Here is a 144,179-nt window from a genome sequence, read left to right as displayed (position 1 = left end):
GAATCATGTACATTTTATGAAACTAAAATACTTATTAGCTTCACTAAAATACAGTTTTAATTCCCAATTTGCTTGCTTAAATCTGTACTTAGATTTCATAAGCTAGCTTTCCTTTTCAAGTATTTATTTGGATCCACAAATCCTATAACAGACCATGTACATAGTTTCTTCTAACATTTGATTGAGGAATTCGTTTTTGTCATCCAATTGCCATATGTACCAATATGCAATCATTGCTTGAATTATAGACTTAAGCATTACGATTATGCATGAGGTTTCAACACAATCCACGCCGTGAATTTTTCTTGTAACCTTTAGAAACTAATCTAGCTTTGTGTGTGAACACAATTCCATGTTTGATGGTTTTTATCCTTAAAACCAATTTGCAACCAATAGGTGTTAACCCATTCTTGCAAATCAACAAAATTTCAATTTTGTCATCAAAACATTGGTTATGTTTTATGGCCTTTAACCATCTAAAACATTTGAGTCTATATATGGCCTTTAACCATTTTAGGGAATCTAGGTCTCGTCATAGCTTTCTTACAAGTCACAAACTTATTAATCTACATGATAATAGTTTGACTGCAAGTTGTAGGTTTCTTCACTATCTAATAGAAGAATCGCATATATAGCTTCAGTGACCTGAACTCCATGATTCTTCACTATCTAATAGAAGAATCTCATAGTTTCAGTGACTTGAACTCTATGCCTACTTGGGTATAGAACATCGATCAAACAATAGAATATCAACAACCACTTGAAATTCCTTTGAATATTCTGTTCTCCTTGAAGCACTTGTAAAGTCTTGTAAGAGATGTCTATTCTTTAAAAGCCACTTCTAAAGTCCTTAAAGAATACGTGTTCGGATTTTCTAAAGAACTTCGAAAAGCCTCCGGAATGTCCGTTTATGTTTGTTGTTCGCCTCGAAGACTTTCGAGGTCTATTTTCTCCCACTTGTCATTTTAGAAACGAATCTCCAAAAAGACATCATTTCGAGCAAACAAACATTATGTTCTCAAAAATTCGTGGTAGAAACAATACCCTTGTGTCTCATTTGAATAAATCACAATGAAACATATATCCATACTTGGGCCTTAGTTTGTTGAATAACAAACACTAAGCTCCCACTGAGTTTAGCAACTCTTTAGATATACATTATTGAAAAGATATTCTGAAATTACTTTTCAATAGCTTTGACGAATTTGGTTTAGTTTGGTGGTAGTTGAGCATTTTGTTTTAGAAATTATAGGAAAAGTCTTTATGATTCATCACTGATCGAATCAAGTACTAATTGACTTCGATCATTTCAACTTAGATATGCCATATCTTATGGAGCTAGATCGTGAAATTACAACACAAAATCATAGATGATTATATTTGGTCTCAAGTAATCATTAACATGATCTTTCCTAGATCTTTATGATTTCTTACCAAGTGGATTTTATACTTCTGGATCTTTGAACTAGCCAAACAGATTCAATCTTATATCACTTTGAGTAAATAAACCTATATTACTCAAATCTATGTGAAATAATAAAGTCATAAAATCTTTCTTTAGCTTTGAACTCTATTGTCTAGGCGTTCTAACAATAGTTCATATCTTTTGTTACTTTCAACAAGTAAGACTTTCTTGTCTTGAATTGATCTAGAAATCAATCAACTTTCAAAATTCCATTAAAATAGAGATTTTGAATGTTAACTTGTTGACATGGTCTAAGCAACAATGCCAAAGATTAGTGGAACTCAAATCAAGAGATTGATTTGAACCTAGTAAAGTTCTAATTGTTAAAGATTTGTTTGTTTTAATCAAGCATATTGACTCAACCCGTAAATGACCATTTCATCCAAATAAACAAACAAACAAGCATTGTTTTCGTTCTTCTGAATGTGAGTCTTTCTGTGTTTGAAGCAGAAATTTAGGTATGCTGATTATGGAACAAAATAGACATTAAGTTCCATCATTTGAAAGGACTTAAAACAAACTAGATGACCCTACAACTAATGTAGCATTGCCATGCTTCATTTCCCACTTGTAGGTCATTGGTGTATCCTAGCTTCCATTGTTTGAGTTATTACCGAAGTAAGAACCTCAAGCGGTATATGATACCAAGGAAGTTTGATTGCTAGGACACTTCTCTTTAAACATAAACTTATAGGTAGAAACGGAATTGTAAATTCCTTTCATTTGTTCCTTTGTTTTCCTATTTTTGTACCTTTTCTAATAGCCTTAAGAATTGAATTCTCTAGTGTTGACTTTTATACTTTGTTTAGACATGTCCAATGTCATTCCAACAAAGTTCTTACCATTTTATTTATGTTGAAATTTTTGCTTCAACTAGATGATCTTACCAGAAGCTTCTAAAGTTCTCTAAGCATCGATCTATACGAATGTCTAGGGACTAGACTCATTCGAGAATTAAATGGATAAAAGATATTAGGTTGTTAACCATTGGTAAAGCTAAGTGTTTAAACTCAATGCTTTATGATCTCAAAACTACATTGTATTTTGAATTCACAAGCACCAATCGGTTTGCCATTCGACTTTGATACTCGAAAACAACCATAAAAGTCGCTAAAAGAAACGTACATTTTAAATTGCTCATTTTCTCTCATTTCCGTGAATCGTTCTTGGATTCATTACCAATCGAGGAAATTTACTGTTACCTTTCTAAAAGAATTTACTGCAGTGCAAGATATTTAATTATAAACAATAATTAAAACATACATTGTAGCATGCAAAGTCTAAACATTTATCATGAGTAATAACTTGAAAATTAAAGCAATCATGCAATTTGAACAAGTTATTGGAATTTTATTCGAATTTATTGTTCCGGCAGGTGTGAATAAAATGATTCCAAGATCCTTAAATCATTGAAGAATTAAGCACATTATGTATTTTGACTCAATTCTAAAATATTTTAGGTAAGCAAAAGCCTTTTGCTAATAGTCTAGAAACTACTCTTGGTTGATAGGTACGTCTAAGAACTTATTAGGTAAACCTATCAATTTTGCCACGACATAAAAGGACTCCTTACTTATATCGTTGAGTTTCACCAAAACTAACATGTACTCACAATTATTTGTGTACCTTACCCCTTTAGGATCAATAAGTAACACCTCGCTGAGCGTAAAACTATTACTAGATTGATGTAAAGGTTATCCAAGTAAGTGTTATTTTGGCATGGCACCTTTTAACTCAATTTTTAAGTTTGGAACTTAAGGCTCTTACTATGTTGGTTAGATTTTAAGTGAACTAAAATCCTTAATCATGCAACATAATCAAGCCACAATCTCATGCATATTTAAGACATATTTAAAAGCAATAAATAACTTAAAGCATGCATAAGATAAATGTGATCTAGTATGGCCCGACTTCATCTTGAAGCTTCAACTTCAAAGTCCGTCTTGAAAATGGATTGGAAACTCCGTCTTGAATTTCACCATGGGAGGCACCATTTTCTTCAAATAGGATAAGCTATAATTAAACTAATTACAACTATTTGATGGTACGCAGACCATATTTGAATTGAAAAACAAACTTTGGTGCATTAGACCAATTACATTCAAATTAATGGTACGCAGACCATATTTCTATCCTATTTGGGTCATACTAGTCACTTCATAACCTGCAAAACAGTACATATACAATATATACCATTCACCCATTCATTATCATGAATGGCCCACATAGCTGGTTAGTAAAACATATTGTTATGCATCACATAAATATTTACAGCAATTAATCAAGGGCACCAATAGTCTACCAATTATTCAGTCCTTATTAATTCTAATCAAGTTGTTTAACCTTAAAGGATTTGTAGACCTAATCAAGAGATTATGACTAAAACGTTCCCACTTAAACCAATAAATTTAAATGCTTTACTAATTTTAAACATAAAAATGTATTTCTAGTCTAACCGGAAACATACAAATTTAATTAAAATTTAAAGCTCATATAAAATTATAATCGAATCCAATTAATTTATTTTCGGTTGAATTAAACGAATTTAAATTAATTCAAGGTTTAATTTTAGTAAAATAATTAGTATAAATTAAAATTTTATAATAATTATAATATTCAAAATTAAAATTCGAGAAAAAAATTTAAATTATTAATTTTAAAGTTAATTAAAATTATTTCCGAACTGAAAATTTCAAATTAAAATTAAAACGAAGCAATCGGGTCAAGACAAGGCCATGGGCTTGCGCCCATGCCTCGTCAAGTCCAACAAGCAACAAACCCCTTGTCACTCGATTGATCGTACCGCAAAGCCCAAGCAACAACGCACCAAAGCGTCAGGCCCAGCGAGCCACGCTTGCGCGCGGCCAGCCTGGGCAACGCTTGCTGGACAGGCCAGCCAACGCTGCCCGCGTGCACGTTGTGTTGCGCTTGTCGCTGCCTTGGCTACTACCTTGGCGTGCTGCTGGGCGAGGCAACGCACATTGTGGCGCAGCATCCATCGCTGCCCATGCGTGCTTGCCTTGCTCGCTGCAGTTGCTTGCCCATCGCCCCATCGCCCCACACGCGTAGCACACAGCCCCTAGGCAGCCATTGCCTTGTGCATGCCACGCTCGTTGCTCGCTGCATTCGTACCGCATGGGCGACGAGCTCCCTTGCTCGTCGTCGCGTGCCCGCACTATACAACACCCCTTAAGGGTAACACGTAGCTTCCATTGCTTTGCGCGTGCAACATTTATGAGCGAATTTTATAAAATTAAAACTTTTAATTTAAAATTAATGAAAAAATAATAAATCATATTATTTTCATAATTTTAGGGCGAAAATCGAAAATTTATTAATCAATTAATTTCCGATTAACATGGATTCAAATCTAGGTCATAAAAATTTAAAATTTATCATAAATTAACAATTTTTATGGTGGTTTTTAATCATGGGTACCTAATTAAATCATTAATTAATCATGAAAATCAAATCAATTCTAAATTATTCGAATTTCAACAAATTAATCATAATTACAAATTAGGTTGTATAATTAACAAGTCTAGGCATTCAAATTTGTTAAACATATACAGTAGGTCAATCAAAAATTCAAGATTTATCAACAAGAATCGCAAATATTCAATTTAGCATCTTAAATCTACAAACTTTTGCGTTCGAAAAACTAAAACCTCCGAAAAGTCATAGTTAGGCTTCGAATTTGGGAATTCTGGGTTGGCCGAAAAATAGTGTTTTTGTCAAAAATTTTGAATGCCTTTTACATGCAGAATTGACACAAAAATCACTCGATTTCGTTGAGTAACGAAGAAACTGCCGAAAAACTGCGTACATATTAATTAAATAAACGCAATTTGCAATTAATTAACAATTACGAAAATTAATCACCCCTTTTTAATTCTTTGCAAATTTGTAAAATTTAACCATGTTAAGCAATTTATAGATCATGCAATTAATAAGGGGCTCGTGATACCACTGTTAGGTTATGATACATATGAACAACATAAATCATGCGGAAAAACCTTAATGTGAGGAATCATATTAATTGCACATAATCATATAATTAGTCTAGGATGCATACACTTTGTAGCGTGCCCTCCCTAGCTGCGCCCGAACCGAACAAGAACAAGTCTTTAGGACTCCAAGTGTCGTCCCTTCATAGATAGTCCACAACACGTCCGGATCCGCCTTAAGATTGACCAACTAGAATCGCCCTTAAGGTACTATTATTTTCGGCTAAATAGGCAAGTAATATGGCTGATTTTTCTGCTTAAAAATCCTAGCTTTTTATTGATTGAATACTTATTAAACTCACGTATAAATTTGTGACCCAAGGCACATATTTATAGAATCATGGAAAAGGATTTAGAATCCTATTAGAATACTAAATTAATTAATTAGAATCCCTTTAGAACTCTATTTAATTAATTTCTATCTTCTAGGATTAGGATTTAATCATAGCACGAATTCCGATAGCTTTAGGATTCGTATAGCACGCACACGAGCATGAGCACCGCACAGCCCGCGCGCAAGCCTCGCGGCCCACACGAACTGCACGGCGCCCAGCCCATTGCTTCGCAGCCCACTTGCTCCGCGCGCGCCCCACGCCTTGCTAGGCCTGGCCTTGCGCTGGGCCTGGTGAGGCTTTGGCGTGTGGTTTGATGCGTATGGCTTGCTGGGCGAGGGCCTGGCTTCGTGCTGGGATTTCGTCTAGCAAGTCTCGTCCGATACTAATTCGTAAGATACGCTTCCGATTAAATTCCCGATTCCGGAATTCATTTCCGATACGAACAATATTTAACATTTCCGATTCCGGAATTAATTTCCGTTTCGAACAAATATTTAATATTTTTGTTTCCGGCAATATTTCCGATTCCGGTAATATTTCCATTTCTGATAATATTTTCCTATACGTACCATGTTTCCGTTTCCGGCAACATCTACCACTTGGATAATATTTATATTTCCGATACGATCCATATTTCCGTTTCCGGCAATATCATCGTTTCCGGAGTATTCATTTACTTGCCTTTGACGATCTCAACTCCCACTGAAACCAAGATCCGTCGATTCCGAATATCCATAGATGGAGTTTTTAATGCCATTAAATACTTGATCCGTTTACGTACTATTTGTGTGACCCTACGGGTTCAGTCAAGAGTAAGCTGTGGATTAATTCCACTTGAACTGAAGCGGCCTCTAGCTAGGCATTCAGCTCACTTGATCTCACTGAATTATTAACTTGTTTAATTAATAATGAACCGCATTTATTAGACTTAACATTAAATGCATACTTGGACCAAGGGCATTATTTCCTTCAATGTCGAGGCGGGCTTTTAATTGTTCGCCTCAAGACAACTCTATTGGGGCGGGCTTTGGTGTTGTACGCTTCACCCGTTTCAAGGTTGTTTGGCGAACATTCTATTGTTCGCTTCAACAGAGTCTCAGCCCGCGAAATTTTAAAGCCCAATTAAGTAATACCCAAATACCCAACTCACCTCAATTATAACTAGGGTTTTTTCTTATTTCCCTTGGCTGGCCGTTTTTCCTTCTCTCTCTTTATTTCCTAGATATTTTTTCATAATCATCTCACGTCTCATATTTTTTTCTTGCGATTTATTTCAATTCACCTTATTTCTCAATTACAATTACAAATTGCGATTTATATTTACAAATTGCGATTTATATTTACAGATTGCGATTTATTTATACAACCCAGACATTTACAGATTGCGATTTATTTTTTCTTGAAAAAATAATCATGGATTCTTCAACCATCTCCTTCCCTGTGGCGTTTTCTCTCCTTTCGTGTTTGCAGTTCACAAAAGATAGCGAAACCAAAGCTTCGAACCATCCTCCCTATTTTCTCGACATGGTGATGCTAACAAGGTCCAATCTCCTTTTCCTTCATCTTTTCAATTTAATTTTTGATTGAATTTTCATGATTTGGTGATGTTTTGATTTCTTTGCTAATGTCGGCAGTTAACTCGATTTTTTGGGGAAATTTTGTTGTTCTGCTTATGGATTGACGGTCGATCTTCAGTTAAAAAGATCCGTCTCCAACGTTAGGATTTCGATCTAAATGGGTGAGTTTTATTTTCTTTTTCTTTTTTTTTTTGTTTTTTTAAAAAATCTAATTTTAATGTTCATTAGAAGTTTACAATCTGATTTTTTTCTTTAAATTAACATTTAGATCCAGAAATTTATTTTCATCTAAATTTTTGTTTTGTTTCCGATTTCATTTTTTTATTACTTTTTTATACATTCCTTGTATATTTTCATGGCAACTGTTTTGTAATTTTCATCTTATTATTTCATAATTTAAGGATCTTTATTTCTGTTTTATTGTTATTGTTCAATTTTTTTTGGCAAAATTGTTATTGTTCTTTAAATTGTGTCTTACTAGCATTTTTTTTTTCTTTGCAGGTTTTCCAGGTTTGTCATGGCTGGGAGATTTATTTCATTAGCTATGCAAACAAATACATTTTCAATGGAGTTGTCGATTTGCTTAGCTTAGATTTTTCATATATTTTTACTTTGATTTATTCAACTTTGTAAGATAATACTAATAATATAGAAACTCATATGTATTATTCTTGTACTCCGCATTTGATTAATAATAATAAAAAAGTTTAGTATTTCAAGATTTTTGTCTCCAAAACTTTAATAGCATGCGCAAATGTAAACTTTAATAGTATTTCAAGATTTTTGTCTCCAAAAGTATCAATTCGAAGCTGTTGAGGCGGGCAATAGTTGATTTACGGGTCTATTATGGGGGGCATTTGTGAAGCCCGCCTCGACAGAGAGTTGGTTATTAAGCTTATTTAAGGGTCTGTTGTGGCGGGCATTTGTCAAGCCCGCCTCATCAGGGGTACTTTTTGTGGCGAACAAAGCCCCCCTCAACAGCTATGGGCCTATTGAAGCCCCCTATGTTGATGCAGGCCATGTTCGCCTCAACAAGCCGTAAATTCCCGCCTCATCAGGGGTTTTTTCCACTAGTGCTAGTTCAATGAATCACAAACACGAACAAGAACTCCATATGTCGTTCCTCTACTTGGTTCAATGACACGTTCAGATCCGTCTTGAGATCGATGGCTGTAGACACCTACTTTTGTCCCCATTCCCGCAAGGGAAAGGTTCGATGATGAAAGCATAAAAACTCCACTTGACAACGCATCTCCTATAAAATAAACGAGTCTCGATTCCCCATTTCACCCGAAACCTGCTATTTATGGAAACCCGCTAAAAATAGTAACTGCCGTAAAAGGTAGCTTCTAAGAGTGGCAAATCATAAAAGATAGAAACCTGTCAGAATTAGGTGTTGCATTCCAACATAAATCCTAAATGAGATAGAAAACCGCGATAATCCTATTCCTAATAGGATTCGGAAATAAGAGTTACGTATTAATTAAAATCCTAACGAGCCTAGAGTTCGTAACGGGCCCAGACGCATTCCGTCACAAAATTGATACGCGCTAAAAGACTCGAATTAATCTCAAACTCTACGGATTTTAGGAATCCGAATCTGACAAAACAAAACTGCCCAGACCCTATTTTCAACGCCTGGCTCTGGGCGCCGAAATCTTCGGCGCCCAGGCCTGGGCGCTGAAAATACCTGGGTACGTCTCTTTTCCTAATTCTTTGCGGATTAGAACTCTGTCATTCTATCTTTCCGCGAACTCTTCCCTATAAATAGGCCACTAGTTTCGACGTGAAACAACACACAACAACACATAATATACTCTGAGTATTGACTCTAAACCCCTTAGCCTAAGCCTCTCGCTGCGAAACTGTTCACGCGTTCTGTCGCAATCGATCCATAAATCGAACAAAACGTATCCTGTCCCATAATCGAGATTCGTTAAATAAAAAGGAGAAATAGCAAAGTCAAAGTGGTTAGTTTTCAAAGAACCGTGACGCACCTCTCAAGGGTGCGTCGTAATGTGTCCCTTTTCGATGATTTAATCGCTTTCCTCACCCTTTTTATGAACTGTTAAACTAACCTAATATGATTGTTCTATCACGCCTAACAAATATAATATTTTTGGGAAATCGGATTATCATGCTAGGTCCCTTAATGTTATTTAAATCAGATAATCACGATCGAATTAGTATTATATGTTGCATATTGCTAAAATCAATTCAGATTAGTTTAATAGTTAACGCATGTCCCTTCAATTATTTATGCTGAGCTAGTAAGGATATCCTGCCTCTGGAGTTATCGACGAGCGAATTACTCCTCTCGGTAGTTACAGTCCCCCGAACCCTCAATCTCTACCTTGCGGGTGTATATTGAGAGATCCCCACACCAGGGATCACAAGGGAACCTACGGCCGTCGTGGTCAAACATAATTGCACTCCCTTTATGTCACGATAACCGGGTTTTGTCAGTTTTTCTCATTGTCGTTAAAAACTGAATGGCGACTCCTATATTATTAGTCAATTGGGTGTATACTCACAGGAAATCCAATTACACTTGATTGAATAAAAAGAATCGTCACATCACGAGGGACAAGGTTACGCATTAGCCTCGCGCTTTTTCGACCCCCTCACAGTGGCGAGTCCACTGGGGATAGTGAAGGAAATGCTCGTGCTTGTAGGTAATCAAAATAGCCGAAGGGTGAAACGATCCTACCCCGCGTTTATTTCCCCATCAAGTTGGGACGACCTGAAAATCAGCATATTAATGTGAACGGGCAGAACATCATAACGAATCTCGGCTCCCTCGGGAGTTGGGACTAAGGATACCTTTTTTCGCCAATAGGGGGGTGCATACGTCGCGCATGTTTCCCACTCGGTACTTGTGCAGGTAGTACACCTATCCCGAACCCAATGGCTCGCTCATTAGGTCCCTCTCGCCTGCATGCCCCCTTGGCTTGCACTTGCGGGTTGGCCTCTTGAGCGAAATTCGTCTGTTGAAGACACTACCTCGACCGGGGCACGTGTTGGATCTACGATAGAAGCGGTACCAAGCCAGGCGCAAATACTACCCATAGAAGCCTATCATAAACTACGTGGCATATTTAATTTTCAAATCCATGTTTGTAATGTAGTTATGTGTAGCGACATATGTGATTGTGTGTGACAAACTATCCTAGAAAACCAATGACCTTAAAAATTGCCCAAACATTCATAGACTAATTTGCCAAAGAGTTATACCGAAACACGTGTTCCGCAAACCCGAATGATCGCCACAAAATAAACGACGCTCGGGATGGCCTGTAGCGAATCCCACAAACGCTGTTACGCGTAAAGGACGTTGTTAGGCAAGCACGCAAATCGAAGTCGCATAAACAGAAAACAGAAAACGAGAACCGGCCAGGGACGCATTTTCAACGCCCCTGGCTGGGCGCCAAAATTTCTCACGCACACTGCTGGGCGCTGAAGTTGCTGCTTGGCTTTCTGGTCAGGCGCAGCAGCTTCGGTGCCCGAGCAAAAAGAAAGTACGTAGCACAAAAAATGCTAATCAAAAAGAATTGCTACGAGGGCGTAAGAAAAGCACTCGATTTCAAAAGGCGACTCGCGAAAAATTAATAACTCTTTGTGTCGTCGTTAGGCCTCCTACGACGGCAATGCTCGGCACCAAGACCGAACATGCTAACAACTATGAATGTCACACAGGCAAGTGTTTCGAAAATCCAAAGAATGACCAAAATAAAAAAAAACCCCAAAAAGTGTACCGACAGAAGAAAGAGCGAAAAAGTGAAAAACCAATTTAGAGAGTCGAAGTCTAGACTAAGTAATGCTTGAAACTTTGGGAACCTAAACTTTAGCTTATCTTATGCCTAGGACCGGTCCTGCCACTTGGTGCCGATCAGGGAATCAACGGCTAGTGCGTCTCGAAGATACATCACCAACATCAGGTTTAGTAACTCCAAGCTCCGTCCGTCGTCCCTCATTTCAAGGATCTCCGCTTCCCCAACCTCGATTCGCACCTCCAAACATGTCCATCGAAGATTTGCGAGACCAGATGGTCCAAATGACCCAACTCATGGGCCAACTGAAAATGGAAAATGAAGCCTTAGCGGCTGCGCAAGCCAAAAATGACCTCGAAAACGAGAAGAGGATTGAAAAAATGGTCCTACAGCAAAGCATGGGGAGCAAATACTTCTCCCTCGAGCCTGAACCTTTTTCTGGCAAATTACCAGAAAAGTTCAGTTCATCTGACTTACCAAAGTTCAAGGCCACGGATAACCCCCGTGATCATCTACTGAGCTTTGTGAATACAATGAACTTGAAAGGCGTGGACAAGTCCATGTACCTACCTGCCTTTCCTTTGTCCTTGGAACCTGTGCCGCTCAAATGGTACTATCACCAGGACCCTAAGCTCTTCCCCACTTGGGAAGACTTTGTCAATGTCTTCATCAAGCAATACTCGTCGAACATGGATTTCCAAGTCACCATGCGCGAGCTGGAAGTTCTCTTCCAAAAGAAAAATGAGGGTTTCACAACCTACTTTGCTAGATGGAGGGACCAGGCGGCCCAGCTAATCAATAGGCCTCCCGAAACAGAATTGGTCCAAAAAATTCATTGACAACTTGGACCCGGCTTACAGACAACACCTTAGGTACCTGGGACTCGACACTTTCAAAAGGGTTTATGATGTGGGAATAAAAATCGAGGACGACCTCGCCAAAACCATACAGAGCAAACCTACATATAAGACCAACACCTATAATCGGGGTAACACACCCCAAGCCCAAGAAGTCCATGCTGTAGAAGAGGCTCCCGCCCGAAGATACCCTGTAAGATGGGTCCGAGACCGAAAGTTTGCCCCACTCTGGTCAACTTTGGTACAAGCCTTTGAAAGACTAACCAATCAAGGAAAGTTGAGACCTATAGGCCCCACCCGTGACCCTCCTGTCAAAAACAAATATTGGGTCGAAGGTACTTACTGCAAATTCCATCAAGGAAATGGGCATGACACTGAAAACTGCTGGAATCTAAAACATACGATCCAGGACATGATAGAGGATGAAGTAATACCTCTCCCTAACGTTGGAAAACCCAACAACAACAAGAGCCCACTCGGCTCTTGTCACATCTCTCTCGACCAACCAGAGAATTTCGACCCCACGGTGTATATTACACCTCAAGGTGCACCACTCGCTGTGGTACCAATGGATCGAATCGAGAGGGAGGTGTGCGGTGTGTGGAACGATGATGCTGAAGATATTTACCTATCTCAAGTCTCGGGCCAGGACCTCTTCACTGAAACTTGGCCCGGGTATGCTCTCATTGACACCACCCCTCAGGAGCCCGAGGTCGACAACCTCACCCGATCCGGAAGGATATACCAACCGGATATTCACCCACCTCCTATGAACGATATCCCGGTTAGGCAAACTCCTGAGAACGGGCGGCACGCCACCGTCGCAGAAGTCATTGAAAATCCTCTCCTGAAACAACTAAAAAGAACCAAGGCTGAGATTACCATCTGGGATCTTATGTGTACTTCAAAGGAACATCGCGAAAAGCTTATTCGCTCACTTGACCTCATCTCAGTACCCACATATATCACACCTGACTCATTGGTTAGCCATGTCACGAGAGATGCCGGAGAAAAGGCCATAGTTTTCACTGATAAAGACTTACCCAAAGAGGGGGGTGCTCACAATAAATCCCTTTACTTAGTGGTTGGATGCAAAGGACAAAACATCCCCCTAGCGCTCGTAGATAATGGTTCGGCGGTTAATGTCTGCCCATTGCGAACCGCCCATTGCTTGGGGCTAGGAAGCGATGACTTCCAAACCTCCTCACAAGGGGTACGAGCTTATGATAACTCCCGAAGGCCTGTGTTGGGAAAAATCAACCTTACCATACAAACTGGGCCTGTGGCACGCACCACGGAGTTTCAAATAATCGACATCAAGCCCACTTTCAACCTCCTCTTGGGGCGACCTTGGCTCCATGACTTAGGAGGTGTGGCTTCAACCTTGCACCAAATGGTTAAACTTAACCATAACGGGGTAATACTAGAAATCCGCGCCCCTCCTCTCGATGTCAGTTGTGCTATGGTTGGAACGGCCGAAACTGCAGATGACCTTTATGGGTTTCAAATGGAAGAAGCAATCCAGTTCATCGAAGATTATGATCCAGCATTCCTAGACCCGCATGCATCCCGAGTCATCCCTAGAATGCTGTTGGCTCAAGGTTATTTCCCAGGAACCCCATTGGGCATAAGGAAGAAGGAACGCACATTCCATCCTTTTCCCGACAAATCTACTCCCTTTGGCTTAGGTTATGAACCAACGGAGGAAGATATTGCTGACCGCCTATCTAGGCTACGCCTTAACAAAGCCAAACAAACCACCTTCCTTCCCCCATATCAAAGGACCCTTAACGGGATGTTTGTTCGGGAAGGAGAAGAACACCCATGCTGTGATTTCCTTGAACCCTTCGTTCAGGATGGCTTGCTAAAACCCGGATTTGAAATTTTCCATGACTGCCACACCTTGGATGAGGCACCCCACCTCACCAAGACTAAAACAGCTGAAATATTGGACAACCAGGCTCTATGGATATTGTTTAACGAATCGAGGCCTATGGAGAACGAGACTGTGATGGCTACCCTAGCTTTACAAGATGAAGGTTTCGATCCAACCCGGTTAATCTCTCCTGCATCAACACTAGAAGAGGTCGGGAACGGATGGGTGAAGACACATCAGTGGGTCAACGCAAAAGGAATGGAATTCAAGATGAGTACCGGTGAAGGACCAAAGTTTTATGAGACTAAACCCCAGGCTTGAGCCACATAGAGCACCATTAGTAAAAAGCGCCTAGTAGTTTTTTAGATTGATAGAAAAGAATAATAGAGACTTTAGATGGTCCTAAGGCCCTTTAGAATATGGGTCAGTTTTATTTCAGTGTGTTTTCCTTACTTTCCGAATAAATAAAGGCGTAATATTTCTCCTAAAATTTTTATTCTAACACTAAATGAACACCAAATGTACTTGCAAAATACAAAAATAAAGAGGCGGCCCACTCTAGGCCCCAACAAACAAAGCCCACTCGGTTTTGAAATAATGCCATGTGAACCAGTTCCCGAAACCCACAAAATAAACCACACTATCCCATCCTCAAAAAGCCAACCATCATAAAAGCCAATCCATGCAACCCAAAATCAAAAAGAAATCAAAAATTTAAAACAAATGCAAATGTTACCAAAAAAATAAATTCATAAAACATAGAATCCACCAACAGCGGTTTCACATAGATTCCATCATACCCTCCACAAAGATCTTCATAAGTTCCGCACCCTAACTCCATTTTCAAAACTGTGTTGAGTCACCAATAGAAAAAATTAATCTGGACAAAAATGCGTTTCACGCTAACAGTCAAAAAAGCCTCCAAAATAGCCTCAAAATTAACTTTAACTACGAAGAAAAATATCAAGGCACAAAAAACGAAATAGAAATAAACGCAAGAACATGTGAAGCAAAAACGTCAAAATTGACCGCCCAAGTTATTTTCAGCGCCTAGGGCTGGGCGCCGAAATTTCTGACGCCCCAGCCTGGGCGTTGAAACTATCTGCCTGCCAAAAGTTTTCCTTTTTTCAAAAAGTGCCCGTCATTTTATCCGCACACAACGGAAAAATAACGAACACTTGGGGGGTTACAGTACGTATCCAAATAGGTTTACCAAAAAATTGGTCGAATTTTACACCAAATAGGTTTACCAACAAATTGGTCGAATTTTATGCAACCTATGGAAAACGGCAGATGAAAATAATGGCAAATACTTCACTCATTTGACCGATTAAGTAATATGTTTCCACTTCAGGACATATCTACCGAGATCCGGCATACTAGAACTTATTCTAAAGCTAAGAACTACGCGCGACCTGATTCTGACAAGATACGTAGGCAATCCTTACCAAGGATTTGGTCCAAATAATAATAAAAAATTATATTCTTTGTGTAAAAAAGTGTTAGACATATAAACAAAATCGAATGGGAACTAAAAATACGCCTTTATTAAAATATAATAAGAAGGAAAACAAAGTGCTAGGAATAAAAACAAACACAACTGAAATAAATAGAGGGCACCTACACCCTAGCAAAGAACTACACTACTCTAGTTCTTCCGGATCATCAAATAAAGTCATGAAGAGAGCAATGTTCGCAGTATCCACCCCCATAGTCTTCTGCGCTGCCCCAATATCAATCTCCATAAGAACTGGCTCCTGGACACTAACTTCCAAAGATGCCAAAGCTTTAGAAACATTCTCAGTTATAGCCCGCTCAGCCTCAAGGGCACAAACAGTGGTGGGAGAAGGATTACTATCATCAACTGGACTAGCCACTGTTTCTACAGGCGGCTGAGCCTTCCTAACCCATACATTGTTCCGGCGACGATCTCCGCGAGAGCTTGCATTTCTTTTAACAACAGCAGGCCCCTTCATGTTAGGCATCTTTTTAGGCCTGACACTGGAACGGGGAAGAACTTCCTTTCGCTTTCGATCAGGACGAGCTTTCACAGTCTTAAAACTATAGGTACGAGGTCTGGCAGAATCAGGACCCTCATACTTAACACGAATACGAGGTATCAAAAGCTCAGCCGGCTCCCCATTACGAGCCTCGGTCCTCACATCCTTATCATCGGAACTCATCCACAACTTATAGTTTTCAGAAAGACCCACAAACCCATTTGTAGCTACAGCCCAACGTCGGAGACCATCATAATACCTAGCCCACGCTAAGACCCGTGTTTGTGCAAAGGTCGCTACCTTAGGTGGTACCGTATCAGAAAAGGGGATAGTCTGCCTTAAACCATATTGACGCATGACTCGGTAAGGGAAAATATAAATGGGACAAGATAGCCCCAACAAAGAAATATACACCGATACATCAGACCCCCCTGTCATAGTAGTCAAACCCCACCATGGTACCACCCACTTAATAGAACAAATGCCATAAGTAAAAAAGGAGGTCCATTCGGCCTCGTCCTGGCCTTGGTGCAAGTATTTTCGGTTACCCAAAGCTATAGGGCGATAATGTTTAGGATCGGCAGGAGCTTCCAAAAGTCTAAGCCGTTCCGCAAGCCAAATCTGCAAAAACAGGTACGATCGAATCAAAAGAATGAAAAGAAAAAAGGCTCCTGGGGCGCAGTTTCAACGCCCAGGACCAGGCGCCGAATATTCCAGCGCCCAGTCCTGGGCGCTGAAACTCAGCCCCAGGCAAAAGAAATATATAAAAATGGCGTATGTGTGCGCAAAGGAAAAAATAGATTACCTGCAGTAATAGGGGGCTTCCCTTAAAAATTTCGGATTTGGCATCCTTCTTCAGCTCATCCGCACTCAGCAAAGTCTCAGCAACAACCAACGGCATAATAGAATAGCAACTTTCCATCTGGCTAATCAAGGGGATCAGCCTTATGTCACCGAACTCACCATTATTATTCGACAGCAAATAATGATTCAACAAGCAAAATACAAGGGCTCGAATGTTCAATTTTTGTTCGGTCATATTCTTACTAGGCCTAAAATGATGTTTTACGAGTTTTGCCAAGTTAACCTTATCGTCTACAACAAGTTCAGCAAACATGTTATCATCTAGCCCTAGGAAAGCCCTTATGGTTGTTTTACCCTCTTCAATAGTGCCAGGGGTAACAGGAGTAGCATTAGTAGGATAACTGTTAGGTTATGATACATATGACATTTACATAGATCATGCGGAAACAACCATTAACCCAGGAAACATATTATTTACACATAATCATATAGCATAATTAGATGCATACTCTTTGTTGCGTGCCTTCCCTAGCTGCGCCCGAACCGAACAAGAACAAGTCTTTTAGGACTCCAAGTGTCGTCCCTCCGTAGAAAGTCCACAGCACGTCCGGATCCGCCTTAAGATTGACCAACTAGAATCGCCCTTAAGGTACTCAGAAAATTCGGCACTTTTGGGGCAAGATGGGTGTTAGAATTTTCTCTCAAAAACTCACTTTTGAATACTTTAAAACTTGTGTATAAATTATGACCCCTAGGCCTTTATTTATAGAGTTATGGAAAAGGAATCGTAATCCTAGTAGGATGCGAATTAATTGGAATTAGAATTCTACATGAATTCTACTTAATCAATTTATCCAATAGGAATAGACATTTAATCATACACTGACTCTTGCAGATTCAGGAATCTCGCATGAGCTCAAACTCACACACACACGGCAGCCACAAGGGCTGCCCACGCATGCGAGCAGCAGCCCACGCAGCGCGGCCCACGCATGCGCGGCCTTGTGCGCGCTGGGCTGTGGCGTGCGTGCTTGCTGGGCGATGGCCTGGCTTCGTGCTGGGCCTTCGTCCGGCAGGCCTCGTCCGATGCTAATTCGTACGATACGCTTCCGATTAAATTTCCATTTCCGGAATCTATTTCCGATACGAACAATATTTAATATTTCCGATTCCGGAATTAATTTCCGTTTCGAACAAATATTTAATATTTCCGTTTCCGGAATTATTTTCCGATTCCGGTAATATTTCCGATTCTGACAATATTTCCGTTTCCGGCAATATTTCCGATTCTGGTAATATTTCCATTTCCAACAATATTTTCCGATACGTACCATGTTTCCGTTTCCGGCAACATCTACGACTTGGATAATATTCATATTTCCGATACGATCCATATTTCCGTTTCCGGCAATATCATCGTTTCCGGAGTATTCATTTCTTGCCTGTGACGATCTTAGCTCCCACTGAAACCAAGATCCGTCGGTTCCGAATATTCATAGATGGAGTATTTAATGCCATTAAATACTTGATCCGTTTACGTACTATTTGTGTGACCCTACGGGTTCAGTCAAGAGTAAGCTGTGGATTAATATCATTAATTCCACTTGAACTGAAGCGGCCTCTAGCTAGGCATTCAGCTCACTTGATCTCACTGAATTATTAACTTGTTAATTAATACTGAACCGCATTTATTAGACTTAACATAGAATGCATACTTGGACCAAGGGCATTATTTCCTTCAGTCTCCCACTTGTCCTTAGGGACAAGTGTGCATTTCCTAATTCCTTTGTCGCTCGATGCTTGCTCTTGAACATAAGGTAAGAGTTGTCATCCTTATTATGTCCAGAGGTGTTCCTCGGTTTCAGAGTTCAACTGATCAAATAAACAGATAATCATAGCCTATGATTCATCCGAGCACGGCCATGCATTTCACAGTTTCTAGCTCTCCGAGTGGCCTTGTACAACTTTTAAGCATCTCATCCCGATTTATGGGAGGACAATCCCAATCTTGCGATCTTGAGATTAGACTTCGTTTGATAGGTGATTACCTGAGCGTTGCCTTTATAGCCTCCTTTTACGGTGCGACGGTTGGTCAACGTCAAAGCAACCAGTTCTCAAACAAGTAATCTCAAATCACTCAGGTATTGAGGATTTAGTGTCTAATAATTTAATGAAATTTACTTATGACAGACTTTCATCTCTTACAGTAAAGTTTCATAGGTCTTGTCCGATACTAGTCTTCCCAAAGTAAGTATCTATGCAAATGATTATGACATTGCCATGTCCACATGGTTCAAGAAACAGAACTACTAGTCATCTTGCATTCTAATCGTCTAACGTTTTCTATGCGTCCAATTTTATAGAAAACTCCGATTAGGGACCATTTTCAACCTTTGACATTCAAGTTCACTTGATAGACATTTCTTAGTCACAGGACTGGTCCTGACAGTCTATCTTGAATATATCGTCAAGTTGAAGGGACTCATCATTTAATAAACCACAAATTAAATGGAAAAATGAATTCCTTTCATTTATTGTGAATGATTAACCAATAATGTTTTACAAAGATTTAAACTCTAAAACTTTAAAACATTAAACAGAGACATCAAAGCCATTCTCCAATATGCTTGATTCCCATAGCTGCAGTGTGCGAGTTGTGCTTCGCTTGCGGCAGAGGTTTAGTTAATGGATCTGATATGTTGTCATCAGTTCCAATTTTGCTTATCTCGACTTCTTTTCTTTCAACGAACTCTCGTAGAAGGTGAAATCTACGAAGTACATGCTTGACTCTCTGGTGGTGTCTAGGCTCTTTTGCCTGTGCAATAGCTCCGTTATTATCACAATACAGGGCTATTGGTCCTTTAATGGAGGGGACTACACCAAGTTCTCCTATGAACTTCCTTAGCCATATAGCTTCCTTTGCTGCTTCATGTGCAGCAATGTACTCCGCTTCAGTTGTAGAATCCGCAATGGTGCTTTGCTTAGCACTTTTCCAGCTTACTGCTCCTCCGTTGAGGCAGAAGACAAACCCAGACTGTGATCTGAAATCATCTTTGTCGGTTTGGAAACTTGCGTCCGTATAGCCTTTAACAATTAATTCATCATCTCCACCATAGACCAGGAAGTCATCTTTGTGCCTTTTCAGGTACTTCAGAATGTTCTTGGCAGCAGTCCAATGCGCCTCTCCTGGGTCTGACTGGTATCTGCTCGTAGCACTGAGTGCGTACGCAACATCCGGGCGTGTACATATCATAGCATACATTATTGAACCAATCAATGATGCATATGGAATCCCATTCATTCGTCTACGCTCATCAAGTGTTTTTGGGCACTGAGTCTTGCTTAGAGTCATTCCATGAGACATGGGTAGGTAGCCTCGCTTGGAGTCCGCCATCTTGAACCTATCAAGCACCTTATTGATATAAGTGCTTTGACTAAGTCCAATCATCTTTTTAGATCTATCTCTGTAAATCTTGATGCCCAATATGTACTGTGCTTCTCCTAGATCCTTCATCGAAAAACATTTCCCAAGCCAAATCTTGACAGAGTTCAACATAGGAATGTCATTTCCGATAAGCAATATGTCGTCGACATATAATACTAGGAAAGCAATTTTGCTCCCACTGACCTTCTTGTATACACAAGATTCGTCTGCGTTTTTGATGAAACCAAAGTCACTGACCGCTTCATCAAAACGTATATTCCAGCTCCTGGATGCCTGCTTCAATCCGTAGATTGATTTCTTTAGCTTGCATACCTTTTTAGCATTCTTTGGATCCTCAAAACCTTCAGGCTGTGTCATAAACACAGTTTCTGTTAAAACGCCGTTTAAGAAAGCAGTTTTGACATCCATCTGCCATATTTCGTAATCGTAATATGCAGCGATTGCTAACATTATTCGAATAGACTTTAGCATTGCAACTGGTGAAAAGGTTTCATCGTAATCCACACCGTGGACTTGCCTGTAACCTTTCGCAACCAATCTAGCTTTGAAAACTTCAAGTTTCCCATCCTTGTCCTTTTTCAGTTTGAAAACCCATTTGCTTCCAATGGCTTGGTAGCCATCTGGCAAATCGACCAAATCCCATACTTGGTTTTCAGACATGGAGTCTAATTCAGATTGCATGGCTTCTTGCCACTGCTTGGAGCTAGGGCTCGTCATAGCTTGCTTGTAAGTCGCAGGTTCATCACTTTCAAGTAATAGAACGTCATAGCTCTCGTTCGTCAAAATACCTAAGTACCTTTCCGGTTGAGATCTATATCTTTGCGATCTACGCGGGGTAACATTTCTAGATTTACCATGATTCTCACCAGATTCTTCTAAAGATCTCTGAGTTTCATCCTGAATGTCATCTTGAGCATTCTCTAGAGTTTGTTGTTCGACTCGAATTTCTTCGAGGTCTACTTTTCTCCCACTTGTCATTTTGGAAATGTGATCTTTCTCCAAAAAGACACCATCTCGAGCAACAAACACTTTGTTCTCAGATGTATTGTAGAAGTAATACCCCTTTGTTTCCTTTGGATAGCCCACAAGGATACATTTGTCAGATTTTGGATGAAGTTTGTCTGAAATTAATCGTTTGACGTATACTTCACATCCCCAAATCTTAAGAAAAGACACATTTGGAGGCTTTCCAAACCATAATTCGTATGGAGTCTTTTCGACAGCTTTAGACGGAGCTCTATTTATAGTGAGTGCAGCTGTATTTAGTGCATGTCCCCAAAATTCTAATGGAAGTTCGGCCTGACCCATCATTGACCTGACCATGTCTAGCAAGGTTCTGTTCCTCCGTTCTGACACACCGTTCCATTGTGGTGTTCCAGGAGGAGTCAATTCTGATATAATTCCACATTCTTTCAGATGGTCATCAAATTCATAGCTCAGATATTCACCGCCTCTATCAGACCGCAGTGCCTTGATCTTCTTGCCTAATTGATTCTCTACTTCACTCTGAAATTCCTTGAATTTGTCAAAGGATTCAGACTTATGCTTCATTAGGTAGACATAACCATACCTACTGAAGTCATCAGTGAAAGTGATAAAGTAGCTGAAACCACCTCTAGCATTTGTACTCATTGGTCCACATACATCTGTATGGATTAAACCCAATAGTTCATTTGCTCTTTCTCCAACTTTAGAGAAAGGTTGCTTTGTCATTTTGCCAAGTAAACATGATTCGCATTTACCATAATCCTCTAAGTCAAATGGTTCTAGAATTCCTTCCCTTTGAAGTCTTTCTAAGCGTTTCAAGTTTATATGGCCTAATCGACAATGCCACAGATAGGTGAGATCTGAATCATCCTTTTTGGCCTTTTTGGTATTTATGTTATATACTTGTTTGTCGTGATCTAATAAATAAAGTCCATTGACTAATCTAGCAGATCCATAAAACATCTCTTTAAAATAAAACGAACAACTATTGTCTTTTATTATAAAGGAAAATCCCTTAGCATCTAAGCAAGAAACTGAAATGATGTTTTTAGTAAGACTTGGAACATGGAAACATTCTTCCAGTTCCAAAACTAGCCCGGAGGGCAACGACAAATAGTAAGTTCCTACAGCTAATGCAGCAATCCGTGCTCCATTTCCCACTCGTAGGTCGACTTCACCCTTGCTTAACTTTCTACTTCTTCTTAGTCCCTGTGGATTGGAACATAAGTGTGAGCCACAACCTGTATCTAATACCCAAGAAGTTGAATTAGCAAGTATACAGTCTATAACGAAAATACCTGAAGATGGAACGACTGTTCCGTTCTTCTGATCTTCCTTTAGCTTCAAGCAATCTCTCTTCCAATGCCCCTTCTTCTTGCAGTAGAAGCATTCGGATTCAGAAGTGGGTTGACTGACCTTCCTCTTTGCAGATTTGGCGCCAGTTTGCTTAGTTGGGCTGGCCTTGTTGCCACCTTTCTTAGCATTCCTCTTCTTTCCAGATTTCTTGAACTTGCCCCCACGCACCATAAGCACATCTTGCTTATCACTTTTGAGCGTCTTTTCAGCGGTCTTCAGCATACCGTGAAGCTCAGTGAGCGTTTTGTCCAGACTATTCATACTGTAGTTCAGTTTGAACTGATCATACCCGCTATGAAGAGAATGGAGGATGGTGTCTATAGCCATTTCCTGAGAAAATTGCTGATCCAGCCGACTCATATTCTCAATGAGTCCAATCATTTTGAGAACATGTGGACTTACGGGCTCGCCTTTCTTAAGCTTGGTCTCAAGAATTTGCCTATGAGTCTCGAATCTTTCGACTCGAGCCAGATCTTGGAACATGTTCTTCAACTCACTGATGATTGTGAAAGCATCTGAGTTGATGAACGTTTTCTGCAGATCCGCACTCATGGTGGCGAGCATTAGACATTTCACATCCTTGTTGGCATCAATCCAACGATTGAGGGCTGCCTGAGTGATCCCGTCGCCTGGAGCTTCGGGCATCGCCTCATCTAGGACATACTCCTTTTCTTCCTGCATAAGAACTATTTGCAAGTTCCTTTGCCAGTCAAGGAAGTTTTTCCCGTTCAACTTCTCCTTTTCGAGAATTGATCGAATGTTGAATGAATTGTTGTTTGCCATATTAAAAACTACAATTGAAAAGAATAAACAAATAAATAACCATTCACAGTTTCTCTTAATAAACTTAAATTCTAGCATACATGCATAATTCAATGTTTATTAAGCATTTTATTCAAGTTATGTGTTCCGGCAGGTGTGAATAAAATGATTCCAAGATCCTAAAATCATTGAAGAACTAAGCACAGTTTGTCGACTTAATCCTAGAACATCTTAGGTAAGCAAAAGCCTTTTGCTAATAGTCTAGAAACTATTCTTGGTTGATAGGTACGTCTAAGAACTTATTAGGTAAACCTATCGAATTTGCCACGACATAAAAGGACTCCTTACTTATATCGTTGAGTTTCACCAAAACTAACATGTACTCACAATTATTTGTGTACCTTGCCCCTTTAGGACCAATAAGTAACACCTCGCTGAGCGAAAACTATTACTAGATTGATGTAAAGGATATCCAAGCAAGTGTATATTTTGGCATGGCACCTTTTAACTCAATTTTTTTAAGTTTGGAACTTAAGGCTCTTACTATGTTGGTTAGATTTTAAGTGAACTAAAATCCTTAATCATGCAACATAATCAAGCTTTTGATCTCATGCATTTTAAGACATCTTTAAAGCAATAAATAACTTAAAACATGCATAAGATATTTGTGATCTAGTATGGCCCGACTTCATCTTGAAGCTTTGACTTCAAAGTTCGTCTTGAAAATCTCCGTGGGAGGCACCATTTTCTTCAAATAGGATAAGCTATAACTAATTACAACTATTTGATGGTTCGCAGACCATATTTGAATTGAAAAATAACTTTGGTACTTTAGACCAATTACATTCAAATTAATGGTACGCAGACCATATTTTCTATCCTATTTGGGCCATACTAGTCACTTCATAACCTGCAAAACAGTACATATACAATATATACCATTCACCCATTCATTATCATGAATGGCCCACATAGCTGGTTAGTTAAACACATTATGCATCACGTAAACATTTGCAGCAATTAATCAAGGGCACCAATAATCTACCAATTATTCAGTCCTTATTAATTCTAATCGAGTTGTTTTAACCTTAAGGATTTGTAGACCTAATCAAGAGTTTATGACTAAAAAGTGCTCCCACTCAAACCAATAAATTCATATGCTTTACTAATTTTAAACATAAAATTGTATTTCTAGTCTAACCGGAAACATACAAATTTAATTAAAATTTAAAGCTCATATAAATCTATAATTGAATCCAAAATTTAATTTAATTTCAGTCGCATTTAAATTAATTCATGATTTTAATTTTAGTAAAATAATTAGAATAAATTCCATTTATTATAATTATAATATTCAAAATTAAAATCCAAGAAATTAATTCAAATTATTAATTTTAAAATTAATTAAAATTACGTGAACTGAAATTTTCTAATTAAACATTCAAAACGATCTAATCGTAACGCAAACACCCTACGCGTTGCACGCCCATGGGCTGTACGCACACAGCCATTGCTGGCCATGTGCGCGCAGCCCATGCGCTCGTTGCATAGCTGCTGCTGTCCCATACGCAAGCCTCCGCACAGCGCCCACCGCACGCGAGCTATCGCTCGCAGCGCGCGCGCGTTACCGCGCTCGCTGGTGCGCGAGATCGCTCGCTGGTGCGCGCGAGCCATCGCTCGCTGGGGCGCTGCATCGCTCGCTGGTGCGCGCGAGCCATCGCTCGCTGGCGCGCGAGATCGCTCGCGGCGCGCGCGCGAGCCATCGCTCGCTGGTGCGCGACATCGCTCGCTGGGCGGGCGACGTCGCGCGCTGTGCGCGCGAGTGATGCTGTGCGCAGCGCTCGTGGCATGCGAGCTTGCGCTCGCTGCGCACGAGGTTGCGCGCTGTTGTGCGAGGCAGCGCGCGCTGTGGCGCAGCTCGCTTGCTGCCCACACGCGACTGCCTTGGCTCGCCCCTCGCCCATGCCCATACGTTCATTGCTCGTGGCACACGACACAAGGCAGGGCTGCTGCCTTGTGCTCGTGCACTACGCCCTTGCTTATTGCATTCGTGCCGCACGGGCGACGAGCTCCCTTGCTCGTCGTCGCATGCCCGCATTATACAACACCCCTTAAGGGTAACACGAAGCGTCCATTGCTTCGCGCGTGCAAGTTATTTGAACGAATCGCATAAAATTTAAAATTTATATTTAAAATTAATGACAAATTAATAAATAATATTAATTTCATAATTTTAGGGCGAAAAAATCGAAAATTTATTATCCAATTGATTTCCGATTGATATGGATTCAAGTCTAGGTCATAAAAATTTAAAATTTATCGTAAATTTACAATTTTTATGGTGGTTTTTAATCATAGGTTTCTAATTAAATTACAATTAATTATGAAAATCAAATTAATTCTAAATTATTCTAATTTTCAACAAATTAATCATAATTACAAATTAGATTGCATAATTAACAAGACTAGGCATTCAAACTTGTTAAACATATGCAGTAGGTCAATCAAAAATTCAAGATTTATCAACAGGAATCGCAAATATTTAATTTAACATCTTAAATTTACGAAATTTTGCATCCGAAAAACTAAAACCTTCGAAAAGTCATAGTTAGGTTTCGAATTTGAGAATTCTGGGTTCGGCAGAAAAATACTATTTTTGTCAAAATTTTAGAATGCCTTTTACATGCGGAATTGACACAAAAATCACTCAATTCGGATGAGTAATGAAGAAACTGCCGAAAAACTGCGTACATATAATTAAATAAACGCAATTTGCAATTAATTAACAATTACGAAAATTAATCACCCCTTTTAATTCTTGCAAATTTGTAATATTTAACCATGTTCATGCAATTTAGATTATGAAAATAATAAGGGGCTCGTGATACCACTGTTAGGTTATGATACATATGACATTTACATAGATCATGCGGAAACAACCATTAACCCAGGAAACATATTATTTACACATAATCATATAGCATAATTAGATGCATACTCTTTGTTGCGTGCCTTCCCTAGCTGCGCCCGAACCGAACAAGAACAAGTCTTTTAGGACTCCAAGTGTCGTCCCTCCGTAGAAAGTCCACAGCACGTCCGGATCCGCCTTAAGATTGACCAACTAGAATCGCCCTTAAGGTACTCAGAAAATTCGGCACTTTTGGGGCAAGATGGGTGTTAGAATTTTCTCTCAAAAACTCACTTTTGAATACTTTAAAACTTGTGTATAAATTATGACCCCTAGGCCTTTATTTATAGAGTTATGGAAAAGGAATCGTAATCCTAGTAGGATGCGAATTAATTGGAATTAGAATTCTACATGAATTCTACTTAATCAATTTATCCAATAGGAATAGACATTTAATCATACACTGACTCTTGCAGATTCAGGAATCTCGCATGAGCTCAAACTCACACACACACGGCAGCCACAAGGGCTGCCCACGCATGCGAGCAGCAGCCCACGCAGCGCGGCCCACGCATGCGCGGCCTTGTGCGCGCTGGGCTGTGGCGTGCGTGCTTGCTGGGCGATGGCCTGGCTTCGTGCTGGGCCTTCGTCCGGCAGGCCTCGTCCGATGCTAATTCGTACGATACGCTTCCGATTAAATTTCCATTTCCGGAATCTATTTCCGATACGAACAATATTTAATATTTCCGATTCCGGAATTAATTTCCGTTTCGAACAAATATTTAATATTTCCGTTTCCGGAATTATTTTCCGATTCCGGTAATATTTCCGATTCTGACAATATTTCCGTTTCCGGCAATATTTCCGATTCTGGTAATATTTCCATTTCCAACAATATTTTCCGATACGTACCATGTTTCCGTTTCCGGCAACATCTACGACTTGGATAATATTCATATTTCCGATACGATCCATATTTCCGTTTCCGGCAATATCATCGTTTCCGGAGTATTCATTTCTTGCCTGTGACGATCTTAGCTCCCACTGAAACCAAGATCCGTCGGTTCCGAATATTCATAGATGGAGTATTTAATGCCATTAAATACTTGATCCGTTTACGTACTATTTGTGTGACCCTACGGGTTCAGTCAAGAGTAAGCTGTGGATTAATATCATTAATTCCACTTGAACTGAAGCGGCCTCTAGCTAGGCATTCAGCTCACTTGATCTCACTGAATTATTAACTTGTTAATTAATACTGAACCGCATTTATTAGACTTAACATAGAATGCATACTTGGACCAAGGGCGATCGCAGCAAATTCATCAGGCAAAGGACATATTTCATTGCCCCGAAAGGAAAACACATGATGATCGAAGTCCCAAAAGTTTAGGGCAGCATGCAAAAATTATAATCAATATTAATTTGTTGTAAACCTAAAAGTGCCTCTAAGTGGTATTCTTTTAACAAAGCTTTTTCTGTTGGAGTAAGGGCTCGTAGCCAACGCCTAACAGTCCGTTGGAGTGAGAAAGTAGGGATCGACATGGCAAAAGCAGTAAATAATTAGAGCACATCAAAAAAGAGAGAAAGAATTTGAGAGTGGTGGAAAATAAGGACGTACCTAGCCCCTATATATAGTTGAACGCACCCAATAAACATCCTGATCCCATTCGGAAACGTGTTTAGAAATCCGAAAATCAAATATTACCAGGAAAGAACTTTCAGCGCCCACCTCTGGGTGCCGAAATTTTTAACGCCTGAGCTTGGGCGCTGAAAATGCGGCCCAAGGCCCAGATTTCACAAAAAACACGGAAGAGGAAAGGACTTAAGACCGTGTTGCTAAAACACGAGGCCCTATTACAAGTAAGATCAAGCCCAAAGCACCTTGAGCTCCCAAATAAGCAAAAAATAATAATAAACATTGAAACTTGGTCGAAACTTAGACTCATCTCAGAAAACGCTCATGTACACTTTTCAAAAAAAAGCAAGTTAAATATCATGGTGATTCTTTGAAACACCAAAAATATGTGTCGTCAAGTCATTGGTTTTCCAAATAGAAAACGTCTGTCTGTCAAAGGGATAATCCGGGCCAAGCCAAAACCGGATGTCGCCTGAAAGCTAAAGTCGCACTCCACGGCTTCACTAAAATAGCACACTACTATAGGAGGTCGCTCGCACATACGAGCGTGACCCAAACATGATTACAAGACGCAAAAAACAACCGACGAGCCCCGACGCTTGGGGGCTCGCAAAAATGGACTCCAACAAGGAGCGCGCAATCAAAATCACATTCCTAGACTGCGCCACGCGCCATATCATGTGTAGATATATTGTTAAACAAAAATATACACAGTGTGGACCCACTTACAGGACACATCTAATCAGGAAATATTACGACCCACCAACAGGTTGTAATCACCAAAAGCTCTTCTACATAGACAAAATAAGAAATTCAAAATGGGCTCGCCCACCCTCAGCGGGCGGGGTCTGCGTCACTAACCGCGCAGGTCCTCAGTTTTCGAAAAAATAAAGTCTTCAAATTTAAAATAGGCTCGCCATCTTCAGCCGGTGGGGTCTACGTCACAAACCGCGTAGGTCCTTATTTTCAAAAAAACATCAAAACAGATTCGTCCACTTCTATCTGACGAGGGGTCCACCCTCAGCGGACAGGCTCGCCCACCTTCAGCGGGCGGGGTCTGCGTCACTAACAGCGCAGGTCCTTAGTCGCTGCAACGATAACTTTTATCGGTTTTCCCTTTTTCCGAAAATCAAAGGATCGGTGTTCCCTTTTTTCGAAAATTAAAGGATCGGTTTTCCCTTTTTCCGAAAATCAAAGGATCGGTGTTCCCTTTTTCCGAAAATTAAAGGATCGGTGTTCCCTTTTTCCGAAAATTAAAGGATTGGTTTTCCCTTTTTCCAAAAATTAAAGGATTGGTTTTTTGTTTTTCCATAAAAGAGCGATGTGCTGGATTTTCCTTCGTTTTACATCCTATAAAAACAAGGGGGTTTTCTCGTTTAGCTAGCCCTGAAAATGAGAATCTTTTAAAAACGTTTTACCTCGTGATTGGGCTTGGCCAGGCCCAATTGCACTTTACAGCTTTAATTTCGAAAACATTTGTAGCTACTCCCAATGACAAAGTGAGGGAGTTTCTACGCATCTTTAGATCCTTCCAATGACAAAGTGAGGAAGTTTCTATACTATCAGTTGACAAATCCCAATGACACGTGAGGGATATGTCGACACTTCAAGTGATGACCCTTAAGTCAAATGTTATCACTCGGGGGCTCGTGAGACCCTCGCAAAACAGGTCACATACACTATGGCTTGTGTGACGCACTCCGTCTAATACTTTGACCATCGTCTTACTCCAAGACTCAGTCAAAGTGGGGGCTAACTGTAGACACCTACTTTTGTCCCCATTCCCGCACGGGAAAGGTTCGATGATGAAAGCATAAAAACTCCACTTGACAACGCATCTCCTATAAAATAAAAGAGTCTCGATTCCCCATTTCACCCGAAACCTGCTATTTATGGAAACCCGCTAAAAATAGTAACTGCCGTAAAAGGTAGCTTCTAAAAGTGGCAAATCATAAAAGATAGAAACCTGTCAGAATTAGGTGTTGCATTCCAACATAAATCCTAAATGAGATAGAAAACCGCGAGAATCCTATTCCTAATAGGATTCGGAAATAAGAGTTACGTATTAATTAAAATCCTAACGAGCCTAGAGTTCGTAACGGGCCCAGACGCATTCCGTCACAAAATTGATACGCGCTAAAAGACTCGAATTAATCTCAAACTCTACGGATTTTAGGAATCCGAATCTGACAAAACAAAACTGCCCATACCCTATTTTCAACGCCTGGCTCTGGGCGCCGAAATCTTCGGCGCCCAGGCCTGGGCGCTGAAAATACCTGGGAACGTCTCTTTTCCTAATTCTTTGCGGATTAGAACTCTGCCATTCTATCTTTCCGCGAACTCTTCCCTATAAATAGGCCCCTAGTTTCGACGTGAAACAACACACAACAACACATAATATACTCTGAGTATTGACTCTAAACCCCTTAGCCTAAGCCTCTCGCTGCGAAACTGTTCACGCGTTCTGTCGCAATCGATCCATAAATCGAACAGAACGTATCCTGTCCCATAATCGAGATTCGTTAAATAAAAAGGAGAAATAGCAAAGTCAAAGTGGTTAGTTTTCTGAGAACCGTGACGCACCTCTCAAGGGTGCGTCGTAATGTGTCCCTTTTCGATGATTTAACCGCTTTCCTCACCCTTTTTATGAACTGTTAAACTAACCTAACATGATTGTTCTATCACGCCTAACAAATATAATATTTTTGGGAAATCGGATTATCATGCTAGGTCCCTTAATGTTATTTAAATCAGATAATCACGATCGAATTAGTATTATATGTTGCATATTGCTAAAATCAATTCAGATTAGTTTAATAGTTAACGCATGTCCCTTCAATTATTTATGCTGAGCTAGTAAGGATATCCTGCCTCTGGAGTTATCGACGAGCGAATTACTCCTCTCGGTAATTACAGTCCCCCAAACCCTCAATCTCTACCTTGCGGGTGTATATTGAGAGATCCCCACACCAGGGATCACAAGGGAACCTACGGCCGTCGTGGTCAAACATAATTGCACTCCCTTTATGTCACGATAACCGGGTTTTGTCAGTTTTTCTCATTGTCGTTAAAAACTGAATGGCGACTCCTATATTACTAGTCAATTGGGTGTATACTCACAGGAAATCCAATTACACTTGATTGAATAAAAAGAATCGTCACACCTACGAGGGACAAGGTCACGCATTAGCCTCGCGCTTTTTCGACCCCCTCACAATGGCTTAGAAGTTACTCAAGATTGTTTGCTTTTGGGAAGAACACTTCTAACGGAGGCACAAAGAAATTGTAGGTTTTCTCTGTGTTAAGCCTAGAAACTAATTAGGTTAAAGTTGTATGGAAAAACATAAGGGTTGATTAGTGTTATTACCGACCAAGGCACGAAGCCAAGACGTTGTGCTCGTTGTGCTGGCTGGAGCAATGCTTCCGATTAATTACGAACAATTCATTCAGTGAGATCAAGTGATCGAAATAGCTGGCTGAAGCAATGCTTCCGATCAGTCAGTTCTAATCTATATTAGGCTCACAGCTTACTCTTAATTGATCCTATAAGGTCACACCATTGGCATGTAACAGATCACTGGGTTAAATGAATCGCAAATTCATTTAATAGCTTTTCGGGAATACAGTTCGAAAAAACATAAATATACGATATGACGTTGGATCAGAATCTTATATCGTATTGCGTATATTCGTAAGCTAGGCGAAACAAATAATCGTATCGTACGACGGTGAATTGTCAAGTACTATACGATACATAATCGCCGTAAGGCATTGGACGCAAATACGAGAAGGCAACGCTGGCGGCCCGACGAGCCAAGCGCGCAAGGCCCATCAGGCGCAGCAGCGCGCCAGCACAACGAGAATGCACATTGGGTGAAGGACATATTTCCTTCAGTCTCCCACTTGTCATTCAGACAAGTGTGCATTCACATTCCTTTGTTGCTTAGTATTACTTGCTGAACATAAGGTATGATCCAAGCCATCCTTATTCGGTCCAGAAGTGTTTCTCGGATTACTGAGTTCAACTGTTAAACTTTTACAGAAGGTTAAGCCTTAACCATTCTGAGCACGGCCATGCATTTTCACACTATCTAACTCCCCTATAGGCCTTGTTACACAACAAAACCATATCCTATCAAATATAGGAGGACAATCCAATCTTGCAATCTCTGAATACTCACTTTGATTCATAGTACGCCCAATAACTGCTTTTATAGTCTCCTTTTACGGTGCGACGTTTAGCGAGCATCAAAGCGAACTAATCTTCAAACGAGCAATCATAATTACTCATGTTTTGAGGAATGGTTCTAATCACCATTAATGAGAACTACTAATGACATGACTTTAATATCTTAAAGTGTTCTTATGGTCAATCCGATACAAGATCCAATAATTATCTATGCAAAAGATTTCTGACATAACATGTCCATCTAGTTCAAGAAACTGAACTATAAATCTACTTGCAATCTAATCTTCATTAGTCATTGGTCGTCCAACCTTTCAATCACCTGGATTAGGGATCCTTTATGACTTCAATGATCAAGTTCACTTAATTATGGGTGTTTCTTTGTCAAAGAATCCAGCTTGACATCCCATTTGAATATTTTGAATCACTTGGACTTTTCATTTAATACTGAACCAAAATTAAATTAATATAAGAATTTCATAAATATGAAATGGTTAATCCAATTGTTTTAAACACAGATCTAACAGATGTTCTAAAACAAAACTCAGAAAATCAAAGCCATTTTCCAAGATTCATGATTCCCATGGTTTCTACATGTGCATTGTGCTTCACTTGTGGCAACAGTTTAGTCAATGGATCTGCGACGTTGTCGTCAGTTCCAACCTTGCAAATCTCGATTTCTTTATGTTCAAGGATTTCTCGAAGTATGTGAAAATGCCGCAGTACGTGCTTGGACTTCTGGTGGCTCCTAGGCTCCTTTGCCTGGGCAATGGCTCCACTATTGTCGCAATGCAAAGCCATTGGTCCTTTTATGGAGGGGACAGCCCCAAGTTCTTTGATGAACTTCTGAATCCAAAAAGCTTCCTTTGCTGCTTCTGAGGCATATGGAATTCCACTCATCCTTCTATGCTCATCAGATGTCTTGGAACACTGAGTCTTAGTTAGATATATGCCATGTGACATGGGTAGATGGCCTCTCTTGGCTTCCATCATACTGAACTTAGCTAGCACTTTGTCAATGTAAGTTCTTTGGCTTAGTCCAATCATCCTCTTAGATCTATCCCTATAGATCTTGATGCCCAATATGTAATGTGCCTCTCTTAAGTCTTTCATTGAGAAACACTTTCCAAGCCAAGTCTTTACGGACTCCAGCATAGGAATGTCATTTCCAATAAGTAGTGTGTCATCTACATACAAGACTAAGAATGCTATTTTACTCCCACCGAATTTCTTGTATACAAAAGATTCGTCTTGATTCTTGATGAAGCCAAATTCATTGACCGCTTCATGAAATCGTATATTCCAACTCCTTGATGCCCGCTTCAATCCATATTGGATTTCTTAAGCTTGCATACCTTTCCTTAATTCTTTGGATCGACAAAACCCTCCGGTTGTGTCTTAAACACTGTCTCTCCAAGAAGGCAGTTTTGACATCCATTTGACATATTTCATAGTCATGAAACGCAGCAATTGCAGGTATTATCCGAATAGACTTAAGCATAGCGACTGGAGAAAAGGTTTCATCGTAGTCAACGCCGTGAACTTGCATGTAACCTTTTTCTACCAATCTAGCCTTGTATATTTATACAATTCCTTCTTTGTATTTCTTCAATTTGAAGACCCATTTGCTTCCGATAGGTGTAAACCCATCCGACAATCAACCTAATCCTAGACTTGATTTTCAGACATGGAGTCTATTTCGGATTTCATGGCCTCTAACCATTTTGTGGAGCTTGGGCTCGTCATAGCTTGCTTGTAGGACATAGGTTCATCACTATCTAATATGAGAACTTCTAAGTTTTCAATCAAGAGGACACATGTCCATCTATACGGCTGAACCTTAGTTTTATGTGACCTACGAGGGGCAACAACGTCTTGAGGAACTACTCCCTCTAGCTCTTCTGAAGGCCTTTGAGGTTCTTCACCTTGAACTTCTTCTAAAGAGTTCTTGGTTCGTTGTTCGTCTCAAATATCTTCGAGGTCTATTATTCCCCCCACTAATAAATAATAAATAATAAATAATAAATAATAAATAATAAATAATTGTTAAAGGCTATACGGACGCAAGTTTCCAAACCGACAAAGATGATTTCAGATCACAGTCTGGGTTTGTCTTCTGCCTCGACGGAGGTGCAGTAACCTGGAAAAGTGCTAAGCAAAGCACCATTGCGCATTCTACAACTGAAGCGGAGTACGTTGCTGCACATGAAGCAACAAAGGAAGCTATTTGGCTAAGGAAGTTCATAGATAAACTTGGTGTAGTCCCCTCCATTAAAGGACCAATAGCTCTATATTGTGATAATAAGGAGCTATTGCACAGGCAAAGGAGCCTAGACACAACCAGAGAGTCAAGCATGTACTTCGTAGATTTCACCTTCTACGAGAGTTCGTTGAAAGAAAAGAAGTCGAGATAAGCAAGATTGGAACTGACGACAACATCTCTGATCCATTAACTAAACCTCTGTCGCAGGCGAAGCACAACTCGCACACTGCAGCTATGGGAATCAAGCATGTTGGAGAATGGCTTTGATGTCCTTATTTAATGTTTTAAAGTTTTAGAGTTTAATACTTTGTAAAACATTATTGGTTAATCATTCACATTAACGAATAGAATTCTTTTTTCCATTTAATTTGTGGTTTATTAAATGATGAGTCCCTTCAATTTGAAGATATATTCAAGATAGACTGTCAGGACCAGTCCAGTGACTAAGAAATGTCTATCAAGTGAACTTGAATGTCAAAAGTTGAAAATGGTCCCTGGTCGGAGTTTTCTATAAAAATGGACGCATAGAAAACGTTAGACGACTAGAATGCAAGATGACTAGTAGTTCTGTTTCTTGAACTATGTGGACATGGCAATGTTGCAATCATTTGCATAGATACTTACTTTGGGAAGACTAGTATCGGACAGACCTATGAAACTTTACTGTAATAGATGAAAATCTGTCATAAGTAAATTTCATTAAAATTATTAGACACTAATCCTCAATATCTGAGTGATTTGAGATTACTTGTTTGAGAACTGGTTATTTTGACATTGTCAACCGTCGCACCGTAAAAGGAGGCTATAAAGGCATCGTTGGGGTAATCACCTATCAAACGAAGTCTAATCTCAAGATCGCAAGATTGGGATTGTCCTCCCATAAATCGGGATGAGATGCTGAAAGTTGTACAAGGCCACTCGGAGAGATAGAAACTATAAAATGCATGGTCGTGCTCAGATGAATCATAGGCTATGATTATCTGTTTATTTGATCAGTTGAACTCTGAACCGAGAAACACCTCTGGACATAATAAGGATGACAACTCTTACCTTATGTTCAAGAGCAAGCATCAAGCGACAAAGAAATTAGGAAATGTACACTTGTCCCTAAGGACAAGTGGGAGACTGAAGGAAATAATGCCCTTGGTCCAAGTATGCATTTAATACTAAGTCTAATAAATGCGGTTCAGTGTTAATTATAAAAGTTAATAATTCAGTGAGATCAAGTGAACTGTATGCCTAGCTAGAGGTCGCTTCAGTTCAAGTGGAATTAATAATATTAATCCACAGCTTACTCTTGACTGAACCCGTAGGGTCACACAAATAGTACGTGAACCGATCAAGTATTTGATGGAATTAAATACTCCATTTATGAATATTCAAAATCGACGGATCTCGGTTCCAGTGGGAGCTGAAATCGTCAAAGGCAAATTATGGATACTCTGGAAACGATGATATTGCCGGAAACGGAAATATGGATCGCATCGGAAATATAAATATTATCCAAGTCGTAGATGTTGCCGGAAACGGAAACATGGTACGTATCGGAAAATATTATCGGAAATGGAAATATTGCCGGAATCGAAAATATTGCAAGAAACGGAAATATTGTCAGAATTGAAAATATCATCGGAATCGGAAAATAACTCCAGAATCGGAAATATTAAATATTTGTTCGAAACGGAAATTAATTCTGGAATCGAAAATATTAAATATTGTTCGAATTGAAAATCAATTCCTGAAACAGAAAATTAATCGGAAGCGCGTCGTACGAAATAAGCATCGGACGAGCTTGCTAGACGAAGGCCCAGCACGAAGCCAGGCCCACGTCCAGCAAGCCCAGCGCGCAACACAGCAAGCCAAAGGCACGCCAGGCCAAGCGCAAGGCCAGGCCCAGCGCGCCAAGGCTGCGAGCAACATGGGCTGCGAAGCAGCGCTTGGGCTGCGACACAGCACGCGGGCTGCGAACAAATGGGCTGCGAAGCCTGCGATGGGCTTGTCGCGCGCGCGCGGGCATGGCCTGCTCGCTTGTGGGTCGTGTGTTAGGTTATGATACATATGACAATTCATAAATCATGCGGAAAAACCATAAAGCCAGGAAAGCATATTATTTACACATAATCATTTAGCATAGTTTAGATGCATACACTTTGTTGCGTGCCTTCCCTAGCTGCGCCCGAACCGAACAAGAACAAGTCTTTAGGACTCCAAGTGTCGTCCCTCCGTAGATAGTCCACAGCACGTCCGGATCCGCCTTAAGCTTGACCAACTAGGATCGCCCTTAAGGTACTTAGAATTTTCGGCACATTTAGGCAATTGTATGACTGAATTTTTGCTCTCAAAAATCACTTTGAATACTTGAATACTCGATATAAATTGTGAGCATTGATCACCTATTTATAGGGCATGGGTATCGGATATTAGAATCCTACTAGGAAACGATTTAGTGAATCTAAATTAATCTAAAATTCAATCACTTAATTTATCTAGTAGACTTAGGAAATCAATCTTATACGAATCCTAACCGATCAAGGTTTCGTACGCAAGCACAAACACACACACAGGCACAGCAGCCCACGAGGGGCGCCATGCGCGCGCGCGCGCTGAGCCCAGGCCCATCAAGTGCTCGCAGCTCACGAGGGGCGCGCGCCTGCTGGCCTTGCTCTCGCGTTTGGGCTTTTCTTGCTTTGGTCGCGCGCGGGCTTTGCTAGGCGTTGGGCCTAGCTTCGTGCTAGGCCTTGCGTCTAGCAAGCTCGTCCGATGTTTATTCGTACGATACGCTTCCGATTAAATTCCCGGTTCTGGAATTCATTTCGATACGAACAATATTTAATATTTCCGATTCCGGAATCAATTTCCGTTTCGAACAAATATTTAATATTTCCGTTTCCGGAATTATTTTCCGATTCCGATAATATTTCCGATTCTGACAATATTTCCGTTTCCGGCAATATTTCCGATTCCGGCAATATTTCCATTTCCGATAATATTTTCCGATACGTACCATGTTTCCGTTTCCGGCAACATCTACGACTTGGATAATATTTATATTTCCGATACGATCCATATTTCCGTTTCCGGCAATATCATCGTTTCTGGAGTATTCATTTCTTGCCTGTGACGATCTCAGCTCCCACTGAAACCAAGATCCGTCGATTCCGAATATCCATAGATGGAGTATTTAATGCCATTAAATACTTGATCCGTTTACGTACTATTTGTGTGACCCTACGGGTTCAGTCAAGAGTAAGCTGTGGATTAATATAATTAATTCCACTTGAACTGAAGCAGCCTTTAGTCAGGCATTCAGCTCACTTGATCTCACTGATTTATTAACTTGTTAATTAATACTGAACCGCATTTATTAGACTTAACATAGAATGCATACTTGGACCAAGGGCATTATTTCCTTCAGTCTCCCACTTGTCTTTAGGGACAAGTGTGCATTTTCTAATTCCTTTGTCGCTCGATGCTTGCTGTTGAACATAAGGTAAGAGTTGTCATCCTTATTATGTCCAGAGGTGTTCCTCGGTTTCAGAGTTCAACTGATCAAATAAACAGATAATCATAGCCTATGATTCATCCGAGCACGGCCATGCATTTCACAGTTTCTAGCTCTCCGGGTGGCCTTGTACAACTTTTAAGCATCTCATCCCGATTTATGGGAGGACAATCCCAATCTTGCGATCTTGAGATTAGACTTCGTTTGATAGGTGATTACCTGAGCGTTGCCTTTATAGCCTCCTTTTACGGTGCGACGGTTGGTCAACGTCAAAGCAACCAGTTCTCAAACAAGTAATCTCAAATCACTCAGGTATTGAGGATTTATTGTCTAATAATTTTAATGAAATTTACTTATGACAGATTTTCATCTCTTACAATAAAGTTTCATAGGTCTTGTCCGATACTAGTCTTCCCAAAGTAAGTATCTATGCAAATGATTATGACATTGCCATGTCCACATAGTTCAAGAAACAGAACTACTAGTCATCTTGCATTCTAGTCGTCTAACGTTTTCTATGCGTCCAATTTTATAGAAAACTCCGACTAGGGACCATTTTCAACCTTTGACATTCAAGTTCACTTGATAGACATTTCTTAGTCACAGGACTGGTCCTGACAGTCTATCTTGAATACATCGTCAAATTGAAGGGACTCATCATTTAATAAACCACAAATTAAATGGAAAAAATGAATTCTTTTCATTTATTGTGAATGATTAACCAATAATGTTTTACAAAGATTTAAACTCTAAAACTTTAAAACATTAAACAGGGATATCAAAGCCATTCTCCAATATGCTTGATTCCCATAGCTGCAGTGTGCGAGTTGTGCTTCGCCTGCGGCAGAGGTTTAGTCAATGGATCTGATATGTTGTCATCAGTTCCAATCTTGTTTATCTCGACTTCTTTTCTTTCAACGAACTCTCGTAGAAGGTGAAATCTACGAAGTACATGCTTGACTCTCTGGTGGTGTCTAGGCTCCTTTGCCTGTGCAATAGCTCCGTTATTATCACAATACAGGGCTATTGGTCCTTTAATGGAGGGGACTACACCAAGTTCACCTATGAACTTCCTTAGCCATATAGCTTCCTTTGCTGCTTCATGTGCAGCAATGTACTCCGCTTCAGTTGTAGAATCCGCAATGGTGCTTTGCTTAGCACTTTTCCAGCTTACTGCACCCCCGTTGAGGCAGAAGACAAACCCAGACTGTGATCTGAAATCATCTTTGTCGGTTTGGAAACTGGCGTCCGTATAGCCTTAAACAATTAATTCATCATCTCCACCATAGACCAGGAAGTCATCTTTGTGCCTTTTCAGGTACTTCAGAATATTCTTGGCAGCAGTCCAATGCGCCTCTCCTGGGTCTGACTGGTATCTGCTCGTAGCACTGAGTGCGTACGCAACATCCGGGCGTGTACATATCATAGCATACATTATTGAACCAATCAATGATGCATATGGAATCTCATTCATTCGTCTACGCTCATCAAGTGTTTTTGGGCACTGAGTCTTGCTTAGAGTTATTCCATGAGACATGGGTAGGTAGCCTCGCTTGGAGTCCGCCATCTTGAACCTATCAAGCACCTTATTGATATAAGTGCTTTGACTAAGTCCAATCATCTTTTTAGATCTATCTCTGTAGATCTTGATGCCCAATATGTACTGTGCTTCTCCTAGATCTTTCATCGAAAAACATTTACCAAGCCAAATCTTGACAGAGTTCAACATAGGAATGTCATTTCCGATAAGTAATATGTCGTCGACATATAATACTAGGAAAGCAATTTTGCTCCCACTGACCTTCTTGTATACACAAGATTCGTCTGCGTTCTTGATGAAACCAAAGTCACTTACTGCTTCATCAAAACGTATATTCCAGCTCCTGGATGCCTGCTTCAATCCGTAGATTGACTTCTTTAGCTTGCATACCTTTTTAGCATTCTTTGGATCCTCAAAACCTTCAGGTTGTGTCATAAACACAGTTTCTGTTAAAACGCCGTTTAAGAAAGCAGTTTTGACATCCATCTGCCATATTTCGTAATCGTAATATGCAGCGATTGCTAACATTATCCGAATAGACTTTAGCATTGCAACTGGTGAAAAGGTTTCATCGTAATCCACACCCTGGACTTGCCTGTAACCTTTTGCAACCAATCTAGCTTTGAAAACTTCAAGTTTCCCATCCTTGTCCTTTTTCAGTTTGAAAACCCATTTGCTTCCAATGGCTTGGTAGCCATCTGGCAAATCGACCAAATCCCATACTTGGTTTTCAGACATGGAGTCTAATTCAGATTGCATGGCTTCTTGCCATTGCTTGGAGCTAGGGCTCGTCATAGCTTGTTTGTAAGTCGTAGGTTCATCACTTTCAAGTAATAGAACGTCATAGCTCTCGTTCGTCAAAATACCTAAGTACCTTTCCGGTTGAGATCTATATCTTTGCGACCTACGCGGGGTAACATTTCTAGATTGACCATGATTCTCACCAGATTCTTCTAAAGATCTCTGAGTTTCATCCTGAATGTCATCTTGAGCATTTTCTAGAGTTTGTTATTCGACTCGAATTTCTTCGAGGTCTACCTTTCTCCCACTTGTCATTTTGGAAATGTGATCTTTCTCCAAAAAGACACCATCTCGAGCAACAAACACCTTGTTCTCAGATGTATTGTAGAAGTAATACCCCTTTGTTTCCTTTGGATAGCCCACAAGGATACATTGTCAGATTTTGGATGAAGTTTGTTCGAAATTCATCGTTTGACGTATACTTCACATCCCCAAATCTTAAGAAAAGACACATTTTGAGGCTTTCCAAACCATAATTCATATGGAGTCTTTTCGACAGCTTTAGACGGAGCTCTATTTATAGTGAGTGCAGCTGTATTTAGTGCATGTCCCCAAAATTCTAATGGAAGTTTGGCCTGACCCATCATTGACCTGACCATGTCTAGCAAGGTTCTGTTCCTCCGTTCCGACACACCGTTCCATTGTGGTGTTCCAGGAGGAGTCAATTCTGATAGAATTCCACATTCTTTCAGATGGTCATCAAATTCATAGCTCAGATATTCACCGCCTCTATCAGACCGCAGTGCCTTAATCTTCTTGCCTAATTGATTCTCTACTTCACTCTGAAATTCCTTGAATTTGTCAAAGGATTCAGACTTATGCTTCATTAGGTAGACATAACCATATCTACTGAAGTCATCAGTGAAAGTGATAAAGTAGCTGAAACCACCTCTAGCATTTGTACTCATTGGTCCACATACATCTGTATGGATTAAACCCAATAGTTCATTTGCTCTTTCTCCAACTTTAGAGAAAGGTTGCTTTGTCATTTTGCCAAGTAAACATGATTCGCATTTACCATAATCCTCTAAGTCAAATGGTTCTAGAATTCCTTCCTTTTGAAGTCTTTCTAAGCGTTTCAAGTTTATATGGCCTAATCGACAATGCCACAGATAGGTGAGATCTGAATCATCCTTTTTGGCCTTTTTGGTATTTATGTTATATACTTGTTTGTCGTGATCTAATAAATAAAGTCCATTGACTAATCTAGCAGATCCATAAAACATCTCTTTAAAATAAAACGAACAACTATTGTCTTTTATTAAAAAGGAAAATCCCTTAGCATCTAAGCAAGAAACTGAAATGATGTTTTTAGTAAGACTTGGAACATGAAAACATTCTTCCAGTTCCAAAACTAGCCCGGAGGGCAACGACAAATAATAAGTTCCTACAGCTAATGCAGCAATCCGTGCTCCATTTCCCACTCGTAGGTCGACTTCACCCTTGCTTAACTTTCTACTTCTTCTTAGTCCCTGTGGATTGGAACATAAGTGTGAGCCACAACCTGTATCTAATACCCAAGAAGTTGAATTAGCAAGTATACAGTCTATAACGAAAATACCTGAAGATGGAACGACTGTTCCGTTCTTCTGATCTTCCTTTAGCTTTGGACATTCTCTTTTGTAATGGCCTATTCCATCACAATAAAGACAGCTTGATGTGGACTTGTCCTGCTTTGATTTAGCATCGCCCTTGGACTTTCCACTTTTCTTGAACGGTCTCCTTCTAGCCTTGAGTAAATCTTTGGCTTCACAGTCCAGTATTATTTCAGCCTTTCTGACAAGGTTAACAAATTCTGCAACTGTTTCTTCTCTTGGTTCACTTAGGTATAGTTGCTTGAAGCGACTAAACCCACTGTGTAGTGAATTGAGCAAGATAGAGACTGCCATCCTTTCGCTTATTGGTGTTCCTAGTAGACTTAGGCGATCAAAGTATGAACGCATAAGATCCACATGGAACCTCAGTGGGACGCCTACCCTCTGTTTAGTGCGAAGGAGCTGAACATGTGTTTCTTGGACTTCCATCCTATAACACCTGTTGGGAGAACTAACCTTTAGACCAGACATTGATTCAATCAACTCATGGACGTTCAGGTCCCTGTCCTCCGTGCTTCCACGACAGATATCCCTCAGATTCTTGATGAGCGTAAAAGGTTCATAGGCTACAAACCTTCTAGCCCAATCATCAGGGATATTGTTCAGCATGAGACTCATAACCTTTTTGAGATCCGCATCCCAAGCGTAAAATCTCTCAGGGGTCATGTCTCTGGCATAGTAGCTTGGCATGGGATGTGATAGTACATACTCAAGTCCATTGAGTTTGACTATTTCAACTAGCTTAGCTTCCCATTCAAGAAAATTTGCCAGGTTCAGCTTGACCATAAGCTCAGAACCCATGATGATGTTTTGATTGTTGTTTGCCATATTTAAAACTACAATTGAAAAGAATAAACAAATAAATAACCATTCACAGTTTCTCTTAATAAACTTAAATTCTAGCATACATGCATAATTCAATGTTCATTAAGCATTTTATTCAAGTTATGTGTTCCGGCAGGTGTGAATAAAATGATTCCAAGATCCTAAAATCATTGAAGAACTAAGCATAGTTTGTCGACTTAATCCTAAAACATCTTAGGTAAGCAAAAGCCTTTTGCTAATAGTCTAGAAACTATTCTTGGTTGATAGGTACGTCTAAGAACTTATTAGGTAAACCTATCGATTTTGCCACGACATAAAAGGACTCCTTACTTATATCGTTGAGTTTCACCAAAACTAACATGTACTCACAATTATTTGTGTACCTTGCCCCTTTAGGACCAATAAGTAACACCTCGCTGAGCGAAAACTATTACTAGATTGATGTAAAGGATATCCAAGCAAGTGTATATTTTGGCATGGCACCTTTTAACTCAATTTTTAAGTTTGGAACTTAAGGCTCTTACTATGTTGGTTAGATTTTAAGTGAACTAAAATCCTTAATCATGCAACATAATCAAGCTTTTGATCTCATGCATTTTAAGACATATTTAAAGGCAATAAATAACTTAAAACATGCATAAGATAAATGTGATCTAGTATGGCCCGACTTCATCTTGAAGCTTTAACTTCAAATTCTGTCTTGAAAATCTCCGTGGGAGGCACCATTTTCTTCAAATAGAATAAGCTATAATTAAAACTAATTACAACTATTTGATGGTACGCAGACCATATTTGAATTGAAAAACAACTTTGGTACTTTAGACCAATTACATTCAAATTAATGGTACGCAGACCATATTTTCTATCCTATTTGGGCCATACTAGTCACTTCATAACCTGCAAAACAGTACATATACAATATATACCATTCACCCATTCATTATCATGAATGGCCCACATAGCTGGTTAGTAAAACACATTATGCATCACATAAACATTTGCAGCAATTAATCAAGGGCACCAATAATCTACAAATTATTCAGTCCTTATTAATTCTAATCAAGTTGTTTTAACCTTAAGGATTTGTAGACCTAATCAAGAATTTATGACTAAAAGGGGCTCCCACTTAAACCAATAAATTCATATGCTTTACTAATTTTAAACATAAAAATGTATTTCTAGTCTAACCGGAAACATACAAATTTAATTAAAATTTAAAGCTCATATAAATTTATAATTGAATCCAAAAGTTTAATTTAATTTCAGTCGTATTTAAATTAATTCATGATTTTAATTTTAGTAAAATAATTAGAATAAATAAAATTTATTATAATTACAATATTCAAAATTAAAATCCAAGAAAATAATTTAAATTATCAATTTTAAAATTAATTAAAATTACGTAAACTGAAAATTTCAAATTAAAATTTCAAAACGATCTAATCGCAACGCAACAATCTCACGCATCGCACGCCCATGGGCCACACGCACACAGCCATCGCTGGCCATGTGCGCGCAGCCCATGCGCTGCGTCGCATCGCTGCTGCTCACCATCGCAAGGCATCACGCGAGCTGGTGCTCGCTGCGCGCGCCAGCGCTCGACGCACAAGCATGCTGCCGCAGCCCATCGCTGGGCGCAGCGCTCGTCGCACGTCGCAACAAGCAAGCTGCTTGCCATCGCTGGGCGCAGCGCTCGTCGCACGTCGCAACAAGCACGTTGCACCCCATCGCTGGGCGCAGCGCTTGTCGCACGCACAATAGCGCTCGCTGCGCGCGAGCGATCGATGCTGGGGCGTAGCACTCGTGGCACGCGAGCTTGCGCTCGCTGCGCGCGAGGCTCCGCACGCTTGCGCGAGGCAGTGCGCGCTGTGGCGCAGCTCGCTTGCTGCCCACACGCGACTGCTCGTGCCTTGCTCTCGCCCTCGCCCATTCGCCCATCGCACACAGCCCACGACACAAGGCAGGGCTGCTGCCTTGTGCTCGTGCACCATGGCCTTGCTCATTGCATTCGTACCGCATGGGCGACAAGCTCCCTTGCTCGTCGTCACATGCCCGCACTATACAACACCCCTTTAGGGTAACACGTAGCGTCCATTGCTTTGTGCGTGCAAGTTATATGAGCGAATCGCATAAAAATTTAAAATTTATATTCAAAATTAATGACAAATTAATAAATAATATTAATTCCATAATTTTAGGGCGAAAAATCGAAAATTTATTATTCAATTGATTTCCGATTAACATGGATTCAAGTCTAGGTCATAAAAATTTAAAATTTAACATAAATTTACAATTTTTATGGTGGTTTTTAATCATAGGTATCTAATTAAATTATAACTAATTATGAAAATCAAATTAATTCTAAATTATTCCAATTTTCAACAAATTAATCATAATTACAAATTAGATTGCATAATTAACAAGGCTAGGCATTCAAACTTGTTAAACATATACAGTAGGTCAATCAAAAATTCAAGATTTATCAACAAGAATCGCAAATATTTAATTTAACATCTTAAATATACGAAATTTTGCATTCGAAAAACTAAAACCTCCGAAAAGTCATAGTTTGGCTTCGAATTTGAGAATTCTGGGTTCGGCCGAAAATTACTATTTTTATCAAAATTTTAGAATGCCTTTTACATGCGGAATTGACACAAAAATCACTCGATTTGGATGAGTAACGAAGAAACTGGCGAAAAACTGCGTACGTATAATTAAATAAACGCAATTTGCAATTAATTAACAATTACGAAAGTTAATCACCCCTTTTAATTCTTGCAAATTTGTAATATTTAACCATGTTCATGCAATTTAGATTATGAAAATAATAAGAGGCTCGTGATACCACTGTTAGGTTATGATACATATGACAATTCATAAATCATGCGGAAAAACCATAAAGCCAGGAAAGCATATTATTTACACATAATCATTTAGCATAGTTTAGACGCATACACTTTGTTGCGTGCCTTCCCTAGCTGCGCCCGAACCGAACAAGAACAAGTCTTTAGGACTCCAAGTGTCGTCCCTCCGTAGATAGTCCACAGCACGTCCGGATCCGCCTTAAGCTTGACCAACTAGGATCGCCCTTAAGGTACTTAGAATTTTCGGCACATTTAGGCAATTGTATGACTGAATTTTTGCTCTCAAAAATCACTTTGAATACTTGAATACTTGATATAAATTGTGAGCATTGATCACCTATTTATAGGGCATGGGTATCGGATATTAGAATCCTACTAGGAAACGATTTAGTGAATCTGAATTAATCTAAAATTCAATCACTTAATTTATCTAGTAGACTTAGGAAATCAATCTTATACGAATCCTAACCGATCAAGGTTTCGTACGCAAGCACAAACACACACGCAGGCGCAGCAGCCCACGAGGGGCGCCATGCGCGCGCGCGCGCTGAGCCCAGGCCCAGCAAGTGCTCGCAGCCCACGAGGGGCGCGCGCCTGCTGGCCTTGCTCTCGCGTTTGGGCTTTGCTTGCTTTGGTCGCGCGCGGGCTTTGCTAGGCGTTGGGCCTAGCTTCGTGCTAGGCCTTGCGTCTAGCAAGCTCGTCCGATGTTTATTCGTACGATACGCTTCCGATTAAATTCCCGGTTCCGGAATTCATTTCCCATACGAACAATATTTAATATTTCCGATTCCGGAATCAATTTCCGTTTCGAACAAATATTTAATATTTCCGTTTCCGAAATTATTTTCCGATTCCGATAATATTTCCGATTCTGACAATATTTCCGTTTCCGGCAATATTTCCGATTCCGGCAATATTTCCATTTCCGATAATATTTTCCGATACGTACCATGTTTCCGTTTCCGGCAACATCTACGACTTGGATAATATTTATATTTCCGATACGATCCATATTTCCGTTTCCGGCAATATCATCGTTTCCGGAGTATTCATTTCTTGCCTGTGACGATCTCAGCCCCCACTGAAACCAAGATCCTTCGATTCCGAATATCCATAGATGGAGTATTTAATGCCATTAAATACTTGATCCGTTTACGTACTATTTGTGTGACCCTACGGATTCAGTCAAGAGTAAGCTGTGGATTAATATAATTAATTCCACTTGAACTGAAGCGGCCTCTAGTCAGGCATTCAGCTCACTTGATCTCACTGATTTATTAACTTGTTAATTAATACTGAACCGCATTTATTAGACTTAACATAGAATGCATACTTGGACCAAGGGCATTATTTCCTTCATCGTGCTCGTGTGTGTGTTGGAGTTTGTGCATGCATCGAATCCTTAAGCGATTAGGATTAGATTAATTTTCTGAATTACTAGTTTTAAGGAAACTCTAATTCTAATAGAGATTCTTGAGTCCTAGTAGACTTCCAATTCCATATTCCTACTCTATAAATATGTGATGGGATTCACAAATTTATAACACATAATTTTCAATCATACATCTAGTTTTAAGGATTAAAACTAAAGTATAATATTTGCTGAAATATTCGAATACATTCATAGAACCTTAGGTGCCATTCTAGTTAATTAAATTTAAGGCGGATCCGAACGTGCTATGGACTATCTACGGAGGGACGACATTTGTAGTCCTGGACTTGTTCTTGTTCGGTTCGGGCGCAACTAGGGAGCGCACGCTACAAAGTGTATGTGTCCTAAATTATGCTAATTGTTATGTGGCAATTAATTTGGATTCCTGGCTCTATGGTTTTTTCCGCATGATTTATATTCAATTATATGTATCATAACCTAACAGTGGGGATCCATGATCATAGGAAAATGACCTTCTCTTTCAGTTCACCACTCATGCCATAGTACCAGTTCTTAATCCACTTACAAACCAAAACTCTACACTTCCAATGTAGCTACCCTCGATCTAAAGTTCCCTCCCATAGGCATGCACCAACGTGAGCCAAGAAGCTAGGAATAAGGCTACCAAGTCTAGGACCTCCCCCCATTGGGCCAGTACATACACGACCGTCTGTAACCCTAGCCCTGCGTTCTTTACAGCTACACTCGGTGGTCGCCAAGCTCCCCTTAGAGTTGCGAAAAAATCGATCTTGATGTCTCTGAATAGTAACAGGAGCCGAAGAGCTACGGGGTGAGACAACACACATGTTCCTCTCCTCGGCCTCCTCCTCCTCCTCCTATTACCCCTCCTCCTCCTCATGCATATCATCCAGATTATCCATTTGATGTTGGGTGGGGTAAGCCATAAACTCACATGACGAACAACCCATCAGACGAGGTGGCAAGTAACCAAATAAAAGATGAGGCGAGTAAATCATCTGCATCCATGGTGAAGTGGATCCCAAATCGTATCTGAAGCTCTAGTCAAGTTCTCCGATCCTCCTCTTAAACCAATGATAAACTACATCTCTCTCTTTTAACCGAAGTTACACAACGAGTTCTCCTATGCTTAGCTCCAAAACCGTCAACGACATCATCCACATCATAACTAATAGAACCTTAATGAGGTTCGGAATTATCTGTTATTCATCAAACGGGAAATGTGTTACCTAGTTAAAATCAAAATTTTCAATCCCATTTCATAAATATATGTCAATCATTCAAAATTTTAAGGATGAATTATTTTTTACCACCTAAAAAATTAAAAATTTATTTTTTACCACCTAAAAAATTAAAACTTGTATTTTACCACCTAAAAAAATTTTAAAACTTGTTTTTTAGAACCTGAAAAATGGAAAAATAGATGAAAATTTTGTGTGTGGGCCACAATTATGATAATACTTCTAATATGTCATTTCTTCCACGATTTCATGTATTTAACTCTCTTCTCTTCCCCCATTTTCTTATCTTTCATGAATTCACATAATTATTAACCACCATAAATTCATAAAAATAACAAAATTTTATGAAAATAAAGAGAGAAGGGTGAAAGAGATAAATAAAATCAAAAAATGAGTGTAAAAAATTGGATGGAAATTAAATTAGGTAGCCACGCATAAAGGTTTTATCTACTTTTTCATTTTGAGGTGGTAAAAAACAAGTTTTAATTTTTTTGTAGGTGGTAAAATACAAGTTTTAGTTTTTTAGGTGGTTAAAAATAATTTTTCTATTTTTATAGGTGGTAAAAAATAATTTGTACAAATTTTAATCCTATTTCATAAATATAATGATTCACATAAATTCACATCAAAGCAACATTGTTTGTTAATTTACTATACTTATAACATATATATTAGAACTTTGATTTACTTATTTATAATCATTACTAACTTATAATTACTAATATAATGGAAGTTCAAATATATTTTTTATTAACACATTTTATTAACATAATCATTCAATTTCATAAATCAAGTATTCAATTTAGTTAATTTTGCTAAAAAACTTTAAATATATTTATAATTATAACATTAATAATAAGATTAATGACGTAATAAATTAATTAACTAAACATATACTACAATGATAATAACATTAACGATAACATGTCCGGAAATTAAAGTAACGATAACATCAATAATAATAATAGTAACAATAACATTAATAACCGAATAAACGAACATAAAATATAAAACCATAACTAATTAACACCTCAAAATCATTTAAAATATTTCAAGAAAAATTCAAATATTTAATTAAAACAAAAAAACAATAAACATTATTTTTATAATTAAAATAAAAATGACAACAAAAATCACAAAAAGGATTCAAACAATTAAAACATTTACCCCAACTGCATTCACGTCATTAAATTCCAACTCCTACTGCAATAAATTCCCAATTGGAACTAAACCCCCTTTTATCTTCCAATTCTAGCTCAATTCCCGATTCTAACAAAAGCAAGTTCAAATTTCTGAAATTTATATATATAAATGAACTACGTAATTAAACCTAAATTAACCCCAAATGCACTTATACTTTCCACAATTCACAAATAATTTCATAATTTAAATAAAATTACAAATAACAACAAACTCATAATTCACAAAATCAAAAATAATTATACTAGAAAATAAAGATCAACAAAAATCAAAATAATAAAAATAAAAACGAATATAATCAAAAAAAAATATATCAAAAAATAAAAATCAAAAAAATAATAAAAATAATAAAAAAACGAAATAAAACATGGGAGGGGGAACGAAGGAAAGAAAACAAGGGAAGGGGTAGGGGTAGTGGTGTCTCTCGTGTTTAGCGACTCTAACCATGGAACTGCCGCCCGCGTTTGGAGGCCACCACCATGGCTATGCCGCAGATCTTGAGCAGCTTGGCCATGGTGGCGACCGCCAAACATGGGCGGCAGTATTAAAAATAATATTTTAAAATCGTGTCATTCGAAGCTCCGCAGGCAGTGGACTGGCCGGATGAGGCATCGCAACGCCATTCTTCGGTGGCATCTTCTCGGCTTCGTTCGTTTTCCGGTAGCCTCCGTTCGTGCAATGCTCCTCCTTTGCGCAAACGTGCCTCTATATGCTCCTCTGTGCTCCTTGAACAGAGCCGCCATAGAACAAAGATGTGCGATAAAACTAAGCCCGACAACAACAGTTAGAGCCGCAAAAAATTACCGGCGACAATTGTCTTGAAATTCTCGAGAGAGGATAACATTTTGGTAAAATATTCAAGGAGTGAGGTGGTATTGGGGTTGCAGTGGTGAAGGGTGGTTGTCGAAGGCTATTCCATTGGTGGTAGTGGTTGTTAGTTGGTGGCGGTGGTGTTGGGCTTGCAACAGCAAAAGGGTGAAGGGGAAGGGGAGGAGGGGTTGATTTTTCTAAAAGGTATTAACGTCGATTAAAAACCCCTGAAAGGAAAAGGTAAGAGTATTTTGTATTAGTTTGAAAACAAGGAAGTTGATGCTGAAGCTTCAAAATACAAGTTGGAGAACCCACAGTTGTACAACGATCATAAGTTAGCTCCTCTCATCTTTAATATCATTGTAGACACCTAAATCTTGTCTCCCCTATGGGATGATGACGATACTATAATCCTGGTTAGTTGGTTGGTACAACTCCGTGCGGATGTCCCAATTGCTAAAATATATTCCAAAATCCAAGATCCAAAGTCCAATTCCCAAGCCCGTTCCCATTACGGAACTCGATAAAAAAATTCAATCTCCAAAAATCAATTTCAAAATCCAAACACAATCTCACCCAATGGACCTCTCCATTGGTTTTACAAGGCCTTTTTCAGTCAAAATGACACTAAGAAATCCGAATTCGGGCGCCGACCCACAAAACCGAGCAAGCCAGGCCCCGTCCCGTAAAACCGAATTCAAAACCCGAAAACTGCTTGTTTTCACTACGTGCCAACTTCGTACAGTTCGTACAAAGGTACATCCATAAAAGAAAAATGTAAGGACGGCGCTATCGTCCTTGCTTTGGCGTTTCCTAAGCCACGTCACCTGCGCCAAGCGCAGGGCCCTGCGCTGGGCGCAGCTGACTTTTGGAATTTAACCGTCTAATCTGTTAGGTTATGATACATATGACAAAACATAAATCATGCGGAAAACCTTAATGCCAGGAAACATATTATTTACACATAATCATTTAGCATAATTCAGATGCATACACTTTGTAGCGTGCCCTCCCTAGCTGCGCCCGAACCGAACAAGAACAAGTCTTTAGGACTCCAAGTGTCGTCCCTCCGTAGATAGTCCACAGCACGTCCGGATCCGCCTTAAGCTTGACCAACTAGAATCGCCCTTAAGGTTCCTAGGATTTTCGGCTAAATAGGTTGCAAGTGTTTGGCTGGTTTTGTTCCAAGATCTTACCTTTGAATACTTCAATTGTGTGTATAAATCTGTGACCCTAGGCACCTATTTATAGTGTTATGGAAAAGGAATTATAATCCTATTAAAATACAAATTTATTTAATTATAATCCTACTAGGACTCTAATTAAACAAACTTTATCTATTAGGATTAGATTTAATCACATGACGAATCCCGGTAGCCTTAGGAGTTCGAGTAACACATACGAATGGCGCACAAGCACCGCACGCAGGCCTTACGGCCCACGCACAGCGCAAGGCCCAGCTCGTCGCTGCCTTTGATCCGCGCGCGCGCCCAAGGCCTTGGCTGGGCCTTGGCTGGGCCTGGCCTTTGCGCTGGGCCTGGTCGAGGCTTGGCGTGTGTTTGTTGCGCTTTGGCTTGCTGGGCAATGGCCCGGCTTTGGGCTGGGCCTTCTTCTGGCAGGCCTCGTCCGATGCTAATTCGTACGATACGCTTCCGATTAAATTCCCGATTCCGGAATTCATTTCCGATACGAACAATATTTAATATTTCCGATTCCGGAATAAATTTCCGTTTCGAACAAATATTTAATATTTTCGTTTCTGAAAATATTTTCCGATTTCGATAATATTTCCGATTCTGACAATATTTCCATTTCCGGCAATATTTTCGATTCCGGCAATATTTCCATTTCCAATAATATATTCCGATACGTACCATGTTTCCGTTTCCGGCAACATCTACGACTTGGATAATATTTTTATTTCCGATACGATCCATATTTCCGTTTCCGGCAATATCATCGTTTCCGGAGTATTCATTTCTTGCCTTTGACGATCTCAGCTCCCACTGAAACCAAGATCCTTCGATTCTGAATATCTATAGATGGAGTATTTAATGCCATTAAATACTTGATCCGTTTACGTACTATTTGTATGACCCTACGGGTTCAGTTAAGAGTAAGCTGTGGATTAATATCATTAATTCCACTTGAACTGAAGCGGCCTCTAGCTAGGCATTCAGCTCACTTGATCTCACTGAATTATTAACTTGTTAATTAATACTGAACCGCATTTATTAGACTTAACATTAAATGCATACTTGCACCAGGGGAATTATTTCCTTCAGTCTCCCACTTGTCCTTAGGGACAAGTGTGCATTTCCTAATTCCTTTGTCGCTCGATGCTTTCTCTTGAACATAAGGTAAGAGATGTCATCCTTATTACGTCCAGAGGTGTTTCTCGGTTTCAGAGTTCAACTGATCAAATAAACAGATAATCATAGCCTATGATTCATCTGAGCACGGCCATGCATTTTACAGTTTCTAGCTCTCCGAGTGGCCTTGTACAACTTTCAGCATCTCATCCCCGATTTATGGGAGGACAATCCCAATCTTGCGATCTTGAGATTAGACTTCGTTTGATAGGTGATTACCTGAGCGTTGCCTTTATAGCCTCCTTTTATGGTGCGACGGTTGGTCAACGTCAAAGTAAGCAGTTCTCAAACAAGTAATCTCAAATCGCTCAGGTATTGAGGATTTAGTGTCTAATAATTTTAATGAAATTTACTTATGACAGATTTTCATCTCTTACAGTAAAGTTTCATAGGTCTGTCCGTTACTAGTCTTCCCAAAATAACTATCTATGCAAATGATTACGACATTGCCATGTCCACATAGTTCAAGAAACAGAACTACTAGTCATCTTGCATTCTAGTCGTCTAACGTTTTCTATGCGTCCATCTTTATAGAAAACTCCGACCAGGGACCATTTTCAACTTTTGACATTCAAGCTCACTTGATAGACATTTCTTAGTCACAGGACTGGTCCTGACAGTCTATCTTGAATATATTGTCAAATTCAAGGGACTCATCATTTAATAAACCACAAATTAAATGGAAAAATGAATTCTATTGATTTATTGTGAATGATTAACCAATAATGTTTTACAAAGAATTAAACTCTAAAACTTTAAAACATTAAACAAGGACACCAAAGCCATTCTCCAATATGCTTGATTACCATAGTTGCAGTGTGCGAGTTGTGCTTCGCCTGCGGCAGAGGTTTAGTCAATGGATCTGAGATGTTGTCATCAGTTCCAATCTTGCTTATCTCGACTACTTTTCTTTCAACAAACTCTCGTAGAAGGTGAAATCTACAAAGTACATGCTTGACTCTTTGGTGGTGTCTAGGCTCCTTTGCCTGTGCAATAGCTCCGTTATTATCACAATATAGGGCTATTGGTCCTTTAATGGAGGGGACTACACCAAGTTCACCTATGAACTTCCTTAGCCATATAGCTTCCTTTGCTGCTTCATGTGTAGCAATGTACTTCGCTTTAGTTGTAGAATCCGCAATGGTGCTTTGCTTAGCACTTTTCCAGCTTACTGCACCTCTGTTGAGGCAGAAGACAAACCCAGACTGTGATCTAAAATCATCCTTGTCGGTTTTGAAACTTGCGTCCGTATAGCCTTTAAAAATTAATTCATCATATCCACCATAGACCAGGAAGTCATCTTTGTGCCTTTTCAGGTACTTCAGAATATTCTTGGCAGCAGTCCAATGTGCCTCTCCTGGGTCTGACTTGTATCTGCTCATAGCACTGAGTGCGTACGCAACATCCGGGCGTGTACATATCATAGCATACATTATTGAACCAATCAATGATGCGTATGGAATCCCATTCATTCGTCTACGCTCATCAAGTGTTTTTGGGTACTGAGTCTTGCTTAGAGTCATTCCATGAGACATGGGTAGGTAGCCTCGCTTGGAGTCTTCCATCTTGAACCTTTCAAGCACCTTTTTGATATAAGTGCTTTGACTAAGTCCAATCATCCTTTTAGATCTATCTCTGTAAATCTTGATGCCCAGTATGTACTGTGCTTCTCCTAGATCCTTCATCGAAAAACATTTCCCAAGCTAAATCTTGACAGAGTTCAACATAGGAATGTCATTTCCGATACGTAATATGTCGTCGACATATAATACTAGAAAAGAAATTTTGCTCCCACTGACCTTCTTGTATACACAAGATTCGTCTGCGTTCTTGATGAAACCAAAGTCACTGACTGCTTCATCAAAACGTATATTCCAGCTCCTGGATGCCTGCTTCAATCCGTAGATTAATTTCTTTAGCTTGCATACCTTTTTAGCATTCTTTGGATCCTCAAAACCCTCAGGCTGTGTCATAAACATAGTTTCTGTTAAAATGCCGTTTAAGAAAGCGGTTTTGACATCCATCTGCCATATTTCGTAATCGTAATATGCAGCTATTGCTAACATTATCCGAATAGACTTTAGCATTGCAACTGGTGAAAAGGTTTCATCGTAATCCACACCGTGGACTTGCCTGTAACCTTTTGCAACCAATCTAGCTTTGAAAACTTCAAGTTTCCCATCCTTGTCCTTTTTCAGTTTGAAAACCCATTTGCTTCCTATGGCTTGGTAGCCATCTGGCAAATTGACCAAATCCCATACTTGGTTTTCAGACATGGAATCTAATTCAGATTGCATGGCTTTATGCCATTGCTTGGAGCTAGGGCTCGTCATAGCTTGTTTGTAAGTCGCAGGTTCATCACTTTCAAGTAATAGAACGTCATAGCTCTCGTTCGTCAAAATACCTAAGTACCTTTCCGGTTGAGATCTATATCTTTGCGATCTACGCGGGGTTACATTTCTAGATTGACCATGATTCTCACCAGATACTTCTAAAGATCTCTGAGTTTCATCCTGAAAGTCATCTTGAGCATTCTCTAGAGTTTGTTGTTCGACTCGAATTTCTTCGAGGTCTACTTTTCTCCCACTTGTCATTTTGGAAATGTGATTCTTTTCCAAAAAGATACCATCTCGAACAACAAACACCTTATTCTCAGATGTATTGTAGAAGTAATATCCCTTTGTTTCCTTTGGATAGCCCACAAGGATACATTTGTCAGATTTTGGATGAAGTTTGTCTGAAATTAATCGTTTGACGTATACTTCACATCCCCAAATCTTAAGAAAAGACACATTTGGAGGTTTTCCAAACCATAACTCATATGGAGTCTTTTCAACAGCTTTAAACGGAGCTCTATTTATAGTGAGTGCAGCTGTCTTTAGTGCATGTCCCCAAAATTCTATTGGAAGTTCGGCCTGACCCATCATTGATCTAACCATGTCTAGCAAGGTTTTGTTCCTCCGTTCCGACACACCGTTCCATTGTGGTGTTCCAGGAGGAGTCAATTCTGATAGAATTCCACATTCTTTCAGATGGTCATCAAATTCATAGCTCAGATATTCACCGCCTCTATCAGACCGCAGTGCCTTAATCTTCTTGCCTAATTGATTCTCTACTTCACTCTGAAATTCCTTGAATTTGTCAAAGGATTCAGACTTATGCTTCATTAGGTGACATAACCATATCTACTGAAGTCATCAGTGAAAGTGATAAAGTAGCTTAAACCACCTCTAGCATTTGTACTCATTGGTCCACATACATCTGTATGGATTAAACACAATAGTTCAGTTGCTCTTTCTCCAACTTTAGAGAAAGGTTGCTTTGTCATTTTGCCAAGTAAACATGATTCGCATTTACCATAATCCTCTAAGTTAAATGGTTCTAGAATTCCTTCCTTTTGAAGTCTTTCCATGCGTTTCAAGTTAATATGGCCTAATCGACAATGCCACAGATAGGTGAGATCTGAATCATCCTTTTTGGCCTTTTTGGTATTTATGTTATAAACTTGTTTGTCGTGATCTAATAAATAAAGTCCATTGACTAATCCAGCAGATCCATAAAACATCTCTTTAAAATAAAACGAACAACTATTGTCTTTTATTAAAAAGGAAAATCCCTTAGCATCTAAGCAAGAAACATAAATGATGTTTTTAGTAAGACTTGGAACATGGAAACATTCTTCCGGTTCCAAAACTAGCCCAGAGGGCAACGACAAATAATAAGTTCCTACAGCTAATGCAGCAATCCGTGCTCCATTTCCCACTCGTAGGTCGACTTCACCCTTGCTTAACCTTCTACTTCTTCTTAGTCCCCGTGGATTGGAACATAAGTGTGAGCCACAACCTGTATCTAATACCCAAGAAGTTGAAGTTGCAAGTATACAGTCTATAACGAAAAAACCTGAAGATGGAACGACTGTTCCGTTCTTCTGATCTTCCTTTAGCTTCAAGCAATCTCTCTTCCAATGCCCCTTCTTCTTGCAATAGAAGCATTCGGATTCAGTAGTGGGTTGACTGACCTTCCTCTTTTCAGACTTGGCGCCAGTTTGCTTAGTTTGGCTGGCCTTGTTGCCACCTTTCTTAGCATTCCTCTTCTTTCCAGATTTCTTGAACTTCCCCCACGCACCATAAGCACATCTTTCTTATCACTTTTGAGCGTCTTTTCAGCGGTCTTCAGCATACCGTGAAGCTCAGTGAGTGTTTTGTCCAGACTATTCATACTGTAGTTCAGCTTGAACTGATCATACCCGCTTTGAAGAGAATGGAGGATGGTGTCTACAGCCATTTCCTGAGAGAACTGCTGATCCAACTGACTCATATTCTCAATGACTCCAATCATTTTGAGAACATGTGGACTTACGGGCTCGCCTTTCTTAAGCTTGGTCTCAAGAATTTTCCTATGGGTCTCGAACCTTTCGACTCGAGCCAGATCTTGGAACATGTTCTTTAACTCACTGATGATCGTGAAAGCATCTGAGTTGATGAACGTTTTCTGCAGATCTGCACCCATGTTTGCAAGCATTAGACATTTCACATCCTTGTTGGCATCAATCCAACGATTGAGGGCTGCTTGAGTGACCCCTTCGCCTGCGGCTTCGGGCATCGCCTCTTCCAGGACATACTCCTTTCCTTCCTGCATAAGAACTATTTGCAAGTTCCTTTGCCAGTCAAGGAAGTTTTTCCCGCTCAACTTCTCCTTTTCGAGAATTGATCGAATGTTGAATGAATTGTTGTTTGCTATAATTAAAACTACAATTGAAAAGAATAAACAAATAAATAATCATTCATAGTTTCTCTTAATAAACTTAAATTCTAGCATACATGCATAATTTAATTTTCATTAAGCATTTTATTCAAGTTATGTGTTCCGGCAGGTATGAATAAAATGATTCCAAGACCCTAAAACCCATTGAAGAATTAAGCACATTATGTATTTAGACTCAATTCTAAAATCTTTTAGGTAAGCAAAAGCCTTTTGCTAATAGTCTAGAAACTACTCTTGGTTAATAGGTACGTCTAAGAGCTTATTAGGTAAACCTATCAATTTTGCCACGACATAAAAGGACTCCTTAGTTATATCGTTGAGTTTCACCAAAACTAACATGTACTCACAATTATTTGTGTACCTTAACCCTTTAGGACCAATAAGTAACACCTCGCTGAGCGTAAAACTATTACTAGATTGATGTAAAGGTTATCCAAGTAAGTGTTATTTTGGCATGGCACCTTTTAACTCAATTTTAAAGTTTGGAACTTAAGGCTCTTACTATGTTGGTTAGATTTTAAGTGAACTAAAATCCTTAATCATGCAACATAATCAAGCCACAATCTCATGCATATTTAAGACATTTTTAAAAGCAATAAATAACTTAAAGCATGCATAAGATAAATGCGATCTAGTATGGCCCGACTTCATCTTGAAGCTTCAACTTCAAAGTCCGTCTTGAAAATGGTTGGAAACTTCGTCTTGAATTTCACCGTGGGAGGCGCCATTTTCTTCAAACATGATCAACTATAATTAAACTAATTACAACTATTTGATGGTACGCAGACCATATTTGAATTGAAAAACAAGTTTTGGTGCATTAGACCAATTACATTCAAATTAATGGTACGCAGACCATATTTTCTATCCTATTTAGGCCATACTATTCACTTCATAACCTGCAAAACATTACATATACAATATATACCATTCACCCATTCATTATCATGAATGGCCCACATAGCAGGTTAGTAAAAACACGTTGTATGCATCACATAAATATTTGCAGCAATTAATCAAGGGCACCAATAATCTACCAATTATTCAGTCCTTATTAATTCTAATCAAGTTGTTTAACCTTAAAGGATTTGTAGACCTAATCAAGAGTTTATGACTAAAATTGCTCCCACTTAAAACCAATAAATTTATATGCTTTACTAATTTTAAACATAAAATTGTATTTCTAGTCTAACCGGAAACATACAAGTTTAATTAAAATTTAAAGCTCATATAAAATTACAATCGAATCCATTTATTTAATTTATTTTTCAGTTGAATTAAATAAATTTAAATTTATTCAAGGTTTGATTTTAGTAAAATAATTAGTATAAATTAAAATTTATAATAATTATAATATTCAAAATTAAAATCCAAGAAAACAATTTAAATTATTAATTTTAAAATTAATTAAAATTATTACCGAACTGAAAATTTTAAAATTAAAACTAAACGCATCAATAGTTTGCAAGACGAGGCACTTGGGCTTGCGCCCAAGCCCCATCGAGCTACGAGGCCCATGCCCCGTTCCATTGACCGTTGCACATTGCCCGCACAGCGACACCGCACACACGCCCCATGGCCACGCACACACGCAGCCTCGAGGGCCACGCTGTGCGCACCTAGGTGTTGTGTCGTGGCTGCCTACCTTGCGGCAGGCTTGGTGGGTCGTGGCACAGCGCTGCTGCCCACACGCATCTCGCTTGTTGTTGTGTGCCCATAGCCCTCGCCCATCGCCTTGCACGCACTCCCAGGCGTAGAGCCTTGCATGCCGCATAGCTCGTTGCTCGCTGCATTTGTACCGCACGGGAGACGAGCTCCCTTGCTCGTCGTCGCGTGCCCGCACTATACAACACCCCTTTAGGGTAACACGTAGCTTCCATTGCTTTGTGCGTGCAACATTTATGGGCGTTTTCATAAAAATTTAAAATTTTTAATTTAAAATTAATGACAAATTAATAAAACATATTAATTTCATAATTTTAGGGCTAAAAATCGAAAATTTATTAACCAATTAATTTCCGATTAACATGGATTCAAATCTAGGTCATAAAAAATTAAAATTTAACATAAATTAAAAAAATTTATGGTGGATTTTAATCATGGATACCTAATTAAATTATTAATTAATTATGAAAAACAAATCAATTCTAAATTATTCGTATTTCAACAAATTAATCATAATTACAAATTAGGTTGTATAATTAACAAGTCTAGGCATTCAAATTTGTTAAACATATACTGTAGGTCAATAAAAAACTCAAGATTTATCAACAAGAATCGCAAATATTCAATTTAACATCTTAAATTTACAAACTTTTGCGTTCAAAAAACTAAAACCTCCGAAAAGTCATAGTTAGGCTTCGAATTTGGGAATTCTGGATTCGGCCGAAAAATACTACTTTTGTAAAAAATTTAGAATGCCTTTTACATGCGAAATTGACACAAAAATCACTCGATTTGGTTGAGTAACGAATATTCTGCCGAAAAACTGCGTACATATAATTAAATAAACGCAATTTGCAATTAATTACGAAAAATAATCACTCCTTTTAATTCCTTGCAAATTTTTAAAATTTAACCATGTTCATGCAATTTAGATTATGAAAATAATAAGAGGCTCGTGATACCACTGTTAGGTTATGATACATATGACAAAACATAAATCATGCGGAAAACCTTAATTCCAGGAAACATATTATTTACACATAATCATTTAGCATAATTCAGATGCATACACTTTGTAGCGTGCCCTCCCTAGTTGTGCCCGAACCGAACAAGAACAAGTCTTTAGGACTCCAAGTGTCGTCCCTCCGTAGATAGTCCACAGCACGTCCGGATCCGCCTTAAGCTTGACCAACTAGAATCGCCCTTAAGGTTCCTAGGATTTTCGGCTAAATAGGTTGCAAGTGTTTGGCTGATTTTGTTCCAAAATCTTACCTTTGAATACTTCAATTGTGTGTATAAATCTGTGACCCTAGGCACCTATTTATAGTGTTATGGAAAAGGAATTATAATCCTATTAGAATACAAATTTATTTAATTATAATCCTACTAGGACTCTAATTAAACAAACTTTATCTATTAGGATTAGATTTAATCACATGACGAATCCCGGTAGCCTTAGAAGTTCGAGTAACACATACGAGTGGCGCACAAGCACCGCACGCAGGCCTTACGGCCCACGCACAGTGCAAGGCCCAGCTCTTCGCTGCCTTTGATCCGCGCGCGCGCCCAAGAGCTTGGCTGGGCCTGGCCTTTGCGCTGGGCCTAGTCGAGGCTTGGCGTGTGTTTTTTGCGCTTTGGCTTGCTGGGCGATGGCCCGGCTTCGTGCTGGGCCTTCGTCTGGCAGGCCTCGTCCGATGCTAAATCGTACGATACGCTTCCGATTAAATTCCCGATTCCGGAATTCATTTCCGATACGAACAATATTTAATATTTTCGATTCCGGAATAAATTTCCGTTTCGAACAAATATTTAATATTTCCGTTTCCGGAATTATTTTCCGATTTCGATAATATTTCCGATTGTGACAATATTTCCGTTTCCGGCAATATTTCCGATTCCGGCAATATTTCCATTTCCAATAATATTTTCCGATACGTACCATGTTTCCGTTTCCGGCAACATCTACGACTTGGATAATATTTATATTTCCGATACGATCCATATTTCCGTTTCCGGCAATATCATCGTTTCCGGAGTATTCATTTCTTGCCTTTGACGATCTCAGCTCCCACTGAAACCAAGATCCGTCGATTCCGAATATCCATAGATGGAGTATTTAATGCCATTAAATACTTGATCCGTTTACGTAATATTTGTGTGACCCTACGGGTTCAGTCAAGAGTAAGTTGTGGATTAATATCATTAATTCCACTTGAACTGAAGCGGCCTCTAGCTAGGCATTCAGCTCACTTGATCTCACTGAATTATTAACTTGTTAATTAATACTGAACCGCATTTATTAGACTTAACATTAAATGCATACTTGGACCAAGGGCATTATTTCCTTCATAATCTTCTATTTAATCCCTCATTTCTGAGAATTTAAGGAAGCAAATAAAAAACACAACGTCGTAATTTCGAAATCTGCTCTCAAAATCAAAATACAAAAATCAAGTTCCAATCTACAATTTCCTATACAATTTCAAATATTCAAGCAATTGGGAGCATTAATCGGAAATCCAACCTAACCCTAACTAGGTAATTCCGAATCCCTACTTAAATGTACAATGCATTCTATTCTCTTACATTTCTAATACAAGATCCAATGATGTTACCATTTAGGGTTCATGCCTTTGGGTGACTAGGAAAGAATACAAAGGTGTCATCTTTGGGGAGGTTTCATACTTGAAACCCTCTCCAAATGATTGTCCAGAACACCATTTCAATTATGCCATACAAGATTCAATTTTTCTTCCAAAAATGATTAGTAAAGTTGACACTTTTGCTCTCAAAAATGTTACTTACAACAATCACATTTTTTTACAAAATCAACACTTTTTATGATTCAAGTACAAGTTACGGATTCTATGATGTTTAAGGTTGTTTGTAATCACTTCCTTAAACTAGAATCGTTTTCAATCTATGGAGCAAATTAAAGGTGAGGCCTTTAACATTAAAAGGTCTAATCTTTGAGATTCAAGACTCCTAATTTCAATGTTCAAATACAAGTGCCATTTTCAAGATTCTATGATGTTTAAGGTTGTTTGAAATCACTTCCTTAAACTAGAATCATTTTCAAGTAATGGAGCACATTAAAGGTGAGGCCTTTTTAACATTAAAAGGTTTAATCTTTGAGATTCGAGACTCCTAATTTCAATGTTCAAGTTCAATATTCAAGTTCAATATTCAAGATTCAATATCCAAAGTTCAATTTCAATAACCAAAATCTAGGACACTGTGGGATGAGCAACTCCTAAAGTTGAGATTTTTAGAATTGAATTTGTGTCGGACGCACTTATTATTAAGTAGTCGTTTGGCGTTCGGATCTCAAATACAATAGTTCAATTTCCATATCGCAACATTTCAATAACGCACTTCAATACCGCAATTTCAATAACGCCTTTCAATATCGCATTTCAATTTTGCATTTCAATTTCGCACCTTTATTATTGCCATTTAAATTCCGCACTCTTTACTCACCTCACTTTGAGGTGATGTGGTTTTGTACGCACTTTAAATAATTCCTTTACTTGTTGTGGTGATGCATTATGTGTTTATTGCTTTCATCACCTCACATTCTAAATCCAACAAAATGCAAAGTTAAATCACGCTTAACAAAGACAATTTCTTGGACAAACCGGCCTTATGTTCCTTCAAATTAACATTAAAGCAAAGTGGTCACGATACAAGTAGAAATTCTATGTTCTAAATTCAAAGTTCAAACCCACATAGTGCCATGACTAGGGTTATTCGAAAATGCTTCTTGTCATGTGCTCGCATACAATTTTTAAAGCTCGCGGAATAAGCACTTATTTCCCTTGCCCGGATCTCACCCATTCGTTTCTAAGATTCAATGCCTTATCCACCCTATAAATATGTGGTTCATAATCACAATTTATACAACAATTCAATAAGTATTCACATAGATTAAGTTCAAGTGAGAATTTAAGAATTTGCCTAAATTAATAATTAAGCTTTCCGAATAAACATAATAGCTTAGAGAATATTCTAGTTGGTTGATTCTAAGGCGGATCCGAACGTGCTGTGGACTATCTACGAAGGGGAGACATTTGGAGTCCTAAACTTGTTCTTGTTCGGTTCCGGAGCAGCTAGGGAAGGCACGCATCACATTGTATGTATCCTAATTATGTTAATTGACTATGTGGTAATTAATTTGGATTCCTAGCTTTATGGCTTTTCCGCATGAAATATATTTTTCATATTTTTCATAACCTAACAGACCGTAAGGTATTAGATGCAAAACACGAGAAGGGACGAGTAACGCTGCGGCCAACGAGCCAAACACGCAAGTGCACAAGGCCCGCAGAGCAAGCCCATGGCCTTGCGGCTGGGCGCGCATAGATACAGCAGCAGCAGCAACGCACACCAAGCACGACCCAAAGCCCATGCGCGGGTGGTTATGCTGTGTGTGTGGGATTGCTGGCCGGTTGATGGCTTTGTGCCTTTGGATGGTTAGCTAAATAACCCTAAGGGTTATTTTCCTACTTCTCACTTGTTGTTTTCCAACTAACCTAAGTCATACACTAAACCCTAACACACATTGAGATTCCCAATTCTCTTTGTGCCTCGATAGTGTGTTCATCCCAAAAGCCTAAACCCTTGAATGGAGATCTAAGCTATTAATACTCAAGGCCACATCGTTCGTAGACTAATTCGGGAGTAACGCTAAAAAAGTATGTGTTGCCTAAACTATAATTTTTACATGGATCCTGGATTCGGGATTACTCCGCTTATATGTTATTTTGATTGACTGTAAATCCCATCAAATAGGTGTATACTAAGAAGCGTAACGAGGATAGGAATTTGTTGGGTTTGAAGGCACGTTTAGTCTATTTGGGTAATCACCAGGAGGAAGGACTAGATTAAAATGAAACATTTGCTCCTGTGGAGAAAATGGATATACTTCGTACTTTTCTAGTAGTTGCGGCTATTAAGAAATTGGAGGTGCATCAGATGGATGTTCACAATGCTTTTCTTCATGGTGACTTAGAGGAAGAAACTTATATGAAAATACCACCTGGTTTTCTAAAGAATAACTCGGACAAAGTATGTGGAATGAGAAATCGTTGTATGGTTTGAAACAGGCACCACGGTGCTAGTTCGAGAAATTGTCAATGGCCCTTAAGCAATACGGTTTTCAACAATCGTATTCTGATTTCTCATTATTTACACTTTTTAAGGGTACATTACAATTGAGTATGCTTACTTATGTAGATGACATGATTATTGCAGGAAATAGTACATTTGCACTAGAGAGTTTTAAATCATATTTGAGTGAATGCTTTAAAAATGAAGGATTTTAGAGCCCTGAAATATTTCTTAGGGATAGAGGTGATTCGTAGTAGTCATATTTTATGTATGTCAGAGAAAATATGATTTTGGATATTATTTCAGAGACTAGGTTGTTGGGTGCGAAGCCCGCGGACTTTCCAATAGAACAGAATCATAAACTAGCATTGGCGGAAGGGGCAGAATTGGCTTATGGTGAGAAATGTAGGCACTTGATTGGACATCTAATTTATTTGGCGGTTACACGACCGGATCTAGAATACTATCACATTTTATGCATGCACCGAAAGATGAACATTGGGAAGCGGCCCTACGAATGGTAAGGTACTTGATAAACTTCCCAGGTCAAGGTATTCTTTTTCGTTTTGATGGTGCTTTACAGTTGGAGGGGTGGTGTGACTCAGATTGGGCAAGTTGTCCATTGACACGTAGTTAGTTGAATGGATGGTTTGTGCGTCTTGGTCTATCTCCTGTGTCTAGGAAGGCCAAAAAATAACATACGGTTTCCCGTTCTTCTGCAGAGACAGAATATCTTTCGATGGCAACATTGACTTGTGAATTAAAGTGGTTGAAGCAACTATTACGATTTGGGAGTATCGTGAAGAAAATGTGTCCTTCACCGAAATTGCATTAGTCTAATACCAAAGGGTCAAATTAGTTACGAATAATTAATTCAGTAAGATCAAGTGATAGGAACATCTAGCTGGAGAAACGTTTCCGATCAGTGAGTTCTAATCCTTATCAGGCTGACAACTTACTCTTGATTGAACCTACAAGGTCACACCAATGACATAAAATATATCACCGGATTAAATGAATCGTAAATTCATTTAATGGCTATTCGGGAAATTAGTTCGGAAAACATAAATATACGATAAGACGTTGGATCGGAATCATAATATCGTATTTCGTATATTCATAAGCTAGGGAAAACAAATAATCGTATCGTACAACATTGGATCGTCATATTACTATACGATAAAGCATTGGACGAAAGGCCATCGTACGCATAAGAGGAGCAGCCCACGAGCCGAGTGCGCGTAACACTCAAGGCTCATGAGCGGGAGGCAAGGCAACGAGGGCGGCAATGCAGCAACACAACGCACATGCTCGTAGCCTTGTGGCTGTGTGTGCACGCATGGGCCAAGCCACGAAGCAACAGCACCAGCGACACAACACAGCGCAGCGCGGCCTACGGCCCAGCGCCTGTGCGCGTATATACTGGGCTGCTCGTGCAAGTTGGCCGGCCAAGCCCTTGGTCGGTTGGCTTGCACACTTGCCTAGGTTTATTAACTTAAACCTATTTTTTTCTAATCTATTATTCAATCACACACTCAACCCTATACACATCAAGAGAACCCTAATTCTCTTTGTGCATCGAAACTGAGTTTTCCCAAAAAGCCTACAACCTTGATTGAAGACCTAAGCTATCGGATTCAAGGCGGATCTGCACGTGTCGGTGAACGATTGTAGAGGAACAACAAGTGGATTTCTCGTTCGTGTTCGTAGACTAAAATTGAGTACACGCATCAAACGTAAGTAATGCTTAATCTATACTTTTACATGGATCTTAGCTCCGGGATTGTTTCCGCTTTGTTTATTAGATTAACTGTAAATACCAAAATATCGCATAAGCAAGCTATGAGTGTGTTTTGTGATAGTCAGTCTGCATTGCATATTGCACATAATCCGGTGTATCATGAGCAGACAAAGCATATTGAGTTGGATTATCATTTTATTCGGGATGCGATCAAGGAAGTGATCATTTGTCCTTCGTATGTATCAATGAAGGTGAAGGAAATATGTCCTTCAACCAAGGTGCATTTAGTCTAATACCAAGGTTCAGATTAATTGCGAACAATTAATTCAGTGAGATCAAGTGATCGGAACAGCTAGCTGGAGCAATGCTTTCGATCAGTGAGTTCTAATGAATATTAAGCTCACAACTTACTCTTGACTGAACCTACAAGGTCACACCAATGGCACGCAACAGATCACCGGATTAAATGAATCGGAAATTCATTTAATAGCTTTTCGGGAAATTAGTTCGGAAAACATAATTATACGATTCAACATTAGACCGTGAAATCGTATATCGTGATTGCACATATTCGTAAGCTAGGCAAAACGAATAATCGTATCGTACGACAATGGATCGTCAAATACGAAACGATAAATGAATTATCGAATGATAATTAATTAAAGCAAACACGACTGCAAGCCCACGAGCAAAGCGCAAGGAGCAAAGGCCCATGGCCTTGCTGCCTTGGTTGTGCACGCACGGAGAAGCAACAGCAACAACAACAGCGTGGCCCAGCCCACTGCGTGCTGTGTGTTGCGCATTGGTGCAGGGTCGTGGGCCTTGCTGGCCGGTCGGGCTCTATGCTTGGCCGGTTGGCTTGGCTCACTTAATAGGTTATTGATATAACCTAGTCCATTATGTTTTCCTAAGGCTAATGCAACAAATCAGATTATACACATCAAACCCTAAGGAGGAGAGAGAAACCCTAATTCTCTCTCAGCCTCCATGGATGTGTTCTTCCCAAAAGCACAAACTCTTGATCGATTGTCTAATCTACGATTATCAAGATGGATCTGATCGTGTCGGTGAACCAAGTAGAGGAACGACAAGTGGAGTTCTAAGTTCGTGTTCGTTGACAGATTACTAGGAAAAACACGCTTCAAACGTAAGTATGCTTAATCTGTGCTTTATACATGTTTCCTGGCTTTGGGGATTGTTTCCGCACATGTTATTATGTTTAACTGTATTCCCTACAGAAGGTTCAGTTAGCGGATATTTTCACCAAATCGTTTAGAAAGGCGTAATTTGAGTTCTTTCTAAGCAAGATGGATCTTCGAGATCTTCATGCTCTACCTTAAGGGGGATGTTATGATAGGAGTATATTTTGTTAATATTGTAATATTTGAGATATACGGAGTTACCTGATTAGCCTTCCTATGTACTATATACGTTGAGAATTAACGAGAATACACGAGTTTGAGTAACGTTTGTCAATAACTAATACTTTCTCCGATTCAAAATAGTTGCAAAACTTTGTTTTTTGCATTATTCAGATAATCTACTTTGTTTGTTTTTTATGATCTATACTTTAGGAAAAATATATTCATGTGGGATTTTGTTAGATTTGTTTTAATGTATACTTTGCTAAAACTAATTTTTTATAATTTTTACTTATCAGTAATTATATATATATATTATTTAAGATATACATTGGTAAACGTGAAAAATTAAGGGGTAACAACGAAAAAGATTGAAGATTACAGTTGAATTTGAGGGATAAGTTACGTGGCATGTTGTGTGGATGGACAAATGAATTACAGAAGGTGACAAAGAAAGACTCTGATGCTAACTCGATCTTTTCGGTTAAGACAGAAATGTGGGTCAAAGTTTACAGAAGTGTAACCCAATTATATTAATCACCACTGTTTTCTGTTTACCCCCTTTGCAAATTTCGGTGAAAACGACAGGAAATCACCTTGAGAGATTAAATTTCCATATTTTGTAATTCACATTATTCGTCCTTTTTAATCAATCATTTACATAACCACATATTTTTAGTCTCGCAAGCAACCATTTATTAATCATTTCATTTGTTTTACTACGAAGTACTCCGTATTTCTTTAATCAAAATACATGGCTCTACTCTTAGAGTTTTTTTTTTTTTTTTTTTTAATACGTAAGAAGAAGGGACCCTAACTGAATCAGCACCTAGTACAGGTTAACCAGCTCAGCTTCGCAGGTCATCGCTTGAGCCACTCCTAAGCATTTCGCAGTTGATGGGGCTCGTACTTGTGACCTCCAAGTCACAAGGTGAGTTCCCCACCAACTCCACCAACTTATGTTGATGGGGCTCTACTCTTAGAGTCTTAAGAGCTGATGACTAATTACGTAACGAAGTATTTTGTATTCCCTACGTCCTAAAATTATAGTTACGTTTTTTTAATTATTTTGGGCGTTCTAAATTTGTAGTTATGTTTTTTTATTTGGACATTACTTTTCCACTTTTCCATACACTATATTTTACTTTCTCCCTTTTCCATACACTATATTCCACTTTTTACACTTTCACATTTAGCTCGGAGTCATTGTAATTCACCCATTCGAAAGGATGGCGTCAGGTGGTCCGCCTGGGTTTTCTTTCCTTATCAAAAAAAAAAAAAAAAAAAAAAAAAAAAAAACATACATTATATTCAATTTCCCCATACACTTTCCCACCTTTCCATTCAATTATATTCAGTATTTTCTTTTTCTTAAAACCCGTGATTTGAGTCAAACAAGACTATAATTTTGGGATGGAGGGAATAATAACATAGGTCTCATACTATCGTGCGGTCCCAAAGGCCACATGGTCCACGACTTGTGCCAAGTCAGGCGGTGCTTTTTTCTTGCCCATTTACGGTTGTCAAAATGATGGAAAATAACTAACATCCAAACTGTATATAATCCGAGAAATAGTGATCTTAAAACTGACCCAAACCGATATGATGTGGACTTGAATTTCGATTTAACCTGTGAATCCTTGATCCAAACTAGAACCACTAGCAACCCGAGGAGATCACTCGCATGGCCGCAACCCGATTTGCATCCGATAACTTTTAACCGAACCGAACCCGCATCCATTCAATATGAAAAATGACTTTACCTGATAATAACTATAATCAACCCAACCCGATAAAACTTGATATCTAATTTGACATGACCCATGTCAATCGAATTGTTTCAATGCGACCTAATTATTTCCGAATTCCGAACCCAAATTAACCGATAACCGAAAACTGACAACCCGAGATAAAACATACTGCCTCCATCTCGGAATACCTCGCCCCGCTTTCCTTATAAAGTCGTCCCATAATACTTGCCTGTTTATGTAAATAGCATTTTTTCTTTCTAATTTTATATTGTTTTTCTCACTTACATAAGGTCTCACTTGTATATCTAATATCTAAAAACATTTTAAAAAAATCTAAGGTAAAATCTACAAAAGTTCATAATTTTGACGTGAACCCTATTCAATTTACTCATTATTAACCTGACTTATGTAAACATCGAATTGCACTTTTAATAATGTAAACTAAATTTGGTACATGAAAAGTTATTTTATATTTTTTTTATTAAATAATTTGGAGACAGATTAATAGAAGTCTAAGAAATCTTTATTTGGCATGAAGTCTTAGAAATTAATAAAGTGATCAAGAGCTCGAGAGCTACTTGATTTATAGAACACAAGAATACAAATGCAACCCTTTATAAACTCGAACCACAAACTCAATTTGATCATAGTTAGAGGTACGTCCGGTCCGAACTTGACCCGAACCTAAATTTATCCAACTCGTACATAATCTACACCCATAGTAAACCGGCCAAAATTGTACCCGAGTCTAACCAACACATGTACCAAACTCGATCTGAACAAATCAAACGGGTACAAAGTGTTTTAATTCTGAACCAGTTCAAACCTAATCCGAGATTGACATGAATAGAAATTACCCGAAACCGAAACGACTCGAATCCAAAACAATATATGATTCAAATTCGAAGTTAAAAAAACAATCTAAATTGACCCAGATAAAAACATTGACCCAACACTATCCGATTTAATTTCGATGTGATTCGAAACGTTTATAACCCATCCAAATGACCCGATTTGTCAACCCTAACCATATCATACAACATTTTTTTGATTTTGTGTCGTGTCGGTCTCACACTAGCCAACTCGACATAGTACCATATTTGCTACTCGTATAGTCGTATGATACTTCTTAATTCTTTATTGTTTTTTTTTTACCCCATTTGCACTATTTATTATTATTATTATTATTATTATTATTATTATTATTATAAATCAAATGCTAACAAAGTCAAATATTTTACAAATAATTAGTGGGAAGCCGAGATACAATCTGGGCCCCCACTCCCCTGGCTATGGCAAAGCCTATCCTGGTGAAAATATGAGCAGCAGCACGAGCCCCAATGTCCTGTGTCCTAGAAAACTTCTGAATCCGCTTCAACAACGCTACATCATCCTTATCCAGCTCCCCCAAAGAAGAGAAAGAGAACGGAAGAAAGCCATAACCAATGGCCCTACAACATGCTTCGTACTTGACCCGCTTCCGAATAGCCGCATCAGCCACAACCCGGCCCGAGACAAATCCAGCCAACCCAGACTGTGTCAAAGGGGATATTATTATTATTATTATTATTATTATTATTATTATTATTATTATTATTATTATTATTATTATTATTATTATTATTATTGTTTCTATGCCACACAATCAATTAAAATATTATATTAATCTCATTTGTGTTTTAATTTTTTCAATTTTATGTACTACCACCAACATTCCTAAAACTGCACGCAAATCTAAGCATGTATATTGGTTGGTTCTTCAAAAGAGCTCTTGGAGGATTCTTCCCTCTCTCTCTACCACTATCTCTCTACAAGAAACACTCAAGAATTTATTCTTAAAAACACCCTATATTGGTTGGTTACTCAAATGAGCTCTCCATTATTATTTTTACCATTTAGTGGTCCACAATTAATTGTGTTTATAACCAAAGTTACTATTCAATTTTTAAAGTTACTCCCCACTTTTTAACAAAAATCAACTCTTGAAGGGCTCTTGAGTAAGCTCTTGGGCAAGAGCTATTCAAGAGCCCCTCAAGAACCACTCAAGAGCCCCAATATTGGCCAAGAGATAGTTCTTGTTGGAGAGCTAGTTGGAGAGCCACTCCAAGAGCCCCAATGTACATGCTCTAATTGTTACGAGTATTTTAAAATTACTAGTATTTTGAAACAAAGGAAGTACTCGGAAAACATCGCACACCAAATTATTAGAAACCATGTTGCTCCATCACCTTAATAATGATGTCTTTTAAACCTATAATTAAGTTATTATTAAGCCGATGGTGTATCTAATCACACGTACCCATATGGCCATATATATACACTTCCAAGTCCTACTCTAAAACCTTCATATTTCCACCAAAACTCTCTAAGTGTCAACAGTACGTTTAGCAATAAAAGAAAGGAGAGAGAAAATTACAATAATGGAGATGAATGAAGATGGCTTCTTAGAAGAGTTGTTAGCTCTAAGAAGAGAAGCATGGGATACTAATCCATCATCATCCACCGTAGATCATCAAATCAACGGCTTCTTCTCATCTACCACTTGGCCATTCAACGGCCTTGATTCAACCTCTTTACCCAACACCTCCACCACATCCTATGACTCCTTCACCTCTTCCATTGATCAACAACCACCACCACCACCACCACCATCAACCGCCGTCTCCAACACCTTAGACTGCTCCTCCTTCTTTGCTAACCCTCCTCCGGGCCCCTTTGACCCGACTTTCCCGGGACCGGAGACCGATTACTCGTTGTCGTCGGCCTTGATGGAGGACGACAATATTAATAACAACAACAATAACAGTGTCTCATGCAAAGCTGAGCATTGTATGTCCTCCGGTGAGCTAGAGTTTGAGATTCCGTCGCCATCGCCACCGTTGGCGGCGGCGGGTTTCAATATTGGGTTATGCATGGAGAAGAGGATTTGTAGTGGTAATGGTAAGAGTAAAGCTAAGAAGGTTGAAGGACAACCTTCAAAGAATCTAATGGCTGAAAGAAGGAGAAGAAAGAGATTAAATGACCGGCTCTCCATGCTTAGATCCGTTGTTCCCAAGATTAGTAAGGTAAATACCCAGTTCCTAAATCCTAATAGTCATGGTGAATTGGTGATAGTGTTATTTTGAGAATTTGAACCAGTACTGTGATGGTAAACTTGAGATAAAGGGAGTAAAACATTTTAATTTATAATGTGGCCGGTTTAATTGGTCTTATTTTGTTGTTCTTGTTTTGGTGTAGATGGATCGAACATCAATACTTGGTGACACAATTGATTATATGAAGGAGCTTTTAGAGAGGATTAACAATTTGCAAGAAGAAATAGATGTGGGTTCTAATAATAATAATAATCAATTCAATGTTATGAGCATTTTCAAAGATGTCAAGCCAAACGAAGTCCTTGTTAGAAACTCACCAAAGGTATCAATTTCATTTTTCCCAATTTGATTTGATTTACTGTATTGTTTTCTAGTAATATATTTTCCCGTTTATTCAATTTTGTTACATCAATCTTGTCACTAATTTTGCTGTCCTATTATTCACACACTTCAAAATACATGGATGAATATTTGCCTGTGAGTCGGTTGTCAATACGGTTACTCGAGTCGGGCGACGATCTGGTCGGGTCGTATCGAGTCATTTTATCACCCGGGTGCAGGTCGGGTTCAGTCATGTTGATTATTTGTCGAGTCATGTCGGGTTATTCTTTCATTTTGGTATAGGTCGGGTTCGGGTCGGGTCTTTTTCTAGTCGGGTACAATTTTAGGTTTGGGTCTACTCTTAGCGAGTCGGGTTTGAGGCAGACTTGTAATTAATTTCGGGTTCGGGCGAAGTACGTATCGGATAATTACCGGGCCGGTTAAAATTCAAGTCGAGTCACTATCGGACACGGGTTAAGTCCGGGTCCGATAACTATCAGGTCTAGTCAAGTTTTAACCGTATAATTAACTTTTATCAATTTGGTTAAATTTGATTAAACACTTTCCACTTGTTCTAGATTAGGTAATTATAAAAAATAATATTAACTTGATTTAAGTTATTGTTTACTTAGGTCAATGCCAAATCGGGTTGTCAACAGGTTTTCACGAGTTGGTTCAATAACAAGTTTCATCGGGTTATAATCGGTTTCGGATTGACATCCGGTCGGGTGTTGAATCGGGTTGGGTGAGTTGACTCAATTATGTTATCGGTTATATTTTGGTCGGGTGCCAGGTTCGGGTCCAGGTTATGCATTAACGGGTCGAAACCGATCGTATGTTTTAACGGGTTGGATACGGTCGGGTTACGGATTTCCTATTTTAATAACATTTCGGATCTCGGGTCGAGTATGGGTCCTTAAATATACAGGCCGATTCAAGTTGGGTTCTCGGGTCATGCCAGTGTTTGACAGCTATGTGTCTAGGTCATGAATCGATTAGGTTGCTCGATTTAGTTAAAACTCGAAACTATTTATATTTATATTCAGGTTTTGTGTTTTTAACTTAATTTTCTTCTCGTTATTTTTAATAATAATTTCGAGGCAAATAAGTTTAGATAAGTTAAGCAAACACGGAACTAGTTAAAGGAGGACACGGGAGTTGATAGGTTACTCTATTAGCTATATGGATCAAAACATCCGACCACTTAAGGCAAATCGTAGATTTTGGGGCAAGCCAGATAGGGTATGGATTAATTAGGCCCCATTTGATTATAGAGGTCAAAACGTCCTACCACTTTGGACTTAATTCTGTTATACATGTAGGCCCATATCATTTTATGGGTCAAAATGTCCAACCACTTGCAAGTGGATTATCATTTATCACTGGGGTAAGATTGGTTATAAACTAATCAAGTTAAGTGTATAGGCCCCAATTATTATGCAGATTATAACATAGTGGTTGCTCGAGGGTCGCAAATTTAGAGGCGAGGGTCGCAAATTTAAAACAAAACTTGCTTTTGAGAATGTTTAAAGAACGGATGGTAATATAGTGGTTGCTTAATCGTCTTTCGAAGTTTTAATTTATTGAGTGCTTGTGATTTTACTGGTAATATATGATTTAAATAGAGGTGAAATTTGATGTTTGAAAGTACATGTAAATTATAGGTTGGGTTACTTCCTCCGTCCCTTAATACTCGACCTGTTTTGACCGGACACGCTTGCCAATGCACAACTTTGACCTCCAATTTCTTGAACTACATATTATAAAAACTTATAAAAATATTATATTTTGAAAATATATATTAACATGAAGCCAAAAATATATTATATACTAACATTTGTTTTCATATACTAGAAATAAAATAGGGTCAAAGTGATTTATGTGAATAGTGCAAAGTCAAAATAGGTCGAGTATTAAGGGACGGAGGGAGTAATATTGAGTGTTAAGGGGGTGGAGTGGAAGAGACTAATGAATACTCTGTATATTGGACTATTGATGAATTGATGTTGGATGAGGAAGATGAAGTAGAAGAAGCGTTGAAGTTGTAAATACAGAGTATATCAACAACAAAAGAAAAATGGAAAATAGAACATATTGATGGATGAAAGGAAAGATGACACATGGCTTTTAATCATTTATGATTTCGCTTTTTAAATACTAGATATAGATAGATGATGAAATATGTTTGCCATACTCAATTGAATTATGTAATGTCTTTGTTGCTTTATCTCAAGATTTGAAAATGTTGTTATTATTGCAGTTCGATGTGGAGAGAAGAAACTTGGATACGAGGGTTGAGATATGTTGTGCGGGGAAACCCGGACTCTTACTATCAACTGTCACGACACTAGAAGCATTGGGTCTTCAAGTACAACAATGTGTTATAAGTTGTTTTAATGATTTCTCACTTCAAGCTTCGTGTTGTGAGGTATAATTATTTTTCAAGCTAATTAGTTTCGTTGTAATTTTACTCAATTTCCTTTAACTTTCTCTAATAATAACTTCTCATTTTTTTCGAAATTCTATGACTAGGAAATGCAACAAAAGTTGCTGATAAATTCTGAAGAAATAAAGCAAGCATTGTTCAGAAATGCAGGGTACGGAGGAAGGTGCTTGTAGGTATTTGCAAAGTGAGCAAAAAGGAAAGCAAGAAAACTAAATTTAGATTTCAATATCTTTTGCAATAATATTTTGTAATAGTACTTATTTAAATTTAATATATTCTTAGAGAACTGAGAGTGATAGATAGCTCAGTTGGTTAGAGCTCTCATCCCGATTCCAGGTGATCCTAGGATCGATTCTCATCCCCGCCATTATGGCTCATTTGCACCAAAAAAAAAAAATATATTCTTAAAGAACTTTGCAATTTACAAAATAGAAACCCTAGCTTTGCTCTTTGTTTTTGTCATCTGAGTTAGAGTGATTATTTGATGCTTGTTTTCAAGTTTAGTTATAACTTATAAGTTTATAACATAACATCGGTGTTGTGTACTTGCGTATGTATCAAATCTAATTATCATATGCCTTTATTTAGCCTTTTATATTTTTATAGAGGTACTTACCAAATGCTAATTTTAATAGTTCATAATATTATGGCCTGTTTGGATAGCATCATTTCATTTAAAATTCTAGAATTGACTGAAATCCATTGTTTGGATAACCAAGAATTTGAAATCATGGAATTGGCCCAAATTCTAAAATAGTTAAAAACAAGCCCAAAAATAATAATTTGAAATGACCTATTATAAGCTGTCATTTGAAATACCAGCTTTCTTTGTCCTCCATTTTTATTTGTCGTTCTTCTTCAAACACAATACTTCATACATGGTTCATATCTCCATCCTCACAACCCTCTGTTTCTCTCTCCTATCTCAAATTTAATCCCTCTCTTTCTTTCTCCTATTTCAAATCCTGATCTCCTTTCAACACCACAGAAAAGTCTCCGACGCCATCATTCGCCTGCGCGGGCAGAGTTGTTCTGGAAGCACCACAACAGATCTACAGATATTTTTTTTTTTGAAAAATAATCGTTAATTCAGAATCAGATGCAGAGGCTTACTTTGACACTTTGTTGCTAGAGAGATAAATTAAAGAGTTATGATATGATTTTCCCAAATTTTGGTCAAAGGCTAATGAATTTTGTATGGATTATTGTGAATGGAGGGACTGATGAAGAACGAAAGAAGTGAAGCTAAGCTTTTTTTGTTTACAATTTCGACAGTTGATTTAATTGTTAAATTTGATACTCTTTTTTTGAAAAAAAAAAAACAGTTGAAGTTCTCAATTTCATTTTTTTCCCCAAACAACATACTTATAATTGAAATGAAGGATTTGCAATTCTGGATAATTACCAAACAGATAATTTGAATTTGAAAGCTGGAATTTGAATATCTAGATTTTAAATGAAGCATTTGAAATCAAATGCTTGTATCCAAACACTACCTTATAGTATTTGATTGGTACAATCTTTGAAAAAATAATAATTAAATTTATCATAGACGACTCAAAGTTATTCTTGAAGTTTTATATCTCTCTCGTACGTATATTATTTCTTTTTAGAATTCTTCATTGAGACTTGAGAGTATTATTAAGAGAATGTTTGGTTGGACATATAAACATTTTCCCATTTTTCTTGTTTGGTTTGTAAAGGGTGGAAAAAGTTATGGTTCATGACAATAAGAGCAACGATAAGGGGAGACTCTTATTTAGGGTGCTCTTAATTTATTTCTTATGACACCTAAGCACCAACTCTAAATAAGAGTCTTCTCTTAAACCTAGCTTGTGGAAATAAACTAACTCTTAACACTAGCTCTTATTTTCTCTTACCCTTTTTATTTTATTTTATTTTATTTTTATACAAAAACAATGATGTGACACTAGCTCTTATTGTAAGAGCTAGCTCTTATTTCAGAAATTTCTTTTACAATCTCCAAATAAAAGACTCCCATTACACACTTAAGAGCTAGCTCTTATTTTTTCTCTCTCCTTAAGAGTCATCTAAGAGCTCTCCACTATTGTTGCTCTAACGTGTTTTATATTTTAACATGTAATCATGTTATAACCCAAAAAGATTTTATAAGATTTGCTTCAGTAAGCCTTGATTATTTAGTACAGTTCAAACGTTGTGCAGTGGCAAATTTGAACTCTAAGAACATAATTAGTCTGTGAACATTTTCTTACGACTCATTACGCGAAAGCAAGGGCACGTATCCAAGTTGATTGAGTTTGATTGTCGCTCTGAAGCTCTTGGAAAAAAAAAATGGAGCTATGCAGACTTGCAGGTAAGCCCAATGAACAGACCTACAATGATCTAGAGAGCTGTAGTCCTGGTTTGCATTCTTATGCATGCATTGACAACTTGATTTGAATATGCCAAAGGAACTCAATTTGTGGTCTGGAGACTATGAAACAATATTTAAGAAACAATCTCGTTGGAAGGAAATACCAAAAGAAAAAAAATGAGCAATGGAGGTCATGTATAACACACCTTTGGAAAGATACCAATTTCCTAAAACCTAGAGGCATAAGGCCGCAAAACTTTAAGATATCAAAAAGCATGCCAAAGAGAAGGAACTTGAACTTTTATAAAAAAAAACAGAGTAAGTTCTGTCAAGATAATGGTAATTGGCAGAAAAATCCTTTAATATTTGTCTCATAAACCTCTGCCAAGATGCCAATTTTCTAAAACCTAGCTTTAAAAGTGAGGAAGTTCCATGACCAATGAATTGGAGAATCTGATATGTTGTTCCTGTTAGGTTATGACAAATATAAAACATATATTTGATGCGGAAAAACCATAAAGTCAGGAATCCAAATTAATTGTCACATAATCAATTAGCATAATTTAGGATACATACATGTGACGCGTGCCTTCCCTAGCTGCTCCCTAACCGAACAAGAACAAGTTTAGGACTCCAAATGTCGCCCCTCCGTAGATAGTCCACAGCACGTTCGGATGCGCCTTAGATTCAATTAACTAGAATATTATCTAAGGTTTTATGTTTATTCGAAAGCTTAATTATTTTTGGGCAAATTGTTAATTAGTTCTTAAACTTAAACTATATGAATATTTGTTGATTGTGGTGTATAAATTGTGATTATGAATCACCTATTTATAGGGAGGAAATATCGGACTTAGATTCCACTAGGATTCAATTTACTAATTCAATCAGAATTCTAGTTAAATTAATCCATTAGAATTTAATGTTTAATCAAACATATAATTCTTGTGGAATTAGGAAAACAATTAATCGAGCAATCCTAAACGACTAAGAATTCGTAGGGGCGCTGTGCGCGGCTCGGCCCAAGCAGGCGCTGGTAGCACGCGGCCCACACGAGGGCGCTGTTGCTGGGCCTCGCCTGGCGTGCTTGCGGCTGGGCCCGCCTAGCTCGCTGATTGCAGTGCGCGCGGGATTCTCTAGGCGCGGGCCTGGCTTCGTGCTGGGCCTTGCGTCTAGCAAGCTCGTCCGACGATCGTTTCGTACGTCGCGCTTCCAATTCGTTTTCCGATTTCGGAATTCATTTCCTATTCGAACAATATTTAATATTTTCGATTCCGGAATTTATTTCCGTTTCGAACAAATATTTAATATTTCCAATTCCAGAATTTATTTCCGATTCCGACAATATTTCCGATTCCGAATATTTCCGTTTCCGGCAATATTTCCGATTCCGGCAATATTTCTATTTCCAATAATATTTTCCGATATGTACCATGTTTCCGTTTCCGGCAAAATCTATGACTTGGATAATATTTATATTTCCGTTAGGATCCATATTTCCGTTTCCGGCAATATCATCGTTTCCGGAGTATTCATATTTTGCCTTTTGACGATTTCAGCTCCCACTGGAACTGAGATCCGTCGATTCCGAATATCCATATATAAAGTATTTAATTCACTTAAATACTTGATCCGTTCACGTACTATTTGTGTGACCCTAAGGGTTCAGTCAAGAGTAAGTTGTGGATTAATATTATTAATTCCACTCGAACTGAAGCGGCCTCTAGCTAGGCATTCAGCTCACTTGATCTCACTGAATTATTAACTTGCATAATTAATTAATATTGAACCGCATTTATTAGACTTAGCATTGAATGCATACTTGGACCAAGGGCATTATTTCCTTAAGTCTCCTACTTGTCCTTAGGGACAAGTGTGCATTGCCTAATTCCTTTGTCGCTTGATGCTTGCTCATGAACATAAGGTAAGAGTAGTCATCCTTATTATGTCTAGAGGTATTTCTCGGTTTCAGAGTTCAACTGATCAAATAAACAGACAATCATAGCCTATGATTCATCTGAGCACGACCATGCATTTTACAGTTTCTAGCTCTCCGAGTGGCCTTTTACAACTTTCAGCATCTCATCCCGATTTACGGGAGGACAATCCCAATCTTGTGATCTTGAGGTTAGACTTCGTTTGATAGGTGATTACCTGAGCGTTGCCGTTATAGCCTCCTTTTACGGTGCGACGGTTGACAACGTCAAAGTAACCAGTTCTCAAACAAGTAATCTCAAATCACCCAGGTATTGAGGATTATTGTCTAATAATGTAATGAAATTTACTTATGACAGATTTTCATTTCTTACAGTAAAGTTTCATAGGTCTGTCCGATACTAGTCTTCTCAAAGTAAGTATCTATGTAAATGATTACGACATTGCCATGTCCACATAGTTCAAGAAACAAAACTACTAGTCATCTTGCATTCTAGTCGTCTAACGTTTTCTATGCGTCCATCTTTATAGAAAACTTTCGACCAAGGACCATTTTCAACTTTTGACATTCAAGTTCACTTGATAGACATTTCTTTGTCATAGGACTGCCCCTGACAGTCTATCTTGAATATATCGTCAATTTGAAGGGACTCATCATTTAATAAACCACAAATTAAATGGAAAAATGAATTTATATTCATTTATATGAATGGTTAACCAAAACGTTTTACAAAGTATTAAACTATAAAACTTTAAAACATTAATTAAGGACATCAAAGCCATTCTCCAACATGCTTGATTCCCATAGCTGCAGTGTGCGAGTTGTGCTTCGCTTGCGGCAGAGGTTTAGTTAATGGATTTGAGATGTTGTCGTCAGTTCCAATCTTGCTTATCTCGACTTCTTTTCTTTCAACGAACTCTCGTAGAAGGTGAAATCTACGAAGTACATGCTTGACTCTCTGGTGGTGTCTAGGCTCCTTTGCCTGTGCAATAGCTCTGTTATTGTCACAATATATTTAAAAGTGACATACATAATTAGGATTGGGTGAGTTTTCTTAAGTTCGATCATTTCATACTCGCCCCATCACTAAGGTGGTTACATATTATCCGTATACCCATCCGCTAAATATCTCTTCTTGTCAATCAACATTAGTCAGTCATCTATGTTTAACTTTGTCTTCAGACCAATCTAAAATCCAAACTCGCCCCATCATCAAGTGTGATTCACCTTATACATATATTAGTTTTATTTTGCACGAAATTTAGTGATATTGCAATCATTAACATTAATACATAAAAAGTATTTTGTTATTGCAAACATATTAATAATAAGGAAGCTTAATCATCTAAATATTTTGACTTTGGACATAGTTGATTACGATATATTAGTCAAAACTTCAATCAACATGCACTTAAGACTTCAATAATATAAGCGAATAAATTATTATATGTGCTCCGTATAAAAATATTATGATAATGAGACCTATAAAATGTTTGAGACAACCTTGTTAAATATATTAAATCAATAGTTAACTTTTATTATGCATATCCGTATTCATTATATGACACAAATTATTAAAATATGGATAGTATTATAATAATATAATTGATGTGGGGAATACAGTTAAACATAATATCATGTGCGGAAACAATCCCCAAAGCCAGGAAGCATGTATAAAGCACAGATTAAGCAGACTTACGTTTGAAGCGTGTTTTCCATAAATTGTCAACGAACACGAACTTAGAACTCCAGTTGTCGTTCCTCTACTTGGTTCACCGACACGATCAGATCCGTCTTGATTATCGTAGCTTAGACAATCCATCAAGAGTTTGTGCTTTTGGGATGAACACACTTTGGAGGCACAGAGAGAATTAGGGTCCTCTGTTTTCTCCTAGGGTTGTGTGTAAAGTAAATTGTGTTATGTTGGAAAGTGGTTAGAAGGGTTATTTACATAACCTTACTATCCGACCAAGCCATAAGGCAAGGCCGGCTAGCAAGCCCGCGCAACACCACACGGACACGCACAACGAGCTGGGCCGTGGGCCGCGCTGCTGCTGCTGTGTCGTGGCCTTGGCCCGCGCGCACACAGCTCCTCGGCCATGGGCCAGCGCTGCTGTGTCGTTTCCTTGCTTGCTTGCCTAGCGCGCGCGCCCATGGGCCTTGAGTTCTTCGTGCACTCGGCTCGTGGGCCGCTCTTCGTATTCGCGATTAATATATTTCCGATATATTATTTATCGTTTCGTATACATTGAATCACCGTCGTACGATACGATTTATTCGTCTCGCCTAGCTTACGAATATTCGCGATACAATATACGATTCCGATGCAAGGTCGTATCGTATAATACGTTTTCCAACTAATTCCCGAAAAGCTATTAAATGAATTTCCGATTCATTTAATCCGGTGATATGTTACGTGGCATTGGTGTGACCTTGTAGGTTCAGTCAAGAGTAAGCTGTGAGTTTAATATCCAATAGAACTCACTGATCGGAAGCATTGCTCCAGCTAGCTGTTCCGATCACTTGATCTCACTGAATTAATTGTTCGCAATTAATCTGAACCTTGGTATTAGACTTAATGCACCTTGGGTGAAGGACATATTTCCTTCAGTCTCCCACTTGTCATTCAGACAAGTGTGCATTCACATTCCTTTGTCGCTTAGTGTTACTTACCGAACATAAGGTAAGACCCAAGCCATCCTTATTAGGTCCAGAAGTGTTTCTCGGATTACAGAGTTCAACTGTCAAACTTTTGCAGAAGGTTAAGCCTTAACCATTCTGAGCACGACCATGCATTTTACAGTATCTAACTCTCCGAGAGGCCTTGTTACACAACAACACCATATCCTATCAAAGATAGGAGGACAATCCATTCTTGAAATCTATGAACACTCACTTTGATTCATAGTACGCCTAATGACTGCTTTTATATCCTCCTTTTACGGTGCGACGTTTAGCTAGCATCAAAGCGAACTAATTCTCAAACGAGTAGACATAATCTCCCATGTTCCGAGGAACGGTTTCTAATAACCATTAATGAGAACTACCTATGACATGACTTTAATCTCTTAAAGCGTTCTCATGGTCAATCCGATACAAGATCCAATAAGTATCTGTGCAAAAGATTCTGACATCCAGTCACTCTAGTTCAAGAAACAGAACTAAGTAATCTACTTGCAATCTAATCTTCATCAGTCATTGGTCATCCACCTTTCAATGACCTGGATTAGGGATCCTTTGTGACTTCAATATTCAAGTTCACTTATGGGTGTTTCTTTGTCGAAGAATCCATCTTGACATCCGGCATTTGAATGATTTGAATCACATGGACTTATCATTTAATTCTAAACCACAATTAAATGAATATGAAATAATAAATTTCATAAATATGAAATGGTTAAACCAATTGTTTTAAACATAGATCTAACAGATGTTCTAAAATAATACTTAGAAAATCAAAGCCATTCTCCAACATGCTTGATTCCCATGGTTGCTACATGTGCGTTGTGTTTCACTTGTGGCAACGGTTTAGTCAATGGATCCGCGACGTTGTCGTCAGTTCCAACCTTGCAAATCTCGATTTCTTTTCTTTCAACGATCTCTCAAAGTATATGAAATCGCCGCAGTACGTGTTTGGACTTCTGGTGGCTCCTAGGCTCCTTTGCCTGGGCAATGGCTCCGCTATTGTCACAATACAAAGCCACTGGTCCTTTAATGGAGGGGACAACCCCAAGTTCTTCGATGAACTTCCGAATCCAAACAGCTTCCTTTGCTGCTTCTGAGGCAGCAATGTACTCGGCTTCAGTTGTAGAATCCGCAATAGTGCTTTGCTTAGCACTTTTCCAGCTTACTGCTCCGCCGTTGAGGCAGAACACAAACCCAGACTGTGATCTGAAATCATCTCTGTCGGTTTGAAAGCTTGCGTCCGTATAGCCCTTAACAATCAAATCATCTGTACCACCATAAACCAGAAACTGATCCTTAGTCCTTTTCAGGTGCTTTAGGATGTTCTTGGCCGCAGTCCAATGTGCCTCACCTGGTTCTGACTGGTACCTGCTCGTTGCACTGCGTGCGAACAAAACATCCAGCCTTGTACAAATCATAGCATACATGATGGATCCAATAGCCGAAGCGTATGGAGTTCCACTCATCTTTCTACGCTCATCAGATGTTTTGGGACACTGATTCTTGCATAGATATGTGCCATGGGTAGATGGCCTCTCTTGGCTTCCATCATATTGAACATAGCTAGCACTTTGTCAATGTAAGTGCTTTGGCTTAGTCCAATCATCCTCTTAGATCTATCCCTATAGATCGTGATTCCCAATATGTAATGTGCCTCTCCTAAGTCTTTCATTGAGAAACACTTCCCAAGCTAAGTCTTTACAGACTCTAACATAGGAATGTCGTTTCCCATAAGCAGTATGTCGTCAACATACAAGACTAGGAATGCAATTTTACTCCCACTGACCTTCTTGTATACACAAGATTCGTCCTGATTCTTGATGAAGCCAAACTTATTGACTGCTTCATCAAATCGTTTATTCCAACTCCTTGATGCCTGCTTTAGTCCGTAGATGGACTTCTTAAGCTTTCATACCTTTCCTTGGTTCTTTTGATCGACAAAACCCTCCGGCTGTGTCATGAACACAGTATCTTCAAGAACACCATTCAAGAAGGCAGTTTTGACATCCATTTGCCATATTTCATAGTCATGAAAAGCGGCAATTGCAAGGATTATCCGAATAGACTTAAGCATCACGACTGGAGAAAAGGTTTCATCGTAGTCAACGCCGTGAACTTTCCTGTAACCTTTTGCTAACAATCTAGCCTTGTATATGTATACAATTCCATCTTTGTCTTTTTTCAACTTGAAGACCCATTTGCATTCGATAGGTGTGAACCCATCCGGCAAATCAACCAAATCCCAGACTTGATTTTCAGACATGGAGTCTATTTCAGATTGCATGGCCTCTAACCACTTAGTGGAGCTTGGGCTCGTCATAGCTTGCTTGTAAGTCATAGGTTCATCACTATCCAATATGAGAACATCTAAGTTTTCAGTCAAGAGGACGCCTGTCCATCTGTCCGGCTGAAAAATAGTTCTACTTGACTTACGAGGGGCGACAACGTTTTGAGGAACTACTCCCACTGGCTCTTCTAAAGACCTTGGAGGTTCATCAACCTGAACTTCTTCTAAAGAGTTCTGAGTTCGTTGTTCGTCTCGAATCTCTTTGAGGTCTATTATTCTGTTAGGTTATGATTCATATGACAAAACATAAATCATGCGGAAAAACCATAAAGCCAGGAAAGCATATTATTTACACATAATCATTTAGCATAGTTTAGATGCATACACTTTGTTGCGTGCCCTCCCTAGCTGCGCCCGAACCGAACAAGAACAATTCTTTAGGACTCCAAGTGTCGTCCCTCCGTAGATAGTCCACAGCACGTCCGGATCCGCCTTAAGCTTGACCAACTAGAATCGCCCTTAAGGTAGCTTAGGAATTTCGGCTATAATGGTGCAAGTGTATGGCTGATTTTTCTTCAAAATCTTACCTTTAGAATACTTCAATTGTGTCTATAAATTATGACCCTAGGCACCTATTTATAGAGGTATGGAAAAGGAACTGGAATCCTATTAGGATACGAATTAATTAAACTAGAATCCTAATAGAACTCATAATTAATTAATTAAACTAGGATACGATAATATTTCCGATTCTGACAATATTTCCGTTTCCGGCAATATTTCCGATTCCGGCAATATTTCCATTTCCAATAATATTTTCTGATACGTACCATGTTTTCGTTTCCGGCAACATTTACGACTTGGATAATATTTATATTTCCGATACGATCCATATTTCCGTTTACGGTAATATCATCGTTTCCGGAGTATTCATTTCTTGCTTGTGACGATCTCAGCTCCCACTGAAACCAAGACCCGTCGATTCCGAATATCCATAGATGGAGTATTTAATGCCATTAAATACTTGATCCGTTTACGTACTATTTGTGTGACCCTACGGGTTCAGTCAAGAGTAAGTTGTGGATTAATATCATTAATTCCACTTGAACTGAAGCGGCCTCTAGCTAGGCATTCAGCTCACTTGATCTCACTGAATTATTAACTTGTTAATTAATCCTGAACTGCATTTATTAGACTTAATATTATATGCATACTTGGACCAAGGGCATTATTTCCTTCAGTCTCCCACTTGTCCTTAGGGACAAGTGTGCATTACCTAATTCCTTTTGTCGCTCGATGCTTGCTCTTGAACATAAGGTAAGAGTTGTCATCCTTATTATGTGCAGAGGTGTTTCTCGGTTTCAGAGTTCAACTGATCAAATAAACAGATAATCATAGCCTATGATTCATCCGAGCACGGCCATGCATTTCACAGTTTTTAGCTCTCCGAGTGGCCTTGTACAACTTTTAAGCATCTCATCCCAATTTATGGGAGGACAATCCCAATCTTGCGATCTTGAGATTAGACTTCGTTTGATAGGTGATTACCTGAGTGTTGCCTTTATAGCCTCCTTTTACGGTGCGACGGTTGGTCAACGTCAAAGCAACCAGTTCTCAAACAAGTAATCTCAAATCACTCAGGTATTGAGGATTTAGTGTCTAATAATTTTAATGAAATTTACTTATGACAGATTTTCATCTCTTACAGTAAAGTTTCATAGGTCTGTCCGATACTAGTCTTCCCAAAGTAAGTATCTATGCAAATGATTGCGACATTGCCATGTCCACATAGTTCAAGAAACAGAACTACTAGTCATCTTGCATTCTAGTCGTCTAACGTTTTCTATGCGTCCAATTTTATAGAAAACTCCGACCAGGGACCATTTTCAACTTTTGACATTCAAGTTCACTTGATAGACATTTCTTAGTCACAGGACTGGTCCTGACAGTCTATCTTGAATATTTCGTCAAATTGAAGGGACTCATCATTTAATACTAAACCAAGATTAAATGGAATATGAAAATACATTTCATATATGATAAATGTTCAACCCCAATGTTTTACAACCATGGGCCTCAAACCCATCTTTAAAACAGTTCATGGAATTCAAAGCTATGCTTGATTTCCAGTGCCACAATGTGAGTGTTGTTTCTCACTTGTTGCATAGGTATAGTTATCATGCTTTGCCAATCTTAATATCCTTTTCATCGAACGTTCTTCGAGATAGATGACATGATCTTTTGAGTATGTTTATTTTGTGATCTAGTCTTTTCTTGCTTCAAGAGTGGTTCTACGCATTTTTCAATGAAGAACTATCAAGCCAGCAGACATGTGATCTACCCAAGTTCAGTGAAGAACTCTTTAACATAAACAACCCTGTTTTATTGCTTCTTAGGCAATAAGTACTTTTACTTCAACTTTATAGGTTGCTAGTGATGCTTTGTTTGGAATTACTTATCCAAGCAGTTCACAGATATGTGGAATACTTTCCAGCTGTATCTTAGAATATAGAAATTAATATTTTAATATCCCACGCAACAACTCATGGTCTCCAATCCATGTTGCCATTTCAAAACACGATGCTCTATAGCTCGTCCTTATCAATGGTTAACTCCAAAGGGTCTTGCTTGATCCTTTGCCAGTGTTTATGCATGTAGCATCAATATTTAGCATATCTTTATTTCCTTGAATCAAGAACTATTCCTATGTACCTTTTCAAGTACCATAAGTATTCTTGATCTCAATCTAGTTGATCTTCACTTAGATCAATAGAGATTGGTATATGTTCGTCATGCCTAAAGTCATACGATACGTTTTGGCGATCCTCATATTATATCATACATGATAAATTCTTTTGCAGAATAATTCCCAATTGAATTCTATTCATGTAACTTTAGCTCATCTAGTTTCAGTAGATACTAAATCCAGCTAAATTCTTTGACATATAATATAGGTTAAGAATCTCATTTAGACTCTTTGATGTTTTAACTTAGTAAATGCTTATACATAGTTCAAAACATCTTTTACTTAGATTTATTCACATGGGTCGAATATCTCCTAAGGAGTCTTTCGTGTTTGATTTAGTAAATGCCATTACTTAATCCAAAACAATATTATAAGATCTTTGTAAATAGATCTTAATACCTAGTATGTACTAAGTTTCGCCATGGTCCATCATTGATGAATAATTTCAAATCTAAGTCATTAGCATTTGAATGTTATTTCACAATAGAGAGATATGTGTGTGATACACATAGGACCAATTAAGTTTTTATGTACTCCCACTAAACTTCTTATACATCTATAAGAATTATGTACATTTTATGAAACTAAAATGCTTATTAACTTCACTAAAATACAGTTCCGATTCCCAATTGCTTGCTTAAATCTGTACTTAGATTTCAAAAGCTAGCATTCCTTTTCAAGCATTTATTTGGATCCACAAATCCTATGACATTCCATGTACATAGTTTTCTTCCAACATTTGATTGAGGAATACGTTTTGTCATCCTATTGCCATGTGTACCAATATGCAATCATTGCTTGAATTGTAGACTTAAGCATTACAATTTTGCATGAGGCTTCAACACAATCCACGCCGTGAATTTGCTTGTAACCTTTAGCAACTAATCTAGCTTTATGTGTGAACACAATTCCATGTTTGATTGTTTTTATCCTTAAAACAAACTTGCAACCAATAGGTGTGAAACTATTCTTGCAAATCAACAAAATTTCAATTTTTTAATCAAAACATTGAGTATGTTTTATGGCCTCTAACCATTTAAAACATTTGAGTCTATATATGGCCTCTAACCTTTTTAGGGAATCTGGGTTTCGTCATAGCTTTCTTACAGGTCACAAACTCATTAATCTACATGATAATAGTTTGACTGCAAGTTGTAGGTTTCTTCACTATCTAATAGAAGAATCTCATAGTTTTAGTGACTTGAACTCTATGCCTACTTGGGTATAGAACATCAAACAGATAGAATATTAAAATTCCTTTGAATATTCTGTTCTCCTTGAAGCACTTGTGAAGTCTTCTAAGAGATGTCTATTCTTTAAAGCCACTTCTAAAGTCCTTAAAGAATACGTGTTCGGATTTTCTGAAGAACTTCGAAAAGCCTCTGGAATGTCCGTTTATGTTTGTTGTTTGCCTCGAAGACCTTTCGAGGTCTATTTTCCCCCACTTGTCATTTTGGAAACGAATCTCCAAAAGGACATTATTTCAAGCAAACAAACATTATGTTCTCAAAAATTCGTGGTAGAAACAATACCCTTGTGTCTCATTTGAATAAATCACAATGAAACATATATCTATACTTGGGCCTTAGTTTGTTGAATAACAAACACTAAGCTCCCACTGAGTTTAGCAACTCTTTAGATATATATGATTGAAAAGATATCCTGAAATTACTTTTCAATAGCTTTGACGAATTTGGTTTAGTTTGGTGGTAGTTGAGCATTTTGTTTTAGAAATTATAGGAAAAGTCTTTATGATTCATCATTGATTGAATCAAGTACTAATTGACTTCGATCATTCCACTTAGATATGCCATATCTCATGGAGTGAAATTACAACACACAATTATTGATGATCATTCTTGGTATAAGTAATCAACAACATGATCTAACCTAGATCTTTATGATTTCTTGCCAAGTGGATTTTATACTTCTGAATCTTTGAACTAGCCAAACAGATTCAAATTTATATCACTTTGAGTAAATAAACCTATATTCACTCAAATCCATGTGAAATAATAAAGTCATAAAATCTTTCTTTAGCTTTGAACTCTATTGTCTAGGCGTTCTAACAATAGTTCATATCTTTTGTTACTTTCAACAAGTAAGACTAGCTTGTCTTAAATTGATCTAGAAATCAATCAACTTTCAAAAGTCCATCGAAATAGAGCTTATGAATGTTAACTTGTTGATATGGTCTAAGCAACAATGCCAAAGATTAGTGGAACTCAAATCAAGGGGTTGATTTGAACCTAGTAAAGTTTTTATTTAAAGAGTTGTTTGTTTTAATCAAACATATTGACTCAACCCGTTAATGACCATTTCATTCAAATAAACAAACAAACAAGAATTGTTTTTGTTCTTCTGAATGTGAGTCTTTCTGTGTTTGAAGTAGAAATTTAGGTATGCTGATTATGGAACAAAATAGCCATTAAGTTCCAGCCTTTGAAAGGACTTAAAACAAACTTAGATGACCCTACAACTAATGTAGCATTGCCATGCTTCATTTCCCACTTGTAGGTCATTAGTGTATCCTAGCTTCCATTGTTTGAGTTATTACCGAAGTAAGAACCTCAAGCGGTATATGATACCAAGGAAGTTTGATTGCTAGGTCACTTCTCTTTAAACATAAACTTATAGGTAGAAACGGAATTGTAAATTCCTTTCATTTGTTCCTTTGTTTTCCTATTTCTTGTACCCTTTCTTATAGTCTCAAGAATTGAATTCTCTAGTGTTGACTTTTATACTTTGTTAGACATGTCCAATGTCACTCCAACAAGGTTCTTACCATTTTATGTTGAATATTAAGTTTCAACTAGATGATCTTACCAGAAGCTTCTAAAGTTCTCTAAGCATCGATCTATTCGAATGTCTAGGGACTAGACTCATTCGAGAATTAAATGGAAAAAGATTTTAGGTTGTTAACCATTGGTAAAGCTGAGCGTTTAAACTCAATGCTTTATGATCTCAAAACTACATTGTATTTTGAATTCACAAGCACCAATTGGTTTGCCATTCGATTTTGATATTTGAAAACAACCATAAAAGTCCCTAAAAGAAACGTACATTTTAAATTGCTCATTTTCTCTCATTTCTGTGAATCGTTCTTGGATTCACTACCAATCGAGGAAATTTACTGTTACCTTTCTAAAAGGATTTACTGCAGTGCAAGATATTTAATTATCAACAATAATTAAAACATACATTGAAGCATGCAAAGTCTAAACATTTATCATGAGTAATAACTTGAAAATTAAAGCAATCATGCAATTTAAACAAGTCCTTAGCATTTTATTCGAGTTATGTGTTCCGGCATGTGTGAATAAAATGATTCCAAGATCCTAAAATCCATTGAAGAATTAAGCACATTATGTATTTAGACTCAATTCTAAAATCTTTTAGGTAAGCAAAAGCCTTTTGCTAATAGTCTAGAAACTACTCTTGGTTGATAGGTACGTCTAAGAACTTATTAGGTAAACCTATCGATTTTGCCACGACATAAAAGGACTCCTTACTTATATCGTTGAGTTTCACCAAAACTAACATGTACTCACAATTATTTGTGTACCTTGCCCCTTTAGGACCAATAAGTAACACCTCGCTGAGCGAAAACTATTACTAGATTGATGTAAAGGATATCCAAGCAAGTGTTTATTTTGGCATGGCACCTTTTAACTCAATTTTTAAGTTTGGAACTTAAGGCTCTTACTATGTTGGTTAGATTTTAAGTGAACTAAAATCCTTAATCATGCAACATAATCAAGCCACAATCTCCACTAGTGGAAAAAACCCCTGTTGTAGCCCCCTTGTTGAGGGGGGCATACATAAGCGCGCCTCAATAGCTACTTAGTCAACGCGGGTCAAATATTTTACTATTCTATTGAGGCGGGCTTTTGTGGTGTTCGTTTCTACAGAAGCTGTTGAAGGGGGCTTTCCTTGCCCGCCTCAATAGAAAGAAGCTGTTGAAGGGGGCTTTTAATTGCCCGCCTTAATAGGGTCTTTCTGTTGAAGGGGGCTTTTAATTGCCCGCCTCAATAGGCTACATTAAATTTAAATCAATTACAACCACCGCCAAACAGATAAGCTAGATCTCTTCACATCTCGTCGTACTTCACATCTCTTCCAACGCATACCTATCCTCACCGCGCGACTCCACCACCACCATAACCACCACCACCACCTTCCTCACCGCGCGGCTCCACCACCACCATCTGAAGGAGAGTTTCCCCACCGTCGTCTTTCCTACCTTCGCGCGACTCCATCTGTTTCACACAATCGATTTGTGAAGCTAGGTTAGTTTTTATTTGCAATTATTTGGGTAATAATCCTCTTTTTTCTCGTGCATTTTCCACTTCATTTCATTTTTGTTTGATTTCCCTTGTTCATCGACCTAATTGCCCCTGTTTGTTGTTTGAATTCCTGCTCGACCTAACTCCATCTGTTTTTTGTTTGAATTCCTGCTTGAATTTCATTTTTGTTTGAATTTCTCGTGCTAGATTAGTTTTCTTGGCGAACTAGGTGCGCTGTGCTCGGTGCCGGCTTTGCTGGCTTGTCCGTGGCGTGGCATTTGCTATTCGTACGCATCTCTCTCTTCTCAACTCTCAACCTTTCTCTTTCAATTATAATTATACCATGCATTTCAGTTTTTAAATTGGGTATTTCAATTATACTTGCATTTCAGTTTTCACAAATTAGGGTATTTCAATTATACTTGCATTTCAGTTTTCATAAACCAGGGTATTCAATTTTAAGATACGATAGTTTGTTTGTTTTGGCAGCACAGCCCCAAAGAATTGAAAGTAAAAGTTGACATTTTTGATGATGTTGGCATTGCTGGCGGCGCTTCTGGTGTTGCTGGAGGCCTCGTTCCCCTAAAGGTTACTGTTTTTTTTATGTGAATAATTCATGTTGTCCATATTTACTATTTTGGATTCTTTTCTCATTAAGTCATCATATATTATATCAGTGAAGCTTCTATGGAGGGGTGAAGAATGCTGGACTGAGTTTTTGAATCTTCTAAATGTTGCAGAAGCTGCTGCCACGGCAGCTTCTAGTCCTCACTTTCCACTCAACACTACTGATTTCATTGTTCGAAGAACGTTAGTCTTTTTCCTTGAATTTATCTCATAAAGCCCATGCTTATAATATAATTCTTAGTGAAATATCTCATGGTGTAAGCTTCACTTCAGGGGAATATTGAGACCAGCTGTTAGTGAAAAGATTTTGGATGTCATGCATCAAGTAATTTATCTTCACCTAATTTGTAGAATGTGGGATGTAAATAAGAATATGTCTCCAAAATGGATAAACTCGGGTTGATTGTTATATGCAGAATGCTCAAAATTGTCTAGCAAGTTGTCCAATACAGGCCGTTGATGAAGTTGCTGCAAGAGAGCTTATACCAAATTTATCTACGCCTTTGAACAGAGCCTTCTTTATGCCTAAAGCTGTGAATGTTAATCCCCACCACTATCTTAAGGTGTGAGGATCATCTCACTAATTGTATTATCATATTATGTGCTGAGCATATGTATGTGGTATATGTATTTGATTGATTTTTTTATGCCAGGCACTTTTTCTTGCAAGTGAACATTTGGCCAAGAGGTTGTCATCAACAGGTTTCCCTGGCAAGGAAATAGCTTTGCACAAGAAAGTTGTCACTTCACTAAGTGAAGTGGGAGGTTATTTCTCATTCTGTCTTTAAACGAGCGATAGAGTGTGCCTTCCATTGAGCTGACTGGCTGCAGTTTGTTCATCCAGATGAATATGATGTTGTGATAGTTTGTCTTGGGGCTAGAGTTGACATGCTAGCTGACCTGTCTGGAATGCTTCCTTTAAGGACATGCAGAGGCATTGTTGCACACCTGCAGTTGAATGATCCCTTGTGGTAAGAATTTAACAAGTTTTAGTTTCAAGCACCATTTAACATTATTATACTGGTTGCTGTGATATGAATGAACGAGGGAAATAATAACTTATGACTTGTGAAGATATGACTGTTAGTGCGGCTGGAGGCCATGATCTATGCAATAGTTACCCTTGATCAAAAGAAGGATAAAAGGCGTTTTCAAAAGAGCTTTTTTTTTTGGTGAAGTTTCTGGATTCTGGAATGTTATAGCAGTTAGTAGCTATAGTAAAAGTAGAGATACTGTCATTAAAATCTCTAAACACTCTTACCTTGATATTAACCAGGTTGATACTGTTAACATCTATTGAAAGGTTGGGATCAGAGGCTATACTGACTACGATTTTGCCGAGAGTGATTTTGTGATGCTCTTTTCTAGGCTTTACTGTTAGCTTATATTGCTAATATGCATGTATGCTCTTGCATTGAGGTGCATTGAGAGCATTTACTTTTTTGGGAGAGGTAAGTTCAGAAATACGGAGTATTACAATAGGTTGGGGAAAGTTCAAATAATTTATACCTGGATTATGCATGAAGACACAAGTGCTTATTGAACATTCATCGTTCATCTCCTCTTTTTTCTTTATATATATATATATATATATAGGGGAGGAATCTGGTGAGAACACCTCCTTATGTAAGAACACTTCTTATGGTGAGAACAATTTTACACTCTCTATGTTCTATATTGATTAATATGACATTTCCGCTCCCAACTTTGAACTAAAGAACCTAAGGACTCATTTGATTCTTATTACATGATTAATATGCATAGTTTTAACTTTCTAAAACTCATTCGAATCTATTTATGCACATTTAAGAGTCATTAGGTCGTTATAGGTCATGTTTAGAGCTAAAATGACATTTCCGCTCCCAACTTTGAACTAAAGAACCTAAGGACTCATTTGATTCTTATTACATGATTAATATGCATAGTTTTAACTTTCTAAAACTCATTCCAATCTACGTATGCACATTTAAGGCTCATTGGGTCGTTATAGGTCATGTTTAGAGCTAAAATGACATTTCCGCTCCCAACTTTGAACTAAAGAACCTAAGGACTCATTTGATTCTTATTACATGATTAATATGCATAGTTTTAACTTTCTAAAACTCATTCGAATCTATTTATGCACATTTAAGGCTCATTAGGTCGTTATAGGTCATGTTTAGAGCTAAAATGACATTTCCGCTCCCAACTTTGAACTAAAGAACCTAAGGACTCATTTGATTCTTATTACATGACTAATATACATAGTTTTAACTTTCTAAAACTCATTCGAATCTATTTATGCACATTTAAGGCTCATTAGGTCGTTATAGGTCATGTTTAGAGCTAAAATGACATTTCCGCTCCCAACTTTGAACTAAAGAACCTAAGGACTCATTTGATTCTTATTACATGACTAATATGCATAGTTTTAACTTTCTAAAACTCATTCGAATCTATTTATGCACATTTAAGGCTCATTAGGTCGTTATAGGTCATGTTTAGAGCTAAAATGACATTTCCGCTCCCAACTTTGAACTAAAGAACCTAAGGACTCATTTGATTCTTATTACATGATTAATATGCATAGTTTTAACTTTCTAAAACTCATTCCAATCTACGTATGCACATTTAAGGCTCATTGGGTCGTTATAGGTCATGTTTAGAGCTAAAATGACATTTCCGCTCCCAACTTTGAACTAAAGAACCTAAGGACTCATTTGATTCTTATTACATGATTAATATGCATAGTTTTAACTTTCTAAAACTCATTCGAATCTATTTATGCACATTTAAGGCTCATTAGGTCGTTATAGGTCATGTTTAGAGCTAAAATGACATTTCCGCTCCCAACTTTGAACTAAAGAACCTAAGGACTCATTTGATTCTTATTACATGACTAATATACATAGTTTTAACTTTCTAAAACTCATTCGAATCTATTTATGCACATTTAAGGCTCATTAGGTCGTTATAGGTCATGTTTAGAGCTAAAATGACATTTCCGCTCCCAACTTTGAACTAAAGAACCTAAGGACTCATTTGATTCTTATTACATGACTAATATGCATAGTTTTAACTTTCTAAAACTCATTCGAATCTATTTATGCACATTTAAGGCTCATTAGGTCGTTATAGGTCATGTTTAGAGCTAAAATGACATTTCCGCTCCCAACTTTGAACTAAAGAACCTAAGGACTCATTTGATTCTTATTACATGACTAATATGCATAGTTTTAACTTTCTAAAACTCATTCGAATCTATTTATGCACATTTAAGGCTCATTAGGTCGTTATAGGTCATGTTTAGAGCTAAAATGACATTTCCGCTCCCAACTTTGAACTAAAGAACCTAAGGACTCATTTGATTCTTATTACATGACTAATATGCATAGTTTTAACTTTCTAAAACTCATTCGAATCTATTTATGCACATTTAAGGCTCATTAGGTCGTTATAGGTCATGTTTAGAGCTAAAATGACATTTCCGCTCCCAACTTTGAACTAAAGAACCTAAGGACTCATTTGATTCTTATTACATGACTAATATACATAGTTTTAACTTTCTAAAACTCATTCGAATCTATTTATGCACATTTAAGGCTCATTAGGTCGTTATAGGTCATGTTTAGAGCTAAAATGACATTTCCACTCCCAACTTTGAACTAAAGAACCTAAGGACTCATTTGATTCTTATTACATGATTAATATGCATAGTTTTAACTTTCTAAAACTCATTCCAATCTACGTATGCACATTTAAGGCTCATTGGGTCGTTATAGGTCATGTTTAGAGCTAAAATGACATTTCCGCTCCCAACTTTGAACTAAAGAACCTAAGGACTCATTTGATTCTTATTACATGACTAATATACATAGTTTTAACTTTCTAAAACTCATTCGAATCTATTTATGCACATTTAAGGCTCATTAGGTCGTTATAGGTCAACAACGTACTTAATTATCTCTATAGTCTGCAACTATATCTTTTAATTTTATGCTTCAATGGAATGTAAAGACAATATCGTGAGTGTAAACTTTGGTACTCATATATATTTTCCTTCCATGCAACTTGCAGGCTAGGGATCGAGTCGATTGGAAGAAAGTCAACACGACCTTACTTAAGGTTTGTAATGCATGATCTAAAGGGACCTAAGTGGCTGGATTAGAGACATTTGTTAGATTAGCTCTCTAGCCTTTTGTCTTTAGTTGTTAATATTAGTTGTAATTTGTTAGACTAGCTAGGTGTTTAAAAATTGTAAACATACGTACTATATATACGCTTTAATTTGCTCTGTTGGGTTAATATAAATGAAGTTAATGTAATGATTTATTTATCAAAGATAAGCAGATTCATACCTTTGCTATTTTGGTGTTGATTGGGTACAGGTTTCAATACTCAATGGAGTATATATCTAGTTGTGGTTATTGCCGCCTATTTTATATTTTAAAAGAATTTGGAAAAAAAAAAATAATGTTGTTGAAGGGGGCTTTTAATGTACGCCTCAACAACATATGAATTTATGGCGCCAATGTACTGGTATTGGCGCAAAAATAAGGACCTGTTGAGGGGGGCATTTAAGAAGTGAGCCTCAACAGAGGAGGCTGTTGAGGCGGGCTTCTTAAATGCCCCCCTCAACAGGTCCTCATTTTTCGCTTTTCTGTAGAGGTTGTTGAGGCGGGCTTTTGAAAGCCCCCCACAACAGATCACCCGTTGAGGCGAACAAAGCCCGCCTCAACAGATCACTGAGCTGTTGAAGCTACGTCTGTCGCAGCGGGCCTTGTTCGCCTCAATAAACCCAAAATGCCCCCCTCAACAGGTATTTTTTCCACTAGTGCTCATGCATAATTAAGACATATTTAAAGCAATAAATAACTTAAAGCATGCATAAGATAAATGTGATCTAGTATGGCCCGACTTCATCTTGAAGCTTCAACTTCAAAGTCCGTCTCGAAAATGGTAACTTCGTCTTGAATTTCACTGTGGGAGGCGCCATTTTCTTCAAATAGGATAATCTATAATTAAACTAATTACAACTATTTGATGGTACGCATATCATATTTGAATTAAAAAACAAATTTGGTGCATTAGACCAATTACATTCAAATTAATGGTGCGCAGACCATATTTTCTATCCTATTTGGGCCATACTAGTCACTCCATAAGCTGCAAAACAGTACATATACAATATATACCATTCACCCATTCATTATCATGAATGACCCACATAGCTGGTTAGTAAAACACGTTATGCATCACATAAATATTTGCAGCAATTAATTAAGGGCACCAATAATCTACCAATTATTCAGTCCTTATTAATTCTAATCAAGTTGTTTAACCTTAAAGGATTTGTAGACCTAATCAAGAGTTTATGACTAAAAATGCTCCCACTTAAACCAATAAATTCATATGCTTTACTAATTTTAAACATAAAAATGTATTTCTAGTCTAACCGGAAACATACAAATTTAATTAAAATTTAAAGCTCATATAAATTTATAATCGAATCCATTAATTTAATTTATTTCAGTTGAATTAAACGAATTTAAATTAATTCAAGATTTAATTTTAGTAAAATAATTAGTATAAATAAAATTTATAATAATTATAATATTCAAAATTAAATCCAAGAAAACAATTTAAATTACGAATTTTAAAATTAATTAAAATTGTTTCCGAACTGAAAATTAAAAATTAAATTCAAAACGCATCAATCGGGTCAAGACGAGGCCATGGGCTTGCGCCCATGCCCCGTCGAGTCCTCGAGGCAGCATCGCCCCTCACGAGTGATCGCACAGCAAGGCACGAGCAGCTGCCACGCGCAAACGCAGCAAGCCGAGCCACGCTTGCGCGCAGCATCGCTCGCTGCTTCGTAGCGCAGCAGTTGCTTGGCGAGGCTGGGCGAGGCAGTGCTCGTTGCTGCGAGGCACCCCTCGCTGCCCGCGCGCGCGCCTGCCATTGCTCGCTCGCCTTGCTTCTTCGCCCATCCGCCCATGCATCATCGCAGCACTCAACGCAGGGCAGGGCTGCTGCCTTGTGCTCGCGTGCTACTCGCCTTGCTAGCTGCATTCGTACCGCATGGGCGACGAGCTCCCTTGCTCGTCGTCGCATGCCCGCACTATACAACACCCCTTAAGGGTAACACGTAGCGTCCATTGCTTTGTGCGTGCAAGTTTTATGAGCGAATTGCATAAAAATTAAAACTTTTATTTCCAAAATTAATGACAAATTAATAAATCATATTAATTTCATAATTTTAGGGGGAAAAATCGAAAATTTATTAATCAATTAATTTCCGATTAACATGGATTCAAATCAAGGTCATAAAAATTTAAAATTTAACGCAAATTAACAATTTTTATGGTGGTTTTTAATCATTGGTACCTAATTAAATTATTAATTAATTATGAAAATCAAATTAATTCTAAATTATTCGAATTTCAACAAATTAATCATAATTACAAATTAGGTTGTATAATTAACAAGGCTAGGCATTCAAACTTGTTAAACATATACTGTAGGTCAATAAAAAATTCAAGATTTATCAACAAGAACCGCAAATATTTAATTTAACATCTTAAATTTACAAACTTTTCCGTTCGAAAAACTAAAACCTCCGAAAAGTCATGGATAGGATTCGAATTTGGGAATTCTGGGTTCGGCCGAAAAAGAATATTTTTGTAAAAAATTTAGAATGTCTTTTACATGCGGAATTGACACAAAAATCACTCGATTTGGATGAGTAACGAAGAAACTGCCGAAAAACTGCGTACATATAATTAAATAAACGCAATTTGCAATTAATTAAAAAATTACGAAAATTAATCACCCCTTTTAATTCCTTGAAAATTTATTATATTTAACCATGTTTATGCAATTTAGATTATGAAAATAATAAGAGGCTCGTGATACCACTGTTAGGTTATGATTCATATGACAAAACATAAATCATGCGGAAAAACCATAAAACCAGGAAAGCATATTATTTACACATAATCAGTTAGCATAGTTTAGATGCATACACTTTGTTGCGTGCCCTCCCTAGCTGCGCCCGAACCGAACAAGAACAAGTCTTTAGGACTCCAAGTGTTGTCCCTCCGTAGATAGTCCACAGCACGTCCGGATTCGCCTTAAGCTTGACCAACTAGAATCTCCCTTAAGGTAGCTTAGGAATTTCGGCTATAATGGTGTAAGTGTATGGCTGATTTTTCTTCAAAATCTTACCTTTAGAATACTTCAATTGTGTCTATAAATTATGACCCTAGGCACCTATTTATAGAGGTATGGAAAAGGAACTGGAATCCTATTAGGATACGAATTAATTAAACTAGAATCCTAATAGAACTCATAATTAATTAATTTATCCTTTTAGGATTAGGAATTTAATCATATATCGAAACCTGATAGCTTTAGGATTCGTATAGCACACAAACACACACACGCACACACAGCAGCCCACGAGGGGCGCCATGCGCGCGCGCGCAACCCGCGAGCGCAACCCGCGAGCACTCGCAGCCCATTGCCACGAGGCCCACACGCTGGCGCAGCCTTGGCGCGCGCTGGGCCTGCCTTGCGGTAGGCCTGGCGCAGCCTTGGCTGGTGCGTTGTGGCGCGCTGGCTTGCTGGGCGATGGCCCGGCTTCGTGCTGGGCCTTCGGAAGGCAGGCCTCGTCCGATGCTAATTCGTACGATACGCTTCCGATTAAATTCTCGATTCCGGAATTTATTTCCGATACGAACAATACTTAATATTTCCGATTCCGGAATTAATTTCCGTTTCGAACAAATATTTAATATTTCCGTTTCCGGAATTATTTTCCGATTCCGATAATATTTCCGATTCTGACAATATTTCCGTTTCCGGCAATATTTCCGATTCCGGCAATATTTCCATTTCCAATAATATTTTCCGATACGTACCATGTTTCCGTTTCCGGCAACATTTACGACTTGGATAATATTTATATTTCCGATACGATCCATATTTCCGTTTCCGGTAATATCATCGTTTCCGGAGTATTCATTTCTTGCTTGTGACGATCTCAGCTCCCACTGAAACCAAGATCCGTCGGTTCCAAATATCCATAGATGGAGTATTTAATGCCATTAAATACTTGATCCGTTTACGTACTATTTTTGTGACCCTACGGGTTCAGTCAAGAGTAAGTTGTGGATTAATATCATTAATTCCACTTGAACTGAAGCGACCTCTAGCTAGGCATTCAGCTCACTTGATCTCACTGAATTATTAACTTGTTAATTAATAATGAACCGCATTTATTAGACTTAATATTGTATGCATACTTGGACCAAGGGCATTATTTCCTTCATATTCTCCCTCTTGTCGATTTAGAATTATGATTTCTTTCCAAAAAGACACCGTCACGAGCAACGAAAACCTTGTTGTCTGACTTGTTGTAGAAATAATACCCCTTTGTTTCTTTTGGATACCCAGCGAAAAAACATTTGTCAGATTTAGGTTGTAGCTTGGCCAAAATTAATCGCTTGACATATGCTTCGCAACCCCAAATCTTCAGAAAAGACAACTTTGAAAGTTTCCCAATCCATAATTCGTATGGAGTCTTTTCAACAGCTTTTGACGGAGCACGATTCAGTGTGAGTGCTGCAGTTTGCAAAGCATGTCCCCAGAACTGTAAAGGAAGTTCGGCCTGACCCATCATTGACCTGACCATATCGAGTAAGCCTGTTTCTCCGTTCCGACACTCCATTCCATTGAGGTGTCCCTGGGGCAGTCAATTCAGAAAGAATACCGCATTCGTTTAGATGGTCATCAAACTCGTGGCTAAGATATTCACCTCCTCGATCCGATCTTAGAGCTTAGATTTTCTTGCCATGTTGATTCTCTACTTCATTTTGAAATTCTCGGAATTTCTCAAACGATTCAGACTTGTGCTTCATTAAGTAAATATAGCCATATCTACTGAAGTCGTCCGTAAACGTTATGAAATAACTGAACTCACCTCTAGCTTTCGTACTCATAGGCCCACATACGTTTGTATGTATTAGCCCTAGTAGTTTGCTTGCTCTTTCTCCCACCTTTGATAAAGGTTGCTTTGTCATTTTGCCAAGTAAACTTGATTCGCATTGATCAATCTTCTCTAAGTCGAATGATTCTATAATTCCTCTCCGTTGAAGTAATTCTATGCGCTTTATGTTTATATGGCCTAATCGACAATGCCACATAAATGTGAGATCCGAATCACCAGTTTTAGCCTTTTTGGTATTTATGTTATAAATGTGTTTTCTCGTATCTAGCACATAAAGACCGTTTCTTGTTGTGCTGAACCATAAAACATTCCATTCAAAGAAAAAGAATAACTATTGTCTTTAAATTGAAAACTAAAACCTTTAGAATCCAAACTTGAAACGGAAATGATGTTTCTGGTGATACTAGTGTGAGGGGGTCGAAAAAGCACGAGGCTAATGCGTGACCTCGTCCCTTGTGGGTGTGACGTTTCTTTTTGTCAAATCAAGTGTAATTGGATTTCCTATGAGTTTACACCCAATTGACTAGTAATATAGGAGTCGCCATTCAGTTTTTAACGACAATGAGAAAAACTGACAAAACCCGGTTATCGTGACATAAAGGGAGTGCAATTATGTTTGACTAAGACGGCCGTAGGTTCCCTTGTGATCCCTGGTATGGGGAACTCTCAACATACACCCGCAAGGTAGAGATTGAGGGTTCAGGGGACTGTAACTACCGAGAGGAGTACTCGCTCGTCGATAACTCCAGAGGCAAGATATCCTTACTAGCTCAGCATAAATAATTGAAGGGACATGCGTTAACTATTAAACTAATCTGAGTTGATTTTAACAATATGCAACACATAATACTAGATCGATCGCGATTATCTGATTTAGATTGTTTTAAGGGACCTAGCATGATAATCCAATTTCTTAAAATATTATCTTTATTAGGCATGATAGAACAATCAGATTTAATTAGTTTAACAGTTTATAAAAGGGCGAGGAAAGCAATTAAATCATGCGAAGGGACACATTACGACGCACCCTTGAGAGGTGCGTCACGGTTCTCAGAAAACTAACCACTTTGACTTTGCTATTTCTCCTTTTATTTAACGAATCTCAAGTTACGGGACAGGATAAGTTCTGTTAGATTTTTGGATCGATTGTGACAGAACGCGTGATCAATTTCGCAGCGTGAAGCTTAGGCTTAGGGGTTGGAGTCAATACTCACAATCTGAATTGTGTCCCTTTCACGTCGAACTTGGGGCTATATTTATAGAAAAGAGTTCGTGGAAAGATAGAATTGTAGAACTCTAATCCTCGAGGAATTAGTAAAGAACACGTCCCAGGTAATTTCAGCGCCCAGGGCTGGGCGCCGAAGATTTCGGCGCCCAGAGCCAGGCGTTGAAAATAGGGATACAGGCAATTCCAGCGCCCAGGGCTGGGCGTTGAAAATGATGTTTGGGCCGTTTCTTTGTCAGATTCGGACTCTTAGCATCCGGAGTGTATGAGACTTAATCGAGTCTTTTAGTGCGTATTAATTTTATGACGGAATGCGTCTGGGCCCGTTACGAACTCTAGGCTCGTTAGGATTTTAATTAATACGTAACTCTTATTTTCGAATCGTATTAGGAATAGGATTCTTTCGCAATTTCTATCTCATTTAGGATTTATGTTGGAGTGCAACACCTAATTCTGACAGGTTTCTATCTTTTATGACTTGCCACTTTTAACAACTACCCATTACGGCAGTTACTATTTTTAGCAGGCTTCCATAAATAGTAGGTTTCTATAAATAGCAGGTTTCGGGTGAAATGAAAAGGGTAATTGAGATTCGTTATTTTATAGGAGATACGTTGGCAAGTGGAGATTTATGTTTTCATCATCGAACCTTCCCTTTCGGGAATGGGGACAAATGTAGGTGTCTACAGTTAGCCCCCACTTTGACTGAGTCTTGGAGTAAGACGATGGTCAAAGTATTAGACGCGCACAAGTCATGGTGACCTGTTTTTTGCGAGGGTCTCACGAGCCCCCGAGTGATAACATTTGACTTAAGGGTCATCACTTGAAGTGTCGACATATCCCTCACGTGTCATTGGGATTTGTCAACGGATAGTATAGAAACTCCCTCACTTTGTCATTGGAAGTATCTAAAGAGGCGTAGAAACTCCCTCACTTTGTCATTGTGAGTAGCTACAGATGTTTTCGAAATCAAAGCTATAAAGTGTAATTGGGCCTGGCCAAGCCCAACCACGAGATAAAAAATGTTTTTAAAGATTCTCATTTTCAAGGCTAGCTAAACGAGAAAACCCCCTTGTTTTTATAGGACGTAAAACGAAGGAAAATCCAGCACATCGCTCTTTTTTGGAAAAAAACGGAAAACCAATCCTTTAATTTTTTGGAAAAGGGAAAACCAGAAAAAGTTATCGCTGCAGCGACTAAGGACCTGCGCGGTTAGTGGCGCAGACCCCGCCGGCTAAAGATGGCGAGCTTGTCCGCTAAGGGTGGACGCCCCGTCCGAAAGAAGTGGACGAATCTGTTTTGAGGTTTGTTTGCTTTTTTTGAAAATAAGGACCTACGCGGCTTGTGACGTAGACCCCGCCGGCTAAAGATGGCGAGCCTGTTCGCTAAGGGTGGACACCCCGTCCGATAGAAGTGGACGAATTTATTTTGAAATTTGAAAATAAGGACCTACGCGGCTTGTGACGTAGACCCCGCCGGCTAAAGATGGCGAACCTGTTCGCTAAGGGTGGACACCCCGTCCGATAGAAGTGGACGAATCTATTTTGAAATTTGTTTGTGCTTTTTGAAAATAAGGACCTACGTGGTTTGTGACGTAGACCCCGCCGGCTGAAGATGGCGAGCCTATTTTGAATTTGAAGACTTTATTTTTCGAAAACTGAGGACCTGCGCGTCTAGTGACGCAGACCCCGCCCGCTGGAGGTGGGCGAGCCTGTTTTTGTGTTTTGAAGAATTTTGTTTTCTTTCGAGGGATGCTCGGATTTAGTTACAACCTGAATGTGGGTTGACAACGTGCTTAGACGGACCATTGTCTGGTGGTCATCATCTTTCATAGTTTTGAGCTAGTCTTTTCGGGTCAATTTTGCCACTATCTGGGTCCTTGATTAGGGGACTATGTATAAGTATCAACGGCGACCTTTGTCTTGAGGTCGTAATCTGGTTTTATCTTTTGAGATTATCCAAACACGGGACTTCCTACAGCGTAGTCTGGGAATATTGTTTTAACTTTGCATACTCTCTTTTGAAATATATATTTTCTTTCGAGCCCTCAAGCACTCGTGCTTGACGGTCACTTCTTGTCAAAGAGGTTCCTTGGGGATACATATTTTGTAATGTCCTTGATCGTGTTTGGGATCGTGCTCGTAAGTGCGAGCGATCTTTGTAGTGGTGTGCTACTCCTAACAAAGCCGTGAGGTGCGACTTTCAGTAAAGAAATCGGAAATTTTTGAGTCGAATGGATACGGCAGGGCCCTATAGGAGTCAGGGGCCTTTTTGGGGCTGGGATCATTTTCGGCGCCCATGCCTGGGCGTTAAAGATTTCGGCGCCCAGCGCTGGGCGCTGAAAATGATTTCTGGCGAGGTTTCTTGATGACACAATTGGCCTCTTGTTCGTTCGCTTTCTTTTTTTTCTTTTCGTCTAGAGATTCTTTTTTGGAACGAACCGTTCATTTGAGATCACCGTTGATTAGTGAATAATTATTTCTCGAGAAACCGTATCCTAATAGTGGACCAACGGTGTTTATTATTTCCTTATTCGTTCGCCATTTCTTAGCTTAGAACGATTGTGGGATTAATCTTCAACGTCCAAAGTCAGGCGTGGGATTTGGCGTCGGAGTTGATTATTGGGCAGATCTGCCTCTTTTCCGTTCGCTTATTTCACTTGGAGATTCTACGTATTCTCTTCTCTTTTGTTTTTCTTTATTTTTGGAACGTAAAATTTTATTAGAGATCACAATGAGCTGAGTGATCGTGATGATTTCTCGAGAAGCCGTAGCCGATTGGTGGACTACGGTGTTTGTCGCTTCGGGGCGCTTATTTAAAGGAACTGTCGCTCTTAAGGCGTGCGGTTATTGCAATAGTTGGGCGAGTCTATATGGCCCGAGGAACATACCTTGAGGCGTATATTTTTGATCGCTCGTATATATTTTTTCTTTTGAACGCGTTCGTGAGTGTTCGATACTTAGAGTGATGATATGTATGTGCGAACGAGCGTTCATAGAATGGCCTTTGTGTGCGGTCCATTAATCAGTTTGCTTGAATCATTTTTTTGAGCAATGACTGATTTTGAATAGTTTGCTTAGAAGCTTGATAGGGTTCAGGCCCATTCATGATGTAGGCTCAAACATCGTGCCCTTTTGATTGTTCAAACATTTGCTTTGAGATTTTTTATTTTGCTATGGTTGTTTCGTAGCTTGGAGCCCCCAAGTATGCATGTTGGGATGCTTCCTTTTGGCGTACGATTTTTGTAGGTTCTTTCGAGAAGGATGCCTTGGGGTTCCGCTCGTGTAGGTGCGAGCTATCCCTTTCGTGGTAGGTAATATTTTGCTACCTCTAATCCTTAATGTAGAAGTCGTGTGGCTTGTATTTTGAATTTGGGCGATAAGTAGTCTTTCCCTCTTTTACACGTGCTCTTGGTCGTGCCTGCATTAGTGCAATATGCCTTACTCTTTTTTTTTAGACTTGTACCGTGGGATGGTTGAACTTATGGTGCGACGCAGGCTTGTGTGGCCTAACAGGTGTCTTAGAACATTCCTCCAGGTGTTGGGATATCATTTTTTTTTTCTTGGAGTACTTCATCACGCCTCGTTCAGGTGCTCGAACAAGTGTAGCACCTTCTGCTGGGTTTGCACGGCTTATTACTTCGTTCGATGCGAGGATTCATGGATGTTTCTTTCTTGTTTTTATATCTGGGCAAAATTTGACAAGCAGAAAGAATCAGCGCTCAAGCTGGGGCGTTAAAGATATCGGCGCCCAGCTTTGGGCGTTGAAAATGATTTCTGGGATGAATTTTGACAATTTTTTTTTGATTTTTTTTCTTTCGCTTTTGCTTTGGAACGATGTAGACTGTGTAACGGGCGCTTTATAGGGCGAGCGTTATGTGCAGTGGTTTGGTCGGAGTTTTGGTGACTCGCGATTTTCAGTTACCCTTGATAGTGGGGTGCCTTTATATATTCTAAGTAGCGCTTAGAATTTGGGAGGGGTTGTAGTCATTCTAAAGGTTCGTTTTACACGATCAAACCTTAGGATTGTGCCCCTATGATGTATGTATAGCATTAGCGTCGAGAATTTGCGATAAAATCGTCATTTCGAGCATTTTTAGAGTGTTTTTCTCAAGCCCCCAATTGTAACTACGGGATTGGTTTGGTGCTATAATGCTTGGCATACGTTTTTAGGCATTCATGGTGACATGGATCATGAATAGTTTGAACCAGACTCGTTTAGTGCGAGGTACGTTCGAGTAGTGATTTGCTGCTTCTCTTGTAAATGTCGTATTGTGCGACATTGCCATGGTCAAGGTAGTCACATGTTGAAGTGTGCCTTGGCCAAAAGCTAGGTGCCTTTCTTTACCCATAATCATATTTAGAAATCTTTTTTGACTCACTTGCAACGTCGAGATAAACGCATACTTAGATTAAACCAACGACTCTTTATTATGTTCGAAGAAGTCTTTGAAATTTATTTGAAAATTATTTAAAATCCGAGTCCTACTGTGTACAATCCGAAGTGTCCTAAGTAAGTTGACTTATAGAAGGGTTCGTACAGGATTACATGAGTGAATCAAAATACTGTTACGTTTTTTGGAATGCTGTCTAAGGATTTGCTGGAAGCCAGGGTGCAGGCGTCAAGGTATTACTTGTGCCCGTGTGGCACATGCTTTAGGCTTTTAGGGCCATCTTTTCCAGAATTGCGGGAATATAAACCGTTTTCAAATTGACTTAGATTTACTTGGTGTATGTCTGCACAAAAGGTCAAGGTATACTTAGTTCTTTCCCTAGCTCTTTCATTTCAATTTTTAGCCCCCAGTTGCTGTTATGTCTTCCCATTAATGATGCTTTCAGATTTCGATTTTTAGATGCCCGTGTCATATGTTTGAGTAGGGTGAGCCTTGGTTAAGTGCCAAGTCCTATTGACAATGTCTAATTTTTTTTCAAAGGGAATTAGCAAGCATTTGAATTACCATGAACGGGTGCCCTGAGTTCGAAGGAACGATGGGGCGATGCCGTAGAACAATCCTCTTTTTTGCAAGCTTACTGCCTTTACTACTTGTTGGCGATTATGACTGTGTCTAGTGGTGAAAGAAGGTCTTTAAGCGAACGACTATGTCTAGTGGTGAAAGAAGGTCTTTAAGTGAGTTAGTTCGCTTTAGGGAAGGTCAAGTTGAGTACTTTAGAGGTCATGGATGCTTGCGCTAGCCCCCATTCAATTGAGGCAAAGCGATCTTTTGAGTCTTGGCTAAGTGCCTAGGAGTGTGAGTGCTCCTTCTAGCAAGGGTACGTGCCCTTTATTATTTTTCAATGTGTGCTCATTAATCTTGATGACTTGGATTCTTCCTTTGACTTAAATTTTTCTTTCGACTTGGATTGCAAGTAATTAAATTTCAATAAAGGACTCTATTCTTTATTCTTGTTATTCTATAGGCTTTAATCACTAGTAGAAAAAACTCCTGTTGCAGCCCCCTTGTTGCAGCGTACATGTATTAATACGCTTCAACAAGCAATAGGTCAATGCGGGTCAAACCCTTTAAAGGGTTATTGCAGCGTACAAATTAATTGCCTCCTGCAAAAGAGCTTTTTGCAGCGTACATATTAAAAGCCCCCTGCAATAGCTAGATACTGTTGCAGCGTACATGTTATTGTACCCTGCAACAAATCCGTGTAACAAAATTTGTTTGCTGGAATAATATTATTGTTGAATAATTAATTCATTTAACTAAAATATCTATCTCAAAATTTTAGAGTTCCCCGCGCTCAACTCCAAGCTTCTTCCCTCAGTTTTCAATTCCTTGCGTCGCCGACGAACTCAGAGCTTGCTCGGTCCTGCGTCGCCGTCGAACTCATCTTGCTCGGATCCGCCGTCACTCTCCTCGCCGGTGAGTGTCTTTTCTCGCCTCCTCCCCCCGTCGCGTCCTGTACCTTCTCCGCGCTGAACCACGACTGACATAGTCGCTGAAAACTCAGCTAGCTCGGCCGGTGGTTCTAAGAAAGAACGGTCTGTTCTCCGGTGCTTGCTCGGCCGTCACTCCTCGCCACAACAAGTAATTATCTTCCTGTCCCCTTTTGATTTTCGTTTTTAGAATTAGGGTTTGTACAATTCTGTTTTTGTTTTTTTGTTTTTTTGGCTAGTTGTTCAATTCGTTCTTTGCACTTAATTTGTGAAGATCGTACTGCCTGCAGGAATCTATCATCGTGCTTGTTTAGATTTAACAACTGCATTAAGGTATTGATATATCTAATTATCTTCATGAAGTTTCTCTTTTTCCTCTTTTGAAAGTCTGAGGCCAGCTCATAGGAAGTCATAATTTCTGTATCTTTGGTAATTGAAAAGTTCAATTTTTGGCATTATTTAGGAATTATAGATAAATTACAAGTTGGTATGTAATTTGAATGCAATTTGAAGTAAATTTGAAGCTTTGATTCTGGAACTCTTCTTTTCTAATCACCTTTTTGGTTTTTCTTTTGTTTGTATTATCTGATAATTTAATTGTAAAGTCAATGAAAATGCTTGCTGGAATATCTGTAACCCTTTTGGATTAAATTGATTGACTTCATGGCAATACGCTGACACTTAACTGGCGTTTTATAATTTTGATACCAATTGAACATGCAGGAGTTTGAGCAGTTTCTTATTTTGTGATTTTTTGAAAATGCAGGCTTCTATTTTGCTGTTGACACCAGCATTTGCAAGGCTTATTTTGCGACTTAATCTTCAGCCTCCTGAATTTGTTACTGGTAATTATTATTTTGAGTTGGTCTTATGAAGTATTACATTTATATTTACTCTCTTTCGCCTAGTTACAATCAGATCTGTCTGTTCTTTTAGATTTTGAGTTAGCGCTCCCTAGTCAAATCCTATTCTACTATGGTTCCAGATAGCCTCTTGCTTGTAGCCTTGTAGGGGATAAGAAAAGGTAGAGTTCCCCAAAAACCATTCGCAAAATAATCGATTTCTTTGCCTGGAAGTCTACGATTACTCATTGGCACCAACTTTGCGTCTGCTGGTTCGGGTTACGCCGAGAGAACAACCAGCTTATATGTAAAGTTTCAATCTTTCCATGCAAAACCTTGTTAACTCATAAAACTTAACTTGAATGTTAAAGACTAACTTTGTTGGGTTTGCAACTACAGAGGGCGGTATCTCTTACGCAACAGTTGGGGTACTACAAGGAGTACCAGAGTAAGGTGACAAAATTGGTGGGGATTGAGAAAGCAAAAGGGATGTTCTCAGCTGGAATTCATCTTCTCAGTGCTGGAAATAGTGATTATCTTCAGAATTACAACATCAATACTTATATCTACAGACAGTATACACCTGATCAGTTTGCTGATCTTCTTATGACCTCCTTCTCTAACTTTGTCCAGGTCTCTCTCTCTCTCTCCTAAATCTCCTCATTTCACAATTTAAATGCGTACTGAAATTAGATAAGGAATTTTAAATCCACTTCTCTAACTTTGTCCAGGCCATATCCATCTGTTTGTCTAACTCTGAAGCACTGTTACTGTTAGTTATCATTATTTAATAGTTGCTGATAATACTCTGCTCTCCTACAACAACTGCACCTCCCTCAACTTCATTATCTTCTTCTTCATCAATAACCAAACTCTGGCTTCTTGAATTGCCCCTGCTCCTTCTAAACATCACAACATCATCTTCTTCAACCCCATCCAGATTATCACTCATTTCGAATTCTAAGCAAAGCTACAAACAAAATGAATTGTTAATAAACTGAAAAGCTGAATCCATACCTACAGTTTTTCTTAGGTTGTATTGGTAATAAGTAAAGAAACTTTGATCTTAACACAAAGTATATACTAGGAAGTATAATTGAAGTGTTTGACTGATGATTGAAGTGTTAGAGTGTCAAGTGTTCCAAATTAAAACGTTACTTATTTGCAGATGCAACTGAATTTGAAGTAATTACCAATTGGTTGATTTTGATGGAAATGGTTGATAGTTCTTGGAAAATTGGATTACTTTACAATAATTGTGTTTGGACAATGATAGCTTTCAGTTACGGATATGAATTTGCGGAAGCCACTTCCAAAGAAATGTGTAGATGTGATTGATACTTTCTTGGAAATGAGGGAATGTAATTCTGTTCTAAAATTATTGAAACTTTACTTTTTGAGGAAAATCAAGTACTTTTACTCTGTAGTTTGAGTTTTGATCCTTCTGTTAGAAGCAGCTTCTCTGTCTGTGTCCCTAAACAAATACATTTTAATATAAACTTTACTTTTTGAGGAAAAACAAAGTCTGATTTGTGATAGTATTATACTATTAGTATTCAATTTGGTTCATTTTTTACTCTATTGATATAACTTTTGTGATTTGATGCCTATCACATAAGATATTGCCCTGCCTTTTCTTGTACCTACTCTGTGAGTTCTTCTGTATATCTGTGAAGGAGAGATTTGTATTTGCTCGTTGTCATTGTGCAGTTCTTTAAGCGCTCGGTGGATCAGTATGAGAGTGACTTGCAGTTTGTGGTCCAATCTCTTTTACTTTCTATGGATGTAAACGAGCTTCAGCTTGTTAAATCTGGTCTATGCTATGGAAATTGTATTCGTTATGCTTTGGTGAAGCTTCTCAGATCGTCGGGCTACAATGCTGCAGTATGTGCTTCAAAATGGCAAGGTTGTAACAAGGTGCCTGGAGGTATAATCGCTTCCTGAAAATCTCATTCAATAAATTTTTTTGCATATTCTAAATTCTCGGGTTTATCCAATTCTCATACTTCCTCAAAACAAAAATAACTTAACCAGATATAAATTATGGTCCGTTGATGAGTTTTTTAGTTAAATGATCTAAAGGAAAAAGAAGTCCGCCTATGAGCTTAGCTCAATTAATAAACGAGCTGAACTTGAACATATTGATTCTTAAATGAATCAAGTTTAAAAAACTGTTTGAGCTCGTCTGGAAACTCAAGTTTGATTCGACTATGTTAAACAAGGTTGAACATGGGCAAAGTGATACACAAATCAGACCATTTACAAATGCACACACCTTCTACCAAGGAACAAAGTTTTTTTTTTGAAGATTCTTTAAAGTTGAGAGTTGTACAGGCCAAGTATACATATTCTTCTTAAAGTGCGCGTTAGAGTTTTGTTGGGGGGCTGGGGTGGTGGGAGCATGATGATTTCTAAGGATGAATAATTATACGAACATGGTATTACAAGCAGTTGTTGGTCCATTGCCTCTTGAGCAATTTCTAATTGGGAGTTCAATTGTTTACAGGTGCATCCAGAGAAGTACCTGGATAGTCTTCAAAGCAGCTCGACTATTGCTCAAATTGTGGAGGTATATCAGAAATCGTAGATACTAGTCACACTATTTGGATTATATTTAGGAGTTAGAGCCTTATGAATTTTGACTTTTACTCAAAAGCCAAAACCTCTAAGGTTTTTTTTGAATGTGTCAAACAGAGTTCTAAATATATTCTAATTGATTTTTTATTTCATGACCATTAGGTTGCTTGATATGTATTTGGATCCACAGAACGGTAAGGAACCAATGCTCAATGCTGCAATTCGCCTTCTTCATAATCACTAAGAGTCACTCGATCCTCTGCAAGTCCTAGAGGTATTTGACCAGGACCACGGTAATCGTTTTGTTACTACATGCAACAACATCCATTTTTCATGTTCATTTTTCTTTGTTGCAATTCTGTATAACATTTTGATTTCAACTAGCTAATGCAATTTCATGATATGCTAATTGAAACAGATTAGAGCACGGGGTTTATAATCTGTCGCGACTAAGAGAATCAGCAGCCACCGGATTCAAGTCTTTTCACATCCCTGTTCATTGGATGCTTGACACCGGATTCGTCAGTCAGGTGAAATTATTTTCCTACAACCATTTTCTGTTGCACATCATTTTCTTGCACCCTCTCTTCTGATTTACATGTTTAGTATGTTAAGTTTTAAGTTTCCAAGACTTATTACAATCTACTTATGCACATTTAAGGCTTGTTTGGTCGTTATAGGTCATATTTAGGCTTAAATGAGACATTTTTGCTCCCAAATTTGAACTAAAGAACCTAAAAACTCATTTTATACTTATTATACATTTAATATGCATAGTTTTAACTTTATAAGACTCATTACAATCTATTTATGCACATTTAAGGCTCATTGGGTCGTTATAGGTCATATTCAGGCTAAAATGACATTTTCGATCCCAACTTTGAACTAAAGAACCTAAGGACTTATTTTAAACCTTTTACATGATTAATATGCTTAGCTTGAAGTTTCCAAGACTCATTCCAATCTACTTATGCACATTTAAGGCTTGTTTGGTCGTTATAGGTCATATTTAGGCTAAATGAGCATTTTCGCTCCCAAATTTTAAATAAAGAACCTAAGGACTCATTTTAAGCTTACTAAATGTTTTATATGCTTAGTTTTGACTTTCTAAGACTCATTCCAATCTATTTATGCACATTTGAAGCTCATTGCGTCGTTATAGGTCATATTTAGCCTAAAATGACATTTTCGCTCCCAACTTTAAACTAAATAACCTAAGGACTCATTTTAAACTTATTATATGATTAATATGCTTATTTTTAAGTTTCTAAGACTTATTCTAATCTACTTATGTACATTTAAGGCTTGTTTGGTCGTTATAGGTCATATTTAGGCTAAAATAAGGCATTTTCGCTCCCAACTTTGAAATAAAGAACCTAAGGACTCATTTTAAACTTATTACATGTTTAATATGCATAATTTTAACTTTCTAAGACTTGTTCCAATCTATTTATGCACGTTTAAGGCTCATTGGGTCGTTATAGGTCATATTTAGGCTAAATTGACATTTTCGTTCCCAACTTTGAACTAAAGAACCTAAAGAGTCATTTTAAACCTTTTACATGATTAATGTGCTTAGTTTTAACTTTCTAAGACTTATTCCAATCTATTTATGCACATTTAAGGCTTGTTTGGTCATTATAGGACATATTTAGGCTAAAATGACATTTTCGTTTCCAACTATGAACTAAAGAATATAAAGACTCATTTTAAACCTTTTACATGATTAATATGCTTAGTTTTAACTTTATAATACTCATTCCAATCTATTTATGCACATTTAAGACTCATTGGGTCGTTATAGGTCATATTTAGACATTTTCGCTCCCAACTTTGAACTAAATAACCTAAGGACTGATTTTAAACTTATTATATTATTAATATGCTTATTTTTAAGTTTCTAAGACTTATTCTAATCTACTTATGTACATTTAAGGCTTGTTTGGTCGTTGTAGGTCATATTTAGGCTAAAATAAGGCATTTTCGCTCCCAACTTTGAACTATAGAACCTAATACTCATTTTAAACTTATTACATGTTTAATATGCATAACCTAAGGCTAGATGAGGTAATTAATTAATTTTCCTTACTCTTGCTTCGTATTTTAGACTATTAGGACATTGCCATTAGTTGCTTGAATGTTAAAATGTGATATTTGTTTTTGTTTTTGTAAAGGTCTATACTCCGAGGAATACGTCTTATGCTAGTGAGGAAATTGATGTGGTTCGTGAGCAATGGGCTGCAAGTATTTATTATTGGCCTAGCGGCGCTTGATCGAGTTAGTCTAGATATTATAGAACAATCTTTTATGTTAAAATGTATGCATACGTTGAAATTGGAACATACATATATTTAAATGTATATGGTACGTGCACTTTTGTTTTGGGATATCTTCAAAATACTATTTATTGTTTTTATATTTGTTATACAGGTTGCGATATTCTATTATTGTTGTGACAGGTTTCTGTATTTGGGCAATCTAGGTATCCCTAAAACTAAAATTTTACACCCTTGTTGCAGCGTACATATATATGTACGCTGTAACAAGGGTGTAAAATTTGGCAAAAAACCAGACCTATTGCAGCGTACAAATAGATGTTCGCTGCAACAGGTTGGGTTTTTTGCAGCGTACACCTATTTGTACGCTGCAACAAGTCAAGATTTTAGCCAAAATTTAGACACTTGTTGCAGCGTACAGGCATATGTACGCTGCAAAAAACCACTTTTCGCAGCGAACATTGTACGCTGCAACAAGTTCAGACTTGTTGCAGGCCCCCCAGTTGCAGCATACGATGTACGCTGCAACAGGGGTCTAAAAGCCCGCTGCAATAAGGGTTTTTTCTACTAGTGAATATTTTTGCAAATTGGTTGGACCGAATCATGGATTGCCTACGTATCCGCCTTAAATAGATTTAATTTGGAATCAGGTCTTGCGTAGTTCTTAGCCTAGAAAATGGTTTCTTAGAATGCCGATTTTAAACAAGTACGTTCTGAGGTGGAAACATATTATTTGAAACGGTAGAATAAGTGAAGTTTATTATTATTTTAATCTGCTGCCTTGCCGTAAGCCAAAAATTTGTAAATTTGTTTTATTTTTTTGAGTACATGTATATTTTTTGGTGGTACGTATATCTGAATACGTGTTGTTCCCCTCCAAGTGTTCGTTATTTTTCCGTGCATGTGCGGATAAAATGACGAGTACTTCTGGTCAAAATTTGGCGAGCAGAGAGAATCAGCGCCCAGGCTGGGGCGTTAAAGATTTCGGCGCCCAGCTCTGGGCGCTGAAAATGATTTATGGGCGGATCTTTTTTTGGTGCGCTAAATGCTCTATTTTTTTAGACGAACTTTAAAGGCGCTTTGCAAAGTTTTTTTTTTTATTTACTATTTTTTTGTACTTTTCATTGGTCTTCCTTTTTTATTCGTGACTTAAGACGGTTTGAAAGATGGGTTGAATGAGATAGGATAAGTTGTATAGGTATTGGTCAAGCATAAGGATTACATCTTCTAGGACTCACAATTTGTAGCCTCAAGCTAGTGTCATGAGTTTACATCAACCAAGGCCAATGAGTAGCATGGGGACGGCTCAAGGGTATATCAACAGGATGTATTCAAACAAGTTATATGGTCATTATACTAATGGTGATGTAAGAGCAGGTTTTGGAAATAATGGGTATAACGCACGTGTCAATGGCCATACGTGGTTTGCAGTTGATAACAAGTTCAGGAGCAAGAGTCGAGGTAATGGTTTCTTGGGTTATGGCAATGAGAACATGGATGGGTTAAATGAGCTGAACAGGGGCCCCAGAGCGAAGGCGTCTAAGAACATAAGGATTGGAAAGGGTAGACATCGCATAACTTTGTGTAGTTTTCGTGGCATGATTTGGATTGGTTGACTCAATTCTTTTCCTTCGTTTACTTGGGTAAATTTCGTACTTTGGGAGGTACGGGCTAAGTATTTCATGGCTCGTTCTTTCCGCTCTCCCTTTTCTCTTTCTCTTTAAGTATTTCATGGCTCTTTTCGCTCTCCCTTTTCTCTTTCTCTTTAAGTATTTTCGCTCTCCCTTTTCTCTTTCTCTTTTTTTTTCTTTTTGCTTGGGATTTCTCCCCAACATAAATTCTTAATTTTTTTTATTTGGGCTAAAAGGTAGATGGTTGTGGTCTTTGAGTCACGAAGCGAGACTGAGTGAGCCTTGTTTGGTAGGCCTATAGTGGACCTTTAACTTTAGTAGACCCAGGGTGGACCTTTAGCTTTAGTAGGCCTAGGGTGGACCTTTAAATTGTCTTACTTTGCAAGCGTATTTAGTCGTTTCTTAAAATGTGCAAATAGCGTAGATTCAAACTGTTGTTTTTACTTTATTGAAATTTAACGAAAGAATTACATCGAAAATATTTTTTTTGTTTCTTTTCAGACTCCAGTTTTCGAGATTTAATTGGAAGTTGTGATTTAGACTCGAACTTTCATTAATTTTTCTGATTATAACCCGTGTATGAATACAAGGAGGTGGCCTAGACTCAAAATAATGACATGGCGTGAGCTTATAATACTTGACCAAGCAACTTTCAGACTTAGGGTAATTGGACCACAACTTTCGTTGGTTGACACTTTAGATTTTAACCCTTGGGTGTTCATTTGTCATGCGCCATTTTGCTTAATGTTGGCAAGGTAGTTAGTTGGGGAGATCGAATTTTCATTTTTGTAAGACTAGAATCATTAGTGCGGCTTCCCTCTTAGTGTGTATTGCTTTACCCCAATGGTAGCCTTATGGCATCCCGATTCGGGTATTTTCATGGTTCATCATGTTGTATTCATGGAAAATCTTTTTAGTCCGTACTTAGGGGTACTTCAAGGAGCGAGTGGCTCAAGAGGACTATGATAGTCGTGACCCCATGTGATCATAAGCCTTGAGGCCATTAATTTTTGCTAATGGTATGGACACCTTAGGTTCACTTTGGGGGTTGTGCGACTATGGGGGAATGATTTTCAGAATGTGACTGTTTCCATTTTGCAAATACTATAATATATTCTTTTTATTGGCGAGAGAGAGTATTGAGGCCGTAGATTCTTAGCAAGGGATGACAATATGGGTGCTTATTGATTTAAATGTTAGGAAGGGAGACTCAATATGGTTTAACCTTTTAACTTGCAGAACGACACCAAGCATTAGGACCGATTCTATGGATAAGACAACTAAGACTTAGGATTTAGATTGTACTTGGCATAGCCTAGTCTAGACTCGGATTTTTTTTTTATTCGAACATTATTTTTCTTGAAAACTTCATTTGAACATTATTTTTTGAATACTTTGCCCATGTGACATTCAAGGTTATTTCAATTAGCGTGCTCGGGCGAACATTGCCGTCGTAGGAGGCCTATTAACGACACAAAGAGTTTTTTTTATTTTTATAAGTCGCTTTTGGAATCGAGTGCTTTTTCATACGCCCTCGTAGCAATTTTTTTTCACGAAAAGTTTTTTTTTCTATGTATTTTCTTCATGCGTGGGCACCGAGGCTGCTGTGCCTGACCAAAAGGCCAGGCAGCAACTTCAGCGCCCAACGTAGGGCGTGAGAAATTTCGGCGCCCAGCCAGGGGCGTTAAAAATGCGTCCCTGGCTGGTTCTCGTTTTCTGTTTGCGTCTACTTTTTGTTTATGCGACTTCGATTTTGCGTGCTTGCCTAATAACGTCCTTTACGCGTTGTGCAGCGTTTGTGGGATTCGTTACAGGCCATCCCGAGCATCACTTATTTTTGTGGTGATCGTTCGGGTTTGCGGAACACGTATTTTGGTATAACTCTTTGGCCAATTGGTTTATGAATGGTTGGGAAATTTTTTTAGGTCGTTGGTTTTCTAGGATGGTTTGTCACACACAATCATATATTTCGCTAAACATAACTAACATTACATCATGAGGCAATAATAACATGTCATGTAATTTTATGATAGGCTTCTATGGGTAGTATTTGCGCCTGGCTTGGTACCGCTTCTATCGCAGATCCAACACATCCCCAGTCGAGGTAGTGCCTTCAACAGACGAATTTCGCCCAAGAGGTCAATCACGATGTAAGCCAAGGGGGCATGCACCAATGAGAGGGACCTAATGGGCGAGCGATTGGTTTTGGGACGGGTGTACTACTAGAGAAAGTGCCGAGTGGACAACATTCGAAGCGTATGCACCCCCCGGTTGGCGATGGGTATCCTTAGTCCTAACTCCCTGAGGGAGCCAAGATTCGTTATGCGGTTCTGCCCGTTCTCATTAATATGCTGATTTTCAGGTTGTCCCAACTTGATGGGGAAATAAACGCGGGGTAGGATTGTTTCACCCTTCGGCTATTTTGATTACCTACAAGCACGAGTATTTCCTTCACTATCCCCAGCGGAGTCGCCACTATGCGGGGGTCGAAAAAGCACGAGGCTAATGCGTGACCTCGTCCCTCGTGGGTGTGACGTTTCTTTTTGTCAAATCAAGTGTAATTGGATTTCCTGTGAGTTTACACCCAATTGACTAGTAATATAGGAGTCGCCATTCAGTTTTTAACGACAATGAGAAAAACTGACATAACCAGGTTATCGTGACATTAAGGGAGTGCAATTATGTTTGACCACGACGGCCGTAGGTTCCCTTGTGATCCCTGGTGTGGGGATCTCTCAACATACACCCGCAAGGTAGAGATTGAGGGTTCGGGGGACTGTAACTACCGAGAGGAGTACTCGCTCGTCGATAACTCCAGAGGCAGGATATCCTTACTAGCTCAGCATAAATAATTGAAGGGACTGTTAGGTTATGATACATATGACAATACATAAATCATGCGGAAAAACCATAAAGCCAGGAAAGCATATTATTTGCACATAATCATTTAGCATAGTATAGATGCATACACTTTGTAGCGTGCCTTCCCTAGCTGCGCCCGAACCGAACAAGAACAAGTCTTTAGGACCCCAAGTGTCGTCCCTCCGTAGATAGTCCACAGTACGTCCGGATCCGCCTCAAGATTGACCAACTAGAATCGCCCTTACGGTGCTAGGAAATTTCGGCTATTATTGTGCAAGAGTTTGGCTGAATTTTCTTTCAAAAACTTACCCTTTGAATACTTCAATCGTGCCCATAAATTATGACCCTAGGCCCTTATTTATAGAGGTTTGGAAAGGGAATTGGAATCCTAGTAGGATACGATTTAATTAAACTTAGAATCCTACAAGGACTCTAATTAATTAAATAATCCTAATAGGAATAGGGGTTTAATCATACACCAATTCCTAATAGATTTAGGAATTGTGCATGGACACAAAAACACACGCACGGAGCCACAAGGGCGCCCACACGCGTGCGCTCGGCCCACGCAGCCCACGCTGGGCGGCCTTGCCTTGGCGCGCTGGCCCTGCCTTGCGGTGGGCCTAGCGCTGCCTTGGGCTGGGCGTGCGCGCGTCCTTGCTTGCTGGGCGATGGCCTGGCTTCGTGCTGGGCCTTCGTCCGGTAGGCCTCGTCCGATGCTTATTCGTACGATACGCTTCCGATTAAATTCCCGGTTCCGGAATTCATTTCCGATACGAACAATATTTAATATTTCCGATTCCGGAAATAATTTCCGTTTCGAACAAATATTTAATATTTCCGTTTCCGGAACTATTTTCCGATTCCGATAATATTTCCGATTCTGACAATATTTCCGTTTCCGGCAATATTTCCGATTCCGGCAATATTTCCATTATCGATAATATTTTCCGATACGTACCATGTTTCCGTTTCCGGCAACATCTACGACTTGGATAATATTTATATTTCCGATACGATCCATATTTCCGTTTCCGGCAATATCATCGTTACCGGAGTATTGATTTCTTGCTTGTGACGATCTCAGCTCCCACTGAAACCAAGATCCGTCGATTCCGAATATCCATAGATAGAGTATTTAATGCCATTAAATACTTGATCCGTTTACGTACTATTTGTGTGACCCTACGGGTTCAGTGAAGAGTAAGCTGTGGATTAATATCATTAATTCCACTTGAACTGAAGCGGCCTCTAGCTAGGCATTCAGCTCACTTGATCTCACTGAATTATTAACTTGTTAATTAATACTGAACCGCATTTATTAGACTTAACATTGAATGCATACTTGGACCAAGGGCATTATTTCCTTCAGTCTCCCACTTGTCCTTAGGGACAAGTGTGCATTTCCTAATTCCTTTGTCGCTCTATGCTTGCTCTTGAACATAAGGTAAGAGTTGTCATCCTTATTATGTCCAGAGGTGTTTCTCGGTTTCAGAGTTCAACTGATCAAATAAACAGATAATCATAGCCTATGATTCATCCGAGCACGGCCATGCATTTCACAGTTTCTAGCTCTCCGAGTGGCCTTGTACAACTTTTAAGCATCTCATACCGATTTATGGGAGGACAATCCCAATCTTGCGATCTTGAGATTAGACTTCGTTTGATAGGTGATTACCTGAGCGTTGCCTTTATAGCCTCCTTTTACGGTGCGACGGTTGGTCAACGTCAAAGTAACCAGTTCTCAAACAAGTAATCTCAAATCACTCAGGTATTGAGGATTTAGTGTCTAATAATTTTAATGAAATTTACTTATGACAGATTTTCATCTCTTACAGTAAAGTTTCATAGGTCTGTCCGATACTAGTCTTCCCAAAGTAAGTATCTATGCAAATGATTATGACATTGCAATGTCCACATAGTTCAAGAACTCCGACCAGGGACCATTTTCCACTTTTGACATTCAAGTTCACTTGATAGACATTTCTTAGTCACAGGACTGGTCCTGACAGTCTATCTTGAATATATCGTCAAATTGAAGGGACTCATCATTTAATAAACCACAATTAAATGGAAAATGAATTCTATTCATTTATTGTGAATGATTAACCAATAATGTTTTACAAAGATTTAAACTCTAAAACTTTAAAACATTAAATAAGGACATCAAAGCCATTCTCCAATATGCTTGATTCCCATGGCTGCAGTGTGCGAGTTGTGCTTCGCCTGCGGCAGAGGTTTAGTCAATGGATCTGATATGTTGTCATCAGTTCCAATCTTGCTTATCTCGACTTCTTTTCTTTCAACGAACTCTCGTAGAAGGTGAAATCTACGAAGTACATGCTTGACTCTTTGGTGGTGTCTAGGCTCCTTTGCCTGTGCAATAGCTCCGTTGTTATCACAATACAGGGCTATTGGTCCTTTAATGGAGGGGACTACACCTAGTTCACCTATAAACTTCCTTAGCCATATAGCTTCCTTTGCTGCTTCATGTGCAGCAATGTACTCCGCTTCAGTTGTAGAATCCGCAATGGTGCTTTGCTTAGCACTTTTCCAGCTTACTGCACCTCCGTTGAGGCAGAAGACAAACCCAGACTGTGATCTAAAATCATCTTTGTCGGTTTGAAAACTTGCGTCCGTATAGCCTTTAACAATTAATTCATCATCTCTACCATAGACCAGGAAATCATCTTTGTGCCTTTTCAGGTACTTCAGAATATTTTTGGCAGCAGTCCAATGTGTCTCTCCTGGGTCTGAGTGGTATCTGCTCGTAGCACTGAGTGCGTACGCAACATCCGGGCGTGTACATATCATAGCATACATTATTGAACCAATCAATGATGCATATGGAATCCCATTCATTCGTCTACGCTCATCAAGTGTTTTTGGGCACTGAGTCTTGCTTAGAGTTATTCCATGAGACATGGGTAGGTAGCCTCGCTTGGAGTCTGCCATCTTGAACCTATCAAGCACTTTATTGATATAAGTGCTTTGACTAAGTCCAATCATCTTTTTAGATCTATTTCTGTAAATCTTGATGCCCAATATGTACTGTGCTTCTCCTAGATCCTTCATCGAAAAACATTTCTCAAGCCAAATCTTGATAGAGTTCAACATAGGAATGTCATTTCCGATAAGTAATATGTCGTCGACATATAATACCAGGAAAGCAATTTTTCTCCCACTGACCTTCTTGTATACACAAGATTCGTCTGCGTTCTTGATGAAACCAAAGTCACTGACTGCTTCATCAAAACGTATATTCCAGCTCCTGGATGCCTGCTTCAATCCGTAGATTGATTTCTTTAGCTTGCATACCTTTTTAGCATTCTTTGGATCCTCAAAACCTTCAGGCTGTGTCATGAACACAGTTTCTGTTAAAACGCCGTTTAAGAAAGCGGTTTTGACATCCATCTGCCATATTTCGTAATCGTAATATGCAGCGATTGCTAACATTATCCGAATAGACTTTAGCAATGCAACTGGTGAAAAGGTTTCATCGTAATCCACACCGTGGACTTGCCTGTAACCTTTTGCAACCAATATAGCTTTGAAAACTTCAAGTTTCCCATCCTTGTCCTTTTTCAGTTTGAAAACCCATTTGCTTCCAATGGCTTGGTAGCCATCTGGCAAGTCGACCAAATCCCATACTTGGTTTTCAAACATGGAGTCTAATTCAGATTGCATGGCTTCTTGCCATTGCTTGGAGCTAGGGCTCGTCATAGCTTGTTTGTAAGTCGCAGGTTCATCACTTTCAAGTAATAGAACGTCATAGCTCTCGTTCGTCAAAATACCTAAGTACCTTTCCGGTTTAGATCTATATCTTTGCGATCTACGCGGGGTAACATTTCTAGATTGACCATGATTCTCACCAGATTCTTCTAAAGATCTCTGAGTTTCATCCTGATTGTCATCTTGAGCATTCTCTAGAGTTTGTTGTTCGACTTGAATTTCTTCGAGGTCTACTTATCTCCCACTTGTCATTTTGGAAATGTGATCTTTCTCCAAAAAGACACCATCTCGAGCAACAAACACCTTGTTCTCAGATGTATTGTAGAAGTAATCCCCTTTGTTTCCTTTGGATAGCCCACAAGGATACATTTATCAGATTTTGGATGAAGTTTGTCTGAAATTAATCGTTTCACGTATACTTCACATCCCCAAATCTTAAGAAAAGATACATTTGGAGGCTTTCCAAACCATAACTCATATGGAGTCTTTTCGACAGCTTTAGACGGAGCTCTATTTATAGTGAGTGCAGCTGTATTTAGTGCATGTCCCCGAAATTCTATTGGAAGTTCGGCCTGACCCATCATTGACCTAACCATGTCTAGCAAGGTTTTGTTCCTCCGTTCCGACACACCATTCCATTGTGGTGTTCCAGGAGGAGTCATTTCTAACAGAATTCCACATTCTTTCAGATGGTCATCAAATTCATAGCTCAGATATTCACCGCCTCTATCAGACCGCAGTGCCTTAATCTTCTTGCCTAATTGATTCTCTACTTCACTCTGAAATTCCTTGAAGTTGTCAAAGGATTCAGACTTATGCTTCATTAGGTAGACATAACCATATCTACTGAAGTCATCAGTGAAAGTGATAAAGTAGCTGAAACCACCTCTAGCATTTATACTCATTGGTCCACATACATCTGTATGGATTAAACCCAATAGTTCAGTTGCTCTTTCTCCAACTTTAGAGAAAGGTTGCTTTGTCATTTTGCCAAGTAAACATGATTCGCATTTACCATAATCCTCTAAGTCAAATGGTTATAGAATTCCTTCCTTTTGAAGTCTTTCTAAGCGTTTCAAGTTTATATGGCCTAATCGACAATGCCACAGATAGGTGAGATCTGAATCATCCTTTTTTTGGCCTTTTTGGTATTTATGTTATAAACTTGTTTTTCGTGATCTAATAAATAAAGTCCATTGACTAATGTGAGGGGGTCGAAAAAGCGCGAGGCTAATGCGTGACCTTGTCCCTCGTGGGTGTGACGATTCTTTTTATTCAATCAAGTGTAATTGGATTTCCTGTGAGTATACACCCAATTGACTAGTAATATAGGAGTCGCCATTCAGTTTTTAACGACAATGAGAAAAACTGACAAAACCCGGTTATCGTGACATAAAGGGAGTGCAATTATGTTTGACCACGACGACCGTAGATTCCCTTGTGATCCCTGGTGTGGGGATCTCTCAATATACACCCGCAAGGTAGAGATTGAGGGTTCGGGGGACTGTAACTACCGAGAGGAGTAATTCGCTCGTTGATAACTCCAGAGGCAGGATATCCTTACTAGCTCAGCATAAATAATTGAAGGGACATGCGTTAACTATTAAACTAATCTGAGTTGATTTTAACAATATGCAACATATAATACTAATTCGATCGTGATTATCTGATTTAAATAGCATTAAGGGACCTAGCATGATAATCCGATTTCCCAAAAATATTATATTTGTTAGGCGTGATAGAACAATCAAATTAGGTTAGTTTAACAGTTCATAAAAAGGGCGAGGAAAGCAGTTAAATCATCGAAAAGGGACACATTACGACGCACCCTTGAGAGGTGCGTCACGGTTCTCAGAAAACTAACCACTTTGACTTTGCTATTTCTCCTTTTTATTTAACGAATCTCAATAATGGGACAGGATACGTTCTGTTCGATTTATGGATCGATTGCGACAGAACGCGTGAACAGTTTCGCAGCGAGAGGCTTAGGCTAAGGGTTGGAGTCAATACTCAGAATATAATTGTGTGTTGTTGTGTGTTGTTTCACGTCGAAACTAGGGGCCTATTTATAGGGAAGAGTTCGTGGAAAGATAGGATTGCAGAGTTCTAATCCACAAAGAATTAGGAAAAGAGACGTACCCAGGTATTTTCAGCGCCCAGGCCTGGGCGCCGAAGATTTCGGCGCCCAGAGCCAGGCGTTGAAAATAGGGTCTGGGCAGTTTTGTTTAGTCAGATTCGGATTCCTAAAATCCGTAGAGTTTGAGATTAATTCGAGTCTTTTAGCGCGTATCAATTTTATGACGGAATGCGTCTGGGACCGTTACGAACTCTAGGTTCGTTAGGATTTTAATTAATACGTGACTCCTATTTCCGAATCCTATTAGGAATAGGATTCTCGCGGTTTTCTATCTCATTTAGGATTTATGTTGGAGTGCAACACCTAATTCTGACAGGTTTCTATCTTTTATGATTTGACACTTTTAGACGCTACCTTTTACGGCAGTTACTATTTTTAGCAGGTTTCCATAAATAGCAGGTTTCAGGTGAAATGAAATGGGGAATCGAGATTCGTTTAATTTATAGGAGATATGTTGTCAAGTGGAGTTTTTATGTTTTCATCATCGAACCTTTCCCTTGCGGGAACGGGGACGTACACTGTGTATATTTTTGTTTTAACAATTTTTTTTTAGATATCCAAACATGATATGGTGTGTGGCGCAGTCTGGGAATGTGATTTTGATTGCGCGCTCCTTGTTGGAGTCCATTTTTTACGAGCCCCCAAGCGTTGGGGCTCGTCGGTTGTTTTTTGCATCTTGTAATCATGTTTGGGGTCACGCTCGTATGTGCGAGCGACCTCCTATAGTAGTGTGCTATTTTAGCGAAGCCGTGGAGTGCGACTTTTAGTTTTCAGGCGACATCCGGTTTTGGCTTGGCCCGGATTATCCCTTTGACAGACAGACATTTTCTATTTGGAAAACCAATGACTTGACGACATATTTTTGGTGTTTCGAAGAATGACCATGATTTTTAACTTGCTTTTTCTTGGAAAGTGTACATGAGCGTTTTTTGAGACGAGTCTAAGTTTCAACTAAGTTTTTATATATATTTTTGTCTTATTTGGGAGCTAAAGGTGCTTTGGGCTTAATCCTACTTGCAATAGGGCCTCGTGTTTTAGCAACACGGTCTTAAGTCCCTTCCCGTTCCGTGTTTTGTGAAATCTGGGCCTTGGGCCGCATTTTCAGCGCCCAAGGCCAGGCGTTAAACATTTCGGCGCCCAGGGTTGGGCGCTGAAAGTTCTTTCCTGGTAATGTTTGATTTTCGGATTTCTAAACACGTTTCCGAATGGGATCAGGATGTTATTGGGTGCGTTCAGCTATATATAGGGGCTAGATACGTCCTTATTTTCCATCACTCTCAAATTCTTTCTCTCTTTTGCTGTGCTCTAATTATTTACTACTTTTGCCATGTCGATCCCTACTTTCTCACTCCAACGGACTGTTAGGCGTTGGTTACGAGCCCTTACTCCCACAGAAAAAGCTTTGTTAAAAGAATACCACTTAGAGGCACTTTTAGGTTTACAACAAATTAATATTGATTATAATTTTCTGCATGCTGCCCTAAACTTTTGGGACTCCGATCATCATGTTTTTTCCTTTCGGGGCAATGAAATATGTCCTTTGCCTGATGAATTTGCTGCGATCCTTGGTTATCCTACTAATGCTACTCCTGTTACCCCTGGCACTATTGAAGAGGGTAAAACAACCATAAGGGCTTTCCTAGGTCTAGATGATAACATGTTTGCTGAAATTGTTGTAGATGATAAGGTTAACTTGGCGAAACTTGTAAAACATCACTTTAGGCCTAGTAAAAATATGACCGAACAAAAATTGAACATTCGAGCCCTTGTATTTTGCTTGTTGAATCATTACTTGCTGTCGAATAATAATGGTGAGTTCGGTGACATAAGGTTGATCCCCTTGATTAGCCAGATGGAAAGTTGCTATTCTATTATGCCGTTGGTTGTTGCTGAGACTTTGTTGAGTGCGGATGAACTGAAGAAAGGCGCCAAATATGAATATTTTAAGGGGAGCCCCCTATTGCTGCAGGTAATCGATCTTTTCCTTGCGCACATGTATTTTTTTCCACATATTTCTTTCTGCATGGGGCTGAGTTTCAGCGCCCAGGGCTGGGCGCTGGAATATTCGGCGCCTGGTCCTGGGCGTTGAAACTGCGCCCAGGAACCCTTTTTTCTTTCTTTTCATTCTTTTGATTCGATCGTACCTGTTTTTGCAGATTTGGCTTGCGGAACGGCTTAGACTTTTGGAAGCTCCTGCCGATCCTAAACATTATCGCCCTATAGCTTTGGGTAACCGAAAATACTTGCACCAAGGCCAGGACGAGGCCGAATGGACCTCCTTTTTTACTTATGGCATTTGTTCTATTAAATGGGTGGTACCATGGTGGGGTTTGACTACTATGACAGGGGGGTTTGGTCTATCGGTTTATGTTTCTTTGTTGGGGCTATCTCGTCCCATTTATATTTCCCCTTACCGAGTCATGCGTCAATATGGTTTAAGGCAGACTATCCCCTTTTCTGATACGGTGCCACCTAAGGTAGCGGCCTTTTCACAAACACGGGTCTTAGCGTGGGCTAGGTATTATGATGGTCTCCCGCGTTGGGCCGTAGCTACAAATGGGTTTGTGGGTCTTTCTGAAAACTATAAGTTGTGGATGAGTTCCGATGACAAAGATGTGAGGACCGAGGCTCGTAATGGGGAGCCGACTGAGCTTTTGATACCTCGTATTCGTGTTAAGTATGAGGGTCCTGATTCTGCCAGACCTCGTACCTATAGTTTTAAGACTGTGAAAGCTCGTCCTGATCGAAAGTGAAAGGAAGTTCTTCCCCGTTCCAGTGTCAGGCCTAAAAAGATGCCTAACATGAAGGGGCATGCTGTTGTTAAAAGAAATGCAAGCTCTCGCGGAGATCGTCGCCGGAACAATGTATGGGTTAGGAAGGCTCATCCGCCTGTAGAAACAGTGGCTAGTCCAGTTGATGATAGTAATCCTTCTCCCACCATTGCCTGTGCCTTCGAGGCTGAGCGGGCTATAATTGAGAATGTTTCTGAAGCCTTGACATCTTTGGAAGTTAGTGTCCAGGAGCCGGTTCTTATGGAGATTGATATTGGGGCAGCGCAGAAGACTATGGGGGTGGATCCTGCGAACATTGCTCTCTACAAGACTTTATTTGACGATCCGGAAGAACTAGAGTAGTGTAGGTCTTTGCTAGGGTGTAGGTGCCCTTTATTTATTTCAGTTGTGTTTGTTTTTTATTCATAGCACTTTGTTTTCCTTCTTATTATATTTTAATAAAGGCGTATTTTAGTTTTCATTTAATTTTGTTTCTCCTCTTTTATATGTCTAACACTTTTTTTTTACACAAAGAATATATTTTTTATTTGGACCGAATCCTTGGTAAGGATTGCCTACGTATCTTGTCAGAATCAGGTCGCGCGTAGTTCTAGCTTTAGAATAAGTTCTAGTATGCCGGATTTCGGTAGATATGTCCTGAAGTGGAAACATATTACTTAATCGGTCAAATCAGTGAAGTATTTGTCATTATTTTCATCTGCCGTTTTTTTATAGGTTGCGTAAAATTCGACCAATTTGTATAGCTGTATTCTTGGTAAACCTATTTGGATACGTACTGTACCCCCCAAGTGTTCGTTATTTTTCCGTTGTGTGCGGATAAAATGACGAGCACTTTTCGAAAAAGAAAACTTTTGGCAGGCAGAGAGTTTCAACGCCCAGGCTGGGGCGTCAGCAATTTCGGCGCCCAGCCCTGGGCGCTGAAAATAACTTGGGCGGTCAATTTTAACGTTTTTGCTTCACATGTTCTTGCGTTTATTTCTATTTCGTTTTTTGTGCCTTGATTTTTTTCTTTGTAGCTAAAGTTAATTTTGAGGCTATTTTGGAGGCTTTTTTGACTGTTAGCGTGAAACGCATTTTTGTCCAGATTAATTTTTTCTATTGGTGACTCAAAACAGTTTTGAAAATGGAGTTAGGGTGCGGAATTTATGAAGATCTTTGTGTAGGCTTTGGAGGTAGGTTGGTAGTGAAGGGTATGATGGAATCTATGTTTTATGAATCTGTTTTTTTTGGTAACATTAGCATTGTTTTAAATTTTGATTTGCTTTGATTTTAGGTTGCATGGATTGGTTCTGACACTGGTTGGCTTTTTAGGTTTTGGGGATATGCATGGGATAGTGTGGTTTATTTGTGGGTTTCAGGAATTGATTCTCATGGCACTATTTCAAAACCGAGTGGGCTTTGTTTGTTAGGCCTATAGTGGGCCGCTTCTTTATTTTTTTTATTTATTTTTCAAGTACATTTGGTGTTTATTTAGTGTTAGAATAAAAATTTTAGGAGAAATATTACGCCTTTATTGATTCGGAAAGTAAGGAAAACACACTGAAATAAAACTGACCCATATTCTAAAGGGCCTTAGGACCATCTAAGGTCTCTGTTATTTTTTTCTATCAATCTAAAGAACTACTAGGAGCTTTTTACTAATGGTGCTCTATGTGGCTCAAGCCTGGGGTTTAGTCTCATAAAACTTCGGTCCTTCACCGGTACTCATCTTGAATTCCATTCCTTTTGCGTTGACCCACTGATATGTCTTCACCCATCCGTTCTCGACCTCTTCTAGTGTTGATGCAGGAGAGATTAACCGGGTTGGATCGAAACCTTCATCTTGTAAAGCTAGGGTAGTCATCACAGTCTCATCCTCCATAGGCCTCGATTCGTTAAACAATGTCCACAGAGCCTGGTTGTCCAATATTTCAGCTGTTTTAGTCTTGGTGAGGTGGGGTGCCTCATCCAAGGTGTGGCAGTCATGGAAAATTTCAAATCCGGGTTTTAGCAAGCCATCCTGAACGAAGGGTTCAGGGAAATCACAGCATGGGTGTTCTTCTCCTTCCCGAACGAACATCCCGTTAAGGGTCCTCCGTTGGTTCATAACCTAAGCCAAAGGGAGTAGATTTGTTGGGAAAGGGATGGAATGTGCATTCCTTCTTCCTTATGCCCAATGGGGTTCCTGGAAAATAGCCTTGAGCTAACAGCATTCTAGGGATCACTCGGGATGCATGCGGGTCTAGAAATGTTGGATCATAATCTTCGATGAACTGGATTGTTTCTTCCATTTGAAACCCATAAAGGTCGTCTGCAGTTTCAGCCGTTCCAACCATAGTACAACTGACGTCGAGAGGAGGGGCGCGGATTTCTAATATTACCCCGTTATGGTTAAGTTTAACCATTTGGTGCAAGGTTGAAGCCACACCTCCTAAGTCATGGAGCCAAGGTCGCCCCAAGAGGAGGTTGAAAGTGGGCTTGATGTCGATAATTTGAAACTCCGTGGTGCGTGCCACAGGCCCGGTTTGTATGGTAAGGTTGCTTTTTCCCAATACAGGCCTTCGGGAGTTATAATAAGCTCGTACCCCTTGCGTGGAGGTTTGGAAGTCATCGCTTCCTAGCCCCAAGCAATGGGAGGTTCTCAATGGGCAGACATTAACCGCCGAACCATTATCTACGAGCGCTAGGGGGATGTTTTGTCCTTTGCATCCAACCACTAGGTAAAGGGCTTTATTGTGAGCACCCCCCTCTTTGGGTAAGTCTTTATCAGTGAAAACTATGGCCTTTTCTCCGGCATCTCTCGTGACATGGCTAACCAATGAGTCAGGTTTGATATCTGTAGGCACTGAGATGAGGTCAAGTGAGCGAATACACTTTTCGCGGTGTTCCTTTGAAGTACACATGAGATCCCAGATGGTAATCTCAGCCTTGGTCCTTTTCAGTTGTTTCAGGAGAGGGTTTTCAATGACTTCCGCGACGGTGGCGTGCCGCCCGTTCTCAGGAGTTTGCCTAACCGGGATGTCGTCCATAGGAGGCGGGTGAATATCCGGTTGGTATATCCTTCCGGATCGGGTGAGGTTGTCGACCTCGGGCTCCTGATAGGTGGTATCAATGAGAGCATACCCGGGCCAAGTTTCAGTGAAGAGGTCCTGGCCCGAGACTTGAGATAGGTAAATATCTTCAACATCATCATTCCACACACCGCACACTTCCCTCTCGATTCGATCCATAGGGACCACAACGAGTGGTGCACCTTGAGGTGTAATATACACCGTGGGGTCGAAATTCTCTGGTTGGTCGAGAGAGATGTGACAAGAGCCGAGTGGGCTCTTGTTGTTGTTGGGTTTGCCAACGTTAGGGATAGGTATTACTTGATCCTCTATCATTTCCTGGATTGTATGTTTTAGAGTCCAGTAGTTTTCAGTGTCATGCCCATTTCCTAGATGGAATTTGCAGTAAGTACCTTCGACCCAATATTTGTTTTTGACAGGAGGGTCACGGGTGGGGCCTATAGGTCTCAACTTTCCTTGATTGGTTAGTCTTTCAAAGGCTTGTACCAAAGTTGACCCGAGTGGGGCAAACTTTCGGTCTCGGACCCATCTTACAGGGTATCTTCGGGCGGGAGCCTCTTCTACAGCATGGACTTCTTGGGCTTGGGACGTGTTACCCCGATTATAGGTGTTGGTCTTATATGTAGGTTTGCTCTGTATGGTTTTGGCGAGGTCGTCCTCGATTTTTATTCCCACATCATAAACCCTTTTGAAAGTGTCGAGTCCCAGGTACCTAAGGTGTTGTCTGTAAGTCGGGTCCAAGTTGTCAATGAATTTTTGGACCAATTCTGTTTCGGGAGGCCTATTGATTAGCTGGGCCGCCTGGTCCCTCCATCTAGCAAAGTAGGTTGTGAAACCCTCATTTTTCTTTTGGAAGAGAACTTCCAGCTCGCGCATGGTGACTTGGAAATCCATGTTCGACGAGTATTGCTTGATGAAGACATTGACAAAGTCTTCCCAAGTGGGGAAGAGCTTAGGGTCCTGGTGATAGTACCATTTGAGCGGCACAGGTTCCAAGGATAAAGGAAAGGCAGGTAAGTACATGGACTTGTCCACGCCTTTCAAGTTCATGGTATTCACAAAGCTCAGTAGATGATCACGGGGGTTGTCCGTGGCCTTGAACTTTGGTAAGTCAGATGAACTGAACTTTTCTGGTAATTTGCCAGAAAAAGGTTCAGGCTCGAGGGAGAAGTATTTGCTCCCCATGGTTTGCTGTAGGACCATTTTTTCAATCCTCTTCTCGTTTTCGAGGTCATTTTTGGCTTGCGCAGCCGCTAAGGCTTCGTTTTCCATTTTCAGTTGGCCCATAAGTTGGGTCATTTGGACCATCTGGTCTCGCAAATCTTCGATGGACATGTTTGGAGGTGCGAATCGAGGTTGGGGAAGCGGAGATCCTTGAAATGAGGGACGACGGACGGAGCTTGGAGTTACTAAACCTGGTGTTGGCGATGTATCTTCGAGACGCACTAGCCGTTGATTCCCTGATCGGGACCAAGTGGCAGGACCAGTCCTAGGCATAAGATAAGCTAAAGTTTAGGTTCCCAAAGTTTCAAGCATTACTTAGTCTAGACTTCGACTCTCTAAATTGGGTTTTTTTTTTCGCTCTTTCTTTTGTCGGTACACTTTTTGGTTTTTTTTTATTTTGGTCATTCTTTGGATTTTCGAAACACTTGCCCGTGTGACATTCATAGTTGTTAGCATGTTCGGTTTTGGTGCCGAGCATTGCCGTCGTAGGAGGCCTAACAACGACACAAAGAGTTATTAATTTTTCACGAGTCGCTTTTTGAAATCGAGTGCTTTTCTTACGCCCTCGTAGCAGTTCTTTTGATGAACACATTTTTTTTTTGCGCTACGTATTTTCCTTTTGTGCGGGCACCGAAGCTGCTGCGCCTGACCAGAAGGCCAAGCAGCAACTTCAGCGCCCAGCGAGGGGCGTGAGAATTTCTGGCGCCCAGCCAGGGGCGTTGAAAATGCGTCCCTGGCTGGTTCTCGTTTTCTGTCTTCTGTTTATTCGACTTCAATTTGCGTGCTTGCCTAATAACGTCCTTTACGCGTAACAGCGTTTGTGGGATTCGTTACAGGCCACCCCGAGCGTCGCTTATTTTGTGGCGATCATTCGGGTTTGCAGAACACGTGTTTCGGTATAACTCTTTTGGCAAATTGGTCTATGAATGTTAGGGCAGTTTTTAAGGTCGTTGGTTTTCTAGGATAGTTTGTCACACAATCACATACTTCGCTACACATAACTACATTACAAACATGGATTTGGAAATTAAATATGCCACGTAGTTTATGATAGGCTTCTATGGGTAGTTTATTTGCGCCAGGCTTGGTACCGCTTCTATCGTAGATCCGACACATGCCCCGGTCGAGGTAATGTCTTCAACAGACGAATTTCGCTCAAGAGGCCAACCCGCAAGTGCAAGCCAAGGGGTCATGCAGGCGAGAGGGACCTAATGGGCGAGCGATTGGGTTCGGGATAGGTGTACTACGTGCACAAGTACCGAGTGGGAAACATGCGCAGCGTATGCACCCCCCTATTGGCGAAAAAAGGTATCCTTAGTCCCAACTCCCGAGGGAGCCGAGATTCGTTATGATGTTCTGCCCGTTCACATTAATATGCTGATTTTCAAGTCGTCCCAACTTGATGGGGAAATAAACGCGGGGTAGGATCGTTTCACCCTTCGGCTATTTTGATTACCTACAAGCACGAGTATTTCCTTCACTATCCCCAGTGGAGTCGCCACTGTGAGGGGGTCGAAAAAGCGCGAGGCTAATGCGTGACCTTGTCCCTCGTGGGTGTGACGATTCTTTTTTATTCAATCAAGTGTAATTGGATTTCCTGTGAGTATACACCCAATTGACTAGTAATATAGGAGTCGCCATTCAGTTTTTAATCACAATGAGAAAAACTGACAAAACCCGGTTATCGTGACATAAAGGGAGTGCAATTATGTTTGACCACGACGGCTGTAGGTTCCCTTGTGATCCCTGGTGTGGGGATCTCTCAATATACACCCGCAAGGTAGAGATTGAGGGTTCGGGGGACTGTAACTACCGAGAGGAGTAATTCGCTCGTCGATAACTCCAGAGGCAGGATATCCTTACTAGCTCAGCATAAATAATTGAAGGGACATGCGTTAACTATTAAACTAATCTGAGTTGATTTTAACAATATGCAACATATAATACTAATTCGATCGTGATTATCTGATTTAAATAGCATTAAGGGACCTAGCATGATAATCCGATTTCCCAAAAATATTATATTTGTTAGGCGTGATAGAACAATCAAATTAGGTTAGTTTAACAGTTCATAAGATGGGCGAGGAAAGCAGTTAAATCATCGAAAAGGGACACATTACGACGCACCCTTGAGAGGTGCGTCACGGTTCTCAGAAAACTAACCACTTTGACTTTGCTATTTCTCCTTTTTATTTAACGAATCTCAATAATGGGATAGGATACGTTCTGTTCGATTTATGGATCGATTGCGACAGAACGCGTGAACAGTTTCGCAGTGAGAGGCTTAGGCTAAGGGTTGGAGTCAATACTCAGAATATAATTGTGTGTTGTTGTGTGTTGTTTCACGTCGAAACTAGGGGCCTATTTATAGGGAAGAGTTCGTGGAAAGATAGGATTGCAGAGTTCTAATCCACAAAGAATTAGGAAAAGAGACGTACCCAGGTATTTTCAGCGCCCAGGCCTGGGCGCCGAAGATTTCGGCACCCAGAGCCAGGCGTTGAAAATAGGGTCTGGGCAGTTTTGTTTAGTCAGATTCGGATTCCTAAAATCCGTAGAGTTTGAGATTAATTCGAGTCTTTTAGCGCGTATCAATTTTATGACGGAATGCGTCTGGGCCCGTTACGAATTCTACGTTCGTTAGGATTTTAATTAATACGTGACTCCTATTTCCGAATCCTATTAGGAATAGGATTCTCGCGGTTTTCTATCTCATTTAGGATTTATGTTGGAGTGCAACACCTAATTCTGACAGGTTTCTATCTTTTATGATTTTCCACTTTTAGACGCTACCTTTTACGGCAGTTACTATTTTTAGCAGGTTTCCATAAATAGCAGGTTTCTGGTGAAATGAAATAGGGAATCGAGATTCGTTTATTTTATAGGAGATGCGTTGTTAAGTGGAGTTTTTATGCTTTCATCATCGAACCTTTCCCTTGCGGGAACGGGGACAAAAGTAGGTGTCTACAACTAATCTAGCAGATCCATAAAACATCTCTTTAAAATAAAACGAACAACTATTGTCTTTTATTAAACAGGAAAATCCCTTAGCATCTAAGCAAGAAACTGAAATGATGTTTTTAGTAAGACTTGGAACATGGAAACATTCTTCCAGTTCCAAAACTAGCCCGGAGGGCAACGACAAATAATAAGTTCCTACAGCTAATGCAGCAATCCGTGGTCCATTTCCCACTCGTAGGTCGACTTCTCCCTTGCTTAACTTTCTACTTCTTCTTAGTACCTGTGGATTGGAACATAAGTGTGAGCCACAACATGTATCTAATACCCAAGAAGTTGAATTAGCAAGTATACAGTCTATAACGAAAATACCTGAAGATGGAACGACTGTTCCGTTCTTCTGATCTTCCTTTAGCTACAAGCAATCTCTCTTCCAATGCCCCTTCTTCTTGCAGTAGAAGCATTCGGATTCAGAAGTGGGTTGACTAACCTTCCTCTTTTCAGACTTGGCACCAGTTTTCTTAGTTGCGCTGGCCTTGTTGCCACCTTTCTTAGCATTCCTCTTCTTTCCAGATTTCTTAAACTTGCCCCCACGCACCATAAGCACATCTTGCTTATCACTTTTGAGCGTCTTTTTTGCGGTCTTCAGCATACCGTGAAGCTCAGTGAGCGTTTTGTCCAGACTATTCATACTGTAGTTCAGTTTGAACTGATCATACCCGTTATGAAGGGAATGGAGGATGGTGTCTACAACCATTTCCTGAGAGAATTGCTGATCCAGCCGACGCATATTCTCAATGAGTCCAATCATTTTGAGAACATGTGGACTTACGGGCTCGCCTTTCTTAAGCTTGGTCTTAAGAATTTGCCTATGAGTCTCGAATCTTTGGACTCGAGCCAGATCTTGGAACATGTTCTTTAACTCACTGATGATCGTGAAAGCATCTGAGTTGATGAACGTTTTCTGCAGATCTGCACTCATGGTGGCGACCATTAGACATTTCACATCCTTGTTGGCATCAATCCAACGATTGAGGGCTGCCTGAGTTACCCCGTCGCCTGCGGCTTCGGGCATCGCCTCTTCCAGGACATACTCCTTTTCTTCTTACATAAGAACTATTTGCAAGTTCCTTTGCCAGTCAAGGAAGTTTTTCCAGCTCAACTTCTCCTTTTCGAGAATTGATCGAATGTTGAATGAATTGTTGTTTGCCATAGTTAAAACTACAATTGAAAAGAATAAACAAATAAATAACCATTCACAGTTTCTCTTAATAAACTTAAATTCTAGCATACATGCATAATTCAATGTTCATTAAGCATTTTATTCAAGTTATGTGTTCCGGCAGGTGTGAATAAAATGATTCCAAGATCCTAAAATCCATTGAAGAATTAAGCACAGTTTGTCGACTCAATCCTAAAACATCTTAGGTAAGCAAAAACCTTTTTCTAATAGTCTAGAAACTATTCTTGGTTGATAGGCACGTCTAAGAACTTATTAGGTAAACCTACCGATTTTGCCACGACATAAAAGGACTCCTTACTTATATCGTTGAGTTTTACCAAAACTAACATGTACTCACAATTATTTGTGTACCTTGCCCCTTTAGGACCAATAAGTAACACCTCGCTGAGCGAAAACTATTACTAGATTGATGTAAAGGATATCCAAGCAAGTGTATATTTTGGCATGGCACCTTTTAACTCAATTTTTAAGTTTGGAACTTAAGGCTCTTACTATGTTGGTTAGATTTTAAGTGAACTAAAATCCTTAATCATGCAACATAATCAAGCCACAATCTCATGCATAATTAAGACATATTTAAAGCAATAAATAACTTAAAACATGCATAAGATAAATGTGATCTAGTATGGCCCGACTTCATCTTGAAGCTTCAACTTCAAAGTCCGTCTCGAAAATCTCCGTGGGAGGCACCATTTTCTTCAAATAGGATAACCTATAATTAAACTAATTACAACTATTTGATGGTACGCAGACCATATTTGAATTGAAAAACAATTTTGGTACTTTAGACCAATTACATTCAAATTAATGGTACGCAGACCATATTTTCTATCCTATTTGGGCCATACTAGTCACTTCATAACCTGCAAAACAGTACATATACAATATATACCATTCACCCATTCATTATCATGAATGGCCCACATAGCTGGTTAGTAAAACATATTATGCATCACATAAACATTTGCACCAATTAATCAAGGGCACCAATAATCTACAAATTATTCAGTCCTTATTAATTCTAATCAAGTTGTTTTAACCTTAAGGATTTGTAGACCTAATCAAGAGTTTATGACTAAAAGGGCTCCCACTTAAACCAATAAATTCATATGCTTTACTAATTTTAAACATAAAAATGTATTTCTAGTCTAACCGGAAACATACAAATTTAATTAAAATTTAAAGCTCATATAAATTTATAATTGAATCCAAATATTTAATTTATTTTCAGTCGTATTTAATTAATTCATGATTTTAATTTTAGTAAAATAATTAGAATAAATGAAATTTATTATAATTATAATATTCAAAATTAAAATCCAATAAATAATTTAAATTATTAATTTTAAAATTAATTAAAATTACGTAAACTGAAAATTTCAAATTAAAATTTTAAAACGATCTAATCGTAACTCAAAGCACGCACCATCACCACGCAATGCACAGCCATAGGCCACACGCACGCAGCCATCGCTGGCCGTGTGCGCGCAGCCTATGTGCTGCGTCGCATCTGCTGCTGCTCACCATCGCAAGGCGCGCGCCAGCGCTCGTCCCAACACGCTCGCTTCTCACCATCGCTGGGCGCAGCGCTCGTCACACGCGCTCGCTGCTCACCATCGCTGGGCGCAGCGCTTGCTGCGCGCGAGGCTTCGCACGTTGCGCGCGGCAGTTACGTCGTGGCGCAGCTCGCCTGCTGCCCACACGCGACTGTCGCTGCCTTACTCTCGCCCTTGCCCACTCGCTCGTCGCACACAGCACACGACACAAGGCAGGGCTGCTGCCTTGTGCTCGTGCACCATGGCCTTGCTCATTGCATTCGTACCTCATGGGCGACGAGCTCCCTTGCTCGTCGTCGCATGCCCGCACTATACAACACCCCTTAAGGGTAACATGTAGCGTCCATTGCTTTGTGTGTGCAAGTTATATGAGCGAATCGCATAAAAATTAAAAAATTTATTTTCAAAATTAATGACAAATTAATAAATCATATTAATTTCATAAGTTTAGGGCGAAAAATTGAAAATTTATTGATTTATTGATTTCCGATTAACATGGATTCAAGTCTAGGTCATAAAAATTTAAAATTTAACATAAATTTACAATTTTTATGGTGGTTTTTAATCATAGGTATCTAATTAAATTATAACTAATTATGAAAATCAAATTAATTCTAAATTATTCCAATTTTCAACAAATTAATCATAATTACAAATTAGATTGCATAATTAACAAAGCTAGGCATTCAAACTTGTTAAACATATACAGTAGGTCAATCAAAAATTCAAGATTTAACAACAAGAATCGCAAATATTTAATTTAACATCTTAAATTTACGAAATTTTGCGTTCGAAAAACTAAAACCTCCGAAAAGTCATAGTTAGGCTTCGAATTTGAGAATTCTGGGTTCGGCCGAAAAATACTGTTTTTGTCAAAATTTTAGAATGCCTTTTAAATGCGGAATTGACGCAAAAATCACTCGATTTGGATGAGTAACGAAGAAACTGCCGAAAAACTGCGTACATATAATTAAATAAACGCAATTTGCAATTAATTAACAATTACGAAAATTAATCACCCCTTTTAATTCTTGCAAATTTGTAATATTTAACCATGTTTATGCAATTTAGATTATGAAAATAATAAGAGGCTCGTGATACCACTGTTAGGTTATGATACATATGACAATACATAAATCATGCGGAAAAACCATAAAGCCATGAAAGCATATTATTTACACATAATCATTTAGCATAGTATAGATGCATACACTTTGTAGCGTGCCTTCCCTAGCTGCGCCCGAACCGAACAAGAACAAGTCTTTAGGACTCCAAGTGTCGTCCCTCCGTAGATAGTCCACAGTACGTCCGGATCCGCCTCAAGATTGACCAACTAGAATCTCCCTTAAGGTGCTAGGAAATTTCGGCTATTATTGTGCAAGAGTGTGGCTGAATTTTCTTTCAAAAACTTACCCTTTGAATACTTCAATCGTGCCCATAAATTATGACCCTAGGCCCTTATTTATAGAGGTTTGGAAAGGGAATTGGAATCCTAGTAGGATACGATTTAATTAAACTTAGAATCCTACAAGGACTCTAATTAATTAAATAATCCTAATAGGAATAGGGGTTTAATCATACACCAATTCCTAATAGATTTAGGAATTGTGCATGGACACAAACACACACGCACGGAGCCACGAGGGCGCCCGCACGCGTGCGCTCGGCCCATGCAGCCCACGCTGGGCGGCCTTGCCTTGGCGCGCTGGCCCTGCCTTGCGGTGGGCCTGACGCTGCCTTGGGCTGGGCGTGCGCGCGTCCTTGCTTGCTGGGCGATGGCCTGGCTTCGTGCTGGGCCTTCGTCCGGCAGGCCTCGTCCGATGCTTATTCGTACGATACGCTTCCGATTAAATTCCCGGTTCCAGAATTCATTTCCGATACGAACAATATTTAATATTTCTGATTCCGGAAATAATTTTTGTTTCGAACAAATATTTAATATTTCCGTTTCCGGTAATATTTTCCGATTCCGATAATATTTCCGATTCTGACAATATTTCCGTTTCCGGCAATATTTCCGATTCCGGCAATATTTCCATTTCTGATAATATTTTCCGATACGTACCATGTTTCCGTTTCCGGCAACATCTACAACTTGGATAATATTTATATTTCCGATACGATCCATATTTCCGTTTCAGGCAATATCATCGTTTCCGGAGTATTCATTTCTTGCTTGTGACGATCTCAGCTCCCACTGAAACCAAGATCCGTCGATTCCGAATATCCATAGATAGAGTATTTAATGCCATTAAATACTTGATCCGTTTACGTACTATTTGTGTGACCCTACGGGTTCAGTCAAGAGTAAGTTGTGGATTAATATCATTAATTCCACTTGATCTGAAGCGGCCTCTAGCTAGGCATTCAGCTCACTTGATCTCACTGAATTATTAACTTGTTAATTAATACTGAACCGCATTTATTAGACTTAACATTGAATGCATACTTGGACCAAGGGCATTATTTCCTTCAGGGACATGCGTTAACTATTAAACTAACCTGAGTTGATTTTAACAATATGCAACACATATTACTAGATCGATCGCGATTATCTGATTTAGATTGTTTTAAGGGACCTAGCATGATAATCCAATTTCCCAAAATATTATATTTATTAGGCGTGATAGAACAATCAGATTTAATTAGTTTAACAGTTTATAAAAGGGCGAGGAAAGCAATTAAATCATGCGAAGGGCCACATTACGACGCACCCTTGAGAGGTGCGTCACGGTTCTCAGAAAACTAACCACTTTGACTTTGCTATTTCTCCTTTTATTTAACGAATCTCAAGTTACGGGACAGGATACGTTCTGTTCGATTTTTGGATCGATTGCGACAGAACGCGTGATCAATTTCGCAGCGTGAGGCTTAGGCTTAGGGGTTGGAGTCAATACTCATAATATGAATTGTGTCCCTTTCACGTCGAACTTGGGGCTATATTTATAGAAAAGAGTTCGTGGAAAGATATAATTGTAGAACTCTAATCCTCGAGGAATTAGGAAATAACACGTCCCAGGTAATTTCAGCGCCCAGAGCCAGGCGTTGAAAATAGGGATACAGGCAATTCCAGCGCCCAAGGCTGGGCGTTGAAAATGATGTTTGGGCCGTTTCTTTGTCAGATTCGGACTCTTAGTCGAGTCTTTTAGTGCGTATTAATTTTATGACAGAATGCGTCTGGGCCCGTTACGAACTCTAGGCTCGTTAGGATTTTAATTAATACGTAACTCTTATTTTCGAATCGTATTAGGAATATGATTCTTTCGCAATTTCTATCTCATTTAGGATTTATGTTGGAGTGCAACACCTAATTCTGACAGGTTTCTATCTTTTATGACTTGTCACTTTTAACAACTACCCATTACGGCAGTTACTATTTTTAGCAGGTTTCCATAAATAGTAGGTTTCTATAAATAGCAGGTTTCGGGTGAAATGAAAAGGGTGATTGAGATTCGTTATTTTATAGGAGATGCGTTGTCAAGTGGAGATTTATTTTTTCATCATCGAACCTTCCCTTTCGGGAATGGGGACAAAAGTAGGTGTCTACAACTAGGAACGTAGTAACAATTTTCTAGTTCCAAAACAAAACCATTAGACAAAGAAATAAAATAAGATCCTACGGCTAATGCAGCAATCCGTGCTCCATTTCCCACGCGTAGATCCATCTCGCCTTTATCAAGCTTTCTACTTCTCCTTAGTCCCTGCGAATTGGAACATAAGTGTGAGCCACAACCAGTATCTAATACCCAAGAAGTAGAATTAGCAAGATTACAATGTATAACATATATACCTGAAGTAGAAGCAACGTTCCCGTTCTTCTCATCTTCCTTCTTCTTCAAGCAATCCCTCTTCCAATGCCCCTTCTTCTTGTAGTAGAAGCATTTAGAGTCGGCAGGAGAACGAGTCACCCTTTTCTGTTTACCAGAACTGGTGCCGTTGGACTTGGTTGAGGGCGTAGCCTTGCCCTTACCCTTCTTGCCCTTATTCTTGCCTGATTTCTTGAAGTTCTTGCCCTTACGCACCATAAGCATATCATGCTTATTCTCTTGCTTGAGCGTCTTTTTAGCGGTTTTCAGCATACCGTGAAGCTCAGTAAGAGATTTCTCCATGCTGTTCATGTTGTAATTCAACTTGAACTGATCATAACCATTATGAAGCGAATGGAGAATGATGTCAATAGCCATTTCATTTGAGACTTCAGAATCTAGAGCTCTCATGTTCTCAAAGAGTCCAATCATTTTAAGAACATGTGGGCTCACTGGTTCTCCTTTCTTGAGCTTAGTCTCAAGGATCAACCTCTGAGTCTCGAATCTTTTGATTCTGGCTTTGTCCTGAAACATGTTCTTCAACTCCGAGATGATTTGGTAAGCATCCGAGTTAATGAACGTTTTCTGAAGTTCAGGACTCATGGATGTAAGCATCACACATTTGACATCCCTGTTGGCCTGAATCCAACGATTAAGGGCAGCTTGAGTTACCTCCGGCCCAGCCTCTTCCGGTAACTCTTCCTCAAGGACATATTCTTTTTCCTCATGTATAAGAACTATTTGTAAGTTCCTTTGCCAGTCGAGGAAATTGTTGCCATTCAACTTCTCTTTGTCGAGAATTGAATGCAGGTTGAAAGTATTGTTATTGTTTGCGGCCATTTGATTACTACAACCGAAAAGAATTTGCAATAAATAACCATTCATAAACTTCAATAACTTTGAAATAAAAGCAAACATGCAATCATTAAAGCTATTAAAACATTTCATTCATGCAAAAGCAAAAACATGGTCCAAAATGAATGAAACAATTCCAAGACCCCAAAAGTCCTAAATCCTTAAGTAGCTTTGGCATGTCTTAAGTAGTTTAAGATTTTAGGTAAGCAAAACCTATTGCTAGTAATCTCCAAATTACTCTTGGTTAATAAATTAATACCATATTTTTTCCATTGCCACAACATAATGCCATTGTTGTTTGAGTTGAAACCACAATCAACGTGCTCCTTTGGGACGCCTTACCACCTAAGTCAACTAAAATAGCACCTCGCTTTGGCGTAAACCTACTATCTTAGATCCTTAGATTTTTGTAAGTGCTTGATTTGGAAGGCAATTTTTAAACTCAATATTACTTGGAGCTAGTTGTTTCTATGTTGGTTCGATTATTTAGTGAACTCAATCTAATCGAGTCATATGAAACAACCTGTTCATGCAAAGCATACATACATTCATACATTCACGCATAATATATATATATATATATATATATATATATATAGAGAGAGAGAGAGAGAGGGAGAGAGAGAGAGAGAAAGGCTCCCGTAAGAACACTTTTTACGGTAAGAACACTTTTTAGACCGTTGGATTGTTTCTAATCTGACCGCCCAAAATGCATCGATTTTAACAAATCTGGACCTTTAAATATTTACGGTTGGGATTAAAAACAAAAATAATTTTTTTTTTCAGATTTTTTTTCTCATTATTTCACACTCTCTCTCTTCAGTTCCTCTCCCTCTCTCTCTTTCGAACACCACCAACATCAGATCGTCGTTTTCTGCCGCCGTTGCTCGCCGGATGCCGTTCACCGCTCGCCGCTAGCCTATCGCCCGCCGCCGCTCGTATCCCGCGGTTGTGGCGGTGGTTGTTCTCTCTCTCTTCAATTCCTCTCTCCCTCCCATTTTCGAACACACATCCGGCCACCGCTCGTAGCCACCACCACCACCAACATCCAACGACATCCTCCTCGCGGTGATTCCTTCTTGCTGCTCGTCGGCCGCCGCTCGCTGTCGCTCAAACAAAATCGCCGGTGTTCGAACATAATCGCCGGTCGCCGAATCTGAAATCGAACCATAAATAGCGGTGGCGGTGGTTGTGTTTCACGAATCAGGTAAACACAATTTCAATTCAGCAACTCTCATTCGATTCTTCGTTAAAATCGATTTCAAAAATCAATTTCAATTGATTTCTCAATTCCAAAATAAAATCGATTTTAATCGATTCTTCGAATACGAAATTGTTTCAATGGTGCCGGCGCCGCTCTCAGTAATTCGGCCACATAGCATCTCCTCCCTCCTCCAATTCCGATTATATTTTCACAGCAATTCCGATTATCTCTTCAATCAGCACTCCCAATTCAAAATTAAATTCACAATTATATATTCAGTGTTATATTCTTGGACTAATTAATAATTTATTTAAAATTATATAAATATAACAATATATATACCGTTATAATTGCATCTCGAGAAGCCAAAGCTAAAATATCAGCACAAGAAACAACACCAGGGAACTCCTTTTCTATAGCGGACTTTATTGCGTTTATGACTTCAAATCCTCGAATTGTTGACTAAATTTAGAAACAAGCTAATGCTTGAATAAATTTAGAACATGCTTCAATGAATTTAGAACATGCTTCAATGAATTTAGAACATGTTTGAATGGATTTAGAACATCATTATATAGATTTAGAACATGTTTGAATGGATTTAGAACATGCTTAAATAAATTTAAAACATGATTGCATAAATTTATAACATGTTTAATAATTTTAGAACATATTTGAATTAATTTAGAACATGAGCTTGAAATTTTAGAACATGTATATATGTATATGAGTTGACTAGGTTCTCGTGTTCTAAATTTAAAACATGCTTGAATAAATTTGAAAATGCTTGAACAAATTTAAAACATCGTTGAATAAATTTAGAACAAGAGCTTGAAAATTTAGAACATTTGTATATGTGTTGGCTAGGTTTTCATGTTCTAAATTTAGAATATGGTTGAATAAAATAGAACATGGTTAAATAAATTTAGAACATCGTTGAATAAATTTAGAACATGCTTGAATAAATTTAGGATATTCTTGAATAAATTTAGAACATGGGATTTAAAATTTAGAACATGGTTGAATAAATTTATAACATGTTTGAATAAATTTAGAACATGCTTGAATAAATTTAGAATATGCTTGAATAAATTTAGAACATAGTTAAATAAATTTAGAACATCGTTAGATAAATTTAGAACATGCTTGAATAAATTTAGAACACGAGCTTGAAATTTTAGATCATGGTTGAATAATTTTAGAACATGCTTGAATTAATATAGAACATGAGCTTGAAATTTTAGAACATGGTTGAATAAATTTAGAACATGCTTGAACAAATTTAGAACATGGTTGAACAAATTTAGAACATCGTTGAATAAATTTAGAACATGCTTGAATAAATTTAGAACATGAGCTTGGAAATTTAGAACATGATTGAATAATTTTAGAACATGCTCGAATTAATTTAGAAAATGAGCTTAAAATTTTGGGACGTGGTTGAATAAAATTAAAACATGTTTGAATAAATTTATAACATGGTAGAATAAATTTAGAACATCGTTGAATACATTTAGAACATGGTTGAATAATTTTAGAACATGAGCTTAAAAATTTAGAACATGGTTGAATAAATTTAGAACATGGTTGAATAAATCTAGAACATGATTGAACAAATTTAGAACATGGTTGAATAAATTTTGAACATGATTGAACAAATTTTGAACATGTTTGAACAAATATAGAACATGGAGAGTGTAAAAGTGTTCTTACCATAAGAAGTGTTCTTACCTAAGGAGGTGTTCTTACCGGATCCCTCCCCGATATATATATATATATATGTA

General features: G+C 38.8%; 3 protein-coding genes and 1 long non-coding RNA gene across 4 annotated transcripts; all 4 read left to right on the top strand.

Moving 5' to 3' along the window:
- Positions 1–70,973: 70,973 nt before the first annotated feature.
- On the top strand, positions 70,974–75,199 carry LOC110802083 (transcription factor bHLH93). Its single transcript, XM_022007503.2, has 4 exons — positions 70,974–71,857; positions 72,030–72,209; positions 74,469–74,636; positions 74,741–75,199. Exons 1-4 carry the CDS (start codon positions 71,213–71,215, stop codon positions 74,825–74,827), a joined length of 1,080 nt encoding a protein of 359 aa, XP_021863195.2. The 5' UTR covers positions 70,974–71,212; the 3' UTR covers positions 74,828–75,199.
- A 16,346-nt stretch (positions 75,200–91,545) lies between these two features.
- Positions 91,546–92,422, top strand: LOC130463290 (uncharacterized). The gene is made up of 4 exons (XM_056832380.1): positions 91,546–91,739; positions 91,830–91,881; positions 91,973–92,119; positions 92,210–92,422. Exons 1-4 carry the CDS (start codon positions 91,546–91,548, stop codon positions 92,342–92,344), a joined length of 528 nt encoding a protein of 175 aa, XP_056688358.1. The 3' UTR covers positions 92,345–92,422.
- A 22-nt stretch (positions 92,423–92,444) lies between these two features.
- Positions 92,445–111,243, top strand: LOC110802081 (uncharacterized). Its single transcript, XM_056832379.1, has 8 exons — positions 92,445–92,527; positions 92,833–92,899; positions 108,420–108,518; positions 108,895–109,128; positions 110,206–110,422; positions 110,830–110,834; positions 111,002–111,064; positions 111,235–111,243. The coding sequence occupies exons 1-8, from the start codon at positions 92,445–92,447 to the stop codon at positions 111,241–111,243; spliced, it is 777 nt and encodes a 258-aa protein (XP_056688357.1).
- A 55-nt stretch (positions 111,244–111,298) lies between these two features.
- On the top strand, positions 111,299–113,404 carry LOC130462418 (uncharacterized). The gene is made up of 3 exons (XR_008922588.1): positions 111,299–111,346; positions 111,491–111,602; positions 113,247–113,404. It is a non-coding gene; the product is annotated as an uncharacterized lncRNA (long non-coding RNA).
- Positions 113,405–144,179: the final 30,775 nt, after the last annotated feature.

The sequence above is a fragment of the Spinacia oleracea genome, chromosome 6 (genome assembly GCF_020520425.1).
Source record: "Spinacia oleracea cultivar Varoflay chromosome 6, BTI_SOV_V1, whole genome shotgun sequence".
In the NCBI taxonomy this organism is placed as follows: domain Eukaryota; kingdom Viridiplantae; phylum Streptophyta; class Magnoliopsida; order Caryophyllales; family Amaranthaceae; genus Spinacia; species Spinacia oleracea.
The sequence above is the reverse complement of the archived record's forward strand: the minus strand, read 5'-3'. Positions and strand labels throughout refer to the sequence as shown.

Excerpts from the sequence above, each read along its gene's own strand:
- LOC110802083 (XM_022007503.2), top strand. The coding sequence starts at position 71,213 with ATGGAGATGAATGAAGATGGCTTCTTAGAAGAGTTGTTAGCTCTAAGA. Across the intron at positions 71,858-72,029 it reads TTGTTCCCAAGATTAGTAAG|ATGGATCGAACATCAATACT; the intron begins GTAAATACCCAG and ends GTTTTGGTGTAG. Across the intron at positions 74,637-74,740 it reads TTCAAGCTTCGTGTTGTGAG|GAAATGCAACAAAAGTTGCT; the intron begins GTATAATTATTT and ends TTCTATGACTAG.
- LOC130463290 (XM_056832380.1), top strand. The coding sequence starts at position 91,546 with ATGTTGTCCATATTTACTATTTTGGATTCTTTTCTCATTAAGTCATCA. Across the intron at positions 91,882-91,972 it reads TTTTGGATGTCATGCATCAA|AATGCTCAAAATTGTCTAGC; the intron begins GTAATTTATCTT and ends TGTTATATGCAG. Across the intron at positions 92,120-92,209 it reads ATCCCCACCACTATCTTAAG|GCACTTTTTCTTGCAAGTGA; the intron begins GTGTGAGGATCA and ends TTTTTATGCCAG.
- LOC110802081 (XM_056832379.1), top strand. The coding sequence starts at position 92,445 with ATGCTAGCTGACCTGTCTGGAATGCTTCCTTTAAGGACATGCAGAGGC. Across the intron at positions 92,528-92,832 it reads CAGTTGAATGATCCCTTGTG|GTTGATACTGTTAACATCTA; the intron begins GTAAGAATTTAA and ends GATATTAACCAG. Across the intron at positions 108,519-108,894 it reads GTAATTATTATTTTGAGTTG|AGGGCGGTATCTCTTACGCA; the intron begins GTCTTATGAAGT and ends TTGCAACTACAG.